Source organism: Bos indicus x Bos taurus, chromosome 1 (assembly GCF_003369695.1).
Source record: "Bos indicus x Bos taurus breed Angus x Brahman F1 hybrid chromosome 1, Bos_hybrid_MaternalHap_v2.0, whole genome shotgun sequence".
NCBI classification, from domain to species: Eukaryota; Metazoa; Chordata; class Mammalia; order Artiodactyla; family Bovidae; genus Bos; species Bos indicus x Bos taurus.
In genome coordinates, this window is record NC_040076.1 from 152520562 (window position 1) to 152662576 (window position 142015).

A 142015-nucleotide genomic window follows, 5' to 3' on the forward strand; every position below is an offset into this window, starting at 1 on the left:
CTCTCCCTTCCTTGGCTGCCATCACTCTGAGGCAGGCTGCCCTCTGACCCCCAGATATCCCCCAAGATGTTATGCCCCAGGTACCCACAGTAGTAGCTGCCCTGATTACATGCCCTTCAAAGCCTGCCCACCTTCCCTCTCTTCCCCTCTCCCCTCCCTGAATAAACCATCTGTTCAGTTTTTTTTTGTGCAGTAAGGAGACCTCATATGAGTGTTGTTCTACCAAGCTGCTGTGAATCCTGGCTTAGAGAATACAGAACCACTCACTGCTCTCTGGCCTTCTGGTCAACCAATAAATACATAACTTTGCCTTAACATACTTATGTTCAAAGACATCTTATTTAATATATATTGTGGATTCATGAACATTAAACCCACTGGAGCTCGCGCGGGAATGAAGCTCACCTGACTCTTGCGTCTCCCCCATAAGGCTCATCGCGGCCTTCTGAGCTTAGGACGCTGGCAGCGCTTCAGGACTAGGCTTGGGGCCATTTTAAACAGCAAAATCACCAACACAAAACACGAAAAGGCGTAAACACAGCACTAAATAGAAAAAGTCAACATTTGCGCCATTCTGTGCGTGTCTGCAAATGATTCTGAGGTTACAGATCAACTGCAGCAAGTAGGCAAAATCACAAAAACAAAATCCATCAGAACACCCCCGCGCCCGCTTCTAGGGGACCCCGAATGAAGACATCTCAGAGGTATTTTCCTCCTCAAGTAGACCAGGGGCAACTAAAAACGCTGGAGGAAACGCAGCACAGTAGTTTCAGGACTTGCCATCAGGGTAACAGGGAGGTGACCCATGAGAGAGGGAAACCAACGAGGTGAGTCCTGGGATTTCCCCAGCGTGTTGCCTGGAGACCGTTTCCAGGCTGCAGCGCAGGAGGGTGGAGCTTCTCCGGGTGGAACTGGGGGGTGATCTGAGGAGGTGGAGCTGGGAGACCCGGAGGCAGGGGTGTTACAGGCCTGGGGGCAGAGCGCTGGGAGCAGAGAGCTGTGAGCAGAGGGCTCTGAGGACCAGCAAGGATCAGAACCTGCCTGTGGCGAAGCTCACCAAGGCCAGGGACCAGGGAAAGGAGCACCTGGAGGAGCCGAGGGCGGAATCCCCAGCGCTCACACAGGGTGGGCAGCAGCCCCGCTCCAAAGAAGAGATCCTAGACATGCACGGGACACCGGGAGGGGGACTCAGGTCTTGTCTCAGCAGTGGAGACGCTGACCCTCACTTAAACACTGCTCCAAGGCCAGACCTTCTGGGGAAAGCTCAACAATATAGAAATACAGAAGTATCTGGTATCCAACAAGATAAAATTCACAGCATCTGGCATCAAATTAAAAATGACAAGGCATGCAAAGAGTCAGTAAAATATGACCCATGAGGAGGAGGAAAATGAACAGAAACAGATCAAGAACAACAGATCAAGAAGCTTCCCCAGAGATATGGAGAAAGCAGGGGCGACAAAGCCACACGTGGGTGGGTCTCCCTGAACAGGGCAACTCTGGGGTCGACACCCAAGTGGAGACATGAGCCCTATGGCTGGACCTCTGCGAAAAGAGCCCTCAAGCAGAACGGAGGGTGAAGGCAAAGGCCCTGCTGTAGGGTGAGGCTGGCCGGCCTGAGGCTGCTGTTACTGGGGCGGGGGTGCATGTTGGGGGGGCGCTCTGCCCGAGGGTGGAGACCCCGCAACCCCACACCCTTAGGTCTCTGAGAGCCCCCGGGAAGGGGAATTTTCTCTCCCATCATCCCCAACTCCCAGAGGTCCCTACATTCTAAACCACATCTCCCAGGGGCTTCCCTGGTTGCCCAGTGGTTACGATTTTGCCTTCCACTCCAGAGGGTATGTAGGGGTTCAGTCCCTGGGCGGAGAGCTCAGATCCCACATGCCTTGGTGCCAAAAAACAGAAAAACAGAAGCACTGCTGTCGCAAGTTCAATAAAGACTTTAAAATGGTCCACATCAAAATAAATAAATAAAACCCACATCTCCCAGAATGCCTGCCTCTTGAACCTGGAAGTCATGCAACTCCCACCCCCAGGACATCCTGGTGTGGGATTTGGAAAATATGGTCCAATCTGTCAATTCCTATGAGCTGCCCACTGGGGGCTGGGCTGTTGAGAACAGTTGTTTAGGACCCACTCGTTCACCTCTGACTCTGAATGGCTTTAGGGAAAACAAATATGAGCACAGACAACACACACACACACACACACCCCACACACACACACACACCCACCCACCCCAGAAGCAGCACCAGAGTCCAAAGGAAAAACATTTTTTCCATGAGATGTTTTATGCTCACAATCTAAGATCAAAATCAAATCAGGAAAAAAAAAATGAGCAATCCATTTCAGGAACCCACCCCACCTTAGTTCCTCCTACAGTTATCAAAAGGGTCACTTCTCATGATGATGGCTACTTACCCTCCATCAATCTGGTCCACCAGATGCCTGAACTCTGAGCTTACCAACTCCCCTGCTGTCTCTTGTCTCCATCAGTTCAGTTGAGTTGTTCGGTCGTGTCTGACTCTTTGCGACCCCATGGACTGCAGCACACCAGGCTTTCCTGTCCATCACCAACTCCCAGAGATTGCTCAGACTCACATCCACCAAGTCGTGGTGCCCTCCACCCACCTCATCCTCTGTTGCCCCTTCTCCTACTGCCTTCAATCTTTCCCAGCATCAGGGTCTTTTTCAGTGAGTCAGTTCTTCACATCAGGCAGCCAAAGTATCAGATTTCCGCTTCAGCATCAGTCCTTCAAATGAATATTCAGGACTGATTTCCTTTAGGATGGACTGGTTGCGTCTCCTTGCAGTCCAAGGGACTCTCAAGAGTCTTCTCCAACACCATAGTTCAAAAGCATCAATTCTTGGGCGCTCAGCTTTCTTTATAGTCCAACTCTCACATCCATACATGACTAGTGGAAAAACCATAGCTTTGACAGACGACCTTTGTTGGAAAAGTAATGTCTGTTTTTTAATATGCTGTCTAGATTGGTCCCTGGGTTGGGAAGATCCCTGGAGAAGGGAAAGGCTACCCACTCCAGTATTCAGGCCTGGAGAATTTCATGGTCTGTAAAATCTATGGGGTCACAAAAAGTTGGACACGACTGAGTGACTTTCACTTTCATCCAAGGAGCAAGCATCTTTTAATTACATGGCTGCAGTCACCTGCAGTGATCTGCAGTGATTTTGGAGCCCAAGAAAATAAAGTCTGTCACTGTTTCCATTGTTTCCCCATCTATGAAGTGATGGGAGTAGATACCATGATCTTAATTTTTCGAGCCTTGTCTAACTCAATGAAACTATGAGCCATGGTGTGTAGGGCCACCCAAGACAGATGGGTCATGGTGGAGAGTTCTGACAAAATGTGGTCCACTGGAGAAGGGAATGGCAAACCACCTCAGTAGTCTCACCTCGAGAACCCCATGAACAGTATGAAAAGGCAAAAAGATAGGATACTGAAAGAGGAACCCCCAGGTCGGTAGATGCCGAATATGCCCAGTTGTGGATGTGACTGGTGATAGAAGCAAAGTCTGATGCTGTAAAGAGCAATATTGTATAGGAACCTGGAAAGTTAGGTCCATGAATCAAGGTAAATGGAAGTGGTAAGAGTGAACGTTGACATTTTAGGAATCAGTGAGCTAAAATGGACTGGAATGGGCAAATTTAACTCAGATGACCATTATATCTACTACTGTGGGCAAGAATCCCTTAGAAGAAATGAAGTAGCCCTCATAGTCAACAAAACAGTCCGAAATGCAGTACTTGGGTACAATCTCAAAAATGACAGAATGATCTCTGTTTGTTTCCAAGGCAAACTATTCCATACCACAGAAATCCAAGTCTATGCCTCAACCAGTAATGTTGAAGAAACTAAAGTTGAAGGGTTCTATGAAGACCTACAAGACATTCTAGAATTAACACCGAAAAAAGATGTCTTTTTCATCACAGAGGACTGGAATGCCAAAGTAGGAAGTCAAGAGCTACCTAGAGTAACAGGCAAGTTTGGCCTTGGAGTACAAAGCGAAGCAGGTCAAAGGCTAACAGAGTTTGCCAAGAGAACGCACTGGTCATAGCAAACACCCTGATCCAGCAACACAAGAGAAGACTCTACACATGGACATCCCCAGGTGGTGAATACCAAACTCAGATTGATTATATTCTTGTCTTCATCACTCCCTCCAAAATCTTCAAAAGCCATATCTGCACTGCTGGCATCTGATTTTACATCTTCAAGCCAGACCTGTCCCCTGACCTCCAGGTGGTGGCTCAGAGGTTAAAGCGTCTGCCTGCAATGCGGGAGACCCTAGTTCAATTCCAAGGTTGGGAACATCCCCTGGAGAAGGAAATGGCAACCCACTCTAGTATTCTTGCCTGGAGAGTCCCATGGACGGAGGAGCCTGGTGGGCTACAGTCCACAGGGTCGCAAAGAGTCGGACATGACTGAGCGATTTCACTTTCACTATCCATACGTCTAGCTGCCCACACCTCCCTTCCCTTTAGCTGTCGAGATGCCATCTTCAAGGATGCATGTCCCCCGCTGAGCCTCTGCTGTTCCTCTGCTCCCAGCCTTCCCATCTCCTTCGAGGGCAACTTGATTCCTCCAACTGCCTGGACCCAAAACTTGTAACCATCCTTGACTCATATGTCTCTCACCCACAAATTCACCGACAAATCTTACGGGCTTTTCCTTAAAATACGTGCCCAAGCTGAGCACTCACCTCTGGCTCCAGGGATGCCCTTGTGTCTCGCTGCAGCAACACCTCAGTCGGTCTTCCTGCTTCTGCCCTGTGCTCCCACTGTCTAACTTCAGCAGCCAGAGCGGCCCAGTTAGCATCCCAGTCCATGGTGCCTGTCTTCTGCTTACAGCCTTCCAAGGGCTCCCATCTTAGAGGAAAAGCCCAAGTGCCCTCAGTGCCCCCCAAGTCCTAAAAGATGCCGCCCTTACCTCTCTCACCCCACCCCCACCCGCCCACTCTGTTCCAGCCTCGCGGGCCCTCTTCGAGTCCTCAAAAGGCCAGGCACGCTCTCACCTTTGCACCTGCTGCTCCTCTCCCTGCACCAAGCTGCCCAGTCCTCCTCCTTCAGCAGAGCTTCTGGGACCCCTTCCTCACTCCGGGTCGATTGCCCACCCCCAGCCCCTGCTCTCCAGCCCCCTGCCTCTGTCTTCTCCTTAGCACTACAGCCATCTCTCCCACTGTAGGTCTTAATCACGCTTGTCTGTCCCACCAGGCTGTAAGTTCCACAAGGCACACATTTTGCTGTTTTATTCGCTGCAATCTCCGCGCCCAGCCCCCGGGATAATTCGGCAGAAGGTGGAGGCTCTTCATTATGTGTGGTTTGAATGAAGGGAGTTGACAACGGAGGGAATGTGCCCCTCCCGTTTCAACATCCCTCTCCGTGTCCCCACCTGTTGGGTAGCTGAGGCCGGGCGGGCATTCAGGGGCTCGGGAGGAGCTTGTTATGGGAGCATCTTCACCAGCTCACCTCCCTTTCAGAAGGAGGAGGAGGAGGGTCCTCAGGAAGGGAGGGAGGGCCCAGCCTGGCTCTCCGGGATCACCTATAGAAGACTGAGGGTGCAAACAGCCCCCCAGCTCCCCGCATTTCCGTCCCTGGAACAGCTTTCTTGAAATCAAGAGGGAATCCTCTTTCCCGCCCCTTTGGGTGGGGAGAGAAGCCTTCCTGGGGTCAGATGCAGATCGGACCTCCCCGGGGTGTTCCGCTGGGATTGGTCCCAGCAGCGTCAGTGTTTGTTTTCCCCGGGTCGTGTTCCCGAGAACAGTGAGGGCTTTAGGACCAGGAGCCGGGCGCCCGCCCGCCCGCCGCCGGGCCCGCAGCGTCCTGGCCGAGCGCTGAGCGCTGTGTGAAAGCAAATTAGCCTGCTCCGGCTTCACATCTGTGGATCCGACCTGACCTGAAGGGTCCAAAGGAGGACGGGGGTCAGCTCCGCCGGACTGAGACCTCCCGGCTTCCCCCACCGCCCACCAGACACCCCACAGCAACCTGACCCTTCATGCAAGCGGCGGGGGGCTGGGAGCGAAACACGTGGGACTCCCTGAGCAGAAAGGAATTATTCTTTCTCCCAAAGAGGAAAAGGGCATCAGGGTTCGATCTGAAGTTCCCCCCTCCCCGGCCCCCCGTGGATGGGCTTTCGGAAGGCAATTAAAGACATCCGCTCAGAGAGGACCTGGGCTGGGACCTGGGTTGGTGGTTTTCTGATTGTCAGTGGCAGCCGGTCTTACACACGCTGCTGGCAAGTGTCAGCTGCGAGGAAAAAAAAGGACCAGGTTAAGTGAGCTGGCAAAAAAGAAAAAAAAAGCTTCCAAGTGGACCCAGGAAGCCAGGTTGCGCTGCCAGCGTGGAGGACCCCGGAGCGGGAGGAGACAGTGAAGTGGAGCATGACCTGTTGCGTTTGGCGGCTCCCCGCAGCATGCTTGTGAGGAAGCGGCGCAGACAAGGGCCCTGCCGGCGCCAGGCGCTGCTCGCCCTCCTGGCGCTGGGGTGCGTGCTGCTGATGCTGGGGGCCCTGCACCCGCCCCCGCACGCCCTGCCCCGGGCGCCCCCAGCCCCGCAGGCGGCCGGGCGCAGCCCCCAGGCCGGCTACCGCCTGGACTTTGGGGACCCCCAGGAGTGGCTGCTGGAGTCCGAGGAGGAGGACCGGGAGTACGGCCGCCTGCCGCCCCTCGTCTCCCTGAGGGAGGACCAGCTCCTGGTGGCCGTGGCCTCGCCCAGGGCCGGAAGGAACCGGAGCCGGGGTGGGCGAGGCGGCGGCTACCGGCTCATCCCGCGGCCGCAAAAGCAGCAGAACCCGGCGGCCCCGGAGAGGGACTGGGCGGCCGAGGAGGAGGATGAGGAGGACGGAGAGGCGTCCGAAGAAGGGGAGCGGACCGCGCTCAGCCGGGAGGAGGCGCCCAGTGCCCGCAGCCCCCCGCACAGCGGGGGCTCGCGGCATCCGCTGTAAGTGAACCCCGGCCGCCCCTTCCCGGTTCCCGGAGGGGCGCAGGCGCTCCGCCCGCCGCCCCCGCTGTGGCAGGCGGCGCTTCTCCAGGTGTGGTTCCCGGACCGGCGGCATCACCTGGGGACTTGTTAGAGCCGCAGAGGCAGAAACCCCGGGTGCGGTCCGGCCGTCTGTCTTTAACCAGCCCTCCAGGGGAGACCCACCGTCCTACAGACGGAGAAGGAGAAACTCTTCCCTGTCCCTTCTCTTCCCCACCGACCCGGGTTCCAGTCCTTCTGTCTCTGGATCTGCCGGTCAGAGGTATCCCTAACCCCGAGGGGCCTGGGAGCCGATGTTCCCCGAGACGCTTCCAGGACTAAGTGATTCCGGCACATTTTGATATTCTGAGTGATGGGCTTGCTTTTCTTTTAGATGAAAGTAACGACTGCAGTTAATATTTATGTGGATCTTGCCATTGCTTGGCTTTAATCAAAGAGCTTTTCACGTATACACTGATAAAGGCCTTACAGCTTAGCGAGAGGGGTGCTAGCTCTGCTACCATGCCTATTTTATAGGTATGAACATGGAGACGGCAATGGCACCCCACTCCAGTACTCTTGCCTGGAAAATCCCATGGACGGAGGAACCTGGTGGGCTACAGTCCATGGGGTCGCCAAGAGTGGGACACGACTGAGCGACTTCACTTTTTCACTTTCATGAGGCACAGAGAGGCCAAGTGACTCGTCCACAGTCACACAGCTGGGAGGCACCGAAGCCGGGATTTGCTCCAACCAGCCCGAGCCCCTCCCTACACTATGCCTTCCCCCTTAGTCCACTAGACGAGGTGGACTGTGCAGGACCCAGGAGTTAGAATACTGCGCTGATGCAGTCTGACCTGGCAGGGTGGCTCCATCACTTCTAGGACCACCCCAGGAGGCAGGCTGGGAGGTGTGATGACCCACAAACTGTGCTCAGGGAGACGGTGGGCTCGTCCTGGACCCCCTGCTCTCCCCACCATCCCCATCATCCAGGGGCAGTGCAGCTGGGTAGCTGGGTGCTTGGATCCCTTCCTTGTAGGCACGGCTCTTCCCGGAGCCCGGAGAGTTTCCCGGGAAGCAAACCCACCCTCCGCGTCTCTGGGTGGGAGGGTCGGAGCGGGGCAGCAGGGGGCGGGGCCACGTAGTCCTCGGAGCCGACGGGCTCCTCGCCCTCAGGGGTGGGCAGATGCGCAGACTCTGGACCTCAGCGCCTCCTTCAGGTCGCAAGCCCCCGCCCTGCTGCTAGTCTCCAGGTCTCAACCGAAACAGCTCCTTTCGGGAAACTCCCAGACCCCGCCAGGCCCGCCCTGTCGCCGTTTTGTGCTGCCGGCCGCTTTAATTCATAGCACTCGCTGCAGCTGAGGCTAAATGGTCCTTGATGTATCGGTTCATTCAGTGCCTGCTTCCCTTGCCATGCGGTGAGCCTGGAGGCCCAGCACACGGTAAAGGAACGACTGAATGAGCCGATATATCGTCTTCTAATTCTTTGATGCATCTTTTCATTGGCCTAGAGCAAGAATGTTTTACCAACCAGACACACGGCCTCAATCAAGAGTCTGTGATTGTGTGTGTGTATGTGTGTGACTGGGTATCTGCCTCGTGCAAGGTGAACGCACTGAGTTGTGTGTTGAATGGATGCTGTGCATGTGTGCTGTGTGCAGTGTTAGTGGTGCCCGTGCTGTGCTGTGCTGTCACGTACGCGTGTGTGTCTTCAGGGTGTCAGGGTTCGTGTGTGTACACGTCATGAGTGCATGACGTGTGCACACATCACACATGTTGTACACGTGACATTGTGTCTCTGTTGTGACGTGATGCTCAGGCTGCATGTTTTTGTGGTACGTACGCATATTGTGCTGTGACTGTGCTGCACACGTATGATCCGTATGATGTGCTGTGTGAGTGGTGTGAAGCGCATGGGTGTGGTACACGCGGATGGCGCATGTGTGCATTATGTGTGCTGTGCGTGGGGCATGGTGTGCACCTGCACTGTGAGGGTGTGCGTGCGTGTGCTGTGATGGACGGCTCGTTTGGCGTGTCTGTGTGGTCTGTGAACATGTGTATTTGTTGTGAGTGTGCTGCTCATGAGTACTGTGTGCGTGTGCTGAGTGTGTATTATAAATGTGTTGTGCAAGTGGTGTGTGTGTACTTTTGCAGGTGTGTTGCTGGTGTGCTTGTGGCCTAAATGCACGGGTGGGTGTTGTGCATGTGCGAGCCCCCCGTGTTATGCATGAGATGTGCATACGTGCATGTGTGCACGGGTGTGTGTGCACCACTCCTGCTCAGAGTGACCAGCTGTCTGAGTTTGCTGGACGGTCCGGTCAGGAAGCCCCTTGGTCCCAGGCTCCGTCTGTCGGGCTGTCTCCCCTCCCCCAGCAGGGCTCTTTCCGGAGGTGTGCGGCGCCCTCTCCCGGCTGCAGTCTGTCCCTGCAGCCGCGAGCCCGGCCCTGGGTCCCCAGCTCCCCCACCCGCCAGGGACAACCGAGGCGCTAGGGCCTCCCCTTCCTGGCGGGGCTCCCGGATGACAACGGCTTGTCTGCAAAGTAAGGCCCCAACCCCACCTCCCTCCAGGGTGACGGGACTTTAAAACCGGCCCCAAATGCAGTCCTTTAAAGAACAGCCATCTCAGAAGCACCTCTCCTGTGTGTCTGAGGACACTATGTTCACAGAGGTTGCACAGAGCGCGCTTTTCAAATCTCAGCGTGTGTGCAGATCCCCTGGGCATCCTGTGGGAGTAGGCAGTATGACATATTTGGCCGGGGGGGTGGGGGCGCCCGAGATGCAACATTTCTATCAGGCTCCCGGCTGGCCCCAGCACTGCTGGCCCACAAACCACACTCTGGAGCAGCGAGGGGCTTTATCACTGGTTCCCAAATGTATGTGCATGTCAGATTCCTGCAGATTGCTTGTTAAAAAAAAAAAGTAGATTTTTCAGATACCGTTACTAAAAACTCTCAGTGGTTCTGAGTTGGAGTCCAGCAACATGAATTTTCACAAGTTGGTACTAGACAGCTGGGGGTGAGCATGAAGCTGAATCTGCCTCTGTGTTCTGACACTGAGCTAAATATTGGAGACAGAATTTGGGGTGAAGTAAACAAGAATAGCTTTATTGCTTTGCCAGGCAAAGGGGACCCCAGCAGGCTAATGCCCTCAAAACTGTGTGTCCCCCAACCTGGAGGGGGCATCGAGAAGGTTTATAGTAGTGGCTCAAAGAGGGCGTGAGCAGCTCATGGACATTCTTCTAATTGGTTGGTAGTTGGGCTTCCCTGGTGGCTCCGCTGGTAAAGAGTCCGCCCGTAATGCGGGAGACCTGGGTTCAATCCCTGGGTTGGGAAGATCCCCTGGAGAAGGGAAAGGCTACCCACTCCAGTACTCTGGCCTGGAGAATTCCATGGACTGTATAGTCCATGGGGTCACAAAGAGTCGGGCACAACTGAGCGACTTTCCCTTTCACTAGGTAAGTAGGAGTCAGCGTCATTAACCCTCTGGTTCCAACTGGTCTGGGGTCTACAAGCTTGTGGGCAGTGTACAGTTAACTTCTCCCAGCTGGAGGGGGGTTCAGTTTCTGCAAAACAGCGCAGAGGTATTGCTGTGTGCATCCCTTGATGGGGACCCAGGACCCTGGCCCAAGGCTCCACTGTTGCTCCTCTTGGCTGTTTCTCCTGCTCTCACGTCCCTCCCATCTCCCCTAATTAACAACTGCTTGAATCCCGTTGGCACTCAGGAGGCACGAGGCTGAATGAAGGCTGCTTCCTGTAATCAGAGGAATGGGGGAGACAGAAAGGCTTCGTGCCCAGGAGGCCCGCAGAGCCCTGCTGTATGTCAAGTGGAGAGGCAGTGGGGTTCTGGATGTTTCCACAGGGGAAGTAGTATTGAGATTGGAAAATAGAGAAGAAAGGCCGAAAGGGATGCAGTCCCTTTCATGGCCCGGGGTTCAGCTGTAGCCAGCTATGCGCCACTTGCTTACGCCAACTTTGTGTTTATGGTTTGGTCTGGGTTTCCTTGGCTGTATACCCACATCGTGACTAAACCATACACCCATGGAACAGTGGCCCCGGGGTTGAATTCTGGACATCACCCCTTACTGTATGACCTTGCGTCATCACTCAACCTCCCTGAGCCTCAGTTTCCCCAACTGTAAAGTGGTGATGACAGTAACGCCCTCGCATAGGGTTGTGATGCAAACGAGATGACCCGTGCGCTGATTCCCCCTAGTGTTCAAGTCCAAATGGAAGACATACTTGGCGTATTCTCAAGGGTAGGTCCGAGGAGTGAGCTGGAAAGAAGCTTGGAGGCGGCACCTGGGGACTGCACACCGTTGTCCTTTCTCTGACCCATGAATTATCTTCAGCCCCCTCGGGCTACCAAATCATCACAAGCTTGGCAGCTCTCGGAATTACCTGGAAACAGATTTTCCAGCAATAGGGCTGAGTGGGCCTGAGACTCTGCATTTCTGATGTTGCAGGTCTGAAGCCCCACACTTTGAGTGGCCCTGGAGTAAATAACACTGGCTTTCACTTGTGGCTCAGCTGGTAAAGAATCCTGCAACGTGGGAGACCTGGGTTCGATCCCTGGGTTGGGAAGATCCCCTGGAGAAGGAAAGGGCAACCCACTCCAGTATTCTTGGGCTTCCCTTGTGGCTCAGCTGGTAAAGAATCCTCCTGCAATGCGGGAGACCTGGGTTTGATCTCTGGTTGGGAAGATCCCCTGGAGAAGGGAAAGGCTACTCACTCCAGTACTCTGGCCTGGAGAATTCCATGAACTGTATAGTCCATGGGGTCACAAAGAGTCGGACACAACTGAGCGACTTTCACTTTCACTAGTAATTAAAAAATATAAGATGCAGGTTGACCACTTCTGATCTAACCCTCGAAGCCCAAGGCAGGACCCCCCCCCCCAACCCTGGGTACTGGGTGTTCCATCTCAGAGGATGGCACTCGGCACAGTCTACACTGCAGCCCCCCTGTGGGGGCTGGATCCAGAGTGGAGATGCAGAGAGGTGCCCTCCCTGGCCATGGCTTTGCTGGACTTGGGGGGCTTGGTGATCACGGGGTACCTTTGTGACCTGACCAGCCAGGCACCACACACACTGGCTTGTTTTCCCTCTCATTACAGGTGGGGAATTAGCTGGGCTCCCGCCCCCCATCTCTGCCCAGTTACTGACTACCCCCCCTCCAGCTCCTACCAAATCAGCAGAGGTCCCCTTACCTGCCCTAGGGCTGGGCCCATCCACTCAGATTTACTGATGCCCTGGCAGCTGCCCTCTTTTGCAGCCCAGGTGGCAGAGCCATCCTGCGATGTCTGGCTTCCTGTCAGGAACTGACCTGACCCTGTGGAGAGCCACACCCCCTCTTCCTTGACAACACGTCACAACTCCAGGGGATGCCCAGGCCTCAGCCCAGACAGACTACTTAAGAATCCCTGCAAGCGGAACCCGGGCAGAGTCTCAGGCCCACTCAGCCCTACTGCTGGAAAATCTGTTTCTAACAAGATTCCCAGGTGATTTATGTTCGTGTCAAAGCTTGAGTAACACTGATGAGGGTTACAGTTCACAGCGCTGCCTGCACGTGAGAATCAACTGGAGGCTTTTATGAATGACCGTGGCCAGGCTCCTCCCCCCAGACTAGCTAAGTGGACACAGCCCACAGGGACTCACTGTCAGAGATTCTCGTGTGCAGCCCTCGTTAGTCCAGGGCCAGGGAATCAGGATCAGAGCAAAGCCAAGGATGCCTGGAGCCCCTCAGAGGAGGCTGGGAGAGTTTGGAGATCCCTCCACAAAGAGAAGAGGGTTGCAGGCACCTTGTGTGACCTGTCTCCTCCGTGGGCAGTGACGGGCTGGCAGCCTCAGCCTCATATGTAGGCTCAAGCCCGTCCACACCTCTCTCTCATCTGTAAGCTCCTTTGTCTGTCCCTCTAAGGCCGGGGTCCTCAACCCCCAGGCCACCAACTGGCACCGACCCGTGCCCTGTTAGAAACCATGCTGCACAGCAGGAGGTGAGTGGTGGGTAGACAAGCAAAGCCTCTTCTGTATTTACAGTGGCTCCCCGCTGTTCTCATCGCCATCTGAGCCTCGCCTCCTGTTGGATCAGTGGTGGAATTAGATTCCCATAAAGTGAAAGTGGTGAAAGTGTTAGCCGCTCAGGCGTGTCCCACTCTGTGCGACCCCATGGCCTGTAGCCCGCCAGGCTCCTCTGTCCATGGGGATTCTCCAGGCAAGAAAACTGGGGTGGGTTTCCATGCCTTTCTCCAGGGGATCTTCCCAACCCGGGGATGGAACTTGAGTCTCCCACATTGCAGGCAGATTCTTTTTTTTTTTTAATTTTCTAACTTTACAATATTGTATTGGTTTTGCCATATATCAACATGAATCCACCACAGGTATACACGTGTTCCCCATCCTGAACCCTCCTCCCTCCTCCCTCCCCGTACCATCCCTCTGGGTCGTCCCAGTGCACCAGCCCCAAGCATCCAGTATCGTGCATCGAACCTGGACTGGTGACTCATTTCATATATGATATTATACATGTTTCAATGCCATTCTCCCAAATCATCCCACCCTCTCCCTCTCCCACAGAGTCCAAAAGACTGTTCTATACATCAGGGTCTCTTTTGCTGTCTCGTATACAGGGTTATTGTTACCATCTTTCTAAATTCCATATATATGAGTTAGTATACCATATTGGTGTTTTTCTTTCTGGCTTACTTTACTCTGTATAATAGGCTCCAGTTTCGTCCACCTCATTAGAACTGATTCAAATGTGTTCTTTTTAATGGCTGAATAATACTCCATTGTGTATATGTACCACAGCTTTCTTATCCATTCATCTGCTGATGCAGGTGGATTCTTTACCATCTGAGCCACCAGGAAAGCCCTAGATTCTCATAAGTGAAAGTCGCTCAGTTGTGTCCAACTCTTTGCGACCCCATGGACTATACAGCCCATGGAATTCTCCAGTTCAGAATACTGGAGTGGGTAGCTTTTCCCTTCTCCAGGGGATCTTCCCAACCCAGAGATCGAACCCAGGTCTCCCTCATTGCAGGCAGATTCTTTACCAGCTGAGCCACCAGGGAAGCCCAAGAATGCTGGAATGGGTAGCCTATCCCTTCTCCAGCTAATCTTCCTGACCCAGGTATCGAACCCGGGTCTCCTACATTGCAGGTGGAGTCTTTACCAACTGAGCCATGAGGGAAGCCCTAGATTCTCATAGGAGCACAATAAATGTAATGTTCTTGAATCATCCCCAAACCATCCCCCTCTCTCGCCCATGGAAAAATTGTCTTCCATGAAATCAGCCCCTCTTGCCAAAAAGGTTGGAGACCACTGCTCTAAAGCATCGTCCCCAGGCTGTATCCCAGCAGCCCTGGCCCCAGGCCTGGCCTGGAAATTGTGGTCTCCATGATGAGCTCCACCAATTAGGGGCACCATGGGCTGAACCTAGGGGTTTTCATAGAATGCAGGGCATTTGTATCATTATCCTGTTCCTATAGACGGCCAGCCTGTACACCTCTTGAGAGCAAGAACAGCATCCACCTTCATTCATTGAATATTTCTTTGTGCCCGCATGCATTCTGAGTCACTTCCGTCATGTCCCGCTCTGAGTGTTTGGTTAGCGACTATTGAAGGTGGGAAGGTGAGCAAGCCCCAGCCCCACCCCTAAGGAGCTTGGAGTACCCCGAGGGCTGCAGACAGGCAACCAGCTGTGACATGCGCGGGGTCAGGGCTGAGACAGGGAAGCCATTTCAGTCGGGGACCGCGACTGATTTGGTAGGAGTTGTGGAGCGACTTAGCACGCACGGGAGCCAGGAACTCCAAACCAGCTTTAGAAAATCCAGCAGAAACCTTTCTACTCCGGCCAGGCAAGGGGAGGGTGGACAAGGGTTTGCATCACAGCCCAGCCATCTGGAGAAGGCTGTGACACCTTCCCTTCAGAATCAGCCTCCAAATGCATGTTCTGAGGTCATGGGGGACCCCAGAGCTGCAGGAAGCTGGAGCGTGCATCTGTGTGTCAACACAGACCCAGGCTCTTCTGATCTCTGAGTGTGAAGTTTGTGTGCACTGAGCAGCTCTCCTGAGCCAGAATGATCCCTTTTAATCCAGGCAGCTGCCCTGGATTAGAGGGGGGTCTCAGCCTCCCCGTGTTGACTAATTAGCGGGTGTAATAGTGGAGCCAAGATTCACAGCCACATTGATTTGGTTCCAAAGCCCTGGGTCCTTCCTTCCTCCCTGCTGCCGCTCAGAAGGTGGACAAGTGAGCGCGGGTGGGCTTTTGGACACTTGTGTGATGTCCACACACTGAGAGCGTAAAACATGCAGCAGGCGATTGGTTGAAGGACAAAGAAAGCGGCGCCATCGCTTAGTAATAAAAGCAAGCGTTTCTTCTGGGAGCGCCTCATCGGACCTGGTCACATCCGAGCATTGCTTCTCGGTGTCCAAGAGCTGTTCCTCTGCCCTGCCTCACCCATCCCCCCGGCAAAGCCGTGGTACAGACAGAGCAGGAAAAACCCCACTTGACAGAAGGAACCCCAGTCACCCCAGGAGGGGAAGGGACTTGCCCAGGCCCCCTGCATGGACCACTCACCTTTGCTCTGTTGTTTGCCTTCCTACCTACTGTATTCCCTTGAGGGACTTGAAGATACATCATGAAATAGAAAATTGCTCCTAACATCCTGTTTAGTCAAGACAAAGGGAAGTGTACTTGAGAAAATCTTCCTTTCCGTTCCTGGTACACGCCAAGCCCCTGCCCACCTCCAGTCCTTAGCAGAGGCTGTGACATCCGCCAGGAACTCTGTTCCCCACCATGAACACCCTTCCCCACCAGGCACCTTCTCTGACTGTGCCCCACCCACCCTCAGGTCCCGGCCTCAGCTGTTGAATACTTCTTTGGTTTTCTGTTTAATGGGATATAAAGTCCACGACATCAGAGGCTCTCTGAGCTGGGGTTCCCCCCGAGGCAGACCCCAAGGCAAGGATTTGTTTTGTCCATGGTGCCAGGGAGCCCTGCTTTGGGGCGGGGACGGTGAGGCGGAGAACAAGGGACAGCTGACGAAAAGCGGGTTTGCAGGCGGCTTCCTCTGTGGGCAGCTGAGGCTCGCCCTGCGGGGGCAGCTGGCGACAGCACCCTGCTGCCCTTCGCCTAGGATCTGGGCTGCTGGATTTTAATGCACCGACTCCTTTCAGGTGCCTCCTGCAGGCAGCTCCCAGGGCTGGAGGAGGTGACTGCAGCTCTTCAGGCCGCTGGTGCTTAAGGGGAACGTCTCTGACCGTCAGAGAAAACCGCCAGATGGTTGAAAGTCAAGCTGTGCTGTACGCTAGGATATCCCCCAGGGGATACGGGCGGGGGCATCACACAACTCTGCTTCAAGGCTTTTATCTACGATGAGTCCCCTACATGTGAACAAGGTTCGTTCCAAGGGCACATTCCCAAGTCCAATTTGTTCGCAAGTCCAACAAAGTTAGCCTAGGTACCCAACGAACACAATGGGCTACATAGAAGTGTTCAGTTCAGTTCAGTTGCTCAGTCGTGTCTGACTCTTTGCGACCCCATGGACTGCAGCATGCCAGGCCTCCCTGACCATCACCAACTCCCGGAGTTCACTCAAACATATGTCCATCGATTTGGTGATGACATCTAATGAGGAGGAAATGGTTGGATGGCATCATCAACTCAATAGTACTGTACTGTAACAGGTTTATAATACTTCTCACACAAATGATACATTAAAAAATCACAAAAAGTAAATAAATCGTTTCTAATCTTACAGTTACCTTGAATGTACAGTAGTCCAGTACCACAGCTGGCACACAGGGGCTGGTGTTGAGTGAATGGGCAAGAAGAGTTGCTGAATGGAGGAGACAGAGAAGGCGGGAGATGGTAGAGCTGAAGGGTCATCAGCCTTGGTAGACGGAGGGGGAACTGCAACGTCGCTCACCCCTGACGCTGATGGCACAGGGTCTGGTTCTTTGTTGGAATCAGATGCACATTCACATCTTTGAAAGTTTGCAACTTGAAGATTCATATGGAGGGGACTTACTGTATTTAACCCACCTTCCAGTAGTAATAAGTTGTCAGTCAATAAATGTTGTATGACTGGATAGAAAATGGAAAGTTGAGACCAAAGAGAAAATCAGAGTGAAAATAGGCAATCAACGACTAGGGAAGTGAAAGTCGCTCAGTCGTGTCCGACTCTTTGCAACCCAAGGGACCGTACAGTCCCATGGAATTCTTCAGGCCAGAATACGGGAGTGGGTAGATGTTCCCTTCTCCAGGGGATCTTCCCAACCCAGGGATTGAATCCAGGTGTCCCGCATTGCAGGCAGATTCTTAACCAGCTGAGTCACCATTTTCTTACTCTGAGCTTCCTGGCGGCCAAAGTGAAAAAGGAAACACCATAAGTATTGAGACCCTTGTTGCTCAGGAGGAGGACACACATCATGTCCTCAAAGGAGGAAAGGATTTTCCCGGCACTTCTATCTTGAGAAAATTTCCTCCAGAGTTGTGTGGAGGGGATAGAAGAAAGTGCTGGAGGAGACAATGCCTCCACAGGTGTTACAGAGACCATAATGCAAAGCAGTTGTCATGAAAAGCTTTCTTTCACTGTTCTCTGAGAAAAGCTGAGAGCATGGTGCCAAGCAAGACACCACAGAAGCAAGTTTCTAAGGCAGCCAAGACAGTGGGATCAAAGGAAGTTGCTTTCTGAGGACTTTACTAAATCAGTGTAGACAGCCCAGAACATTTGATGAAACAAATGGATTATATGTTCTTCAAATAATCCCCTCCCTTCACAGTCACTGGAACACAAGCTTTATGACTGAATCCACAACATTCTGTCAGCACTTCAGTCCAAGATGCCGGTATACATATCCTGGTCAAGAGCACAAGGTGCAGAGTCCCACTGACCGTCAGCTGTTTGCTGTGCATGCAGGCATGCTAGGGCACTTCAGTCGTGCCTGACTCTTTGCAACCCCAGGGACTGTAGCCCACCAGGCTCCTCTGTCCATGGGATTCTCCAGGCAAGAGTACTGGAATGGGTTGCCATGCACTCCTCCGAGGGATCTTCCTGACGCAGGGATCAAACCAGAGTCTCCTGCAGCTCCTACACTGCAGGCAATTTCTATACTGCTGAGCCACCGAGGAAGCCCCGTTTGCTGTGCAACTTTAAGCAGGTCACTTACGCCCTTTGGGTTCTAGTTTTCTCATCTTTAGAATGGACTGCATATGCCTTATCTAGTGCTACATAAATACAACCTTAAAAGATAAGTAAATTGGACTTCATAAAATTTTTAAATGTTCTTCAAGAAAGTGAAAAGACAACCCAGAAATGGTAGAAAGTATTTGCAAATCATGTATCTGATTAGGGACTTGCATCAGAATGCATAAATACCCCTTATAGTAAAAATAAAAAGATATCCTACTTAAAAATAGGCAAAAGATTTGAATAGACATTTCTCCAAATAATACTTAGGAAATTACCAAAAAGCACAGGAGCTGATGCTCAAATCATTAGTCAGTGGAGAAATGCAAATCAGAACCACAGTGAGGCACCATTTCACCCCCACTGAAATGACTAAATTAAAAAAAAAAAAAAGACAATAGCAAGTGCCGACAAGGCTGTGACAAAGTTGCTGGAATACAAAACGGTGCAGCTGCTTTGGAATACGGTCTGGCAGTTCCTCAAAACATCAAACATTCGTTTCCCACATAGCTCAACAATACCAGATCTAGGTATATACCCAGGAGAACTGGAAACACATGTTCACATGCAAACTACACATGAATGTTCATAGCAGCACCACTCATAATAACCAAAAACGGAAATACTCAAATGTCCATCAACTGATGAATGGATAGAGTGAGGTCTGCTTAAACAATGGAACAACATTCGCCAGTAAAGAGCAGTGAAGTACTGATACATACTTCAACACAACGAACCTTGAAAACACTGTGCAACGTGAAGGAAGCCAGACACGAAAGGCTGCAGATCATATGATTCCATTTACATGAGGTTTTTAATCTTCCCGTAGTCCTTAATGGTCACTGTACATCTTATCCTCATTTTACGGATGAAGAAGCTGAGGCAGTCAGGCTCTTGGAAGGCTTGAAGGAAACGATAATGAACAGCCTGTATTGAAAGTTTACTTATGAGTAGGGCACTGGCCTAAGCACTTTATATGAATTCACTCATTTGCTCCTTCCAACAAACCCATTTTGCAGATTGAAACATTGAGAGTAAACTGCATGCTTGAAAAGGACTTGTTGGAATCAAGGAGATTCTGAAAAATAAGCATTGGTTACTGCAGAAGTGACTGGGCGTGTGGATCTGGAAACTGTTGAAAGGAAGGATGGTTATCAGTGAGCTTATGTCTCTCGTCCAAGTCACATGAGGACAGCTCTGGGATTTGAACTCAGTGTCAAAGTCTGATATGCACTCTTCCTAAGCATTACCGACTTGATGGACATGCTTTTGAGTAAGCTCCAGGAGTTGGTGATGGACAGGGAAGCCTGGCATGCTGCAGTCCATGGGGTTGCAAAGACACGACTGAGCGTCTGAACTGAACTGAACTTCCTAAGATTCCCTCAACTGTCAGGGTGTTGGAGCTCTCAGGGAATCCCCTTCCACACCCCTCTGCCCCTGTGCTGCCACATGGACCCGTCTGGCCACCCCCATGAGACGTGGTGCTTCCCAGACGCTGATGAGGCCATCGCTGAAGTGATGACCTTGGACCCCAGCAGCCCAGGCATGTATCTGGAGCCTCTTCCTTCCACGGGGGTCTGCACAGCCTGCCCAACCAATAGACCCCTGTTTTTGCTCACTCCACCCCCAAAAGCAAAAGAATCAATCCTGGCTCCTCTGAAGAGCATCTCGCGGGCCCTGAGACATAGGCCTGACTGAAGCTCTGTCTCTGCTATTTTGTGCTTCTCTCAGAGCCTCGGTGGGAGAGCTGGCCTGCCCCCAGGAGCCCACACCGGTCCTCCTGGGAGCACCACATTGCCACCGTGGTTATTTTCAGCTTGCAGCCCCGGCAGCTCTGTGGTTGCCTGAAGAGGTATTCCAGAGCCGTCTGCTTATGTTCTGAGGATGTGTGAGCCTCTTTCCCTGGAGCACATGAAGGGTCCTCTCTGAGCTGCTGCCAGACACCTGCCTCCACGCCTCAGGGAGCCCCCACCCCCTTAGCCTTGAAGAGTTTTCAAAAGCTCGCTTGCTTTTCAAAGTCCTCGAAGCCGGTTGAGTTCATCCCAGCCACGCACCATCCCTGTCATCTCTTCACCCCTTTCTCTCACCAGGAAGACAGAACACAGTTCTCTCTACTCGTAAAACCTAGAAAACTCTGGAACAGGACGTGGAGGGAGAGGAGGACAGTCCTATGAGACTCTCTTCGAAAACCCCGCTCCCCTGTTTTGTCCTCATCCCTTCCCCCTGTTCTATGCAAAGGGCTCTCCGAAAAGTCAGGAGCACAGAATTTCAAGGCTTGCAAGAGCCTTTGGGACTCATCCTGCAGTAATAATATGTCTTCTGATGAAGGCAGTGAATGCAGAGCGCTCGCTCAGGGCCAGCTCCATTTCTTTCTTTCTTTCTTTTTTTTTTTTTTTATTGGAGTCTAGTTGCTTTATAGTGTTGCGTTGGTTTCTGCTGTACAGCAAAGTAAATCAGCTATGAGTTGAGTAAGTGAGTGAGTGAAAGTCGCTCAGTTGTGTCTGACTCCTTGCGACCCCGTGGACTATACAGTCCATGGAATTCTCCAGGCCAGAATACTGGAGTGGGTAGCCTCTCCCTTCTCCAGGGGATCTTCCCAACCCAGGGATCGAACCCAGGTCTCCTGCATTGAAGGTGGATTCTTTACCAGCTGAGCTACCAGGGAAGCCCAAGAATATTGGAGTGGGTAGCCTGTCCCTTCTCCAGGGGCTCTTCCCAACCTAGGAATCAAACCCAGGTCTCCTGCATTGCAGGCGGATTCTTTACCAACTGAGCTATCAGGGAAGCCCTCTCTCCAGAGGATCTTCCCAGCCCAGGGATCAAACCCAGATCTCTCACATTGCAGGTGGATTCTTTACCAGCTGAACCACAAGGGTACCCCCAAGCTGTGGCTCAGCTGGTAAAGAATCTGCCTGCAATGCGGGAGACCTGGGTTCTACCCCTGGGTTGGGAAGACCCCCTGGAGAAGGGAAAGGCCACCCACTGCAGTGTTCTGGCCTGGAGAATTCCATGGACTGGATAGTGCATGGGGTTGCAAAGAGTCGGACACGACTGAGCATCTTTCACTTGTTGTTCGCTTTCACTACAAGGACACATGTGTGCACACAGGCACGCATACACACACGCATTGTCTCCTGTCCTCATATTCTGTGGATTGGAGATAGAGCAAGGGGTCACTCCCCTGGGAGATGGACGTTAGTCCCTCTGAATCTACACCCGTGGGAACCCCATATGCAGGCCTCTTTGTCCCCGCCTCCTCTCCTATCTGACTCAGAAAACAGCCATCATGCAAGCAACTGCCCAAATAATGTTTTGGGGTTTTTCTGTACCCACTGAGTTCACTGTGGTAAGATTTTTTTCCAGTAGCCATCGGAGACCCCTGTTTCTAGGACCCTTGGGTTTGCCAATCCTGGTATTGTTCCACTTCCAACGTGTTATTTGAATAGCCCTGAAATCAAGCTGCAAAAGTTCCTGTATAGTTCGCTATTTTGTTCATCTTGGGGATGCTTCTAAGAACACTGTCATCTCTTTAAGAGGGCCTTCTTTCTAAAGTCCACAGGAATTTCTGTTTAAAATTCTATTTGTTTGGTTATCGCTGTGCTGGGTCTTCACGGCAGTGCAGGCTTGTCTCTAATTGCCGTGAGCGGGTTTCTCATTGTGATGGCTTCCCTCGTTGCGGTTCCCGGGCTCTAGAGCACAGCTCAACAGTTGTGGCCCTTGGGCTTAGCTGGGCTTCCCTTGTGGCTCAGTTGGTAAAGAATCCACCTGCAGTGCAGGAGACCCCAGTTAGTTGCTCCACAGCATGTGGGATCTTCCTGGATCAGGAATTGAACCTGTGTCTCCTGGACTGAAAGGTGGATTCTTTACCACTGAGCCACCAGAGAAGCCCTAAAGTCCATTGGAATGTCTTTTACAATCAGTGCTATATTTAAAAACAGGTGAAATCTAAATGAGGTCTGTATGTGACTTAATAGTACTGAACCATGTCCAGTTCCTGGTTTTGATAGTTGTGGGTGGTGGTGTACAAGACTCTCCCTGGGTGGAGCTGGGTGAAGATAAAATGAGAATTCTCTGTACTACTTTTGCAACTTCCTGTGAGTCTTAAATGATTTCAAATTAAAACGTTATCAATTGTATTAAAAAAAGTCTACCTGGTATGTAGCTTTTCTGACGGTAACAATTCTATAAATCTCCCGTTTTACTTTGGGTTCCAGGAAGCTTAGAGTCAAATTTTAAATTCTCTCTAGAAATACCAAGGCTCTTTGGACATACACATGTATGTCCTTTTCCAAATGCTGACTTTCCACTTGTCAACTAAAGAAAAAGGCACCACCTAAGAGTTGAGAGTTGTGTTTTATTTGGGAGCCTTACTGAGGACTGTAACCGGGGAGACATCACTCAGACAGCTCTGAGGAACTGCTCCCCAGAAGTAAGAGAGGAGCCAGATATATAGGAGCTTTTGCTGGAAAAAAAGAAAAGCAAATAAACCATGGAGTCAACATTGAATGGAGTCGAACATCAGAAGATTACTGCCAATCACAAAAAACAGACATCTCGGGTTAATGATCTTAGAACGTTGCTCTGTGTGGGAAGATGCGAGAATCTGGGCTCATTGAAATCATGTCTTAAATACTCATCTTCAGTAGCCTGTTTTCCTCTATCCTGAATCCCCGTGGGGTACACGGAGAGGTGGGGGCGGGGAAGGAGCTGTACTGTCTGATGGCTGCAACATTCTTTTTTTACAGGACCAGCAGGCAGCATTCTTTTTAGGATTTTTTTTTTTTAATCATTATTTTGTCGTGCATACTTCCTCGGAGTGACTTTGAATCAGTTTAGTTCAGTTCAGTCACTCAGTCGTGTCCAACTCTTTGCAACCCCCTGGGCTGAACCACGCCAGGCCTCCCTGTCCATCACCAACTCCCGGAGTTTACTCAAACTCAAGTCCATTGAGTCGGTGATACCATCCAACCATCTCATCTTCTGTCGGCCCCTTCTCCTCCCACCTTCAATCTTTCCCAGCATCAGGGTCTTTTCCAATGAGTCAGTTCTTCGCATTAGGTGGCCAAAGTATTGGAGTTTCAGCTTCATCATCAGTCCTTCCAATGAATATTCAGGACTGATTTCCTTTAGAATGGACTGGTTGGATCTCCTTGCATTCCAAGGGACTCTCAAGAGTCTTCTCCAACACCACAGTTCAAAAGCATCAATTCTTCAGTGCTCAGCTTTCTTTATAGTCCAACTCTCACATCCATACATGAACACAGGAAAAACCACAGCCTTGACTATATAGACCTTTGTTGGCAAAGTAATGTCTCTGGTTTTTAATATGCTATTTGGTTGGTCATAATTTTTTTTTCCCAAGGAACAAATGTCTTTTAATTTCATGGCTGCAGTCACTATCTGCAGTGATTTTGGAGCCCCCAAAATAAAGTCTGTCACTGTTTCCATTGTTTCCTCATCTATTTTCCATGAAGTGATGGGACCAGATGCCATGATCTTACTTTTCTGAATGTTGAGTTTTAAACCAACTTTTTCACTCTTCTCTTTCACTTTCATCAAGAGGCTCTTTAGTCCTTCTTCACTTTCTGCCATAAGGGTGGTGTCATCTGCATGTCTGAGGTTATTGATATTTCTCCCGGCAATCTTGCTTCCAGCTTGTGCTTCATCCAGCCCAGCATTTCTCATGATGTACTCTGCATATAAGTTAAATAAGCAGGGTGACAATATACAGCCTTGACGTATTCCTTTCCCAATTTGGAGTGACTTTGAATACTTTATGAAAAGAAATAGTGTATAAATACAGAAACAATATTACAGTTGTCACAGCTAGCTTACGAGACGTTCATGTGCCTTGTTGTTTCATCATCTAAGGTTTCTGTTTTAACTTTATCTGAAAGCACTCACCATGTAGCATTTTTCCCAGATAGTCACAGGCAAGTTTCCATGGCATTGAGAGCTCCAGCTTCAGCTGGGACACATCCAGCAGAGGGGTGTCCAGCTGGTGAGCAGCTAGGGCTGGTGTCCAGCTGGTGAGCAGCTAGAGCTGATCCCCAGGCCAGCACAGACACCTTTAGATGTTAGAAGTTTGAGGTCCTTGAGACAACCCCAGTTCAATTGCAAATGCCTCTCTGAGGACAGACTGGTGGTTTCAGCAGCTACAACCTGGAAAGGCGTGCTCCAGCAGTGAGTTTTAAGAAAGTGCCTTTGTGGACAGGTATGAACTGCATGCTGCTTTAGGGGTCAGGTTGTTATTAGAGTTCATTCCACTGTGAATTCACTCAGAGTCCTCACAGACCCCATGCTTAGCAAACATAAAGCAGAGCATTCTCTTCACCTGGAGAGGAAGGTGGGAACCTGAGAGTCTCCTGGCAGAGATCACACCATCACACACAGACACACACACACACACACACACACCCATTGGTCCCGTCACAAAGCAGCAAAGGGGAAAGGGCATGACTGCTGTGAAGGTATAATATCCAGCTCTGCCAATCACTGATCACATGGCTTTGATGAGCCTTGTTCTCTCTGAGCCTCAGTTTCTTCATCTGTAAAGTGGGATGAGCTGGTCCAACCCACAGACTCACCAGGCAGTGATGTGCGTAAAGGGCTTGACACAGCATCTGGCATGTTGTTACTGCTCCCAAAGGTTCAAACCTTGCCCCTTCTTCAATAATAATTATAATACTAATAAGAATAATAATTAACATGTAGAGAGCTCTAATCAAGATGGCAGAGTAGAAGAATGTAGAACTCACTTCCTTCCAAATACCTCAAAAACACATCTACAAGTGGGGCAGTTCTCACAGAGCACCTCCCAGGCCCTAAGAGAAGACCTCAAACTCCTGAAAGGACAAGAAAGGTTCCCATGCAACTGGGCAGGATGAAAGGGGAAAGGGGGTAAGTGGGACAGGTCCTGGGTCTCTGCGAGGGATCCGGAAAGACGAAACATTCCTGAACCCTGGGAAGTCCCTTCACCAGCGGGGAGCTCAGAAACGGAGCTTCAGAGGCTCAGAGGCAAGCCCAGCCACCAGCCCGCGGCAAACAGAGCAGAGAGGCCTGCACAGACGGTCCAGCCAGCAGGCTGGGCACCCAGCCTGAGACACAGGTCTGCTGCTACGGACGGGGCTGGGTGCTGAGACTCGGAGTTCAGAGTCCTGGCCTGGGGAGGGGACTGGAGTTGGCTGCTGGGAGGGAGCCTGAAAGGCCTGGAGTGTGGCCCAGCTCAACAAGGGGTGTTCTTGGAAGAAGCCCAGCCCTCCACAGTAGCAACGCACCATTGCTAAGTAGCGCGCCAAGGGCAGGGCCACTATAGCAGCTGCTGTCTCCACGCACTGACCCCTACCTCCACGGGCTCCTAGAGAGTGCCCCCAGCCACCACTCAGGGGCTCAGTAGCAGATGCCACAGGCTGCCCATGTGCAGAGGGTGGATGAAACCACAGCTGAGCCCCAGGGGCCACACTACTTGGGAAGCAGGGCAGAATTTTTTCTCCCTGCGGTTGTGCGAACCATGGATTTACACCCCCGCCCCTGGCTTTGTAAAGTGAGCACCTGCGTGTCATCTGAACAGACACAGATCTACACCAAGACAGATGACAATTAAAATGGCAAAAGTTAAAGAGAGGATGAAAGGGAACCCCTATAAGGCCATCAGCCGATTTCTCTACAGAAAAGTTGCAGGTCACAGGGGAGGGGCAAGATATATACAAAGTCCCGAAAGGGAAAAAACTGCAACCTAGGATACTCTACCCAGCAAGATCATCATTGAGAATAGAGGGAGAAGTAAAGAATGTCTCAGACAAGCAAAAACGAAAAGAATAGAGCCATACTAAACCTACCCTAAGGAAATATTGCAAGGTCTTCTCTAAATAGAAAATAAGTAAGAATCTATAGGAAAGAGAAAATTACAATTGGAAGGTAAATCATATAAATAAACCAGTACACAGATTTAAAAAAAAAAAAAAGAAGACTTTTTTCTGTGAAAGTGATGACAACCACAATGGACAACAAAAGGATGAACCTGAAGATGTAAAATCATCAAAATCATAAAATGTGGGGGGTGAGTAAGAAAATACTCATAGTATTTAGGAAAATACGCTAGTTCTTTTTTCTAGAATGTGTTTGAACCTATATGACTACCAGTCTAACACAAGAAGATATAGGGAGGGATTAATGTGCTTGAAAAACAGAGTGACCACAAATCTAAAACATACAATAGATGCACAAAAACCAGAAGCAAAGAACATAAACATAATACGAAAGAGAATCAGCCAACCGCAAAATGGAAAAGGACAAGGAAGAAATATAAAATCAATGGGAAATCAAGGTTTAAAATGACAATAAATACATGTCTATCAATAATTACCTTAAATGCCAGTGGGCTAAATGTGCCACATCTAAAAGATATAGAGTGGCAGAGTCGGTTAAAAAAAACAAAACAAGAACCCACGATAATGCTGCCTGCAAGAGACCCACTTCAGGGCAAAGGCTACACACAGAGTGAAGTAAAAATTAACACGTATGATGTGTCAGACGCTATGCTAGATTGTAGGAATACAAAAGTAAAGAAAACAGCGTCCTTGCTCTTAAACAATTGATCTTTCATGTTGATAGGACACTTACTGTGTATCTTGCCCTGTTAAGGCCTCACACCAGCTCTAAGAGGTGGGTGATCTTGTCATTCATTCCCATTTCACAGATTAGGCCAGTCGTCTGCTGAGAAATGGTGGTAACCTCTCAACTGCTAGGGGAGAGGCGAGGATACACACTGTAAAGCAGTTCTCGGAGTCCGAGGCCTGGGAGACGGTGGACAGCACGTCTGTGAGGGCGTCATGGGTTCTCTTTAGTGGAAATTCTGAGACAACGCAGGGAGAGAGCCCTCGAGTCGGGAGCAGAGCCAGTGGCTAGAGCCTTCCCCTCACGCCCTGCCTCTCCTCTCTGCAGGTGCCTGCAGCAGCCGCCGCCCGCGGACAGCCTGCCCACCGCCAGCGTCGTCCTCTGCTTCCACGACGAGGCCTGGGCCACCCTCCTGAGGACCGTGCACAGCATCCTGGACACGGCGCCCAGGGCCTTCCTGAAGGAGATCGTCCTTGTGGACGACCTCAGCCAGCAAGGTGGCCGCGGGCTTCCTGCAGGCTCTCTTGGGAGGGCCTGGACCCTGAGGGCCTCCGTGCACAGACTGGAGTTTGGAGCCTATGTAGGCGGGAGTCCCCGAAGCGGTCCCGCAGACGGGGATTCGGGTGCAGGAGACTCATCCGGGAAGAGCCCCAGAGGCTCCGCCCCCTGTGACACCCCCAGAGTGTGATGCTGGCTGCAGGCGAGGAACCAGCAGCTGGAGGGTGACTGTGCTGCTCTCTCGTTATTGGCTCTTTTGATCGCAGTGCAGGGCATGTGGGATCTTAGTCCCATGCCCCTGTATTGGAAGTGGAGGGTCCTAACCACTGGACCGCCAGGGAGGTCCCTTGTGCTCACCTTTTTTGTAAGGGACTTGAGCACTGAAGCATCTGCAGATTTTGGTGTCTGCAGTGGGTGGGCGGACTCCTGGAACCAACGCCAGCACCCCGACTCTGAAGGATGACCGTACGTTGGTCTTTCCATCTCTGCTAGTGCTCATCTGGGTGCTCTCACATCTGTCCATTTGCACAGTTTTTCTGATTTTGAATGTGCTGTGCTGTGCTTAGTTGCTCAGTCATGTCCAACTCTTTGCAACCCCATGGACTGTAGCCCACCAGGCTCCTCCATCCATGGGATTCTCCAGGCAAGAATACTAGAGTGGATTGCCATGCCCTCCTCCAGGGGATCTTCCCAACCCAGGGATGGAACCCAAGTCTTCCGCATTGCAGGCGGATTCTTTATCGGCTGAGCCCCCAGGGAAGCCCAAGAATCCTGGAGTGGGTAGCCTTCTCCAGAGGATCCTCCCGACGTAGGAATCAAACCTGATCTTGAAGACAAAGCCTAAAAAGCCTCTCTCAACCTGTATCCGCTGTAGGATTGTCATTCCTGAAAGAATGTGTAGACTTTTGATCTCAATCTCTAGCCTCCCATCTTCTCTTCACTGCTCACTCCCCCACCACTGCAGTAAGACCTCTCTGGCCAGTGCCACCCTCCTGGGGGCCGCCTACAATGGACCCTCTGTCTTTGACTTCCTTGATCCCTGTGTCTTAGTCAGGTACCCTAGAAGCAGAGCCTGAGACGGGGACTCATGTGTATGTTACTGGGGGGCGGGGTGGTGCTCTCAGGGGAACACTAGGGGAGTGGGGAAGCCTGGAGGAGGCAGGAGGAGTTGAGCTAAGACGCGGTGTCGGGTGAAGGTCAGCCACGGCCTGTTCCCAGGTGCACCTCAGCTGTCTTGCCTTGAGGCAAAGAGTGGCCTTGGTATTCAGGCAGCCGTCGGTCATTGCCAACCCACCCACCACTCACCTGGGGCGAGGGGTGGCATTCTGACCAACTCTCTGCTACTTGCAGGAGAGGTGGTTCCGGTCCCCTGGGTTCTGGTCCCCTGGGGCACGTCTCCAGGGTAGGATGGGGACTTCAGTTGGCAGCCAACCCCCAGCAGCTGGGCACCTGCAAACCAAACTAGCAAGAGGGGTCCCAGCAGAGCGGGGCACCAGCAGCATCTGCTTCAGCCTCACTGCTGCCTTTGGAGAATGTGAGCATGTTCTCTTCTCTCCTAGCTTCAGGACGCCATGTCTCCTGGTTTTTACTGGAGGGAACCCTGATCCACCCAAAGGAACTAGGCATCTCTCATCTTAGCGACAACCACCCCATAATGTAGGCGATGCTCACCACTGCTCCCAAGAGCAGCCTGTTGGCAATGATCCTAGTGATGGTCATTGCACTCTTGGGGGCTGTGGCATCCTGTGACCTCACTGACCACCCCCCTATTGATTCCAGGACAACTCAAGATGGCTCTCAGTGAGCACATGGCCCAGTTGGAGGGCGTGAAGTTGCTCAGGAGCAACAGAAGGCTGGGCGCCAGCGGGGCCCGGATGCTGGGGGCTGCCAGGGCCACCGGGGACGTGCTGGTCTTCATGGACGCCCACTGCGAGTGCCAGCCAGGTTGGCTGGAGCCCCTCCTGGCCAGAATAGCTGGTGACAGGTAACTCACCCCCCGGGGGCTGTAGAGCAGGGGGCGGGAAATGGGGAGATGGTCTACGGCCTTAGCCACTCACAGAACACACCCCACCTCCTGGCCACCACTGCCTGAGCTGACTGCAGCTCCAGTGCCCAAGCCAGGGAGGAAGAGTCATGACCAGAGAGAAAGGGAGATTTCAAAGGGCAAAGGGGCAGACCCCCCTCTTAGGGGTGTTCCTGGCTCAGGAGGCTGACCACACTATTTCCCACTAGAAGACTGGTCCAGGCTCCTGCCTTAGGGACACCTGGTTCTTTTTTAAAAATATGTGTGTATCACTTTATAGTTTACAAAGAGCTCCTGGATCACTGGTCAAAGTGCAGGGTCTGGGATGTCTTCATTCTATTTTTTTAAAATAGACTCTATTATTAGAACAATTTTTGGTACACAGCAAAATTGAGAGGCAAGAATGCTGGAGTGGGTTGCCCTTTCCTGCTCCAGTGGATCTTCCCAACCCAGGAATCAAACCTGGGTCTCCTGCACTGCAGGCAGAGTCTTTACCAACTGAGCTATGAGGGAAGCCCCCAGTTGAGAGGAAGTTACAGAGATTTCTCATATATCCTCTCCCTCCACATGTGCACAGCCTTCCCCATTGTCAACATCTTCCACCAGAGTGGTAAAATGGTTAACAATTGATGAACCCACATTAACAAATCAAAAGCATCCAAGAGGGATGCCTAGTTCCCAAGGTCACCTAGTTATCAAGGTCATCTAGTTCCCAAGGTCAAGGTCACCTAGTTCCCAAGGTCAAGGTCACCCAGTTCTCAAGGTCAAGGTCACCTAGTTCTCAAGGTCAAGGCCACCTAGTTCTCAGGGTCGTCTAGTTCCCAAGGTCATCTAGTTCTCCAGGTCACCTAGCTCTCAAGGTCACCTAGTTCTCAAGGTCATCCAGTTCTCAAGGTCGTCTAGTTCCCAAGGTCACCTAGTTCTCAAGGTCACCTAGCTCTCAAGGTCACCTAGTTCTTAGCTGAGGTTGAGGCTGCTCTGTATTTGAGGGCTTAGTGATGGAAGGCAGTCTGAAGAATCCCACATTTGTGTGTGTGTATGTGTGTGCATGTGTGTGTGCGTGTGTTGAGGAGCAGCAGGGGATTTAGATGCCTCCAGCCCTGCAGAGCGAGCCACCTTCCTCTGGTCTGTGGCCTGGGAAAGCTCTCAGCCCCTGTCCTGCTCTGTCCCCCTCAGCAGACAGAGTCCTGGGAGGGCCAGCATCAATCTTGGGGTCGCACCTGAGCAGCAAAACTCTGGGAAGAGAGACTGTAGAGCTTCTTGCTTCTTAGTATAAGACACTTCCCACAAATGCCGAGAATTTGCATGGGCTTCCAGAATGACTTTCTACATCACAGAGCAAGAGGAACGTTCAGGCCCAGGGGAAAAACAAAGAGTGGTGAGATAAACTAGGGTCCTTCCTCCTTGGGGTAAAAGTTTGGTGGATGAGTTTGCAGCTGCAGTTAGCTTTTGGCTCTCTGGACAGTGGTGCCTTGGTTGACCTCACGTATTTCAGTTAGCTGGTGTTTGTTGACGGCTCCATTGAAACCCAAATGCTTGACCACCTAGGACTTAGAAAGGCTTAGGAGAGGATTGACCTCAAGTCTGCCTGTGAGTTAAAACTCAGTTCACAAGTGACAGGATGATGGAGTGAGTCCTTTCCTAGCTCCTTCCAAGTCAGACAGGGAAGCTTTGCTATTTTGCCCTTAGTGAATTCCAAGAACTCTAGATACATCTGTAGGTTCCAAACACAAAGCTAAATATAAGACTTTTTTTTTTTTAATCACTCCTTTTCAAGTCTCTCAACTCCAATTTCTTCCTAATTCAGCCCTGACCAAGCAGCTGCTCTGGCCCATGAGAATAAAAAACAAAACAAGGAAACATCTTTCATTTCATTCATTGACATTTTAATCTTCATCTTTACCCAAAATGTATTCAAAGAGGCTTATGATGAATCACTTATGTAACTGGCTAAAATAGAAGAAGACTTCAGAAAGGAAAAGATGGTGTTGGAAACTGGGGGTAATACAGTTATTAGAAACGAGATTTACATATGACTCTGAGCCTCCAGCAAGACGGAGCAAAAAGAGAAACTTGACGAACTTTAGGGTGATCATTCTCTGATGAAAAGGGATGTACACCTTTTATCAAGAAGGACACAGCTGAAAGCTCTGGGACAAACAGTGTAGCCACTTAACTGCAGTTTCTTTCTTGTCCTGTTACAATTGCCAAGGTGGCACAAACTTGATGGGACTCCTCAGAAGTCAGCCGCACGGCTTCCCTGGCTCTTGATTCTGAAATTCCACAAAATGCTCTGCCAGTTGCCAAATCCATCCGCTCTGCACGGCTCTTTCAACAGTAAGCAGACCTGGGAGCGTGCCCCCTGAAATCCTTGCCTGTACTTCTCAGTTTCTTAGGTCAATACATAGTGCTCCAAAGTGGCGGAGGCCAGGGGTCTCAAGTTACCATTACCTTCCAAGATCCTTGCTGTAAATATAAACCCCATGACCCTTCAAGCCAAGGCCAGTCAGTGGAGGCCACAGATTAAAGCAGATCCTTGAATGCCAGGACCACTCTGGCCCTCTCCATATGGGCTGGGCTCATGCCAGCCCTGGCTGTCTCCAAAGGGGATGGAAATTGATGGGAGTGTAAACAGCATGGCTGGCATCTCTTTCCCAGAAATATTCCTTTTCTTAGACTGGTAGCTGCCAGCCAGTCTAAGACTTCTCTTACCAGTCTAACTGGGTAATCCCTGAGTTCATGCCTAACTCATTCCAAGATACAGCTTTTAGAAGAAACTGTCATGAAAGGCCAGTTTCATGCCTCTCACTGCCATGAATGGCCATGAAAGGAAAAAAAATGTGACTGAAATATGACTAGGTGGAGGGCAGCTGCTGGTACACCTGAGTGATGCGGCTAAAGGCAGGGTTTCCAGCTTGTACCGAAATCTGTACCAATTTCCCACAGCGCCCTCTCTGAGGTCAGGTAGTCCCAAGCCATGCAAAAAATCTGGGATGAAATACAACGCCAACAGCTACAATAAATGAACAAGTAAATCTAGTTGCAGGACTTCGCTGAGAGACACCATGTACTCATAAACACACACGTGCACACGTGCATGCATACACACACACACATGCTTTAACATCAAGGAGACTTCTGGGGCTTGACAATCCTGGTTTCTCAAGACAACCCAGTTTCATGATCCAGGTAGGAACCAGAGCTAGACCCTAGAGCAGGGGCCCGTGAGCCCTCTACAGTTGTACACAATATTTTGTATATGTGCATATGATTATTTTTCAGAGGAGGGATCCATTGTTTTCCCGTGATTCTCAAAGGAATCAAAGACCTCCAAAGAAGTCAAGAGCCATAGGCCTAGAGCATTACAGCTGAGAAAGAAAGGCCTTTCTGGGAAGTAGTTCTGCCTCCCGTTTTACAAATGAGGAAGCTGAGGCCCAGAGAGGCACAACAGCTACCTCAAGATCACACAGCGCATTAGCGGCAGAGCTGAGCCCAGGCCACCACTCCTCTGTCTCTCAGTTTTGTCCAGAGAGGGGGTGTGTGTGTGTGTGTGTGTGTGTTTGTATTTTTTATTGGACAGAGAGATTTTTAAAGAAGGGCGCAGGAATATTCTTTAATGAAATGGGCCCCCAACTCCCTATGGAAAAATGTATTTTCTAGAACAGTTCTGTTCAGTAGAAATAGCATAGGAACCACAGGTATAACTTAAATATTTCTAGTAGTCCACTGCAAAATAAAGAGACACATGATATTAATTTCAACAGAATATTTTAGTAAACCCAATACGTCCAGAATATTATCATTCCCACACGCGATCAATACGATAATTACTGAGATGGGCACACCATTTTTCATACTAAGTCTTCTCAATGCAGTGCATGTTTCACACTTACACCACATCTCGGTTCAGACACCTGATGTTTTTAGGAGCCCAGTAGCTGCGTGACTGGTGGTTGCCGTATTGGGGGCTGGTGTCTAAATGATGTTTCTGCCCCCCAGCAAATGGGGGTGTGTATCCCTTCTCTGACCTCACGGTTCCTTCCAGGAGCAGGGTGGTGTCTCCAGTCCTAGACGTGATTGACTGGAAGACTTTGCAGTATTACCCCTCCGCGGACCAGCAGCGAGGAGTATTGGACTGGAAGCTGGATTTCCACTGGGAGCCTTTGCCGGAGCATGAGAGGAGGGCCCTCGCCTCCCCTGTCAGTCCCATCAGGTGAGGCTCCTTCCCCAGCCGGCTTCACCACTGCCTCCCCCACGCGGGCTCAGCAGCGGGCGGCCTCGGCATAGGGTGGCCTGGGCCAACCCGGGCTCTCCTCCTCTCCTAGCAGGTTCAGTTCAGTTCAGTGGCTCAGTCGTGCCTGACTCTCTGCGACCCCAGGGACTGCAGCACACCAGGCCTCCCTGTCCATCACCAAGTCCCAGAGCTTACTCAGACTCATGTCAATTGAGTTGGTGATGCCATCCAACCATCTCATCCTCTGTCATCCCCTTCTCCTCCTGCCTTCAATCTTTCCCAGCATCAGGGTCTTTTCCAGTGAGTCAGTTCTTTGCATTAGGTGGCCCAGTATTGGAGTGTCAATATTGGAGCTGCCTGCTGCTGCTGCCGCTAAGTCACTTCAGTCGTGTCCGATTCTGTGCGACCCCATAGACGGCAGCCCACTAGGCTCCTCTGTCCCTGGGATTCTCCAGGCAACAACACTGGAGTGGGTTGCCATTTCCTTCTCCAGTGCATGAAAGTGAAAAGTGAAAGTGAAGTCGCTCAGTTGTGTCCGACTCTTAGCGACCCCATGGACTGCAGCCCACCAGGCTCCTCCGTCCATGGGATTCTCCAGGCAAGAGTACTGGAGTGGGGTGCCACTGCCTTCTCTGTTGGAGCTTCCTAGCAAGTTACATAATAAATAAGCGGGGGATCACAATGATACTTACCTTCTGGGGGCTGGGAGGTCTGAATGAGCTAATACATGAGAAGCACACAGAGACTCTCAGGCCCTCAGGGATGAGTATTATTATCCTCACATTGCTTCACGAGTGGAGTCCGGCGAAGTTTCCAGACCCTGAAAGTAGAAAGCAGAAGCATGATATTTGGGGTCTCAATCCAGCTCCATCTCACCAGGAAACTCTGGAGTTTCCCAGGCCTCAGATGCTTTCTTGGTAAAAGGGAAGAATTCAGCTGGGTAATGCTAAGACACCGGAAGCTCTGTGGTTTGCTTCTCCCGTGTTTGACTTTCAGACAAATATCCTATGTTTAACATAGGATACGTTATGTTTAACATCTAGTCGATGTTCTAGAGAGCTTCTGCTGTGTAACAAACCGTCCAGACTTAAGGGTGTGGAAGAGCTTTTATCAGGAGCCTGGACTCTGGGTTGTGAATTCTGAAGGCAGCTCTGGTGTTGGCTGTTTGCTCCGTGGTGTCCGGGGCCTCAGCAGAACCAGACTAGACCGGCTGGAAATGACTCAACAGCTCGGGGCAGGATTCCCCAGGGTCTGATGGTGGCCACCTCTGGGACCCAGTGGGAGCTTCTTCCCTGTTCTCTCCATGAGATCCCTGCAGGCGGGTCCCTGGGGCTTCCTACACCCTGGCCCGGGGTTCAGACAGCAAGGGTCCCAGAAGAGCCAGGCAAAGCAAGCTGTAATCTCCTACCCAATTAAAAAAAATAACGTATTGAGGCGAAATTCATATAATGTAAAATGAACCGTTTCTAAGTGAACATGCAGTATATTCTCAGTGCTGAGCAAACATTGCGTCTTCACAGTTCAAAACACCTCCCTTTACTAAAGGCAAGTCCCTTACTTGCGTCTCCCATTGTCCCCTTTCTTCAGCCACTAGCAATCCCCAATCCACTGTCCATGGATTTACCAATTCTGGATATTTAATACCAAGGGACTCACACGTAGGTGACCTTTTGTGTCTGGCTTCTCCCATTTACCGTGATGTTTCAGAGTATGTACCCCCTTTTATAAGCAAGTCTCAGAGGTCACCCGGGGTCACTTCCTCCACAACCACAGGCCACCTAGGTTCCCAGGAGGGAGATGTGGCCCCAAGTCGCAGTGGGGTCGATGTCACATTGTAGACAGAGCCCAAGGAACAAGGATTCTGGCGCCGCTGACCTGCCCAGCACCAAGCAGTCACCTAAGCTGTTTCCATGTGCCTAGTCTATGGACACAAAGTGAGGTGTTAGTCACAACCAGGGCTTCCTCGCGTCTGCCCGAGAGCGTATGACTCTAAAAGTGAGGTGTTAGTCACAACCAGGGCTTCCCCGTGTCTGCCCGAGAGCGTATGACTCTAACAGCTGACCTCAGCCACCAAGATACATAAGAAATATTTTTTTTATTTTCTACTAACTGAACTTAGGTAATTTTCCTCTTGATCCCTGTTTCCTAATGGCAGAAAACTTTTGGACAAATTAGGTTCAGTGATAGCTTAGTCCTCTCGTCACTGAATCTGTCATCCAGGCGTGTCCACCCTCCCATCCCTCTGGGGTGGATTTTGGGCTCTTGGCTTCCATGGGGGATGTTGGTGGGAAGGAAGGGCTCCACTTCAGGCTCTGGCAGTCCTGTGTCAGATTCACCATACATGTGCGCTTTCACTGGCTGTGGCCACAGAGGGGGGCTGGCACGGGTGTCCCACTGGCCTGCACCCTCCACATGGCTTCTGCCGAAGTCCCACATCTTCTTCCGGCCCACACTGGCATGCTGATGGTCCAGGAGCCTCTAAGGCACTGCATCTACCACCTGCCTCCCTGGGTACCACCTAGACCCTATCTCCTAGGGCCAAGGGCCATCAGGGGGGTCCTGAACTCCCAGCACAGCCAGCTGAGAAGTGGGCTTTGTACCCTCTACTGTCTGATCTCCAAACAACAAGCAAGGGATCCTCCTCCTCCAGGAATTGCCCTGAAGGTGTCACGGTGGATACGAGATCCTTCTCGGGGATCTACCTGAATCTCTGTGTCTCGGTCTCCCCACAGGCTCTATCTTCTCTCCCCGGGCCGGAGGATCTTATCTAGTTTGGGCATAGAAAATCCTGGCTCTGTGAGGATGAGCCCTCACCTTAGGCCTAGACTGCAGGCTTGCTGTTAGACTTGAAAACTCAGAGCCTGCTGTCTTTGTTCTTGGTTTTGGGGCCACGTTGTAGTCAGCTCAGCGGTTATAACAAAAAACCACAGGTTGGGCGGCTTAACCAATATGAGATTTATTTTCTCCTGTTGCTGGACCTCATTTAGCCTTAATTACTTCTTCGGAGGCCCTATCTCCAAATACAATACACTGCGGGTTAGGGCTTTGACAGGTTAATTTGGGAGGGACACAGACATTCAGTCTGGAACCCGCCCATAACAACCTCAGGTCTCGTATCCCAAGTGGGGAAGGGTCATGGTGCTGAGATGCAGGTGTAAGGGATGGGGTGCAGAACCAGCCATATTTTACCTCCTTCCGTCATAGGTGTGCATCCTGAAAGCACAGGGAGCTAACTCTATCTGACTTCATTACTGGCCTGTCAGTGCCTCTAAGCCCCTGTTTCATGCCAGACACTCTCCTGAGGGCTGTGAACCCAAAAAATCGAAAGAGAAGTTTCTGGACCTCTCTGAGTTATGGTGCGGGAGGATGGTAGATCTCAGCATTATGAGGAGTGCTGGATAGGTGGGTCCACAGAAAGTTAAGAGAGGGGCCTGCCTGAGGGAGAAATTTATTCTGCTCCAGCCAAAGCCAAGGGATTCCATTCAAGAGAACAGACTTCTCAGACGACCTTTGCCCAACCTGAGGCAAAGGCTCCTTGACTCCAGGCACCAGTCCTCTCTGGAATCTTCTTTTAGGCCTCAGGGTCTCTCTGATACCCAAGGTCACTGTAGTCACTTTGACCCACCCAGTTTGACCTACCATTGGCCAAAGTCGGCGCCTCTCCTGTTCCAGCCAAGGAGAATCCAGTCACCTTTGCCCAGGGCGGCTGCTCCTTCCCTGAGACCCAGCTGCTACCCGGCCCCTGTGGAGGCCTCAGTCTCCCTGTGCAGGGCCCAGATCGCTTTTCACACACATTAATACATTTTTAACTGTGTCTTCCCCACCCTGGATACTCTGACTTCATGGCTTCTCTCATCAGTCTTGTGAGAGAGCATGAAAGAGGAATTAGGATGATGTTGGGTACTGATTATATACAGATGCCAAGAAAATTCCAGAAAGGATATCATCATCTGTACATTTGCAAATGATAGTATTAAGTGATATTTATTGAACATGTGCTTAGTTAATGCTATAAACATATTATACATATCAGCTGGCTCAGTGGTAAGAACCTGCCTGCCAATGCAGGAGACGCAAGAGACACAGGTTGGATCCCTGGGTCATGAAGATCCCCTGGAGGAGGGCATGGCAACCCACTCATTTTCTTGCCTGGAGAATCCCATGGACAGAGGAGCCTGGTGGGCTTCAGTCCACAGGGTCACGCAGAGTCCGACACGACTGGAGTGACTTAGCACGCACATAATTCTGTGCAGCAGTTACTGTTACTAATCACTATTATTAGTCCCATTTCCCACATGTGAAAATGGAGGTACACAGAGATTAAATTAGACATGAAGCCTCCAGAGGTTGCCCAGTTGCATGAAGTTGTTAAGCGGTAGATCCAAGGTTAAACTTGGAGGCCAGCCTCCTGCCACAGTGCTCTTCGTGGCTCCACTCTGCTGTGTTTTACAGACAAGTTTTAAATACAATCTGTCATTGCCAGGCACATAAAGGCTATACAGATACCCATGTCAGTTCAGGACAGGGCTTGCTGCCAAAGGCATCATGAGGAAGCACTTGAGTTTCAGAGATCTTTGGGTTTTGGCAAGCAAATGTACTTCACGTGACATTTCTTTTAGTCCCCCAAAACTCTTATTATGAAGCACCGTTACTGTCCCCAGTTAGAGGTGATGAAATTGAGCCCAGAGTGGTCATCTATCTCATCGAAGATCTTACAAATTGTAAGTGGTAAAACTGGAAATAACTATACTACTGGTTTTTAGTGTGGTATAACTTCATGTTTTTAATAGCCCAAATGTCAGTAGTTTTGTTCATGTAAAACTATTGTCTTGGTAATTAAAAAAATCTGAACTCTGAGTCATCCACTCCTGAGGCATACCCAGAGTTTGGCCATAGTGAAATGTGTGCTCTTTTGAATGAAGAGATTCTGATTCCGAAGGCTCTGGCTCTGTCCTCCTCAGGTAAGCTCTTCTAAAGGATGTTGCTGTCATCCTAATTCCCTCACTCAGGGATTCCAGCTTTCTGTGTTTTTAAGGCACATGTATTTCCCCCAGAGCGGCTGGGGACCTATCTATTCCAGAGTCCCTGCGGAATTCGTCTTAGGGGGTGCCGTGATCGTGAAGCAGATAAGAGTGTGAGGTCAAGAGTGAGCGCAGGAAGAGGCCCGCTGGCCGCTTTGGTCCAGGCCTGGTGCTGCTGCCCTCAGGGCATCTTATTTTAACCAAGGTCTTCTTCCCAAAGACCTCACCAGAGAGGGGGCCCTCCCTGAAGAAGCAGAGTCCCAGGATGCGGTATAAAAGGTCCAGGCGGCCAGAGCTCTCCTTTCATGAAACCCCGGGACTTGTGACATGCTCACTTGGCTCCAGTCTCGCAACTAAAAGCCTTGAGGTCTGACTGAGCCCCGAGTCCATTCTCTGGGCCCCTGGAGCATCCCCACCTGCTGTCCCCACCCCCAGGCACTCCGGGTTCTGAACTGCTGTCTGTTCCCACCTTCTCTTCCCAGAAGCCCCGTGGTGCCTGGCGGGGTGGTGGCCGTGGACCGACATTACTTCCAAAACACCGGAGCGTACGACCCTCTCCTGTCACTGCAGGGAGGCGGAAACCTCGAGCTGTCTCTTAAGGTACGTCCTGGGCCGCGGGAGGCCCCAGAGGTTCTCTGGAGCCATGGGTAGGGTCACAGCTTGGAGGTCAAGGATGCTGCTTCAGACAAACACAGAGTCATCATGAGGGGGGTGTCCCACCCTGCTTTCTCCCCCTCTGTCCTCTCTCTTGACTTCATCACAGTCTCCCTCCTGAACCCACTTGTTGAGCCCGCTCATAGGAAAAAGCATGTCTTCAGTCATCTCCGCCTGACGCAGAACTTCCTAGACGTCCTCCGAGGCCAGCAGCCTTAGCACCTGGAGAGTTTTCACCATGCCCACTGGCCGAAGCAAATACCACACAGTTCTGTGTGCTTAGTTTGATCCGAACAACGTAATGGGGCTTCCCTTGTAGCTCAGTTGGTAAAGAATCCGCCTACAATGCAGGAGACCCAGGTTTGATTCCTGGGTTTGGAAGATCCCCTGGAGAAGGAAATGGCCACCCACTTCAGAATTCTTGCCTGGAGAATCCCATGGACTACAGCCTGTCAGGCTTCTTTGTCCATGGGGTCGCAAGAGTCAGACACGACTTAGTGACTAAACAACTTAATAAGTTAATAAGTATTTGTCCAAACAGCGTAGCCCCACTGTGCACCACACAATTTCTCAAGCCTTGGATCAGATCAGGACCCTCCACCCTCATTTCCTCATTGATTTTTAGCCTGGTTTTTCACCACAGCAACCCCTGAAAACCCAACCCAGCGAAGACACAGAGCATTGAAAGTACAGCAATCTGAGACTGAAATCAGTTTGCAGAACATCCAACAGGTGTCATTGTGTTTCTCCCGAACGTTGGAAACAGCCCACTCAGCTGTCTGGGTTTGCTCTGGCACCCTGGGGTGCCTTGGCACACAGTTTGGAAAGCCCGTGGTTTGCCTGCTTGGTGCCTTTTGGTTCTGCCTGTCCTAGGGAGGTTTTCGCTTTCCTCTTTATTGCCAAGTAGGGAATAAGAGACTTCCTGTTGGATGAACTCCAGGCACTTGGGAGTAGGAGTGAGTGGAGAGCAGGGAAACTCCCAGAAGTAGGAAAGACTGAGGAAAGCTTGCTTTAATCTCCACAGGAATGGCTTCTGGTAACTTTGCAGCAGGAGACTTCACAAACTTTTAGAGATTCCCTGGCCACTAGGGGTACTCTTTCTCCCCAGGAAGCAGCCTTGGGAGAGTCCAGGTGTTAACAGCATGACGCATCCTCTAAGTGCTGAATCTGGGCATATGTTTCAGGAGCAGGGCAGGGACATTCAGGCAGTTGCAGGGGTTCAGTTCAGTGGCTCAGTCGTGTCTAACTCTATCGACCCCATGGAGTGCAGCATACCAGGCCTCCCTGTCCATCACCAACTCCCAGAGCTTACTCAAACTCATGTCCATTGAGTTGGTGATGCCATCCAACCATCTCATCCTCTGTCATCCCCTTTTCCTCCTGCCTTCAATCTTTCCCAGCATCAGGGTCTTTTCTAATAAGTCAGCTATTTGCATCAGGTGGCCAAAGTATTGGAGTTTCAGCTTCAGCATCAGTCCCTCCAATGAACACTCAGGGTTGATTTCCTTTAGGATGGACTGGTTGGATCTCTTTGCAGTCCAAGGGACTCTGAAGAGTCTTCTCCAACACCACAGTTCAAAAGCATCAATTCTTCGGCGCTCAGCTTTCTTTATGGTCCAACTCTCACATCCATTCATGACCACTGGAAAAACCATAGGCTTGACTAGACAGACTTTGTTGTCAAAGTAATGTCTCTGCTTTTTAATATGCTGTCTAGATTGGTCATAACTTTCCTTCCAAGCAGTAAGCGTCTTATAATTTCATGGCTGCAGTCACCATCTGCAGTGATTTTCAGATCAGATCAGTCGCTCAGTCGTGTCCGACTCTTTGTGACCCCATGAATCGCAGCACGCCAGGCCTCCCTGTCCATCACCAACTCCCAGAGTTCACTCAGACTCACGTCCATCAAGTCAGTGATGCCATCCAGCCATCTCATCCTCTGTCGTCCCCTTCTCCTCCTGCCCCCAATCCCTCCCAGCATTAGAGTCTTTTCCAATGAGTCAACTCATCGCATGAGGTGGCCAAAGTACTGGAGTTTCAGCTTTAGCATCATTCCTTCCAAAGAAATCCCAGGGCTGATCTCCTTCAGAATGGACTAATTGGATCTCCTTGCAGTCCAAGGGACTCTCAACAGTCTTCTCCAACACCACAGTTCAAAAGCATCAATTCTTTAGCGCTCAGCCTTCTTCACAGTCCAACTCTCACATCCATACATGACCACAGGAAAAACCATAGCCTTGACTAGACAGACCTTTGTTGGCAAAGTAATGTCTCTGCTCTTGAATATGCTCTCTAGGTTGGTCATAACTTTCCTTCCAAGGAGTAAGCGTCTTTAATTTCATGGCTGCAGTCACCATATGCAGTGATTTGGGAACCCAGAAAAGTAAAGTCTGACACTGTTTCCACTGTTTCCCCATCTATTTCCCATGAAGTGATGGGACCGGATGCCATGATCTTTGTTTTCTGAACATTGAGCTTTAAGCCAACCTTTTCACTCTCCACTTTCACTTTCATCAAGAGGCTTTTTAGTTCCTCTTCACTTTCTGCCGTAAGGGTAGTGTCATCTGCATATCTGAGGTTATTGATATTTCTCCCAGCAATCTTGATTCCAGCTTGTGCTTCTTCCAGCCCAGAGATTCTCATGATGTACTCTGCATATAAGTTAAATAAACAGGGTGACAATACACAGCCTTGACGTACTCCTTTTCCTATTTGGAACCAGTCTGTTGTTCCATGTCCAGTTCTAACTGTTGCTTCCTGACCTGCATACACATTTCTCAAGAGGCAGATCAGGTGGTCTGGTATTCCCATCTCTTTCAGAATTGTCCACAGTTTATTGTGATGCACACAGTCAAAGGCTTTGGCATAGTCAATAAAGCAGAAATAGATGTTTTTCTGGAACTCTCTTGCTTTTTCCATGATCCAGTGGATGTTGGCAATTTGATCTCTGGTTCCTCTGCCTTTTCTAAAACCAGCTTGAACATCTGGAAATTCACAGTTCACGTACTGTTGAAGCCTGGCTTGGAGAATTTTGAGCATTACTTTACTAGCGTGTGAGATGAGTGCAATTGTGTAGTAGTTTGAGCATTCTTTGGCATTGCCTTTCTTTGGATTGGAATGAAAACTGACCTTTTCCAGTCCTGTGGCCACTGCTGAGTTTTCCAAATTTGCTGGCATATTGAGTGCAGCACTTTCACAGCATCATCGTTTAGGATTTGGAATAGCTCAACTGGAATTCCATCACCTCTACTAGCTTTGTTCGTAGTGATGCTTTCTAAGGCCCACTTGACTTCAGTGATTTTGGAGCCCCCCAAAAATGAAGTCTGCCACTGTTTCCACTGTCTCCCGTTGTTGCCGGGGTGTGACCCCTCAACCCACAGGTCCTGGCCTGGGACCACCGCCCTGGTTCTCCCCACCTGTCCATCCCCCTTGCCCAGAACTCTCAGATCAGGAAACTGTTCCACCCTGAGAAGTAGCGTCACTGTGCACTCGTGATGCCCCAGGCATTTTGCCAGCCCCTCCCAGGGTCCCTCGCGTCCCACTTCCCTGGAGAGGAGCACAGAGATGTGTGTTTTCTCCTTTCCTGGCAGACCTGGCTCTGTGGGGGCTCCGTGGAAATCCTGCCCTGCTCCCGGGTGGGGCACCTCTACCAAAATGAAGATGCCCACTCCCAGCTTGAGCAGGAGGCCGCCCTGCAGAACAAGGTCCGCATCGCTGAGACCTGGCTGGACTCCTTCAAAGAAACCTTCTACAAGCAGAGTCCAGAGGCCTTGTCCCTGAGCAAGGTAAGGGAGGGGGAGCCCAGCAGAGGCTTCTGTGCCCACCCAGGGCCCCCTCCGCAGCTGGAGGCTGGGCCAGAAGCACCTCCCCTCCGCCTTGAAGGGCAAATAGAAGCTTCCAGCTGGTACTTCCACGGGGGCCCTCTCAAGGGGTTCCCTCTCCCGGTGGGGTTGTCCTCTGTCTCTCCCAGCGTCTGGGCGGGGCGGGGGGTGGGGGGAGCAGTGGGAGGGGGAAGTGCTCACAGCTCGAATCCCCGGATGTCTGTGGCCTCGAATCCCCGGATGTCTGTGGGGCGGTGTCTGTCATCATGGGACAGTCTGTCATCACATCTAAGGCTGCGACCGTTCATCCTGGGCCCAGAGGAAAAACCGGGTGGGGCGTAATTGTTGAGATGGCCCCCGAGGGCCCTTTCATCCCAGGGAAAGTGCTCAGGGCTATGCAATTACCCCAAGACGTGAAACAAATAGAAGCCTAAACGTAAAGGACCTCCCCCCAAAGGCCCAGAAAAACAAACCCTTCAAACATTTGATTAAATGTCCACAAACAGGGCATTTTCAACTGGCCCACGACCACTCAGCACAGTTCTGCTGGCAGGACACGTGAACACTGCTTGGCGCGGGACGCGGCCCACGGTCACGCGCGCTGTCCGCCCCCCTCAGCTCCCTCCCAGACCCCGTCCCTCCCCTACGTGAGCTCTGATGTAAAGCCGCTTTCTCCGCGCTGCCGCCTGTGTCTCCCCCCTCCCCAGGCTGAGAAGCCGGACTGCACAGAGCGCCAGCAGCTGCAGAGGAGGTTGGGCTGCCGGACCTTCCACTGGTTTCTGGCCAACGTCTACCCCGAGCTGTACCCACTGGAACGCAGGCCCAGGTTCTCCGGAAAGGCAAGGCATGAGAAAGACAAAGGGCAGAGGAGGAAACGGGCTGAGTGGCTTCCCCATCCAGGGCCTGGCTCTCCCCCAACCCCGGGCGCCCAGGCCCGGCCCAGCGGGGCCTCCCTGAGGGATGGCTGGGCTGTGCTGCAACCCACCACAGGGCCCCTCACCCTGGGGTGCGTCCACGTCCTTCAGGAGGCCCGGCCCTTAGGATCGCTGGCTTGAGCTTGACCTCCCTCGCTTCTGTGGCCCCCACGTGGGCCTTGAGGGTCACTGCGGAGAGGGAAGGAGGGGAACGCTGCTGACAGAGGGCGTCTTGCGCGGAGGGTGGGATTCACCCCCGTGTGTCTGCTTACAGCTCCACAACACTGGACTGGGCTTCTGCGCGGACTGCGCGGGGCAGGAGGCGGCCCCAGGCTGTGCCATGATGCTGGCCCCCTGCAGGGACGGTGAGCCGCAGCAGGTGGGTGGCCAGCGCGCCCAGACCCCCAGGGGGTCTTTGCCGGGGTGCCCCTCTCTTCCTCTGGGGGCCTCTCCTTTCCCGGGTCCCGCGTCCTTCACTATGCCTGGTCCCCCACTTTTGTGACCCGCCCCCCAACCTGTCCCCAGCCCCTAGCCCAGATGTGGAGCCGTCAGAGAAGGCGAGCCTCTGAGCCCAAGGGAAAGGGTCGGGCTGTTTAGCCAGTGCGTTCGGCTGACAGAAAAGGGAACAGAGACTTGGAGGGCGGCTAGCCCAGGGGCGACCAAGGCAGGTGTCTCCAGAATCGCGGTGGGTAAGGGGCGGTGGGCACAGGGAGGTGGGCAGAGGCTGTTCTCACTGAGGAGCGCCTGCCCCTGCCACATGCATGTCTCTTGTCTTGTGTGGAAGTGGATCCAGTATTACGAGATCATCCAAAAACATAAAAGACACTGGAAATCCAGAATTCATGAAAAAGACTCCCATTAAAAAAAAAAAATTGTTTACTTACTGGCCAAGCCTCACAGTGTGCAGGATCCCCAACTAAGGATCAAACCCATGCCCCCTACAGGGGAAGCGTGGAATCCCCACCTCTGCCCTGCTAGGGAATTTCCTTTTTTTCTTTTTATTGGAGTGTGCTGCTGCTACTGCTGCTAAGACGCTTCAGTCGTGTCCGACTCTGTGCGACCCCATAGACAGCAGCCCACCAGGCTCCCCCGTCCCTGGGATTCTCCAGGCAAGAACACTGGAGTGGGTTGCCATTTCCTTCTCCAGTGCATGAAAGTGAGAAGTGAAAGTGAAGTCGCTCAGTCAAGTCCGACTCTTGGCGACCCCATGGACTGCAGCCCACCAGGCGCCTCCGTCCATGGATTTTCCAGGCAAGAGTACTGGAGTGGGGTGCCATTGCCTTCTCCATTATTGGAGTGTAGTTGATCTACAATGTTGTCTTAGCTTCTGGTGTATAGCAAAGTGATTCAGTTCTACATATATACATATTTATATTCTTTTTCGGATTCTTTCCTGTTGTAGCTTATTACAGGATATTGAATATAGATCCCTGTGCTATACAGTAGGGCCTTGCTGTTTATCTATTTTATGTATAGTAGTTCGTGTCTGCTAATCCCAAACTCCTAATTTATCTGTTCCCCCACCTTTTTCCCTTTGGTAAGCATAAGTTTGTCTTCTCTGAATGTGGGTCTGTTCCTGGTTTGTAAACATGCTAACTGAAGTAAGTCAGAGAAAGACAAATATCTTAAGATATCTCTTATGTATGGAATCTAAAAGATGATGCAAATGAACTTATTTACAAAATGGAAAAGTTCATCATTTAAATTAAAAATCTATAATTGGAGATCAAAGAAAACTTATGTGCAGGCAAATTCCCACCAGGGCACCTTTTTGAAACCAGTTCAAGACCAGTTCAAGACCATTAGCCAACTAGAACCAGAGACGGGGACAGCGGGTGACCAAGCAGGGTCTGTGGGCACAGAAGCCCCGAGGGAGCGAGGAGACCCCAGAAAGCGCCCCCCGTTTACAGCGGTGCCTCAGACCTGTGACTGTGACTGTTCCTGAGATTCCGAGCTGCTGGCGCTGAGTCCTGCCCGAGTAGATACGCTGCGTCTTTCAGGCATTTAATACGGACCTCTGGGGGCCAAGACTTCCAGGCCAGAGGGGGCTCTTAGGGCAACACAACAGCCATGTGTGTGTGTGTGTGTGTGTGTGTGTTGGGAGAAAGGGCTGGATTTGGGCAGACAGCCTCGTGGCCTCAGCGCCCCCGCCCCACTTGCCGGACGAGGGGTCACCCAGCTGGCTGCAGGTCTCCGAGGAGCAGCTTCACTCAGCACTCAGCATGTGGTCTGTGAAACTCCTTCCTCAGGGAAAAGGACTTGCACTCCACAGTCAGAAGGGAGGCAGAGGGTGGAAATGCCCCTGGGGAAGGGAGGGGAACAGCTCTCCTGGGGCGGGTGTGCTGGAGACCGTCTGTCCACGGATTCCCGGGGGCTCCCTCCGCAGCGAGGCTGGACCCCGGGGGTAGCCGGAAGGGCTGGCCGCCCCAGGACAACAGAAGCTTATGACCCGCTGCTGCTGCTGCTGTGGCTGCTAAGTCACTTCAGTCGTGTCCGACTCTGTGACCCCGGACAGCAGCCCACCAGACTCCTCTGTCCGTGGGATTCTCTAGGCAAGAATACTGGGGTGGGCTGCCATTTCCTTCTCTAGCTTATGACCTGAGGGGCGGCCAAAGAGGGACGATGAACACGACTCGGGGCAGGCACTCTCCCACAGGGGGAGGGTCTCCTTGACTTGAGGTCCTGCAGGTGGGCGCTCGCAGCTGGCGGGACGGACTAGGAGATCCTCGCCGAGTGAGGGGGAGGTTAGAGGCAGAGGGTGCTTCCAGCATCATGTGGGCTCCTGGCTTATCAGGAAGGGCTTCTGTGGGAGGGCATTTCTTCTCTTCAAATTCCCATCACACAAATACCTGCCCAGGTAATGGGACGCCCCTGTGACTTTGGCCGAGGGTTGGGGGGGGGGGGGTTCACTTCTTTTCACAGCTTGGATGATAACCTAAAAAGTCTAGCCCACCCCCAAGTCTTTCTGCTTTGAGCCTGTGATGGGGCTGTTGCATTAAGCTCTTCTACCCCAAAGGCCTATATTAAAAGCAAACAATAAAGTGTGAGTTCCTGGAGATACTGAGTCAGATAAGCCCCCGAGAGCCTGGGGCCAAAGCAAGAAAATGCTTTCAAGGGTTCAGCCCTGCAGGCAGGATCAGCGAGGCTCTGGGACCCCAGGCGAAGGCCTTGGGCCTGCAGGACTTGTTGGGAAGCAGGCAATCAGGATCCCTTTGTCCTCTTCTGGTTTTACTGTCTACCAGTGTTCTAGAATCACCAATGGGCACTCCTGGCCCAGAGGACAGAGAGAGAGTGGTAGGTGAGGAGGCTTTATGACCGTGGACGCACCTCACCTTCTGGCTGTGTGATGTCAGGCAGGCTTCTTAACCTCTCTGGGTCTTGGTTTCCTCATCTGCAAGTAGGGATAATGGTCTCCCTCATGCAAGAGGAATGTTAGGTTTGGGAGTTAAGATTCTTGGGCTTCCCTTGTAGCTCAGTCGGTAAAGAATCTGCCTGCAGTGCAGGAGTCCTGGGTTCGATTCCTGGGAAGAGTCCCCTGGAGAAGGACATGGCAACCCACTCCAGTATTCTTGCCTGGAGAATCCCATGGACAGAGGATCCTGGTAAGTTCCCAGTCCCCAGGGTCGCAAGAATCAGACCCAACTTAGTGACTAAACCACCATCAAGATTCTTGGTGGGAAGGTGGGGATTAGCAACGGCTTCTGTATCAAGAAAAACTGTGAACTTGCTAAGCTGAAACCACCATATGCTGTATTAAGAATAAGAAGAAACACACTCTTTTATGTATAAGGAACTAAGTTTATAGCAAAGAGAAATCTCCAGGGACCCTCACAAAACACAGGGCATCCTGCATGGCTTCACCTGGAAGTGAAAGGAAAGTGAGGGTCGCTCAGTCCTGCCTGGTTCTTTGCGACCCCGTGGACTATGCAGTCCATGGACTTCTCCAGGCCAGAAGACTGGAGCGGGTAGCCTTTCCCTTCTCCAGGGGATCTCCCCAGCCCAGGCATTGAACCCAGGTCTCCCGCATTGGAGGCGGATTCTTTACCAGCTGAGCCACCAGGGAAGCCCAAGAATACTGGAGTGGGTAGCCTATCCCTTCTCCAGCAGATCTTCCCAACCTGGGAATTGAACTGGGATCTCCTGCATTGCAGGTGGATTCTTTACCAGCTAAGCTATGAGGGAAGCCTGATGGCTTCGCCTATGTTGCGGTAAATAGAATAAGGGAGAAGACTGTCAGAATGTATAAATGTGAGTGTCACGGTAACTGTAGTGAGGTGGTGTCAGAGGTCAGGGCTAGTCCAGCTTGGTATCTGTGAACCTGACTATGAGACAGAGCCTTGTTGACTCCATCGGAATCTGAAGCTTGCCCCCAGACCTCGGCCCTGTTGCGGTGAGCTCTCCTTCCCTTATCCAGCTTTGGACAGGGTCTCCTTCTAGTGGTGCTAACGGCCATTCCCCTGTCCCAGCGCCTGGAGCACACGGGCCGGAGCACCATCCGCTACGGCGGCCCAGGGCACCTGTGCTTTGACGTCAGGCGAGAGCAGGTGATTCTCCAGAACTGCACCGAGGGGGGCCCTGCCATCCACCAGCAGCACTGGGACCACCAGGAGGTGAGTGACCCACCCAGGAGGAGCTCACTGGGCCGCTGGCGGGCACGTGTCTGCCTCTTCCGAGAGGTCAAGTATTACCGCACAAGCCTGTGTCCCTGGGGCTGAACTTAGTGGCTTGGCACTAAGGCCTTGGAGGGCGGTGAAGCCAACCTTGCAGCCGAGTTATCCGCCAGCATCCAGAAGGTGCTAATTTCCCAGGTCTCTGCGTTGCTCAGTCTTCATGCACTGGAAAGTGGAGACCCCCTAGCTTTAAAGTTTATCCGCTTTAGGCCTCGAGTAGGACTGTGGGGCGTGTTACAGACGCTGTCAAACCCCATGGGTGGTGTGCTTTTAGGAGCAGAGGAAAGGCCCACCTCCTGTTCCACAACCAAATAGATGATGGCGTAGATTGTACTTTCTTCCTTTGCTAATTTCGTGCTGAGCGTTTCATCATTTTCGTAAGACTTGAATTCCCATTACCCCAGAGAGAGGCTCTAGCTCCTTTCTAGAGGTCAGCATCCAATAAAGAGGAACTAGGAGGAGTCTAAGTATTTAGGCAGAGTGAGCACTTTAAGGGTTGGAAGGAGACAGTATTAACAACTGTCTACATTGTTTTTCCTTCACCTCAAATCCCTTCTGACGTGAGCTAGGGTGTAAGGACATGAAAAAACAAATTAATACACATGTCTTTTTAAAATGTCTTATCTTCACCTTTTGCTTAGAAATAGTGGAGGTTAAATAACTAATCAGAACTCCATGCATCAGCGCTCTTAAAGCAGGCTGTGAAAGAGGAAAATCATATAGTCTAAGACTTAAGCTGAACTCACAAGAAATGTTGAGAACAAAGCTCTTGGGGCTCTGGCGACAGGTGAGCCCAGGGCTCAGGGGGCCACACGTGCTCAGAGAATTCGTGGAAACCAAGTTAAGGCCCTTATGAATGATCATAAAGGATCATTCTAAGCAAGGCCTCTGGATAAGATAGATTTAGAAACCGCATTTAAGCATAATGTGTAAAAGATTAGTGACTAAGATATACCCAGCATCTTTCAGGCATTAGAAAGTAAGACTTTAAAAAAGTATTCTCATCCAGCCATAAAAAGAAATGAGGTACTGTTCATAGCAACACTGTTCACAATAGTCAAGAGGCGGAAGCAACCCAAGAGTCCAGTGATTGATGAATAAATGAACAAAATACGCTATGTGCATACAATGGAATATTATTCCATCTTAAGGAAGAAGGAAATCCTGTCATTTGCTTCAACATGGGTGAAACTTGAAGACATTATTCTAAGTGAAATAAGCCACTCACAAAAAGGCAAATACTATATGAGTACACTTAATATGAGGTGCATAGAGAAGTCAGATTCGTACAAACGGAAAATAGAACGGTAGTTACCTGGCCCGAGGGGAAGCAGGGAAAGGGAAGTTCTCGTTCAATGGGAATTGAGTTTCCGTTTTGAAAGAAGAAGAAGTTCTGGAGATCTGTCTCATCACAATGTGAACATACTTAACACGAATACATTTTACACTTAAAAATGGTTAAGGTGGGAAGTTTTATCTTACATATTGTTGTCGTTTAGTTGCGAAGTTGTGTCTGACTCTTTTGCAACCCCACGGACCCTAGCTCACCAGGCTCCTCCGTCCGTGGGATTTCCCAGGCAAGGACACAGGAGTGGGTTGCCATGTCCTTCTCCAGGAGATCTTCCTGACCCAGGGATCCAACCTGTGTCTGCTGCTTGGCAGGTGGATTCTTTACCTCTGAGCTACCTGGGAAACTTAGGGCTACATAAATTATATTACATAGTAGCCAAAATACTCCAATTCCCTATCAGGCCAGCGGACAACCCTTTTATCGTTCTCTTAATGACTAGCACAAATTTTAGGCATTTCTTTCTTTGCTGACTGATTGTGAGGGTCTGACTAGTTTTCTTTATATATATATTTTTCCTTTTCTTCTCTCCTTTCAGAATGGAATGATTGTTCACATTCTCTCTGGGAAATGCATGGAAGCTGTGGTGCAGGAAAACAATAAAGATCTGTACTTGCGTGAGTGTGACGGAAAAGCCAGCCAGCTGTGGCGATTTGACAGTGTCAGCACCGTGGATGAACGGTGAAGGCCACCCTCTGAAGGAACACAGAAGTGTGGCCGTCGCAGCCCAGCCCAGGGGAACTGCAGCGGCACGTGCCGTCCATGAAGCGGGCCGTTTACGTGTGTGCGGTGGCGAGAGCAGAAACGCAAGCTCCATGCGTGAATACGGAAAGTCTTTTCTTCCCGCCCCTTATTTCACAGGCCACTGTCTCTTTTAGACAAAAAATATGGACCCACTGTCTCCTTGTCTTCATCACTGGTAGATGATCATGGCATGGTACAGAAGATTCTTGTTTTTTCCCCCCACTGAGCACTGTACAATTCCTTTTATCTCTGACTAAGGAGAGAAGGGGCTTCTCTGGTGGCTCAGTAGTAAAGGATCCACCTGCCAATGCAGAAGAAGTAGGTTCCATCCCTGGGTTGGGAAGATCCCCTGGAGAAGGAAGTAGCAACCCACTCCAGTATTCTTGCCTGGAAAATTCCATGGACAGGGGAGCCTGGCAGGCTGGAGTCCATGAGGTCGTAAAGAGCTGGACACGACTGAGCGACTAAACAGCAGCAACAGAGGACAGAGGCCTGGCAACACCTTCAGGACGCAAGATTCCTACTGATCAGTTTATTCTAAACTGCCTTACCCTAGACTGTCCGTGTTGACAACCATAAAAATTAAAGTGTGAAGAAGGTACAAAGTTCTGACATCCAAAAACTTGAGAATAAGTTTATGAAGACAAATTTCATGTTCATTGGTTGAACCATAGCTCAGATGAAGGAAGCAAGCTACTTAGAGAAAACAGGATTACAGAGACTTTTACCCACTTTTCAGCTCAGCCTAGCAACTGCAGAGAGTCAGTAGACCTGGAGTAAGATGTTTTCATGTTAATGAGAATTTTCTTGGGACTTTCTACCTCCATTCACCTTTGCCCTCACTCTTCTCTAGCTTGATTAACTATAATCAGATTCTCATGCAATATGCTTCTCTATAGTCATTGGTGTTGGGTCAGCTTAGACTGAACACTCCCACTAAAAGGAAGTGTGTACAGTTGAGAAACTCCTGATGTCCTGTTACCAAGTTTGCGTTGACTGGATCAGAACAAGCAACTTTTGCAAAGAGGCAAATCTCCCTGGGAGGGAACTGCCAGCATCTGAGTCAAAATTCCTTTGAGAGGAACTAGAGTGGGGTGTTGATGTCCATGAGGTTGAAAGGGCTGGGTCTGAACCCCCAGGAAATGTCTGGTTACCCGCAAAGAGGCCCACGTCTGAACATTCAGCCATAGGAAGAACACATCTTCCTCAGGGCAGAGTCCATGCTGGTGAAAGCCGGATGTCTCTCTTGCTGTGACTTGGCCCACCTAGATGGGACTTAAGGGTTGTTGAGTGGGGTTGGTTCTGTGATTAAGAGGTGGTGCCCATTTCTCTTCCAGATGGAGTTCCCTCTTCACACGGTCAGCATATGAATCTCCCCTCAAAGATGCTGGTCTCCTCTGGGCTGTCTCGGGATGCAGTGTGTTTCAGATAACAAACACTGAGCAGGAAGTGAAGGCTTCCAAAAAATATCCGTCATACTGCGCATCTCTTCTCCACCTGTTGAGGTTAATGGCACGCTGTATTTTTCCTTCCTCAGAATATACTCTAGACTTGGGCAAAGAGCCACTGGCTACATGTGGCTATCTAAACATAAATTCATTAAAATTAAAGAAAATTTAGGCTCAGTTCCTCAGTAGTACTGGCCACATTTCAAGGACTTAAGAGCCACTGTGTTGGAGAGCACAGATAATAGCTCTCCATCCAATAGCTCTCCATTTCATTCCATCATGAAAACAGGCCTGTGGGATAGCACTGATCTAGACAGATTCATCATCCCATGGAAAGAAGAGATTCAGCCACCATCTTCTTCTTTCAGACTTGTTTATGTTCAACACAAATTCTTCTAATATCCTGAGGCCGAGACAGAGCTAAAAATTCTCACATGACAACCTTGGGAAGGGTGTTAATCATTAAAAAATAAAAGCTAAACTAGACTTCTATTTTAAAAATGAACATTGGTATTGGCATTGTTTGGTATTTAAAGTTGCTGGAATAAATTAATATAATTAAATGAAAGGCTGAATTGAATTGTATAAGTTGTGCTTGACAGTAATTTACAAAAGGACCCAGATGGCTTATTGCTTAATTGGTTGAACAAAGTAAGAATGTGGTGTTTCTTGCTTCCTTAAACATCCCCATGATTTATTACTTTATTACAAAAATGGCTGTCAACTCAGTCCCTGGCTGGTACTTAAAGACCCTTAATTTAAACAAAACAGATGCCTCCACTTAATTCTCAAAGAAATTCAACCTTCTCCTCATCATAGGGTAATAGTATTCAAATCCTCTCCTCTATGGACTCAGTTCTGATTTTATCTACAGCGATCAATTTAAAAGTAGAGAAATCTGGCAGTCAGAAGATTCGATTCCCAAGAGTTTCACTCGTCCATCTGAATTTTGTAAGACTTTATTGTTTGGGTTTTAAGACTGAATTCACCATCATTAGTAAGCAATGATCTAGATAGATTCATCATCCCATGGAAAGAAGAGATTCAACCACCATCTTCTTCTTTCAGACTTGTTTATATTCAACACAACTTCTCCTAATATCCTGAGGCTGTCCCGCTGTGGGGACAGAGAGTTTTCAGCTAACAATGTTAGAATCAAACACTGTGCTATTTCACAATGAAAGAAGATGTCATCCCTAGAGGGGCCCTGATCTATTTCCTCTTTGGTCTCAATGCATTAATCCCACTGGCCAATTTAGAATCGCAACTCCCACGAACATCAGAAAGTCCCCCAGGCCCGAGCTGATGGTGTGTCAGTCACTGTGCCAGAATTTGACATCATTGGAGGTCACGTTATCGTGCCCACCTCAAGGGGAGCCTTCCGCTTTGCACTGAGAGGCCATGAAAAAGCCAGTTGGGCACCAAACGACCTGTGACCAGTCACTAAATCTGGACACTGCCGTGGGCTGCTTGATGGGCACAGCCCTACAGATTGTGGACACTGTTTATGCTTGTTCTGTAAAGGCTCTGTTAGAAATGCCGCTTGTTGGGCCAAAGCCCAAAGCGCCTACAAGTCCTGCCCTGATTCTTCAAACACCTGGATTTGGGTATATTTTCAATAATTATGTTGAGCACAATAACCAAGGAGGTGATATTTCTAGGATTCTAGAACCCTATTTCCAATCTCCAATGTTTCTGCAATCTCCTGGTGGCTCAGATGGTAAAGCATCTGCCTACAACGTGGAAGACCCAGGTTCCATCCCTGGGTCAGGAAGATCCCCTGGAGAAGGAAATGGCAACCCACTCCAATACTCTTGCCTGGAAAATCCTATGGATAGAGGAGCCTGGAGGGCTGCAGTCTGTAGGGTTGCAAAAAGTTGGACACGACTGAGCGACTTCACTTCACTTTATTTCAATGTTTCTGCAGTTTCAACCTCCTCTTCTGTGAAACGTGCTCTTTAAATAGGGAAGTGTGTCCTTAGCATGGCTTTAATATTGTGAGGATCTTTGCTGATGTGGTAGTTCTTTGCACAGGTCTGGGATGTTGATATTTTCTCATCACCAAAGTCTCTACGTTATACCAATATGCTATGCTCTCATGAATCAAAGCAGGTCGCCTGATTCTTTTGGGTTAAGAACAGAGTCGGCGTGGTTCCTTTACTCCCAGTGATAGTTTACAAGCTCAGCCCGAAGAGATCAGCGTCATGTTTGAAAATTGTTGTTGTTCAGTTGCTAAATTGTGTCCAACTCTTTGCAACCTCATGGACTGCAGCACGCCAGGCCCCTCTGTCCTCCACTATCTCCCAGAGCTTGCTCAAACTCATGACCATCAGATCTGTGTGCAATCCAACCATTTCATCCTCTGTCATCCCCTACTCCTCCTGCCCTCAATCTTTCCCAGCATCAGGGTCTTTTCAAATGAGTCAGCTCTTCACATCAGGTGGCCAAAGTATTGGAGTTTCACTTCAGCATCAGTCCTTCCAATGAATACTCAAGACTGATTTCCTTCAGGATGGACTGATTGGATCTCCTTGCAGTCCAAGGGACTCTCAAGAGTCTTCTCCAGCAACACAGTTCAAAAGCATCAATTCTTTGGTGCTCAGCCTTCTTTATGGTCCATCCCTCATATCTGTACATGATTACTAGGAAAACCATAGCTTTGACTATACAGATCTTGTGGGGAAAGTAATGTCTCTGCTTCTTAATACGCTGTCTAGGCTTGTCATAGTTCTTTTTCCAAGGAGCAAGTATCTTTTAATTTCATGGCTGCACTCACCGTTTGCAGTGATTTTGGAGCCAAAAAAATAAAATCTGACACTGGTTCCACCTTTACCCCTTCCATTTGCCGTAAAGTGATGGGACTGGAAGCCACGATCCTAGCTTTTTTTATTGTTGACTTTCAAGCCAGCTTTTTCACTCCCCTCTTTCACCCTCATCAAGAGGCTCTAAAGTTCCTCTTCGTTTTCTGCCCTTCAGTTCAGTTCAGTTCAGTCGCTCAGTCGTGTCGGACTCTTCGCGACCCCATGAATCGCAGCATGCCAGGCCTCCCTGTCCATCACCAACTCCCAGAGTTCACTCAGACTCACGTCCATCAAGTCAGTGATGCCATCCAGCCATCTCATCCTCTGCCGTCCCCTTCTTCTCCTGCCCCCAATCCCTCCCAGCATCAGAGTCTTTTCCAATGAGTCAACTCTTCACATGAGGTGGCCAAAGTACTGGAGTTTCAGCTTCAGCATCATTCCCTCCAAAGAGATCCCAGGGCTGATCTCCTTCAGAATGGACCGGTTGGATGTCCTTGCAGTCCAAGGGACTCTCAAGAGTCTTTTCCAACACCACACTTCAAAGGCATCAATTCTTCGGCGCTCAGCCTTCTTCACAGTCCAACTCTCACATCCATACATGACCACAGGAAAAACCATAGAGGAGTTAAAAATTTCTGAACCATACAGCTAACTCACAGTCAAGTGATATTCCAGAACCCTTGACAAATGCTAAATGAAGATGACAGGGCCAATTCAACTGCAGCTTGGACTTATGAAAGCCTTGTAACTTTACAGTAAAATGTGACCAGCAGGTGGGGCACCTTTACTTCACTGGGCGACCTTCTTGATGGCACTGTTGACCCTTCTCCTTTAGGAACTGGCCAAGGGTGGCAATGCTTAATGCTTCACTTAAGGCCCAGAAGAGCCTGAAAAGCTGTTTTTCAAGCCATGACTAGTACAGATGCACCAGTGACCCTGTTCAGAGGGTGGAGAAGTGTCTGTTAAGGGGGAGGCGGGCAGCTGTTGGATCGCCCACCCGGCACATTCCCCAAGTCTAGCCACACGGCCACACTGGGAGCCACCTGCTGCCTCTACAGGAGTCCACCCCCGATTGGTGGCAGGAGGAGACTTGACCTAATTGGGTCAATAATTGACCTAATTATTCACCAATAATTTTCTACTGAGACTAAGAGATTAGTCTCTCTGGAAGAGACATAAGAGACAAGGTAAGAATCTATGAAAGTGAAAGTGACGTCACTCAGTCCCGTCCGACTCTTTGCAACCCCATGGACTGTAGCCTACCACACTCCTCCGTCCATGGGATTTTCCAGGAAAGAGTACTGGAGTGGGATGCCATTGCCTTCTCCAAAGAATCTATGAGCACTGGACAAACCAGTTTATCGCTCAGCTTTTCAGCAGTTCTCAGCCTCATCTCTCCTGGGAGAGCCGACAGTGTGAAGGTGCAGAAATACCGTTGCCTGTGGACAGAGGACGCCAGGCTGCTAGAGCTGCTGCCGGAGGTGCTGGGGGAGGGCCCTGTCTCAAGGAGGCAGCCGGGGCCCTGGAAGGCAGGCAGCCCACAGAGAGGATCTATGGTGAGCCTGTGTGTGCGTGTGAGCTCAGTCGTGTCCAACTCTGTGCCTCCCTGTGGACCGTAGCCCGCCAGGCTCCTCTGTCCATGGGATCCTCCAGGCAAGAATACTGGAGGGGGTTGCCATGCCCTCTGCCAGGGGATCTTCCCGACCCAGGGGTCGAACTTGTGTCTCCTGCATTGGCAGGTGGATTCTTTACCACTGAGCCATAGGAGTCTTTTGGAGATGATCCGGGACCTGAGGCCTTGGAAAACAGCCGTAACTAACAGCCAACCATGAGATTCTATGATCGGAAAACAAATCCTGAGAAAGCCCCAAATTAGATTCTCTCAATCCTAAGTCCCACAGTAAAGTTAAAACACAGTTAACTAAGAAAGAGATGCCAAACTCACCCTTCCACACCAGCCTGTGATAGTGATAGAGTGCTCTGGCCCCACCCACCTCCCTCGAGCCTTTCAGCCTCAGGGAGTGAGGAGCGGCCTCAGGGGTTTTGCCTGTGAGTGCTCAGTCACTTCAGCCATGTCCAGGTCTTTGCAACCCTATGAACTGTAACCCACCAAGATCCTCTGTTCATGGTATTTTTCCAGCAAGAATACTGCAGTGAGTCGCCATTTCCTCCTCCAGGGGATCTTCCCAACCCAGGGATTGAACCAGCATCTCTTATGTTTCCTGCATTGGCAGGTGGGTTTTTCACCACCAGGGCTTCCCTAGTGGCTCAGAGGTTAAAGCGTCTGCCTGCAATGCGGGAGACCCAGGTTCAATCCCTGGGTCGGGAAGATCCCCTGGAGAAGGAAATGGCAACCCACTCCAGTATTCTTGCCTGGAGAATCCCATGGACGGAGGAGCCTGGTTGGGCTACAGTCCACAGGGTCACAAAGAGTCAGACATGACTGAGCAACTTCACTTTTCTTAACCACTAGCACGGCCTTCTTTGCCTGTGGATTTTCTTCAAAGATAAAAAGGTTGCTTTCTGATGTGGGGAAGGCCAGATGTGCCTAGGAAGTCACCCCCGCCCCCGCCCACCAGGAGCAATCCTCAATCAGTGACTGACAAGAGTTGGAGTATAAATACCTCAGCTGCCCCACCTTTCCAGCAGGACAGCTCTGAGGTGCAGATTCTACACTATTTCCCAGAGTTTACTGTGGGGTGAAGCTCTGAGCACCCAAATGGTAAATGGCTTGATTGGCTGCAATCCTTTCCTCACAGCCCAACAGGTGCTTCCTAAGCTCACCTTCCAGACAAATCGCTTGCCTTCAAATCCTTATCTCCTTGTCTCCTAATAGGGAAATCCACACTAGAATGTATGGCCTGTCCACTAACAGTTTCTGCCTACAAGAGTCAGTTTGCTCATCAAATTCCATTCTTTGCTTATTTATAGTACTCCCACCCCACGCGCCAAATTCTCCTACTCCCTTGGACTGAAATTATCTCACCAAACTGCAAGACCAGCATATGGGCTTCCAGGAAGCTGTGTCCCCAGGGAAAGAGACTGAGGAAGGGGCATGTGGTCAGTCCTTATCCCAAGCTCATCTAAAGTATTAGAGGTCCTTCCTCCTTGAGGACTAATGAGTGAGAAGCAGAGAGAGGCCACTCATGTTCCTCTAATTGATGCCCCTCCTTGTGGAAACCTGAAGACTAGGGAAGCAAAGTTCCTCTGCAACACAGAAAATTTCCCTCTCATATTCCAGTTATTTTTCAGTAACTGGTACATACCAGTTATTAGAAGATATCAGGTATCACCTGTAAGTTAGAAGTAGAGAGCACGATAGCTCTCCAGAAGAAAGTGGAAGAGAAGGGTCAAACAATATCATGAACATCTAAAGAGCAAGATGGTCAAAAACATATTCCTAGTGGGGGCAGGAAGGGTTACCAGAGGGACTTTCAGAATTGTGTCTAGTCCTCAGTCTAAAACTTTATTTCTATCACCCCAAACTTTCAGTCAAGCCTTCCACACTGACCATGTCCTGTGCTGGAGGATGGAAACCACGGAACTGGGCTGAGCCCCTATCTGGGACAGAGCCCAGAAACAGCAGCCTCTGCAGGCCAGACAGATCCAGAAAGGCTGGGCCTTGGGAATCAGGGCGACACTGGTACAGAGAAGAACAGACACCAATTCTAGCCTCACATCACCGCACAGTGCTGATCAGGATAAATGCACTTGGGCCAGATGGCATTTTAAAATTATAACTTAAAGTTTTAAATTATATTTAGTATTTATTCTTTTCCTCCAGAGGGCTAGATAGTATATATTTTTGGCTTTGCAGCCACATGGTCTCTTCCCTGACTCTACAACTCTGCCCTTGTAGCACAAAAGCAGGCAAGGTCAATAATAGACAGATGCGCGTCCCTGTGTTCCAATAAAACTTTATTTACAAAAACAGGTGGTGGGGCCGATGTGGCTCACAGGCCTTGTTTACCTCCTCTTTCCAGCTGCAGAAGGAGACAAGTGATAGATCCTTTAAAAACAGAAAACTGTTCCCAAAGAAACTGTGACTAAAGGTGGAAAGTTTAAAAATAGGGTGTTTTTACATTATAAATAACCCAAAAGAAAAGAAAACACAAGAGGGCAAAAAACAGGATCTAATTGTAAACAGACTCCAATCCTTTTTAGAATGAAATAGAAATAAACAAATGACTCATTTTATTTAAATCAAAATATAAAACATTGACACTGTAGCTGTCAGCTGCCTTTCCTTGGACGCACAGATGCCCCGCGCCTTCCCTGTTGACAGGTCAGGCAGGGTGAGCTTCCTAAATGAGACCACAGGCAGCATCAACAAGGAAGGGAGGGGTGCTAAGGAGCAGAGTACCTCTCAGCATCTCAGCCAAGCCAATGGGATTCAACTGCAGGAACCGATGAAATCCGACGTGTTTCTAGGTTATGGTGGTGAAGACACTCACAAAGGGCAACACACATGATCCCTGCCTCCCCCCAGCATGATTCCCTTGCAACTGGGAAGTGAGGACGATCAGATATGAGCTCCTGCGTGGGGCAAGAACCATGGCCTCTGTGTGTTTACATAAACTCTGATCCTTGGCAGCCCATTCAGCCAGACTTCAGCACACAAGCTGGAGTCAGGCCCTCCCAATAGCAGGGCTCGCGGCCAGGCTGCACGAGGCCAATCAGCCTCCCTCCTTGTGCTCCTGAGCCAACACGGCCCGTGGAGTGTGTTGCAAGGCCAGATCCAGGGGTACCTCTTGCCTGGTGCAATCTGCATGCAAAGCTGCCAGCCTGTCATGCCCTTTGACAGTTGGTGCCCACATGCCCAAGGCTGGCTCCTGATAAACAGCCTGGGGACGCCTCCTCCCCCCACACAGACAGCTCAAAGCGCCCAACCCCATCTCTGCTCTGCAGGTCGCTGACCCGGCCTGTCCAGGGAGCCTTCACCAAGCACAAGGAACAGATGTCCCCATCGCTCCGACCGCCTGGAGAGAGGTGCCGCTGAGCACGCTGACCTGCTGTGGAGAGGTCTTGTTTTGTTCACGCATGCTGGTCAGATGCCTCATGGAATGGGAGGATGAGCAACCACTCTTCCTACTCTTTACTGGGAATGCTCTTTTCTTCTCCAGTCAGCTCTTAAGAGTACCCTTAACCTCTCTCCACAGAGGCCTGTGCCCAGGGCTCTAGGCAGTGGTTGCTTTGCTGGGTGGTGGAGCTGCTACCATCTCCCTGAGGCTCCAGCCCTTGACAGGGACATCTCCGCAAGGACCGTCTGAGCAAAGGCCTCCCAGCTTTTGAGGTCGGGTCTCCAGGCCCCTCCTCAAACCGGTCTGCTACATCCTTGCATTGCCTCCCTACCCAGCTGGCCCGAGACTCACTGGTGGGGCCCGGATGGGAACGTGGTGCCACTGTCTTACGATGGCCCCTGTCCAGCACTGCAGGTCAGTCTGGCTCACAGTGGAAGTCTACCCCAGACTGAGCAGAGCAGCAGGCTTTCTTCAGCAAAGAGCCATGGTCTGCACTTCCTCGTTCTCCCTTAAAAGTAAGTGAAAGCGTTAGTCACTCAGTTGTATCTGACTCTTTGCAACCCCATGGACTGTAGCCATCAGAGACTCCTTTGTCCATGGGATTCTCCAGGCAAGAATCTGGAGTGGGTTGCCACTTCCTTCTCCAGGGGATCTTCCTGACCCAGGTATCGAACAAATTCTCCTGCATTGGCAGGCAGATTCTTTACCATCTGAGCCACCAGGGAAGCCCCTGTTCCCCCTTCAGTTCAGTTCAGTTCAGTCGCTCAGTCATGTCCAACTCTATCCGACCCCATGAACAGCGGCACGCCAGGCCTCCCTGTCCATCACCAACTCCCGGAGTCCACCCAAACCCATGTCCACTGAGTTGGTGATGTCATCCAACCATCTCATCCTCTGTCATCCCCTTCTCCTCCTGTCCTCAATCTTTCCCAGCATCAGGGTCTTTTCTAATGAGTCAGCTCTTTGCATCAAGTGGCCAAAGTATCGGAGTTTCAGCTTCAGCATCAGTCCTTCCTATGAATATTCAGGACTGATCTCCTTTAGGATGGACTGATTGGATCTCCTTGCAGTCCAAGGGACTCTCAAGAGTCTTCTCCAACACCACAGTTCAAAAGCATCAATTCTTCTGTGCTCAGCTTTCTTTATAGCCCAACTCTCACATCCATACATGACCACTGGAAAAACCACAGTCTTGACTAGACGGACCTTTGTTGGCAAAGTAATGCTTCTACTTTTGAATATGCTATCTAGGTTGGTCATAAATTTCCTTCCAAGGAGTAAGCATATTTTAATTTCATGGCTGCAATCACCATCTGCAGTGATTTTGGAGCCCCCCAAAATAAAGTCTGACACTGTTTCCCCATCTATTTCCCATGAAGTGATGGGACCAGATGCCATGATCTTCGTTTTCTGAATGTTGAGCTTTAAGCCAACTTTTTCACTCTCCACTTTCACTTTCATCAAGAGGCTCTTTAGTTCCTCTTCACTTTCTGCCATAAGGGTGGTGTCATCTGCATATCTGAGATTATTGATATTTCTCCTGGCAATCTTGCTTCCAGCTTGTGCTTCCTCCAGCCCAGCGTTTCTCATGATGTTCCCCCTTAGCACTTACCAAAGGGCTGGATGCTCAACTCCATGGATTCTATCACAGAGGGAAAACCAGGAAGTGTAGTACAGATGAACGATGTTTCAAGAGATTGGAGAAAAATCAAGTAGGAAAAACTTTCTACACTAACTAGGCAAGAGACAGTAAGACGTCTGCGACAAACATATGTACCCACCATCAGAAATAATAGCAATAACAGCCACAGGCGATGAAACTGTGCCTAACGCTTAACTCACATTATTTCTTGTTATATTCACAATAGGCCAACAAAGTAGGTACCATTATAATCCTCATTTTATATCATCCCATTCTATAGTTGAAGAAAGAAAGGCTTACGTGGATGAAGCAATCTTCCCAAGGCCACAAACCAAGAAAGGGATGCAGTTAGATCACAAACCCAGGTTTTCACCTGGTTCCAAGGTCTTTATTTTTAACCTCCACATCGTATTGATAGTTTACGGTGAACAGTGTTGGATTCATGATCTCCGAAGAAGAAGATTTAGCTTTGGGACCAGGGACCATGCTTGATCACTCAAGAGCATTTGTGTAACAGAGTCTTATTAAAGTGTAGAAAGGGACAGAGGGAGTTTCTGACAGAGACATCAGAAGAGGGACATCAGGAGAGTGCCCCCCTCACTAGTCTTAACAAGGCCTTATACACTTTTACCAGACCCACTGCACAACATACATCTTAAATTAACAAGGTTAGAACTAACAAGAGAAAGGCCTTACCAGACCCACTCCTGCCGGGAGCCAGTGTGAGGAACTCCGCCCGTGGCAAAGGTCATGAGGAAGGAGGCTCGGCATATGCAAAGGCGGGATGGAGCCTCAGGAGTCCCCCTGGAAATCCTCGAGCATCTACCCCCAAAACCAGAGTCTGCCTACTTTACTGCTTTGTGCTCTCACCTACACCTCTGACTTTACGGGGGGCTGTCCCCCACCACCTCTCTCTGAAAAAGAGTTAACTTAGAGCTCCAGTTAATAATAATTCCTGGGCGTGACAGGAGTGTTTTAACCTACAAACTCCTCTGAAGCTTCTCTAGCCTGCCTGACAGGCTTGTCCGGCCACATGTGATTGCTCACAGCCTCCCAACCGTGAGAGGCACGAGATGCTTTAAACCTTCTAAAAACAGGTTCTTTAGAGAAGTTAGAAAACTATTAGTATAGTATAGTGGGCTGATTAGAAATTGTGTTGGTGAAGGGTTTTTTATTTGTTGAGCCAATGTTTACTGCTAAGTCTCCACATCCCCTGCCCTTATACCCATTAATGAATATATAGAAGAAATAAGTATTAACCTTTGATATTAATCACGTTGGACCTTAGGCTAGCAAATTCTTTCCTTAATTAAAACCCACTACACCCCTCACCATATAGGAATGTAACTTTATCTGGTACCTTCGGAAGGTGGCATCTGTTTTAAGAATAATCACCCCTGGAAAAATAAGTGTTCTGGTTGACTGACTGCTGTCACAAGGAGAGGGTCATAAATTGTTAGCAGGCCCCCTGGCCAAAAGATGATGTAACACCCCTAAGACCTCTGTATACATTTGTATGAAGCACCTGACTTTAATAAAAGTCAGGACTGCTGACCCCGCGTGACTATTGTATAACATCTCAGTGTATAAAAACAGACCCTGGAAAATAAAGAATGGGATCAGTTCCTCGAAAGACTGGTCTCCCCATGTCGTTCTTTCTCTCATCTTCTGGCTGAATCCCCATCTGGAATGTGGAGGCTTGTCAATCCTACTAATTATGCCTGGGCTTCTAAGATCTGACCAGGGAGGCCTTAGTGTCTCCTCTCCTTCGGGAGAAGGGGACGATGCCTGCGGCCTACGTAGGTGATGTAAATTCCTTGCCTTGAAATTTTACTAGCTTTCCACGTAAACCAAGTTATTCAGCCCCTTTTCTCCACTGAATTTTCTCACTGAGCTATCCTTATTCTATTACTCTTTATATCTCTAATTAATATTTAATTAAAGCTATCGTATCCTGATCGCTGAAGCCGTCTCCCCTTCGAATTTCCCTGGATTCACTGGGGCTGGACCCTGGCACACTCCCACAACACATGTCTTAAGATAACAAGTTTAGTCAGAAGGTTCTTGTTAAGAAGAAAAAACATGTCCTCGAGCAACATAAATTGCTGTTATATAATCATTAGTACCGAGGACGTCCACCCAGGGATGCCTTTTGTTCACCTGTTGATTTTGAGGGGAGGCTATGTGGCTCAGCTGAGCCACAAGGGAAGCCAGTGAAGTGAGTGAAAGTTTCTCAGTCATGTCTGACTCTTTGCAACCCCAAGGACTATACAATCCATGGAATTCTCCAGGCCAGAATACTGGAGTGGGTAGCCTTTCCCTTCTCCAGGGGATCTTCCCAACCCAGGAACTGAACCCAGGAATCCCACATTGCAAGCGGATTCTTTACCAGCTGAGCCACAAGGGAAGCATGCTTTCGAACTGTGGTGTTGGAGAAGAATCTTGAGAGTCCCTTGGACTGCAAGGAGATGCAACAAGTCCATCCTAAAGGAGATCAGTCCTGGGTGTTCATTGGAAGGACTGATGCTAAAGCTGAAACTCCAATACTTTGGCCACCTCATGCAAAGATTCGACTCATTGGAAAAGACTCTGATGCTGGGAAAGACTGAGGGCAGGAGGAGAAGGGGACAACAGAGGATGAGATGGCTGGATGGCATCACCGACTCGTTGGACATGGGTTTGGGTGGACTTCGGGAGTTGGTGATGGACAGGGAGGCCTGGCGTGCTGCGGTTCACGGGGTCGCAAAGAGTCAGACACAACTGAGCGACTGAACTGAACTGTGTGGCTCAGACGGTAAAGCGTCTGCCTGCAATGTGGGAGACCCGGGTTCAGTCCTGGGTCGGGAAGATCCCCTGGAGAAGGAAATGGCAACCCACTCCAGTATTCTTGCCTGGAAAATCCCATGGACAGAGGAGCCTGGTGGGCTACAGTCAATGGGGTCACAAAAAGTCAGACACGAATGAGCAACTTAACTTTCACTTTCACAGAGCTTAAGGGAAAGCATGAGTTGTTTTGTTGTGTAATCATTAGCTCTGGGCTTAAAGAAAGTCTTAAAGATTGTTGTCATAACAACTCAGAGTTTAAGAAAAGAACATCTTATGTGACTAAGACAAAGCAATGTATAAAAAAAAGTTTGTCCCTTTCTCCTCCTTGAGAGCCCTGGAGCCCTTCCTCCTTGAGGGTCCTGGACTCCTTATCAACCTACCAAAGGATTATCTCTCTCAGTATTGCCTCCCAGTGTTTGTTACAATGACCTAAACAGGAATGGGTGAAAGTAAGAGTCAAGTTGTTTTCAGTTCAGTTCAGTTGCTCAGTCATGTCCGACTCTTTGCGACCCCATGAATCTCAGCGTGCCAGGCCTCCCTGTCCATCACCAACTCCTGGAGTTCACTCAGACTCACTTCCATTGAGTCAGTGATGCCATCCAGCCATCTCATCCTCTGTCGTCCCCTTCTCCTTCTGCTCCCAATCCCTCCCAGCATCAGAGTCTTTTCCAATGAGTCAACTCTTCACATGAGGTGGCCAAAGTACTGGAGTTTCAGCTTTAGCATCATTCCTTCCAAAGAAATCCCAGGGCTGATCTCCTTCAGAATGGACTGGTTGGATCTCCTTTCAGTCCAAGGGACTCTTAAGAGTCTTCTCCAACGCCACAGTTCGTATTAGGATCTACCAAAATTTAGTCAGTTTAATGAGTTTGGAAGCAAGTAAAGGAATAATCGGCTCCCAGGGGATGATGAAATGGCACTCTTGAGTCATTTCACACGCCCTGTTCAGAGGCAGGCAGTTCCCCACTGGCTGCAGCAGCTCACAGACCTCATTCATCGACAGGCTCTTGCTGCCTTCCGCCTGCCTCCCTGTTGGCTTTGCATTCTGGCATCCATCCCTTCATGGTTACAGGATGTCCATTCCAACACCTACCATGACATCCTTGGCCCAGCATCCCAGGTAGGAAGGAAGAGAGGGGTCAGAAGGAGGCTCTCCTCAACATCTTTGTGTTGAGAGAGATCTTCCCCTGACCTGCCCCCAACTTCCTATCAGTAGACTTCCCTCTGCCTCATTGGCCAGAGCTGGGTCACACGGTCATGGAAAGTCCCTCACAAAGAGGACAGGGCTGGGCACCCTGCTGCTCAGAGCTCACTGGGGCTCTGCCAGCCAGGAAGACGGGAGGTTGACTGGGGCAGGGCCTGTGTTTGCTGCTGAGACAGCGCCTCTCTCAGGCAAGACTGGGTTCTGCTCCTGCTCTTTATCATTATGAAAGGAAAACTGCCTGACCCTGAGTCCAAGACCCACAGCGTGCTGTGCTCACAACTCCTGGGTGTTGTCCAATCAGCTCTGCCCCCACCTCACAGTGTGGGGTGCCTGGCATACAGATCCCGCCCGCCACCCCTGGGGGCTGCTCAGACAAGCTGAGAGGCGAAGGTGTTTGACCTCTTTTCTCACACACCTTCTGGAAAACACTGTGGCCCTGAGCACCAGCCTGTAAAACTCTTTCCCTTTACTCCCATCCAGAGAAGGCAATGGCACCCCACTCCAGTACTCTTGCCTGGAAAATCCCATGGACGGAGGAGCCTGGTAGGCTGCAGTCCATGGGGTCGCTAAGAGTCGGACACGACTGAGCGACTTCACTTTCACTTTTCACTTTCATGCATTGGAGAAGGAAATGGCAACCCACTCCAGTGTTCTTGCCTGGAGAATCCCAGGGACAGGGGAGCCTGGTAGGCTGCTGTCTATGGGGTCATACAGATTCGGACACGACTGAAGTGACTTAGCATAGCATAGCATTACTCCCGTCTCTGAGAGGCAGGTTTCCATTGCTTTCTAAACGAAACATAAACAGCAAGTAAGTACAGCTTCTGAACGTGAGGAGGGAATGTCCCTTGGGATTTATAATGACTTTCCTCCTGTTTTGTGTGAGATATAGGAATTTGTTTGGGGGAGTTCATTTAAAACAACAGTTTCAGCCTCCTAACTCATCTGCTCCTCATGAGTGGCAGAACTCATTACATGGCAGTTGTCAAGGGGCCTCTGGATTTCCTCAAGGCTTTCTCATAAGGCAAGTGCTTAAGACAAAATCCTCTAGCCCTTTGGTCCTAATCCTCGTCTTCTTTGCCCAGTGATTAACCAGAAGGTGCGGCATCTGCTGACACCCACGAGGACTGAGTTGGCAAAGTGAAAACCTTTCTGTGCTCTGATGAGTTTCAACAGCTGGGCTTTAGGAGGCCTGCAGAGCTCAAAGTTAAGCTTCTGAATGATAAGTTTGCTGTTCGCGTCCCAGATTACGTTGCTCTTTCCAGAGTGAATTCTAGACACTTCTGGTCACTTTCCAAATTAAAAAGAACCAAGTATTTCTTGAATCTCTGTCATGTATCAAAGACACAGCTAGGTCCTCATCCCATGTGTTTTGGGGAAGCTAAGCTTGGACGACCTTGATGAGCCATCCATGAATCAGAAAATTGCAAAACATCATCTTCACTGCCTATTATGTCAGCGCAGACTCAGACGGAGTTGGATATGTACTCTCTGGTTTCTGGGAAGGCAGAGCTATTTCAAAAACAATTCCAGGAAAGTAAACGAACAGGCTTCTTAAGTACACTTGCCAAGTGGGACACAAAATAGACTTACATTTGTAAATAATTATTTTTTTCCAAAATTGCCACAGCAACAGGCCCAGCATCCAGTGACCCTTCAAATACCTATGTGTGATGTAATAATTCACCTATATTCAAATAATTCCCAGGTGTTTCTCCAGCCTCAACTTCTCCCTTGAACCTCAGATTCATTCATTCAAGCATCTTCAATCTTTCCTACAGTTCAAGTGATCTCGCTAAAATGCTTCCCTTGATGGAATCCCCTCTATGGCTCCCCCATTATTTTCAGAGTAATACCACGGACCCCCAGCATAGTGTGCCTACAACCTCCTTGCTAGCCTGGCCTTTAGCCTCTGGACTCACCAGCTGCCACTCATCCCACTGTCTCCAACACGTGGTCCCTAATACAACGCTCTTCCTTTTGTACCTGCTTTTGATATGCTGTTCTCTTTACCAAGAATGCCCTTTTCTAGGGAACCCTCCTACACTGTCAGCAGGAATGTAGGTTGGTGCAGCCCCTTCCTCAAAAATCTAAAAACTATAGGACGCTGATGAAAGAAATTGAAGAGGACACAAACAGATGGAAAGATACACTGTGTTTTGGATTGGAAGAATGAATGTTGTCAAAAATACCCAAAGCAATCTACAGATTCAATGCAATCAAATTACCAACAGCATTTTTCACAGAACCAGAACAAAAATGTCTTAAAATTTGTATGAAGACACAAAAGATCCCAAAAACAGAGAAAGCAATTTTGAGAAAGAAAAATGGAGCTGGAAGAATAAGATTCCCTGACTGCAAACTATCCTACATAGCTACAGTCATCACAAGAGTGTGGCACAGAAACAGACATATAGATCAATGGAATAGGACAGAAAGCCCAGAAATAAACACACACGTCCATGGCGAGTTAATTTACAACAAAGGAGATAAGACTCTACAATGGAGGAAAGACAGTCTCTTCAATAGATGGTGCTGGGAAAACTGGACAGCCACATGTGAAAAAAGGAAATTAGAACACTCTTCAACACCATACACAGAAATGAACTCAAAATGGATTAGAGCCCCAAATGTAAGACTGGACACTAAAACTATCAGAGGAAACCAGAGGCAGAACACCCTGACATAAATTGCAGCCGTATCTTCATTCCACCTCACAGAGTAATGGAAATAAAAACAAAAATAAACAAATGAGACCCAATTAAACTCAAAAGTTCTTACACAGCAAAGGAAACTATAAACAAAACCGAAAAACAGCCCACAGATTGGGAGAATATGTTTGCAAATGATGTGACCAACAAGGGATGTTTCCAAAATTTACAAACAGCTCGTGTGCTGTAATATAAAAATAAACAACCCACTCAAAAAATAGGCAGAGGACCTAAATAGACATTTCTCCAAATAAGACATACAGATGGCTAATAGGCATATGAAAAGATGTTCAACATCATTAATTATAGAAAGTAAAGAAAGCAAAGTCACTCAGTCGTGTCCAACTCTTTGCAACCCCATGGACTGTAGCCTACCAGGATCCTCCATCCATGGGGTTTTCCAGGCAAGAGTACTGGAGTGGGTTGCCATTTCCTTCTCCAGGAGATCTTCCCGACCCAGGGATTGAACCCAGGTCTCCCGCATTGTAAGCAGACACTTTATTGTCTGAGCCACCAGGGAAGTTCATTAATTACAAGAGAAATGCAAATCAAAACTACAGTAGGATATCACCTCACACCAGTCGGAATGGTCATCATCAAAAAATTTATAAACAATAAATGCTGGAGAGGGTGTAGAGAGAAGGAAACCCTCCCACACTGTTGGTGGGAATACAAATTGGTGTGGCCACTGTGGAGAACAGTATGGAAGTTCCTTAAAAAACTAAAAATAGAGCTGCCATCTGATACTGCATCCTGCTCCTGGGTGTACACCCAGAGAAAAACATGATCTGAAAGGAGACATGCACCCCAGTGTTCACTGCAGCACCGTGAACAATGGCCAAGACATGGGAGCAACCTACCTGTCCATCAACAGATGAGTGCACAGAGAAGATTCGCGCGTGCAGACCACGATGGGATATTACTCAGACACAAGAGAGAATGAATAAAATATGAGCTCTTTGCAGCAACATGGGTGTACCCAGATATTGTCCTACTGAGTGAAGTAAGCCAGAGAAAGACAAATGTCACATGGATACTGCTTACATGCTGAATCTAAAAAATAATGATACAAATGAACTTATTTACAAAATAGAAATAGACTTACAGTCTCAGAGAACAAACGTACTGTTTGTTCCCTACTGGGGGAAGGGGAGGGGGAGGAGAATTAGGGAATTTGGGATTAGCAGAGGTAAAGTAGTATATACAGAATGAATAACACCAAGGCCCTGCTGTAGAGCACAGGGAACTATGTTCAATATCCTGTGATAAACCATGATGGAAAAGAACGTATACATATGTATAACTGAATCACTTTGCTGTACGATAGAAATTACAACACTGTAAATCAACTATACTTCAATAAAATAATTTTTAAGAAAGAGTCCCCTTTTCTCCTCCTTTCAGCTTGTTCTTATCACGCCTGACAGTTCATGTAGCATCTCCCCAGAGTCCTCCCCCAGCCCCAGGGCTGGGCTAAGCACCCCTCTTCTGGGAGCTGGGTATGTGGCTCTGCCTGAACATGGACCACTCTGTACTGAAAGGATCAAACACCTGTCTCCTCCACTAGTCTAGAGTTTTGCCCATATTTTTACCTAGCATCCCTAGCTCAGTATCTGACTCTTGTTAGACACGTAACACACGCTTGTGAATTTTAAGGGAAGTGATAACAACGTGTTTGCGTGTGTACCTTGAGTCAAGTAGAGTGAGTGCAAAAAAAAAAAGTTACAGAACTTCAATTTAAGAGCTCTTATTTGAGGTCAAATTTAAGACTTTAGGAACTTCCCTGGTGGGCCCATGGTTAAGACTCCACACTTTGACTGCAGGGGGCATAGGTTCAACCCCTGATCTGAGAAATCCCACATGCTGTGCGGTGTGGCCAAAAATATATGTATATATTAAGAAGATGTTGTCCTGATTACTTTTTAGTCTTCCAGACTCTAGATTAGGAGGCAAAAATTCTAAATAAGCTAAAACAATTTTTTTTTTAAAGAATTCACAAGTCTAGTTCTTTGGAATCAAACTTCGCCAAAGGAGTATCATCTTTGAAAAATAAAAAATGCATAAAGGCACACGAATCAGGCAAGTCAGTGTGCTGACTATAGAAGCAGACTGTGTGCAATTCATTCCTTTAAATAAGGACATTAAGGAGAAACACTTCAAAGCCTGGAAATGATGAGCCAGAAGATAACAGTGCAAAGGACGAGAAGTAAGCTCTCCAACCTCATATGGAAGACCTGGCCTTCTACCCCAAGTCTGTGGGATCCCAGAGCAAACCAGGGAGATGAAGATACACTGAGGACTCTGGTTAAACACGGAGCAGTGGATTCCCCGTGGAGGGAGGGTTCTTAAACAGTAGCAGAATAAGCACAGCGGCCATGCATACAGTTCCCAAACTCAAACGCCTCCGTCAGGGATAAGAGAGTGTAGGGGGCCTAATCCCATGAGTGCAGCGTGCCTCCCCTGGGCGGAGTCTGAGTTTGCAAGGCTGGCACAGCGTAGAGGCGTCAGAGGCCAAGTGGGCATCTACTTTTTGGTCTACACAAGTGACTTCTGAATCTTCTTCATTAACACGGGGAAGGTCTCTCTGAGCCTGGACTTCTGAACTCAGGATCTGGAAATAGTGCTTCTCCCTGAGCCTCTCTGGGAACACAGAAGATTTGATGGGAGGATCCATTATTACCTCCGGGATATTCCCAGGGGCAGGAAATACTTCCTCCCGCCCCACGCTGCCCCACGCTGGATGTTTGGGACATCCTCTGCCCTCACTCACCCCACAGCCACTGGGCTTCTGTGCTAAGTTGATCCTGGGGACACGCTACGGGTTCGTCATCCTCTCGGGTCCTTCTGGGAAGCCACAGATTCACTCCGCCCTCGACAGGCCCCTCACCCCTACCTGGGCTGGCCCAGCACTCTTTTGCTTTACCCCAGCTCCGTCCCACCTCAAGCTGGGCATGGCCAACCTCTGAGACAGTGGGGAGGGGCATGCTGGAAGTTTCCCTCTGGCTCCTCAAGGAAAGCTTCAGAATCTCTGCATCTGCCCCCAAGTCCCCTCAGAACCTAGATTTTCACTTGAATTTTTATTTTTATCCCCCAAGGTCAGTGCTACTGACTAGATGGGCCTAGGCATCTGTATTTTTAAAAGATCTCTCAGTGTTTCTGACAGGTAGCCAGAATCAGGATTCTCATGCCCTTGAGACATAGCCTTATCAAGTAACTGCCCTTCAACCATTGCCGACGCCAGAACAAAACTAAACTTTATATTCTTCATAGCTTAAAAAAAACTGGGTGCTGGATTACTTGGGATTCTTTGGTTTATAAGCAGAAGAAAACCTAACCCTAATTGGCAAAAGAGGAAAATAGTAGACTCGTGTAACTGGCAAATCTGGGACAGCTTCAGGTCAAGCTTGATCCAGGATTCAAAAAGATCACCAGATCCATTACCTGGTCTGATTTCCTGGTTCAGCTCTATTACCTGGTCCCTGGGATGGCTACGTGCTGGCTTTAGACACCCCCACTTGTGGCCGCAACAACTCTTGCTGCATAATAAATTATCCCTAAATTGATGGACTAAAACAGTTACTTTGTTATAATTTGCAGTTTCATGGATTATGAGTTTGGGCATAGCTCAACTAGGCAAGTCCTCTGCTTCATGTGGCAACAGCTGGTGCTGCTGGGAGGTATTCAGATAGTGGCTGGTCTAGTCTGGAGGGTCCAAAAGATACCCAGCCCCTTGGCCAGGGTGTCCGGCAGGCTGCTCAGCTGGGCCCTGCCCTCTCCTGAGAGAGGTCCCTTTAGCGGGGCAGTCTGGTTTCTTACCCTGTGGCTCAGTAAACCAACACAGAAGCTGCTGGTCCTCTTAAAAGCCTGACCTGGAACTCCTACACACCCCTTCCACCATTCTCCTTGCTCAGAGCAATCACAGATCAACCCACATAGAAGAGGAGGGCAAACAGACCCCACCCTTCAAAGGGAGGAGTGAAAAGAAAACCTGCGCTCATCAGTGAAGCACCGTCCCAAGTAAAGCACCAAGTAAAGCACCGTCCCAACAAGCCCAGGGGCTGAGCCAGAGTTTGCGTCCCAGATCCGCAGCGAGAGCTCTGAGGGTCACTCTGGTTAAACTGGCCAGGGGATGCACCTGCCCCTGGCCCACCCTCTGTGACCAGAAGCTTGGGGATTGTGATTGGAGCTGGGAGTGGAGACACCCCCAGGCCACACTGCGGCTCGGAAACTCTGCAGGCAGGAGCTAGCATTGGGCAGGTCCTGGGGAGGCAGGCTAGCTTGGGGCAACCTAACAGCAGATGGGAATGAGGCTGTGGATGTGGGAGCCTTCTTTAAAGGGGAACACATGTACACCCATGGTGGATTCAAGTCAATGTATGGCAAAACCAATACAATATTGTAAAGTAAAATAAATAAACAGAAAAAAAAAAAAAAACAAGAAGTGACCCGAGGAAACAGGAGTCAGCGAGTCAGGAGACTGGGGCAGAGAGGGAGGAAAAGCCAGTGGAAGGGTGTTGTGAACAAAGGGCTTGGTTCTTCCTCCTCTGAGATGCCCACAGGAAGTGGGCGTTCCAGAAGCATCTACAGCAGGCTGGAGGCTGGGATCTTTTTCCACGAGAGCTCCTCTCTTCCCGGTTAACGTGGCTCCTGGGGGTGTCAGCTCTTTTCGGGCACGTTATAGGCTGTGAGGGCAGAGAGCTTCCCAGCTTCAGAGGAGGCCTCCGGGCAGGAAAGCAGAGAGGACTGGGCTCAACCATCACGCAGTGCAAGATGAGTCTGAGCCTGCGTGGCAAGGTGCCCTAGGGCTGAAACCCGGGCACGGCCGGGGATGCCACACTGGGCACCAAAATGTCTGCAGCAGGAGCCAATCCAATCCCCCTTTGTCTGCCCTGGGGAGGGGGTGCACAGTGCCAAGGTCTGGCCCAGGGGCTCCTGGGAGCATCCTGCAGCTGATGAAGATCACCAGGAGCTCCCACAGGGAAGCAGGTCAGAACTGGCCTCTCCCCAGCCGGACACCACAACCAGGCCGTTGTGCAAGTGGGGCTTACTGCAACCAGGGGGATCGCACCCCAGAGGCACCATGGGGGTCCCAGCAGGAGGGCACAGAGGGCCTTGGGAAGCCAGAGCTGGGGCGAGGGGCCTTGGAAAAGGGTACCGGGGACCCGATCTTGCTCTGGGCTGGAGGCGGTCAGGAAACGGAGCCATGTTATGCCTGGGAATCTCGTGTTTTTATACAAGGTGAGGGGGTCACTAAGCAGGGCTAAAGCCATCGCGGGTGGAGGGACCACTGTTCGCCAGGAAAGGGGCTCTCTGCTCATTCTGAGGTCCTCCCAGAGTTCTCGCTTTGTCCGAGCACACGCGGATGACGGCATGACCTTGCTTCCGTCCTGCTCCGTCACAGGCCCAGAGCGGCCCTGTCTGATGTTGGTGTCCGGGAAACTGTGTGCTGAGAAGGGAGGGGGGCTCTGCAAACTGGTGGTGATTCCAGGCCCCGTGGGTTTCTTTTCTCAGGTCTCATGTGACACAGGCTCTGTGACCCCCTAGGAGTGGCCGGTGCCCCCCCATTAGCCCAGCTGTGTGACTCCAGATGGCAATCAGCTCATGGAGAAGAGCAGAGGACAGGCACAGATGAAGAGCCTCTTCTGTCTTGCGAAGAGCTCTTTCTGAGCGTGGCCGCAGACATCTGAGCGGATTCTCTCCGTGTCCTCAGTGACTCGCGGCCCGGGTGCTCATGGTTGAACCCAGCAACGATGCCAACAGCGAGAGAACCAACAGAGCTCACCCACCTGCCTCCCGCCCCCCATCTCAGGGTGACAGAGCATGATGGTGACCACTCAGACGACAGCCTGGGCCCCCAAGTCTGCAAGCCTAATGGGGCCAGGCCGTCAGGAAGGAGAGTGACAGGCACTCCGCATGCTGTGGCCTCAGCCAGCTGCAACTGGCCACAGGAGAGCTTAAAACGGGGTTCAGAGCCCGCAGACCAGTTTGGGAAGCAGAGCTCGTGCACAGGCTCTGTGTTGACCAGGGTCAGTAGTGGCCCAGGCTGGAGGACCGCCAGGGGTCTTAATGCCGTCGGGCAAATCAAAGGTTGGAGGTGGTCGGCAGTCAGGGTCCACCGGGCGGAACTCGGCATGTGTCAGAGCAGGTGCAAATTCGTGGTCCCCAAATCAGCCTCACTGCTGACGCTCAAACCATGCAGATTCAAAGAAAGACCTCCTCAGAGGTTCTGAAAGCTCAACTGTTTCTTGCCAGGCCTGTGCTTAAATCACAGTCACGCACAGAGGCTGTGTCCTGGAGAGAAGCCAGAGACGACCCCATCTGGCCTGGGGTTAGGGAACTCACAAGACGCTGCAACGTTCAGCAAGGCTCTGATGGAGACACGTCCTCCGGCTACCCCTGCGTCAGCCCCGGTCAATGGACAGCGCCGCCTGGCTCTGTTTCCCTCGGCCTCGTGCCGAGGCTCTTCTCTGCCCCAGGGTCTTCTCTGAAGGCAGAGCGGTCCACAGAGCCAGGGAGCAAGCTCCCCTAAGAGTGAGCGCTCCAGGGCAAGCTCTCATCACTGAGGCGAGGACCCAGTGGAGGGGCCCCCGCTTCCATCTCTCAGGGAGGAGATTCTGAACTGAGGCATCTTGTACTCTTCTCAGAAGGGCCGGCGGAACCAAGCAGAAGCTGGCAAGGTGCCCTTGTACTCGCCTCTCCTTCCCCATCCTCACTTCCTCACTCACACTCCCCTGCTTCTGGGGTTCACCTCCCACGTCAACACCTGCACCTAATCCTTGCCTCAGGCTCCACTCTCGGGGGACGCTGAGCCAAACCACAAGGAGCAAGCCTCGCTTTACGTGGAAGGACTGGCCCAGGCTGCCACAAGCGATGCCAAGTAGGCCTTCAAGCTAATCCCGCCCCCAGGGCTGGCCCCGCACCCTAACACAAGCCAGGAGTTCTTATCCGTTTCCTTCACGGGCTCCGCCTTTCTGGCAGAACCTTTAGGTGACAGGTGACAGAAATGCAAATGACACAACCTTAGTCCTTCAGAGGCCGGGGAGATTCATGGGAAAATGGCAAGGCATCCTGTGTAACTGAAGCAAGGATTGCTCAACCAGCTTTTCGGAACGGCAGCGGTGTGCCTGGACCTCAGAGAACAAGCCACGACGCTGGCCTTTTCACACGGGGGGGCAGAGGGCCCAGTCGCTCAGTCGTGTCCGACTCTTTGCGACCCCACGCACTGTAGACCTCCAGGCTCCTCTGTCCACGACGGGATTTTCCAGGCACGAATACTGGAGTGGGTTGCCATTTCCTTCTCCAAGGGATCCTCCCAACACAGGGATCCAACCCGGGTCTCCTGCATTGCAGGCAGACTTGTTACTGTCTGAGCCACCAGGGAAGTCCCAACAGCTCAGGTGGCCCAAAAGAAGACAAGCGCGTATAAAAAATATTGGAACGTGAATGAGTGTCTGTACGTTCCAGAAAGAATCTTTGTCATTGTTGCTCACTGATTGACTCAGGGCCTAAAACGTATTTGAATTGGTGTACGGTTGAAAAATGCAAGTGAACATCGCTCAGTCGTGTCCGACTCTTTGCGACCCCATGACTATACAGTCCATGGAATTCTCCAGGCCAGAACACTGGAGTGGGTAGCCTTTCCCTTCTCCAGGGGATCTTCCCAACCCAGGGATCGAACCCAGGTCTCCCGTATTGAGGGCAGATTCTTTACCAGCTGAGCCACCAGGGAAGCCTAAGAATTTGTACATAATTATTGAATGAATGAATGAAGATAATTATTGAACGAATGAATGAGTGAAGCATTAAATAGCAGGAGGAGAGGACGGGAAAGAGAGAAGGTGGCATAAAGGAGGAAGGTTCGGGTGGGGTTAAGGAGCGACTTACCTAGCCCCCAGCCTTGGACAGCTGCTGCTCCCTCCAGGGTGTGGGGCCGGGAATGCTGACCTGTCGTTCCTCAGTCCAGAAGGGGGCTGTGTCTCTCCTCCACCCAGTCCGGCTCCATCCACCTCTCCTTACAGCCCTATAACCCTGCACTTAGGGCTCACTGGCCCGCGAGCCCGAGGCTGTCCTGAGGGAGATGTCGGGGGCCAGCATCACTGCCCCTCCTCTGGGGGAAACCTCACACCTGTTTCGAGAAGGATTTGAAGTTAGTTTTATGGAGCAACATTTTATCTTGCCTGTATAATCCTCTATAGTGGAGCCCAGCGGGGAATAGCAGGTTCTGAACACATAATTAACACTCTTCTACAGTTGCTACACCTTTTACCATTATTTTTAGCTCTTCAGAATGTGGCTCATCATACTGAAATGCATCTGAACAAGAGGAAATTTTGGGTGATTTAGGAACTGGACGAGGTTGGGGGAGAGGGAGGCCATGTCTTTTATTCCAGTAATATACAGGGGTGTGTGTGTGTGTGTGTGTGTGTGTGTGTAGGTAACAGTGTAAGACACTCTGCTGCATTGCAGGGGCCTTGGGGACAAAGTCTGTATGACCCACAGCACAGAAGCAGGGGCTGATAAGCGTGAATAGGAGTAGAAAGAGGAAAAGAGAAAGGCAGGGATGAAACAGCGTCCACTGCGCGCTTGACCCGTGCAAGGCACTTAGCGTATGTCATCTTGTTTAACCTCACGGCCGCCCTGCGAGGTGATTTTCACCGTTCCGGGTTTGCAGGAGGCGAAACCGGCTCTCCCAAGGTCACCGTACAACAAAGGACGGTGTGGCTCAAGGTAGGAGCGGCCCTCTCGCCGCTGCGCTGAGAGGGGAACCTGCGCCACCTGGTGGCCAGAATGGAACAGGTGGACGCCCAGGAAACGGGAACACAGAGACAAGGACGGATGCTGAAGCTGAGACCCCAACACTGTGGCACCTGATGTAGAGAAGTGACTCACTGGGAAAGACCCTGATGCTGGGAAAGACTGAGGGCAGGAGGAGAAGGGGACGACAGAGGATGAGATGGTTGGATGGCATCACCGACTCAATGGACATGGGTTTGAGTAAACTCCGGGAGTTGATGATGGACAGGGAGGCCTGGCGTGCTGCAGTCCATGGGGTCGCAAAGAGCTGGATACGACTGGGCTGGACTGAACTGAACTGGTGAGAATTTGTACAGTGCACGGGGCTCATCAATTATCCCATCTGATTTTCTCAGCCCAGGGAGGTGGTTAATTATCCTTTTTATTGACACAGAAACAGACTATGTTGATAACTCTCATAAACCTGATGTGAGGAAGCTGAGGCTTGAACCTAGGTCTTTAATATCACATGTCTCATCTTTTCACCCTGTAAGAATGTATAGCTAAGATATTCTAAGGGAAGCAAAAAGAGAAAGGTCATAGAAGAAGAAGAGGAAGTTGGGAGAGGTGTTTCATGTTTCTTTAGTATACATTCTGGCAAATTCTGGAACAAAGGCTCCCCATAGACCTTCCTGTGATGATGAAAATGCCCTTTTCTTGGACTGCCCAATATGCCACAAGCCACAGAAGCATGTGCACATGAGGACTTGAAATATGGTAGTATGGCTGAGGAACTGACCTCTTACTTTTATCTCATCTCAGCTTCAGTGTAGATTTGAAAAGCCTCACGTGGCTAGTTCCTGCCGCGTTGGACAGGGCGGGTCTGGAGTGCAAAGGCTGTGCTAAGCATGTCCTGAGATGCTAAGGCCAGTAACTCAGCTCAGTTCAGTCGCTCAGTCCTGTCCGACTCTTTACGACCCCGTGAACCGCTGCGTGCCAGGCCTCCCTGTCCATCACCAACTCCCAGAGTTTGCTCAAACTCATGTCCATTGCGTCGGTGATGCCATCCAACCATCTCATCCTCTGCCGTCCCCTTCTCCTCCCGCTTCAATCTTTCCAGGAATCAGGGTCTTTTCCAATGAGTCGGTTCCTTGCATCAGGTGGCCAGGACCTAGTGGGCCTCATTTGCCGCAGACCTGGGCTGAAGGGCCCGCAGGTGGCATTCACATGTGGTAGCCTGCTCATCTGGAGAGAGGACACGGGCCAGGGAGGTTTTGGTGCGCCTAAGGCAATGGCAGCCCACTCCAGTGCTCTCGCCTGGAAAATCCCAGGGACGGAGGAGCCTGGTGGGCTGCAGTCCATGGGGTCACGAAGAGTCAGACACGACGGAGCGACTTCACTTTCACTTCTCACTTTCATGCACTGGAGAAGGAAATGACAACCCACTCCAGTGTTCTTGCCTGGAGAATCCCAGGGACGGGGGAGCCTGGTGGGCTGCTGTCTACGGGGTCGCACAGAGTCGGACATGACTGGGGCAACTTAGCAGCAGCAGCAGCAGCAGTCCTTCACCAGCGGGTGGGGCCTGGGTTGCCCACACCCGTATCCTATGGGGCTTTGGCTTCTCCCACAGGCCCTGATGACTGTCACTCAGGGTCACTCTTGACAGGCTGTCCCCTCCCCTGCTCTCTGTGTGCCCCCTCCCAGCCCAGGGCACGGTAGTCACCTCCAGGTGGCCCGTTCAGGTTGCCAGGACAACTTCATCGGAGTCTGAAAATAGTCACCTCATCAAAGTCACAGCAGAACAGAGCTGACGGATCTCTGAAATCCTTCAACCCCCCTCCAGCGTTACAGCAGAGAGACTGAGGCCAGGACAGGTGACCAACACCGTCCTTAGACACTTTGCCCAGGGCCCTGTCCCCGGGAGCCCACAGACGGGAAAGAACACGTGTGCGAGCTGGAAGAACAGAAGCCATCTGGCTGAGATCAGGGCCCTTCTGCCTCGTTATGTCCATACGGTGCTTAATTCCTCAACATTTCTGAGGAGGAAGGGGTGTGTTCAGCAAAGACAACAAAGCTTCCAATCATTTATAGTAACTGCCAACACGCATTTGTCACATTGGTGAAAAGCATTTCCATTCTGTTCTTAAACTTTCTCTGTAATATAATTATTTTTTTTAAATCCCCCCTTGGCACAAAGATTTGGCCCAACTCATAAACAAAAGTGCTTACAGCATCTTTATTGATTGAGTGACATTGCTTATCCAATTTGGTGGCTGAGTAACTACTAATAACCTTAACATTTTACAAGCAGAGAGTCCTTTTTCATGTCTAACTTCACAGATTTTTTTCTCTAGATCTCAGCATGGTATGATGAGTGCTTTGCCAAGCCAGATGGACAAGTCATAAGAAGGATGTATTTTGCCAGGAATATATAAACAATATCTGGCAGGTTCTGTTCAAGGTCCAAGTTCAAGGTTTCAGACCATATCAGACTTGACATGTGAGCTTCTCACCCGATTTTAAACAGCCTGGATAAGAAACTGTTGGGTGCCTCTGAAATGTATCAGGGAATCCATTGCAATAAAAACACTCAAAATGGGTCATCCCAAATTCCAGCAACCGGGAAACAACACATCAGTAAAATTCCCAGGGGCATTACATTTCACTTTTAATGACATTGTGTGACCACATATCCCATTTCTCTCTATAATTAGGGCTCATGGATACCTACCTTCATGTGACTATATAGAGCAGACTTTGAAAATATTAACTTAGATTGATGCTTTTGAACTGTGGTGCTGGAGAAAACTCTTGAGAGTCCCTTGGACAGCAAGGAGATCCAACCAGTCCATCCTAAAGGAAATCAGTCCTGAACATTCATTGGAAGGACTGATGCTAAAGCTGAAACTCCAATACTTTGGCCACCTGACTCGAAGAGCTGACTCATTTGAAAAGACCCTGATGCTGGGAAAGATTGAAGGCAGGAGGAGAAGGGGATTACAGAGGATGAGATGGTTGGATGGCATCACTGACTCAATGGACATGGGTTTGAGTAAACTCCGGGAGTTGGTGATGGATAGGGAGGCCTGGCGTGCTACAGTCCATGGGTCGCAAAGAGTCAGACACAACTGAGTGACTGAACTGATTATTTAATACTAGGGTGAAGTTGATTTAAATTTGAATACAGAAATCACAGCCAAAGCCTTGCTCATCTCACAACACAAGTGTAGCAAAAATTAATCCTGTGGGACTGTTGTCTGATGTCTGGCCAGCAAAAGAGGCTGACACCTAGTCTTTCAGTTAATACGGGGATGATGAAATCAACATCACAGTGTAATCTAAATGACATCATGCTAGGATCAGTTTACCTGTTTAACAACAAAACAAGTGTCCCACCCCTGCCTTGGCTTCCCCAACCTTGAGTATGGTGACTGACCTGGGACTCTGGGACTACATTTCCCAGAACTCCCTTCTCTGTACGGTCCTGGGTGAACATTGACCTCCTGGCAGTCCAGTGGTTAGGACTGACCTCTCTTATGGCTGGGACCTGGGTTCAATCCCTGGCTGGGGAACTAAGTTTCCACCAGTCGCATGGCCAAGAAAAGGTAGCAAGAAGGAAAACGGCAGACGTGTTTTTATGCTCGGAAGGTTGGAGCAGGGCCCCTGCAACAGTGAGTGCCCACACACACTGTCGCCCATCTACCAGCTTGCCTTGTTCTGGGCTAACTACTTACACAGCTCCCTGGGGAATGGCGCCTGTCTCCCTCGAAAATCACCCACGGTGTCCAGGTTGGCGGTGGGGAGACAGTTACACCTCCGGTTTGTATTTTCTCTCCTTCACACCAAGCTTTTTTCTCCTCACCCACGTGTTGGGCTGACCTGTAGGTGGCTCTCGTCTCAACACCAGGCGCAAGATGACAGGCTTGATGCCTCCTTCTCACTCCTGCAGTCACGTGAAGCCTGCCTGATCCTCTAACAAACCCCTCATTCTCTACCACTCATGGCTCTCCCGCTTCTCCGGATGGAACCCTGACATGTCATGGCTGGGTTCCTTGTGGTCTTAACCTTGGAATTCAGGCAAGTTTCTCAAACCGTAGTCCTGGGTCATTTCCGATGCAGCAAGAAATACGTACAATTAAACTACTGTTTCCTGAGCCCTTACTATGCGCGAACACTGCGCTCCCTGCTTCATGTGTATCAGCTCACTTAATCTCATTACACGGTTCAGAGCCCCCTTCCACGCTGGTTGACTTTCATCATCACCGTTTGGTGGTTCAGAGTCCTGCTGCGTCCAGTGATAGCCCAGGCTTTGGCATTTGGGACTGCAGACCGGGACCCACTGCTCTCTGGGGTGACCCTGGGTGCCCTGTCCCACTTTCACGGACACAGCCTGGGACACAGGAGGTGCCTATTAAGAGTGTGTTTCCCCTCTTCCACACCCTCAGTCTTGGCATTAATCACTGCCCAAACGGACAAACTTCAGCCCTATCCAAGAACAAAGAATGAAGTCTGGCCTCAAATCTCTGCCTGGGGACTGGGTCCTGCTTGCCTGTTGCAGTCCCAAGTGTTGACCCCCGAAGCGGTGTCTGGGCTCAGGGCTGCTTACTAGGATACCCCACCCCTTACTAGACATTCACTCCATTTGGGAGTCGCTTTGTCTGGAACCCCTTCCCCATCAAATACCCTTCATTTGCCAGACCGAGGTGGCTGCCTTCCTTGGATGTATCCCTCCTGCATTTTAAGCATGTTGTGAGCTAGGGGACAGTATTTTTAACTGTGATTTCTTTTTCATGTGTCCTTTGTTTTATACCCTTAAAGAGGAATAATTTGAAAAACTGTTTCCCAATCAAATATATAATCATGAACAATTTGCTCTGTAGGAAGAAGGGAATGGCAGGCACCCTCAGATGGATTAAAGGACTCCTAATTACTTACACCTGCAGAAGCTGTCACTTCTGTAGGGTGTGCAATCAGCTGCCCAAGTGTGTGCTGGGAAAACGTGATTGTTTAAGCCTGGGGCACAGCTCAGAGCCCGCCCAGACTGAGGCTCTCCTACCGGGGTCATTAGCCCAGCGTGGGCTCTGCAGGCATTTGTTAAGGTGTATTGCATGCCTGGACATAAAAGCAGGTGGCCGAGTGAGCCTACACGCCTGTTCCACATGCAAACAAGTTGTGACCATTGAAAAAAACAGAATCCTTCTTACTTTATGATTGTGAATTCTCTTTTCCAGCTGAGTCTGGTGGTTCACAATGTGGCTGGCACGTTAGAATCACCAGGGAGACTCTACAAACCCTGATAATTGTACCTAGACCAAGTAAATCAGCCTCTTTTGAGCCGCAGTTTTATCTTCTTTTTTAATTGGAGGAAAATTGCTTTATAATGTTGTGTTGGTTTCTGCTGTACACCAAAGAGAATCAGTCATAATTATATATATTCATATCCCCTCTCCACATCCCACCCCTCTGGGTCATCACATGCTGGGCTCCCTGTGTTATATACCAACTTTCAACAACTACTGTGAAATGGAATATTTCCTGCCGAATCAGTAAACAAGGATGTCACATCATTGTGATTTCAGGCCTCCAAACATAAATTTCTGAGTCCAAGGGGCACCCAAAAGGGAGAACAATGCCTGAGATCCAGCAGCTGTCGGCTGCCGCCACTCCCTGCAGTAAGTGAGGACCTAGGATGGGAAAAATAAAAAAGCAGGATGCTGGCCCTAGACAGCTGAGACGCGTATGAAAGGAGTGACGTCAGTGAGATCACTGAATCACTGAGATCACTGCTTGCATCTTCCCATACCTAGACGAGTGCTAAATTCCTTAGTTTCAGGGATCTGGTTTTCCTTAATTAACAATAATCTCTAATGTCCAGAATACCTGCCCCCTTTGCTGGCAAACCTAGATATAAACTGCCTCCTCCGCCTGCCTCCTCAGTTCTCTCAGTGTAACTTGTGATGCTGTCTCCCAGGCTTGAAGTCCTAAGAATGACCACCAAATAAAACGTAACTCTCAACTTCCGGATTGTAACTCCTTTTTAAGTCAACACCATCTATTTTACACACGATGGTGGATATACGTCAACACTGCTTTCTCAGTTCATCCTACCCTCTCCTCCCCGCCCCAACTTGTCCACAGCAGGGCCGAGTAATACTTCTTTGCAAATATGTACTACATCTTCTTTATCCATCCATCTGCTGATGGACATCTAGTTGCTTCCATGTCCTGGCTATTGTAAATAGTGTTGCAATGAACACTGGGGTGAATGTGTCTTTTAGAATTGTGGTTTTCTCCAGGTATATGCCTAGTAGTGGGATTGTGGGGTCATGTGGTATATTTATTCCTAGTTTTTAAAGGAATCTGCACACTGCTCTCCATAATGGCTCCATCAGTTTACATTCCTACCAACAAAGCAAGAGGGTTCACTTTTCCCCACATCCTCTCCAGCATTTATTGTTTATAGATTTTTTTGATGATGGCCATTCTAAATGGTGTGAAGAGAGGCCTTATTGTAGTTCTGATTTGCATTTCTCTAATAATGAGAGTCCCTTGGACTGCAAGGAGATCCAACCAGTCCATTCTAAAGGAGATCAGTCCTGGGTGTTCATTGGAAGGACTGATGTCAAAGCTGAAACTCCAATACTTTGGCCACCTCATGCAAAGAGTTGACTCATTGGAAAAGACTCTGATGCTGGGAGGCATTGGGGGCAGGAGGAGAAGGGGACGATAGAGGATGAGATGGCTGGATGGCATCACCGACTCGATGGACGTGAGTCTGAGTGAACTCCGGGAGTTGGTGATGGACAGGGAGGCCTGGCGTGCTGTGATTCATGGGGTCGCAAAGAGTCGGACACGACTGAGCGACTGAACTGAGCTGAATAATTAGAGATGTTGAGCATCGTTTCGTGTGTTTATTAGCCATCTGTATGTCTTCTTTGGAGAAATGTCTGTTTAGGTCTTCTGCCCATTTTTTGATTGGGTTGTTTTTCTGATATTGAGCTGTATGAGCTGCTTATATATTTTGAAGATTAACCTCTTGTCAGTTGTTTCATTTAAGTCTTTTCATCTTGTTTATAGTTTTCTGTGCAAAAGTGTTTTATTAGGTCTCATTTATTGTTTTTATTCCCATTAATCTAGGAGGTGGGTCAGAATCTTGCTGTGATTTATATCAGAGTATACTGCCTATGTTTTTCTCTAAGAACTTTATAGTTTCTGGCCTTAAATTTAAGCCTTTAATCCACTTTGAATTTACTTCTATGTATGGTGTTAGGACGGAGAAGGCAATGGCACCCCACTCCAGTACTCTTGCCTGGAAAATCCCATGGACAGAGGAGCCTGGTAGGCTGCAGTCCATGGGTCGCTAAGAGTCAGACACAACTGAGTGACTTTGCTTTGACTTTTCACTTTCATGCATTGGAGAAGGAAATGGCAACCCACTCCAGTGTTCTTGCCTGGAGAATCCCAGGGACGGGGGAGCCTGGTGGGCTGCCGTCTCTGGGGTCGAACAGAGTCAGACACGACTGAAGTGACTTAGCATAGCATATGGTGTTAGGAAGTGTTCTAATTTCATTCTTTGACACATAGCTGTCCAGTCTTCCCAGCACCACTTATTGAAGAGGCTGTCTTCAAAGACTCAAATTGTCTAAATGACTATACTACCCAAAGCAATCTACAGATTCAAAGCAATTCCTATCAAATTACCAATGGCATTTTTCACAGAACTAAAACAAAAAAAATTCACAAAATATATGGAAACAGTTCAGTTCAGTTGCTCTGTCATCTCCAATTCTTTGCCACCCCATGGACTGCAGCACGCCAGGCTTCTCTGTCCATCACCAACTTCTGGAGCTTGCTCAAACTCATGCCCATTGAGTTGGTGATGCCACCCAACCATCTCATCCTCTGCCGTCTCCTTCTCCTCCTGCCTTCAATCTTTCCCAGCATCAGGGTCTTTTCCAATGAGTCAGTTCTTCACATCAGGTGGCCAAAGTATTGGAGCTTCAGCTTCAGCATCAGTCCTTCCAATGAATGCTCAAGGTTGATTTCCTTTAGGATTGACTGGATGGATCTCCTTGCAGTCCAAGGGACTCTCAAGTCTTCTCCAACACCATAATTCAAAAGCATCATTCTTTGGTGCTCAGCCTTCAGCTCTCACATCCATACATGACTACTGGAAAAACCATAGCCTTGACTAGATGCACCTTTGTCGGTAAAGTAATGTCTCTGCTTTTTAATATGCTGTCTAGGTTTGTCATAGTTTTTCTTCCAAGGAGCAAGTGTCTTGTAATTTCATGGCTGCAGTCACCATCTGCAGTGATTTTGGAGCCCCCCCAAAATAAAATCTGTCACTGTTTCCATTGTTTCCCCATCTATTTGCTGTGAAGTGATGGGACTGGATGCTATGATCTTAAGTTTTTTGAATGTTGAGTTTTAAGCCAACTTTTTCACTCTCCTCTTATTTTCATCAAGAGCCTCTTTAGGTCCTCTTTGCTTTCTGCCATAAGGGTGGTGTTACCTGCATATCTGAGGTTATTGATATTTCTCCTGGCAATCTTGATTTCAGCTTGTGCTTCTTCCAGCCCAGCATTTCACATGATATACTCTGCATATAAGTTAAATAAGTAGGGTGACAATATACTTGAGGTACTCCTTTCCCAATTTAGAACCAGTCTGTTGTTCTATGTCCAGTTCTGTTGCTTCTTGACCTGCATACAGATTTCTCAGGGAGACACTAAAGACCCCGAATAGCCAGAGCAATCTTGAGAAAGAAGAATGGAGCTGGAAGAATCAACCTCCCTGACTTCAGACTATACCACAAAGCGACAGTCACCAAAACAGTGTGGTACTGGTGCAGCAACAGAAGCGTAGGCCAATGGGCAGCAGTTTCAGAAGCTCCTCGGGCGATTCCAGTGAGCTGCTGGGTTTGAACACCAGTGCTCAACCAATGGTTCTCAAGCTTCAGCTGCATTAGAACCACAGTGAGGGCTTGTCAAAACCCACTCCAGAGATCAGTAAATGCGGAGGGTGTTCAATATTTTGCATGTTTCATATAATGTTGTCAGTGCTTAAAACAATGAATTCCTTTTATATCAGAATAGGTAACCTTTTTGTTTTTGCATATACAACAGGCAGTATTGAATGTTGTCATCATTAGCTAATGTAGTCATTTTTACGAGACTTTCATTCTCATCCTTCAGGTCTCAGAAAAGGTACCAGACTGAGATGCCTTCAGTCTGCCCTTGAGAAAGGCAGTTGTATCCCATCACCTGGGCCCTAAACACAGCCTGTTCTCTTAATTCCTCTTGTTGCAGGTAAGCTCCATGATGACAGAAACCTACCTGCCTTCTTCATAGTGGCAAGCATTCCAGACCCCTGCTGAATGTGGATCTGTTGCCCCCACAGAGCAACCCTGGGAAAAAGGCACCATTATGGCCCGTATTTCACAGACCAGGGCATAGAGATACACAAAGACTAAGAAACCTGTCCAAGATTACAGTGGAGAAACTGAGATTCAACCCGTGTCCTGACCAGAGCTGGGCTCTTAAACCACTATAAGAATTACCATGTCTTAAGCAGCAACCTTCCTTCCCAGCAAGAAACTGAATCACTCACCTAAGAATGTCAACTGTATCTGCCTTACTGCCACTTAATCCAAAGCTTATTTTTTCCCAAATAACTATTAAAAATCCAGAACCAATACCCATGTGGCCAACCTGGGTAGTAATAGTGGCAACCTATTTAAAAACTGTATTGTCCACAACAGAAACCTACCTCCAAAGTCCCAAAGCAGGTTAAAGATTTTCCATCTCATATATAATCACATTACAATATTTAAGTACATAATGCTGGTATTTAGGGGAGGAAAAATCACATGAAAACAAATGGATGTGAATAATCTGACTTTATTCAGCATGCTAATAGTTTAAACTGGTAATAAATTAGTATATACAGTTATCAAAAATGTTGGGGGCTTTCCAAGAAAAGGGTTTCTGAATGTGTACACTGAATTATCTGCAGAATCCTCTGATGTGGAGTTACTGAAGAATAAAGTGTCTTTCTCTGTAAGTCATCTTAGTGTTTAGATTAGAAAGGTTTCGATTACCATTCCAGCTCCTGCACACTACGAAGCCTGAAATTACAGTACTGAATTTAGAAATCCCCGGATTCAGTCTCCCGATTTTAACAGACGAGGAACCCACTGGTCTTGCCAAAGATTACAAAGCTAGCAGGTCACAGAGCTGGATTACAAATCAGGCCTCAGAGGGGCTCTGAAATGTCTGTGAAGCTAAGCAAGGGACCCCACAGAACCCTAGTCATATCTGCAAGACCCTGGTTTTACCTTCTGCTTAACATAGGATTAAATCCTGATGTGTTCTTTGTGGTTAACCGATGTAGTGACTCAGTTGCTTTCGGGAATGAAATCATGCCTGTGATCACATTCCTGAATATCACTCATCACCAGTGCCACTGGCTTGTCTCCTGGGACATTTGGACTTGGGCACCTTTTCTTCCTGCTCTTACGCTCACAGCAGAGGTGACATTAAAGATGTCTGTTCTTATTTGAAATTCATCATTGGTTATCGGTATCTACCAAACCATCAGATCTGAGTGTGGGACAGTCTTTTTCTCTTTGAAATTCATCCCCACCAGTTATCACACACCTTGCTCTGTTCACTTGAGCCACCACTGGTTTCAAAGCAACTGTGGATGACTTCTGGGGTGTCGGTGTCCCTGACAGTGATTTCTCAACACATCAAGAACACACCGTACACTTCATATAATGCACCAAGCAGTTTTGCATACAAGTTTTGGTGATTTACTTCTCAGTCTAATGGCTTCATATAGCTATGCCATTGGCAGGAGAAAAAAGGCCACTGGCCTGTTTTAATTTAAACCCCCAATGAGTGTACAAAACATTTATCAGTTAGTAATAAAAAGCTCACATTCTGGCAAGCTATTTTTCTCGTTAATTGCAGGAGCCAATTCCACAACAACCCACCAGACATCAGTTAATTTTATGTACACACAACAAAGGTGTGTACCTAAAGGGAAATTTGGAATTTCCATGCAAGTGATTCTATTTCTTGCTACTCTCATGGCTGTGGCAAAGTTAGACCAATGGCCTATCTTTGTATTTTTCTTTTTCTCCAGGGTAACAATTCTCTGCAAGAGTGAATGTATGTGTGGCTACAGCTTATAAAGGCTTACTATATATGCCCTTGGGCTTTCCTGGTGGCTCAGTCAGTAAAGAATCTGCCTGAAATACGGGAGACCTGGGTTCGATCCCTAGGTGGGGAAGATCCCCTGGAGAAGGGAATGGTAACCCACTCCAGTATTCTTGCCTGGAGAATCCCATGGACAGAGGAGTCTGGCGGGCTGCAGTCCATGGGGTCAGAAAGAGCCAGACACGACTGAGCGACTAAGCGCAGCACATATCTGCCCTCAGGGCATATTTAATTAGAACAGGCATCTCATTTTCAAGTTCATCCTTAGTAAATACAAGGGCTGTTATCAAAGCTTTACCTTTTAGGACTAGTGACTGATTTGGTAGTAGTGCTGAAAGCACAGCCACCAGCCACGAAGACTTGACGTTAACCCGTCTAGAGTAAAATCTCATTAGCCTTATCGAAAAACAAATACACACACAAGAGGCCAGATACAGAAATATTAGTTGCACTGATCTTGAAAAAGCACTCAAGCATTTAATTAAATAACTAAGTAGGCATAGTTTTCTCTTCTCGTTCTGTTACCAGTTTCACTTCCTTTGGCTGTTTTTTATCTTGTCCTGATTTTCAAGGAAAACGCAGAATATTGATAAGGGAAGTCCATATCCTTTGACTGTTTTGTTTTTTGACTTTTCTTCTTAACTCACTAACTTTGTGAGCTCAGTATATTTTTTCTTTGCACCACCACCAGGACCCAGTATATGAAGCATAATGAAGTGGCACGTTTAACAGAACACAGATCCCTGACGAAGGTCAGCACGGTGAGGGAGTAGAAGGCGAAGTCCCAACAGACTAGAGGCAACTGACTTCCTTCAGTTTACAACAGCAAAGAGCTGACGTCAAATTGCATAGAAAGGGCTGATTTAAAAAATCTTCGTAAGTGATTAAAATAAAAATCTTTTTAAGTTAAAGAAACCTAATGCTTTGAGGTAGATGATGCTGTTGTCAGATAATGAAGTAATAGTGTAAAGATATAAAAATAAAACTCAGGGAAAAAAGCACTGATTTGAAATTATCTTCTTTTATGTTTGGATGGAAACACTTCCAATTCAAGGTTTTGAGCACAAAATCCAGGCATGTCATGTGGTGGACTTGCTTCTTCAATTGGAGATGAACTTGGCACCCGATGGAAAGAATCCAGACTCTCATGAACAGCAAACCACAAAAGGACTGTCCCCGTAAAGAAGCCAGTGACTCCGCATTAGACTTTTCCAGCTTGCCTCATTCCCCAAGTTCAGGTTTTAGAACCTAAAAATCTTCTTCAGCATTTAACTAGTTCTTTGTTGGTGGAAGGGGCTGGGACTGTCTCTCCACACGTGAACTGATCCTAAGACAGAACAAGAAATTACATTACTCACTGAGTGTCTGTGTCACAGATGCATCAATAGTAAGATTTCATTTTGTTACACAGTCAATCTTGCTCTGTTAAGTTTTTCCTTTGCTCTATGACTTCATCCTTGGTCAAAGTCAGCACCAGAAATATAATCTTGAATAATCTTGCCCAGTTTTTAGACCCAAATTCATATTTAATGCACCATATTATTATCTTAGGTGGCTCTAGTAGTAAAGAACCCACCTGCCAATGCAGGAGAGGTAAGAGACGTGGATTTGATCCCTGGGTCTGGAAGACCCTCTGGAGGAGGGCATGGCAATTCACTCCAGTATTCTTGCCTGGAGAATCCCACGGACAGAGGAGACTGGCAGGCTACAGTCCATACGATCACATAGGAAGACACGACTGAAGTGACTTAGCACGCACGCACCTTACCTTATAAACAAACATGTCCATCTTCACTACAGAGTTCCCACTTCTTGGAAATCACATTTACAAAACACATGTTTTAAGGTTCTGTATTAATCACTACTTGCACTACTACTTCTCCAATATTTGGTCACTCAAATTACTTGTTCCAACTAAAGTGGGTAGCTCTTTATGTTTCCCAACACAGATAATCTGTAAACTAGCTACTTTGTAAATGAAGTTCAACCTCTGATGATTTCTCCTGGCTTATGCCAGCCACCCCCAGAAACCTCTGCCTCCCAGGTTACCCCTCAACTCCTGTAGTCTGACCCCTGTTAAGGACCAGCCTTATTCTGTCCCTGGCAATCTCTGACTCCTGCCCAGCACCTGGAACCCTCCCACCACGCTCTTTGGAACTTACGGTCCACCATCAACATGAGGCTCCATGTTCTCAACCTCTGAAAACAGCCTTCTTGCTCTAACACAGGGGTCTCAATGGGTGGTGGGAAGGAGGTGTTACTTGTATCTTTGGGGACATCTGGCAATGTGTAGAGACGTTTTGGGTTGACATACTGAGGGCTGCCACTGGCACCGAGTGGGGAGAGGCCAGGGATGCCACTCAGCAGCCTCAGCGCACGATCACCCGCCTTAAGGCCGCAGTCTCTCCTCACAGCAGCACTCGTGCTCACCCTTGTCTGGTTCTGTTTCTTCAGAACACATTTAAATCAAGAATAAACCAGTCAACGGCTAAAGTACAGTCTAAGTTACAGCCTGTTTCTGTCAGGAGTCTGTCTTGTTCCCACCTTGCCTATAAGCACTTTAGAATTTATCCTTAAGAATGTTAAGCACTGTTATGGGACAACTATATCTCAACAACAACAACAAACACAACAAACTCAGAAAATAGAATGTTAAGTCTCTTAAGACTCCATTCAAAGTACTGACCAAAAGCTGGGGGTGAGGGGGCAGTCACAACATTTGTTTTCTATTGTCAACATCTTTGGATGAAAACAACAGGACGTTAAAGACTAAAATGAAAATTGTAAAATTCCAACTATGGCACAGCTCAAACAAGATAATACAGAGTTCTGTATATAAGTCAGGTAAGAGATACTATAAAACTGTTCCTTTCAAAATAAGTCTAGGAACTCTGAACGATTCTAATTACTTATTAAATAATGGAGGAATAAAGACTTTCAATTAATCTTTATGATCATTTTCCTGTTAAATAAGTAATCCCAGTAAGATTCATTAGATAAAGAACAGTTTATTGCCTTCTCCAAAAAAAGTTAATAAATTGAGCTTTTAAAATTTTCAGTAACAATATAATACAAAATTTTAATTTGCAATTGCTTATGAATGGCTCTCGGAGAAGGCAATGGCAACCCAGTCCAGTACTCTTGCCTGGAAAATCCCATGGGCAGAGGAGCCTGGTAGGCTACAGTCCATGGGATCCTGAAGAGTCGGACACGACTGAGCAACTTCACTTTCACTTTTCACTTTCATGCACTGGAGAAGGAAATGGCAACCCACCCGAGTGTTCTTGCCTGGAGAATCCCAGGGACGGGGGAGCCTGGTGGGCTGCCGTCTATGGGGTCGCACAGAGTTGCACACGACTGAAGCGACTTAGCAGCAGCAGCAGGAGCATGAATGGCTCTTTAAAATTCATTTAAAAATATAGCATTTTCCTAACACACCATTAGAAAACAATCTCCTGCACTTACATATCACAGGCAGACTGCTCAAGGTTCTTGCAACCCTCTCCCCCCTCCCCCTGTTTTAAAACCTGACTCCTTACCTTGTCATAAATCACTTTTATAATGAGAGAGCAGCTAGGGCAGGTTGCCACATCTTCCCCATTCTCCAAATCTTCCTATAAATAAAATTAAACACCGTATGGGTCAGCGCAGCCTTCCCTTGGTGATCTCCTCCTCCCCAACCCTCTCACTTCTGTGGGCAAGCTCCTTGGAGGCTGGCCTCCCCACAAGGCAGTTCAGTTCAGTCGTGTCTGACTCTCTGCGACCACATGGATCGCAGCATACCAGGCCTCCCTGTCCATCACCAACTCCCGGAGTTTACTCAAACTCATGTCCATCGAGTCGGTGATGCCATCCAACCATCTCATCCTCTGTTGTCCCCTTCTCCTCCCGCCTTCAATCTTTCCCAGCATCAGAGTCTTTTCCAAGAAGTCAGTTCTTCACATCAGGTGGCCTAGGTATTGGAGTTTCATTGGAGTCCAAGGTATTGGACTATTCATAGTCCTTCCAATGAATATTCAGGACTGATCTCCTTTAGGATGGACTGGTTGGATCTCCTTGCAGTCCAAGGGACTCTCAAGAGTCTTCTCCAATACCTCAGTTCAAAAGCATCAATTCTTCGGCGCGCAGCTTTCTTTACAGTCCAACTCTCACATCCACTGGACAAACCCACAAGGCACGTGAGGACCAAAAGCACCTCCCGAGAGAAACGCCTGCCCCATTCTTCCCTGGAAGCGTCACTTAGGGAAAAAACACTCAGGAAGGTGAGTCATGGTTCAGTCGTCTAAAAACCCACCCCCACCTCGGAAGACAAAAACACACTCCTTCCTCCAAAACGCATCCTAGGGAGGGGAAGCTTGAGCGGCGGGGGTTGGCGAGAAGACTGGTACTCGCTGCCATCCACCCCCTCCCCGCTCTCCTCAGGCCTGACAGAAGACCAGAACCACAGACGGCGCAAAGTACCGACTCTGGTAGAATTCAGAAAGGGATGATAAAAGGAAGCGGATAACTCTGAGCCGCGCGGCTCCGCGGCAGGAACTCGGCAGAGCTAACACGCGCCTGCTCCGAGGAGCCTCCCGTTACCTTGGTGATGCAGAAGTTATCCCCACACGGGCAGGGGTAGAAGTAGGTCTCCGAGTCTTCGTCGTATTGGAAGTCCTCGATCTCCACCTCATCGTGAAATACCGCCATCGTCACTGGAACCGGCACAGGTCTCTCAGCTTCGCCGTCCGACCCAGGCCGGGGCCCCGGGCCAACTTGGCTGGCGCCCGCCCACACGGGAGTCTTCACAGAGCACCCGCGCGCGGAACCCCGCTTCCGGCCCACGGAGGCCCGCTTCCGGCGCAGAGACAATGACGCAACTCCGGGAGTCAGGCCAAAGGGGTGACCGGGCAGCGGTCACCATGGAGATGGCGGCTCTAGGGGGCGGAGACACGGGCGAATAGGGCTCGCGGCTCGGGGTCGATCGAGCGTCGCTCCGCCTATCGGGCGACAGCAACCAATGGCATGTGGGTTTCTCTCACGGGCCTGTGCGTCACTTCGAGGACGCCGGAAGCTCTCCAGAGCCGGGGCGGGGCTTGGCGCTGCGCGAGCGGCTGGGTCGGCGCGGGGGTGGTGGCGGTGTGGAGACTCCCGATTGAGGCGTAGTGTCTCGTGTCTCACGTCCGTGGGCCTCAGGCCTTAAGCAGACTCCGTAGGAGGCCCCGGTCGGCCTAAGTAGCGTCAGCCCGGCCCTTGGCGCCGCTGGCGGAAAGCGCTTTGCGGGGTGAGAGGCGGCGGCGGGAACTTCTCAGCCCCCTGGACCTCCCCGGTGAGGGACGGAAAGCTGAGGTCTTGATTCACCGAGTGACTTTGAGCTCCGAGCGGCGCGTGGCTTGTGATCGGGCCGCGCTCGGCTGTCCAGGTACAGCCCGGCCTCTCCCTCAGCCCAGCTTCTCTTCAGAGGCCCGTGAGGTGTGTGGTCGAAAGGACCAAGCGAGGTCTGTTACGCGGGGTTGACGCTCAGTGTCATTCTTCCACCAGTGCTGGGAATCTAGGCGTCATTCATTCCGTGTTAGTAGTCTTTAAACGGAGATACAGAGAGTCAGATGTCTTGACCGAAATCGCACATCTGGAAAATGAAGAGCCTGGCTGTCCCCAAAGCCTAGGAACGAATGACTTAACTGGTGTTGAACCACAGGTCCGGGAATTGGTGATGGACAGGGAGGCCTAGCGTGCGTGGGGTCGCAAAGAGTCGGACACGACTGAGCGACTGAACTGAGCCGAACCACAGTTTCTTCTTTGAAAGAGAAATGGAATCAGCACGCAGAGTTATTATAATACCATGAGGCCTTAATATACGTTAAAGTGAAATGAAGATAAAAGGTGATACGTCTTGTGTTGGCAAAGTGGGGTTTCATGGGAGTTTTGCTCTATCACTAAGTATTTATTCAAATCTTGGTAGAGTAGGAAGGCAGTGGGGAAAAGCCCTATTGAAAAGCAGATCTGGGCTCAGAAGATGACTGTTTGGATCTGGGAGCTGGATATTTATGTTCTTTGGCTTTATTTCCTCTTCTGACTGAAGAAGAGTTGGATTAGAGATGATTTACAAGACTCCTTTCAGGTCTAACACTTTACTTTTGCGTGGAAATTGCGAGTTTTACGTGGTTCAGCAATCACATGTACCATATTTAATTTATGTTAGCATAATACATATGTACACTTCCCTATGCTTATTTATGCATACACAAATGTTTGCATGAATTAATTTTGTGTGTGCTGAAGTTCCAGCTGGTTTAGCTCCTTTAAAGCTTGAAAACCTAATGGTAAAGGAGTCTTTGGGAGATAATTTGGAAGTTACATTAAAAGGGTTTATAGAATATGGCAGAGGCCTCACAAACATTGTGTTTTCCTTAATTGGAGATCTAACCAGCAGTTGGAAAGTGTTTGTTAAACGTTTGTTAAACTCATTGCGGGTTAACTGGACTGATTTCTGCTTTGAGCAAAGGAGCAGCAAAGCCCTTTTGGTAAAGCCTATGTAGTTCAGAGGCTGCTCGCTGTGTCTTTGTGAGTGAAGTGAAAGTCGCTGAGTCGTGTCCGACTCTTTGTGACCCCATGGACTATTCTCCAGGCCAGAATACTGGAGTGGGTAGCCTTTCCCTTCTCCAGGGGATCGTCCCAACCCAGGGATCGAACCCAGGTCTCCTGCATTGCGGGCAGATTCTTTATCATCTGAGCCACAGGGGAAGCCTTTGTAGACAAGGATTTTCCCAGGGAGCCTCTTGGAGAGAGGAGGACAGAAGAGAGTTGATAGTGTCAGAATTGTAGTCCCAGTGATCATTTTGAGGTCGGGAATCTTTTTGTTCTTTAGTACTTCTGAGCATAAGTACCTCCAGAATAAAGGTGAGTTGTTTTTGAAGGTCCGGAAATGGGTGCATATTTGGTTCATGGAAGTATACATTGGTAGACCTTTTAGGAAGTAGTTTGGGTCTGTCAAAAACAATTTGCTGAGGAATTTTGAAATCTGAAGTTAGTAATCCTAAAAGTTACAGGAGTTGTTGGGTGATTTTTCTTTATAATTTCTTTGTAATTTTCCAACTTTTCTTTGAGTATGTATTACCTCAAGTAGAAAAAGGCAGGTGAACGAGCCACTTTACTAGTAGTAGTTGACGCTGTGTGCCAGACCCTGTAGCAAGTGGTGTTTAGATGCATCCTGTTATTAAAACAACGAGGCATAGGTATCACTCCCATTTTCAACACTGGGAAACCTGAGGGTTTAGAGGCTTAGGTTTAGACACTTGCCTAAAAGGGCCAAGCTAGTGAATGGCAGGAAGCTACGGTGAGAACTCGGGCCTGGCTGAGCCCAGAACTGGGTCTTCATGACCTTCAGTACCATCTGTGATCTGATGGTGCTTGAAGCGGAGCTGGGTTAAACAGACAGCTCTGGCAGTCTAAGAGGGCTCAGATTTTCCTCTAGAGTGGGGCCGGTTCCCTTGAGACATGACTTGGGGGTCCCCTTGGCCTTGCGTGCTGCTTTCCTCCTGCCATCTGTTGCCGCATCCCTTGTTGGGCCAGAGCTGGGTCCCCTTATGGATCTGTCAGTTGGAGTGCATACTGTGCTGAAGAAAGTAAAACTGTAGCAAAACCCGGGATGCGTTATTTTACGCCACCCAGCGTTTGTGAATAAAACGTAACAGTGACTGCTGAACTACATTTATTCCTAGAAAAGAGTGGACACGTTTCATAATGAGATATCTTTGGACTCAGAGTATGACAAAAGCAAGTTTAATAGTAGCTATACGGTCATTTGTGATCACAGATTTATGGTTTAAAAATAAATGTTTAAAAATCGTACTGCTGCTGATTTGGAAAACAACAGTGACCAAAATTCTTAGCATGAGATTGAATTTAGAACTAGGTCACACTGAGGTCACGGCAGCTGTGTTTTATGAGTGTTGTTGTAGGTCGGGCTGGGCAGTTGTGTTTTTGGCACATAACCCGCTGCCTCTCTAGATTGGGTTGTTTTAGTGATCCTCCTGCGTGCCAGGTGTTTCCCCAGACATGTACCCGTTTCAGCAACCCAGTGAGGTAGTCTTGGAATTTCCATTTAAAAAGTGGAAGAGGTGACTGGCCCAAGGTTGAAAGCCAGAAAGGAGTCAGATCTGAGCCTGGTTCTGCTGGTTCTGACTCCAACACTCTGCAGTAACTTGTATTTCACTCGGGTCCCCTTTCTGAATGCCAAGAACCCCTGTGCCTCCTCACCGGCACCTGGGATTCTAAATCGGCAAGTGCCGTGCAAGCTCTGAGTTTATTTCTGTGTGTCCCTGCTCTTTGAGGCATTCTTGGTTATTTTTTCTTTCTCTCACTGCCTGCTCACACGTCATCCTGTCTCAGCAAGTGATAGGGCTCTAGCTTCAAAATCTAGTCCCTGTTCATCTGTTTCTGTCTTAGTTTTAATTCTGTCTGAGCTTAGCAGGGCACCTTCTGACTGAACTTCCTGCTTCAACTCTTGGTCTGTTCTTTTCAAGGCAACTGGAGTGACCCTTTAGTGTGAGTGAGATCACGCCCCTCCCCTGATTTGTTCAAGCCCTGCAGTCGCCTCCCTTCGCCTTTAGAAGGAGGCCTGCCCCCAGCCATGGCCTGCCGTGGCCTGGCACTGTCCGTGCTGTGGCTCATCTGTCCCGGGCCCCGGCTCTCTGCCCTGCAGACACGCTGGTTGTGCTCCGTCTCTCACACCAGCCTCGTTTCTGTGCTGGGGCCTCTGCTCCTTTGCTCTGCACTTGTCCTCATCGTCAGGTCCCAGCTCAGACTCCTCTTGAGAGAGACCTTTCCTGATATTCCCCAACCTCCATCACTCTTATTTCCCTTGCACACTTACCGTAATCTGTGTCTTTTAGTTATCTGTTTGTTAGCTGCTGTAGACATTGTGATAAAAGCTTCGTGTAACGGCAGAGGCCTTGTGTCTGGCTCTTTGTTGTGTCTCTGCAACCTAAAATAGTGCTGGATGCCCCAGTAATTGTTAAATAATTTGAATGTACTTGTTGAACAGAAACTAGTATAGTTCATTTTAAATCTTGAATTTAGTCTGTTGCTTGTAGGACTGCTTAAATGGCTATATGTTTCATTTAGTATTTATGATACTTTTCTCTGTTTCAGAAATAAAATAACTTTTTGGTGAGGTAAGGCCCAAATGAAGATACAAACGTTGATGGAATGTTCTTTTTTGTATAGTTTTGAAAATTACTTAATATATATTAATTTTGTATAGTTAATTAATGTTTACATTGAATGAATAAAACCATTGGACACATTTCAAGATACGGATAGGTGTTTTCCTTTTTGTTTTGTATTGTTTACTTTATTTTTTGAATGTGGCATTGTTTTAATTGAAGTATGAGCGCATGCATGCTCGGTTGTGTCCTGCTCTTTGCAGCCTCCTGGATTGTAGCCTGCCAGGCTCCTCTGTCCATGGAATTCTCCAGGTAATAATACTGGAGTGGGTTGCCATTTCCCACTCCAGGGGATCGAACCTGCATCTCTTGTGTCTTCTGCATTGGCAGCCACCTGGGAAGCCCTTGTTGAAGTCTAGTTGATTTACAGTGTCCCTTAGTTTCAGGTGAACACCACAGGGATTCAGTTATATTATACATACACGTATATGTATCAGATTCTCTTCCCTTATAGGTTTGTACCTAATACTGAGTGTAGTTCCCTGTGTTATATGGTAGGTCCTCACTGGTTACCTGTTTTATATATAGTAGTGTGTATACGTTAAGCCCAGGCTCCTAACATATACCCCCTCTTCTTTGGTAACCATAAGTTTGTTTTCTGTGTCTGTGGGTCTGTTTCTGTTTTGTGGGTCTGTTTCTGTTTTGTCGATAAGTTCGTCTGTATCATTTTAGATCCGTGTGTAGGTGATACCATATGCCTGTCTTTCTCTGACTTCACCTAGTTGTTAATCTCTAGGTCCATCCGTGTTGCTGCAGACAGCATTATTTCATGCTTTTTTATGGCTGAGTAATATTCCATTGTGTATTTTATGCACATTTTTATCCATTTCTTCTGTCAGTGGACACTTAGGTCGCTCCCATGTCTTGGCTGTTGTAAACAGTGCTGCAGTGAGCACTGGAGTGTGTGTATGTTTTCACCTGTGATTTTCTCCAGGTACATGTCCAGGAGTGGGATTGAAGGATCATATGGTAGCTCTACTTTTAGTTTTTTAAGGAGCCTCCATACTCTTCTCCATAAAGGCTGTACCAATTTGCATTCCCACAGACAGTGTAGAATGGTTCCTTTTTCTGCACATGCTCTTTAGCATTTAGTATTTGTAGACTTTTTGTTGATGGCCATTCTGAGTGGGGTGAGGTTATACCTCATTGTAGTTTTGATTTGCATTTCTCTAATAATTAGTGATGTTGAGCATCTTTTCATGTACCTTTTCTGCTGTCTGTGTGTCTTTGGGGAAATGTCTGTTTAATCTTATGCCCATTTTTTGATTGGGTTATTTTTTTTATGTAGAGCTGTTTGTGTATTTTGGAGATTAAGCCCTTGTGGGTCAGCCACATGGTTTGCAAATATTTTCTCCCATTCTGTAGATTCTTTTTATTTGGTTTATGGTTTCTTTTGCTTTGCAAAAGCTTTTAAGTTTAATTAGGTCCCATTTGTTTATTTTTGTTTTTATTTTTATTACTCTAGGAGACAGATTTTAAAAAATCTTTCTGCTATTTCTGTCAAAGAGAGTGCTGTCTATGTTTTCCTCTAGGATTTTAATAATATCCAGTCTCACATTTAGGTCTCTAATTCATTTTGAGTTTATTTTTGTGTGGTGTGAGGAAGTGTTCTAATTTCATGCTTTTACATGTAGCTGTCCAGTTTTCCCAGCACCACTTACTGAAGAGACTGTCTTTTCTCCATTGTTTGTTCTTGCCTCTGTCATAGATTAATTGACCACAGGTGCCTGGGTTTGTTTCTGGGCTTTATCCTGTCCCATTGATCTATATGTCTTTTTTTAACGCCAGTACCCTACTCTTTTGATGACTGTAGCGTTGTAATATAGTCCAAAGCCATGGAGTCGATTCCTTCAGCTCTGCATGTCTTTCTCAAGATTGTTTTGGCTTTTCAGGGTTTTTTGTGTTTCCATACAAATTAAAACATTTTTTTTGGTTCTAGTTCTGTGAAAAATTCCATTGGTAATTTGATAGAGATTGCATTGAATCTGTAGATTGCCTTGGGTAATATAGTCATTTTGACAGTATTGATCCTTCTAACCCAAGAACATGGTCTATCTTTCCGTTTGTGTCATCTTTGATTTCTTTGATCAGCTTCCTATAGTTTTCAGAGTATAGGTCTTTATCTCCTAAGGTAGGTTTAATTCCTGAGTATTTTATTCTTTTTCATGTATGGTGATTGCAGTTCTTTTCTTACTTTCTCTTTCTGATCTTTCATTGTTAGTGTATCAGAATGCAACAGATTTCTGTGTATTAGTTTTGCATCTTGGGACTTTACCAAATTCATTGATGAGCTCTAGTAGTAAATTATTTAGTATATGTTAATTTTCTATAGTTAGCTAATACTTTCATTGAGTATATAAAGTCACTGGATGTGTTTCAAAATATGGATAGGTTTTTTTCTTTAAATACCTCATTGCTTTAGAAGGCACTTTGAACACAGTTTGATAAAATACCCCTTATTTACCAGTAGGTGGCACTCTTGGTCATGGTTACTATTGTTAAAAAACAAGATTGTAGAATTTTAAAGAAAACAGCTTTTAAAAATTAAGTTTTCTTTGTTTTCTAGTTCAAGTTGAGCAGTAGATCAAACAGGATAATCACTAAAAGATGTGTCTTAGATGAGGCAGCTTATTGTAGCAACAGATGTCCAAGACACTTAGCAGAACAGTGTGTCCATATTTGCCTGCACGTCAGTTAAATTTTGTCAGGGAGGTTGGGCCCAAATGACATGTACCTGTTAGCAGCCCAGCCACTGGTCTGGTTGTTCATGGGGTGGAGACCCTAAGCAGCAGGAGATACAGATGGTTCAAGAAAGATGAGGGTGCGTCGCTGGTGGCTCAGCGGTAAAGAATCCACCTGCAATGCAAGAGACCCGGGTTTGATCCCTGGGTCGGGAAGATGCCCTGGAGGAGGGCATGGCAACCCACTCTAGTATTCTTGCCTGGGAAATCCCATGGACAGAGGAGCCTGGCAGGTTGTAGGACATGGGGTCGCAACAGAGTCGGACTTGACTCAGCAGTGAAACAACAAGAAAGATGAAAGAAGCAGCAAGAGAAACAGACGAGAAAAGTGGGAACATGAGGAGGAGTGGATGGAAGGGGGGCGCCATTGAGAGTAGCTTGGCTGTGAGGTGATGCTTGCCTGTTACAATGAGCCTTGGCTTTTACTGCTAAGAAACAGGAGTGGTTTCCTTTTTTTTTTTTTTTTAAATAAGTTCATTTATTTATTTTTGGCTGTGCAGGGTCTTGGTTGTGGCTCAGGGGCTTTCTCTGGTTGTGGTTAGCGGGGGTTGTGAACATGCTTCTCGTTGCGTCGGCTCTAGGAGCACAGGCTTCAGTAGTCATGGCCCACAGGCTTAGTTGCTCCTAAGCACGTGGAATCTTCCTGGACCCAGGATTGAACCCACGCCCCTGCATTGGCCGGTGGACTCCCATCCGCTGTGCCACCAGGGAAGTCCCGAGATGGTAGTGCTTTTGAACAGCTTCCCAAACATTGTTCTTACATGTTGTCTCTGCTGTTGAAGGACCTCGATGAGAGTTTCAGTGGATGGTGCTGTTTCTGCTCCAGCCCGTGTGTGTGCCAAAGGTCTCGGTGTGATTCCAGGACCAGAATATTGCATGTAGCCAGCCAGCTGTACATTAACGGCTCCTAAACTCTCATGGACCTCTGAAGTAAGTTTTGCCTCTTTCTTTCAGTGACTAATATACCATTTTGGGTTTAGCACATTCAGAGGAGAGAAGCTACGTTTTATGTGAGGTGGAAAGAGGCCTTTCACTTCTTTCATTTTACTAGAGAGAAAAATGGCAAGTAGCGTGTTTATCCACAGTGGCAAGAAATAGATCTTTTATCCGAAGACCAGTTAGAAAGCAGTGGCTTTTTTAATATGATTCGGTTGTAACTCAACGAATTACATATAATTGTCACCTCTCAATTTATTTACTTTTATTTCCTGTCTGGATCTTCTAAAATATCTTCAGGCTCCCCAAGGTCTTTGTCTTGTTCTTGTGGCCCCAGGGCCTGCCACATGATGGACTCTTACTAAATATTTGTCAAATGAAGGGCTAAAATAGTGAGTGTGGTGTAGAAATGTGGCACACTTCCCTTGGAGTAGGAATGTAGACTTCACTTGAATATTTTCTAACATTGTATTTGTTACAATTCATTTATATAGTACCTTCCAAAGAGCTCCGGAAATAGTGTTCACATACATTTTCATTTATTCTGAAGTCAACTAAGATAGGAAAGGACAGATATATATGGCAATATAACTTGTTAAAAGTGGCCATCCTAAGCAGTGTGCTATCGTGCTAAGTCACTTCAGTCATGTCCGACTCTTTGTGATCCCATGGACTGTAGGATTAGACACCTTTGTCCTTGGGATTCTCTAGGCAAGAGGGGAGAAGGCAATGGCAACCCACTCCAGTGTTCTTGCCTGGAGAATCCCAGGGACAGGGGAGCCTGGTGGGCTGCCGTCCATGGGGTTGCACAGAGTCGGACACCCTGAAGCGACCTAGCAGCAGCAGCAGCAGCAGGCAAGAGTACTGGAGTGGGTTGTCATGCCCTTCCCCAGGGGATCTTCCCAGCCCATGTCTTTTATGTCTCCTGCATTGGCAAGCGGGTTCTTTACCACTAGCACCACCTGGGAAGCCCATGTAAGCAAAGAAGGATTTAAGAATTAGCAGAGAAAAAACAGAGTGACAGGAAGCAAAAAAATGTCATCTGACTCCCGATCAGTGGTTTTCCTGATAGGCAGTGGTTTTTTTTTTTCTTTAAACTTGTTATTGAAATTTGACATGTAAATGGAAGTACATAAATCCTAAGAAGACTGCTTGGTTGAATTTTTAAGACAAAATTTTGGGGGAGCAGTTTTAGGTTCACAGCAAGATTGAGGGCGAGTGCAGAGTTTCCCTTCCACTCCCTGCCCCCACACATGCACCGCCTCCCCACCATCCACAGCCCCCACCAGAGTGGGGCCTTAATCTCCGACCTGTAATTGGTGAACCGGCACTGACTCGGAGAGTCCTCCCACGTCTCACAGCACGGCCCGCTCTTGGTGATGTATGTTCTGTGGGTGTGGACAAGCGTATGATGACGTGGATCCATCATTACGGTGCCATTTGGAGTATTACTGCTCTGAAACTCCTCTTGTGTTTGAGGAATTTTCTTCAAAATGAAAATACCCATATAATCAACATTCAGATTAAGAAACAACTTTGTCACGGTCACCTCGCCATGGGTGACTGCTAATTTGATTTCCAACTCACAGATTCATTTTTTCCTGCTTTTGTACTTTGTATGACTGGACTTGTAGACTAGGTGCTTTGTGTAGGTGCTTTTTTGAGTCTTTTCTGTCATTCTTTTCATTTACTGAGGTATTTGTGTTACTCATTTATGTTACTGCCTGTGGTTGGAGTCTGTTTATTCTCATTGCTGTGAAACTTTGAAAATTTGTCTGCCCTTTTCTCTTTATCTTATAAGAAATATTGCAGGCTTACGTGGTGCTCTGGGCAGAATGTAGTTACTAGGCAGTTACAGAATCTGCTGTCCTCTTCTGTGATAGCATAAGGTCAGTGACATGAGCTCGGTCAGAGATTTTGGAAACCGATAGAGCACAGGAATATTTGCCAGCACCGGTAATCACTGATGCACATGCATGGTGGGGTCAGTAGGCTCAGCTCTAAATAGCAGCAGCGGTTTTGTCAGGGTGGAGCTAGGTCTTTAATCATTTTGCTGTTAGATCAGCTTGTAGCATCAGCAACAAAAATCCAAACTCTTCTTCACTGGCCCTAAGACAGTCTGATGTTTCCCTCCTTTTTCTTGGAATGTTGTGACTTTGAGTTTGCTGTCTCCCAGGAAGCACCATGGTGGTCGTGATCCCCAGGCTGCTTCGAGGCTCTCTGGGCGCCATCTGCACTCAGGCGGCTCCGCTGAGATCAACACCCAGCGCGTTGCGCTACCTCACTCGGAGCAGGTGAGTGGTCACCTTCAGTGTCGTTTGCATCGGGTGTTCAAAGAGCCCCGACCTGCTGAAGACGGTGGGAGGCAAGTCATAGCATCTTCCTTGACTGTGCCTGCTGTCAGTGGGTCGCACACTTTAGTTAGTGTATAGACTCCGGGGCTGTTCTCCAGGGTCCATAGTGCTCCATTGTACCTGGGACAGCCAGTCACATTGTGTGCTGGGCGGCGTTCCTCTCTAGTCACAGGTGCTGGATAGTCACAGTAATTAATACTGCAATTAATTTTTAGGAGGATAATACTTAATAACCTAATTTTACTTTTTATTAAAGTGTAATGAAATCCAAAAGGAGACCTGATCACTTGGAGAGAACTGCAGATGTCGTTCGCCAGGAGGTTTGTATCTCGGGCCAGGGCAGGTTCTCCTAGCTTGCAGTCTGCACACGGTTAGGCCCGGCTTACCACAAGGGCTTTAGATGAGCTTGAATCCCTTTGAGGGACAGTCCGGGCAGGTTTGTTATATTTCTGTCCAGAACTTCTCCAAATGTGACTTGGGACAACTGATTTGAAAAGATGATAGCCAAATACTCCAGTCATTCCCTTTAAAGTCAGAATGGATGGATTTGTTTCTGATGAAGGGAGTGTTGTAGCAAAGGAGGGAACTGGCCTCACAGGCATAAGGTTTAGGGTGCTATTTTAGGAAGAGATCTTCCTTTAGAGCCTAAATTTTATGAGTAGCTTGCCTTTTCTTTCTCTTTTGGCACCATGTCTCAAAGTCCTTGTTCCTCTCCCTACTTTAGAACAACTTATTTCATCAAAAGGGAGAAAGCACTGACATCTGAGAAAGGAGGGTGAATGAGCTCTCTTACCTTCCCATGTGCAGATTTTCCTCCATATTCAGACCACGGAAGGGCTAATCCACCAACCCGAAGGGGTTCACGGGCTGGGGAATAAAGGATCCTCACCCGTTACCTCCGTGAGTAACCCCGTTTTCTTTTAAAAACATAAATTAGATATTTGATTTTTCTTTTGAATGATTCTTCAAATACTTGGATTGTGTTTAGCTTAGTTTTATAGGTATTTTTAAACTAATGGTTAAAAAACTATGTATTTTATATACAGAAGGATTATCTACTTCTATAAACATGGTCAGAAATTGTATTGTTGCTATCATTTAATTTTTAGTGGTAATAATAGAATTTAATATAGGAGAGCATTATTTGGGCTCCACTTTTCAAGCTTATTCTGCTTTCAGAAAACTGCTTTGGGACCAAGAGTGGTGCATTTGTGGGTTCAGCTTTAAGCGCGTGTGTTTTGAGGAGTCTGTGCAAAAGTAGTTCAGCACAATAGATTCGTGGATGTGTAGGAAAATGTGCTTTTCCCACTGATGGTAAATCTGAAAATACTTTTTCTGGTTTGTTGAACACACAAAAGTGCTGATTCTGTAAATGTGATATTTGTTAGTGCCGGGGTCCAGCCCTGGCTGATCCAGGGTATTCGAAGCGGGGACGGCGTCGGCGAGGGTCAGGATACAATAGCTTCAATTAGATATTAATTAAAGATATAAAGAGTAATAGAATAAGGATAGCTCAGTAGGAAAATTCAGTGGAGAAAAGAGGCTGAGTAGCTTGGTTTATGCGGGAGACCAATAAAACTTCAAGACAAGAAGTTTGCACCACTTATGTAGGCCGCAGGCGTCCTTCCATTCTCCCGAAGGAGAGGAGACACTGAGGCCTCCCCGGTTGGATCTTAGAAGCCCAGGCATAATTAGTAAGCATGGCGGGTTCCGCGCTCCAGATGGAGACTCAGCCAGAGTGAGAGAGAAAGAGACATGGGGAGACCAGTATTTCGAGAAACTGATCCCCTTTCTTTATTTTCCATGGTCTACTTTTATACACTGAGATGTTATGCAAAAGTCACGCGGGGTCAGCAGTCCTGACTTTTATCAAAGTCAGGTGCTTCATACAAATGTATACAGAGGTCTTAGGGGTGTTACATCATCTTCTGGCCAGGGGGGCCTGCTGACAATTTATGACCCTCTCCTTGTGACAGTGGTCAGAACACTTTTTTCTCCAATGGTGATTATTCTTAAAATAGACGCCACCCAAATAAAGTTACATTCCTATAGGGTGAGGGTGTAGTGGGTTTTAGTTAAGGAAAGAATTTACTTAGCCTAAGGTCTAACGCGATTAATATCAAAGGTTAATAGTTATTTCTTCTATATATTCATTAATGTGTGTAAGGGCAGGGGCTATGGAGACTTAGCAACAAACATTGGCTCAACAAATGAAAAACCCTTCACCAATACAATTTCTGATCAGCCCATTATACTTATACTAATAGTTTTCTAACTTTTCTAAGGAACCTGTTTTTAGAAGGTTTAAAGCATCTCGTGCCTCTCATGGTTGGGAGGCTATGAGCAATCACATGTGGCCGGACAAGCCTGTCAGGCAGGCTAGAGAACCTTCAGAGGAGTTTGTAGGTTAAAACACTCTTATCACGCCCAGGAATTATTATTAACTGGAGCTCTAAGTTAACTCCTTTTCCGAAGGAGGTGGTGGGGGACAGCCCCCTGTAAAGTCAGAGGTGTAGGTGAGAGCACAAAGTAGTAAAGCAGGCAGGCTCTGGTTAATGGGGGTAGATGCTCGAGGATTTCCAGGGGGACTCCTGAGGCTCAATCCCGCCTTTGCGTATGTCGAGCCTCCTTCCTCATGACCTTTGTCACGGGCGGAGTACCTCACTCTGGCCCCCAACATGTTAGAATTCCTTTTTGAAAAGTAAAGCCTTGCCAGTTTTGAAGAAAAAGCCAGTTTATGTAGCAGGCTTGGACTGTACTTTTTTCTGTTGTATTTTGAGGCAGGTGGAATCAGAGTTGAGTTTGGCAGCCTTTCCTTAAAGAGCCAGAGAGTGAGTGTTCAGGCTCCCAGGGCCGAGCTGTCTTAGTTACAGCTGCAGAACTCTGCCTTTGTCATGAGGATGGCCCTAGGCAGCATGTGCACACATCGGTGGGGCTGCTTTCCAGTGAGACGGTATTTACCAGGACACCCGGATTTGGCCCGTATTTTGAATGTAGTTTGCCAATCCCTCAATTAGAGTAGCATTTCAGAATTTTCCAGGACAAAACTGCTGAGACTTGTGAGAGGTTATTTTGAGCCAAGTTGAAGAAAACTTGACAGAAAGTCAGTGTAAGCTCCGTTGGTGTGATTGAACAGCTGAGAGTTTCAATGCCCGGAAGTCAGAGATTTGTGGGGCAATTCCAGTTGTGGCATCGCTTTCGGGGAGATGGGGCAGATTTTTTCCAGCGGCAGCTCCTCTCCTCTCCACTCCTCTGCACAGAAGGAGAGCAGAAGCTGGGGGCTGAGGGCTGGGTAAAGCCTGGGGGTGTTGGGAGCCGTGACCTCCATGGTGTGAGGTGACCAGGGCCTCGCCCACACCCCCAGAGGGCAGCCCCCTGCCGTAGAGCAGGCCCTCAACTCGGATGTGTGGGCACCACTGCCTCCTCAGGCCTGGCCGGATTGCGTCCTCCTTACCTCATCTGCTGGCCCTGCCGTTTGGCGAGAGCACTTCACAGAACTCCCCACGTGTCATTTCCCGTCAGCTCCAGCTGGGGAGGCAGCCTAAGGGTAGCGTGGCCCCTGCCTCTTCAGCACAGGGGGCAGAGCCTGGGGCCAGAGGGAAGCCCCACATCTGATTCCTGGTCCCTGGGACCCTGCGTCCAGAACAGGGCCCTCACCCCACCAGGAGCATCCTTTCTGTACTCACGGGGTTCCCTCGGCAGGAGTCCCTGAATGGCTATCCCGTGACCGTAATACCTCTTACCTGGGGCCTAGAGAGTCCTGCTGATGCAGGGAGCTGAGCTCTGAACTCAGGTTCACGTTTTCTCCTCTTAAGGATCCAGTGTAAGCAGTCTGGGTAACCTTAGAGATGTCAAGGAGATAAGAGTAGAGATACTGCAGTGCAGTAAGGATTATTCACGCAAGGCTAAGCTTTCACCCCAGAAGTCACTCCCTGCTTGGCCTCTATAGAGGGCTGGCCCTCTGATTCTGGTAATGAAAGAATTTTAAACTTACTAATTCTTATGTTTTCTTTAAGAAATATACGAGACGCTAGGCTAGGTCCTGGGGCTGCAGTGTTGAAAACTATAGATAAGGTTCCTCATCTCAGATACTCAGTAGTTAGAAGAAACTGATTCTGTGCAGCTGATTAATTCTAATGCACTAATCCTTTTTCTCCCTCCCTCCCTTTCGTTTTTTAAAAATTAAGTTTATTTTTATCAAAGTATAATTGATTGACAGTATTATGTTAGTTTAAGACGTACAGCACAGTGATTCAGTTATATACATACACACTTATATATGTGTGTGTCTTTTCAGATTCATCACTCATAAGTTATTACAAAATATTGAGTATAGTTCCCTGTGCTATATGGTAGGTCCTTGTTGATTATCTATTTTATATATAGTAGTATGTATATCGGAGAAGGCAATGGCACCCCACTCCAGCACACTTGCCTGGAAAATCCCATGGACGGAGGAGCCTGGTAGGCTGCAGTCCATGGGGTCACTAAGAGTCGGACACGACTGAGTGACTTCACTTTCTCTTTTCACTTTCATGCATTGGAGAAGGAAATGGCAACCCACTCCAGTGTTCTTGCCTGGAGAATCCCAGGGACTGGGGAGCCTGGTGGGCTGCAGTCTATGGGGTCACACAGAGTCGGACACGACTGAAGTGACTTAGCATAGCATAGTATGTATATCTTAATCCCTAATTCCTAACTTATTCCTGCCCCTCTCCCTTTGGTAACCATGAGTATTTTCTATTTCTGTGAGTCTCTTTCTGTTTTGTAAATAAGTTCATTTGTATCATTTTTTTTAGATTCCACATATAACTGATACCGTATGATATTTGTATTTTTCTCTCTCTGGCTTCAGTTCATATGATAATCTCTAGGTCTATCCATGTTGCTCTAAATGGCATTTTTCATTCTTTTTTATGGCTGAGTAATATTCCATTAGATACACACACACACACACACACACACATATGTATTATATATATATGTACCAAATCTTTGTCCATTCACCCGTCGATGGACATTTAGGTTGCTGCCGTGTCTTGACTGCTGTAAATATTGGGTTGCATGGCCAGGGATGAAACCTGTGTCCCTTGCATTGAAAGGCAGATTACCACTGGAACCACCAGAGAAGTCCCTCGTAGTTTTGATTTGCGTTTTTCTAGTAATGAGCATCGCTGAGCATCTTTTCACGTGTTTGTTAGCCATCTGTATATCTTCTCTGGAGCAGTGTCTGTTTATATCTCCTGCCTGGTTTTTGATTGGGCTGTTTGATTTTTGATTTGAGCTGTGTAGTCTGTTTGTATATTTTGGGGATTAATCCTTTGTTGGTTGCATTGTTTACAAATTTTTTCTCCCATTCTGTAGGTTGTCTTTACATTTTGTTTATGGTTTCCTTTGCTTTGCAAAAGCTTTTAAGTTTAATTAGGCCACATTTGTTCATTTTTGTTTTTATTTCTATTACTCTAGGAGATGGATCCAATAAGATACTGCTATAATTTATGTCTAAGAGTGTCCTGCATATATTTTCCTCTAGGAGTTATAGTGTCCAGTCTTACTTTTAAGTCTCTGATTCATTTTGAGTTTATTTTTGTGTGTGGTCTTAGGGAACATTTTAATTTAATTTTTTTACCTGTAGCTGTCCAGTTTTTCAAGCACCACTTATTGAAGAGACCATCTTTTCTCCATTGTGTATTTTTGCCTCCATTGTAGATTAATTGATTATAGGTCCATGGGGTTATTTTGGGGCTTTCAATCCTGTCCTGTTGATTTATGTGTTTGTTTTTATGCCAGTACCCTACTCTTGATGACTGTAACTTTGTAGTATAGTCTGAAATCGTGAGTCTGATTTCTCCAGCTATACTTTACTTCCTGAAGATTGTTTTGGCTCTTCAGGGTCTTTTGTGTTTCCATACAAATTAAAACATTGTTTTGTTCTGGTTCTGTGAAAAATGCCTTTGATAATTTGATAGGGATTGCACTGAATCTGTAGGTTGCATTGGTTAGTACAGTCATTTTGACAATACTGATTTTTCCAACCCAAGAACATGGTATATTTTTATCTTTGATTTCTTTCATCAGCGTCTCATAGTTTTCTGAGTACAAGTCTTCTGTCTCCTCAGGTAGGTTTCAGTCAGTTCAGTCGCTCAGTCGTGTACAACTCTTTGCGACCCATGAATCGCAGCACGCCAGGCCTCCCTGTCCATCACCGACTCCCAGAGTTCACTCAGACTCACGTCCATCGAGTCGGTGACGCCATCCAGCCATCTCATCCTCTGTCGTCCCCTGTAGGTTTATTCCTCGGTATTTTATTCTTTTTGATGTGATCGTGACTGTGGCTGTTCCCTTTCTCTCTGACATTTGATGGTTAGTGTATAGGGACGAAGCAGACTTCTTGTACTGATTTTGTATCTACTACCTGACTTAACTCACTGATGAACTCTGGAAGTTCTCTGGTGGCATCTTTAGGGTTTTCTATGAGAAGGCGATGGCACCCACTCCAGAACTCCTGCCTGGGAAATCCCAGGGACGGAGGAGCCTGGTGGGCTGCAGTCCATGGGGTCGCGAAGAGTCGGACACGACTGAGCGACTTCCCTTTCCCTTTTCACTTTCATGCACTGGAGAAGGAAATGGCAACCCACTCCAGTGTTGTTGCCTGGAGAATCCCAGGGACGGCGGAGCCTGGTGGGCTGCCGTCTATGGGGTCGCACGGAGTCAGACACGACTGAGGCGACTGAGCAGCAGCAGCAGCAGCATGTATAGTGTAATGTCATCTGCAAACATCGACAGTCTTACTTCTTTTCCAATACGGACCAGCCCCGCCCCTCCCTTTCCCCCTCTGACTGCAGTGACTGGGCCTTCCAGAAGTGTGTTGGATAAAAGTGGCAAGAGTTGACCTCTTAGTATTGTTACCAGTTTTAGAGGAAATGCTTTCATTTCACTGTTGAGTATGATGTTTGTTGTGGGTTTGTCGTATGTGACCTTTATTATGTTGAGGTGGGTTCCCTGTAAGCCCACTTTCTGGAGACTTTTTATCATAAATGGATGTTTAATTTTACCAAAAGCTTTTTCTGCATTTATTGAAATAGTCCTATGGTTTTTATTCTCCAGTTTGTTCATGTGGTGTGTCACACTGATTGATTAATGGATATTAAAACATTGATCAGGGGGTTTTTGCAGAAATTGATGCTTGTAGCCAGTGATTTGTTATGTAAGTGAATATTGAAACACGGTGGTCAATAACATTTGGGTAACAGAAGACGTATTACTACGCCTCTTGTCAATGATGTGTTAAAAAATTCTTGCATCCTTGGGATAAATCCCACTTGGTCGTGGTGTGTGATTCTTTTAATGTATTGTTGGATTCAGTTTGCTAGTATTTTGTTGAGAATTTTTGCATCTATTTTCATCAGGGATGCTGGCCTGTAATTTTCTTCTTTTTGTGGTATTTGTGTCTAGTTTTGAAATCAGGGTGATGGTGGCCTTATAGAATGGGTTTGGAAGTATTCCTTCCTTTGCAATTATTTTGGAATAGTTTCAGAAGGATTGGTGTTAACTCTTCTCTAAGTATTTGATAGAATTCGCCTGTGAAGCCATCTGGTCCTGGAGTTTTATTTGTTGGGACTTTTTAAATCACAGTTTCAATTTCAGTACTTGTAATTGATTTGTTCATATTTTCTCTCTCTTCCTGGTTCACTTTTGGGGAATTATATCTTTCTAAGAATTTTTCCATTTCTTCCAGGTTGTCCATTTTATTGGCATATAGTTTTTTGTAGTAGTCTCTTATGGTCCTTTGTCTTTTCTGTGATGTCAGTAGTAACTTATTTTACATTTCTAATTTTATTGATTTAGGTCCTCTCCCTTTTTTTCTTGATGAGTCTTGCTAAAGGTTTATCAATTTTGTTTATCTTTTCAGGAAATCAGCTTTTAGTTTTATTGATTGTTGTATTTTCTTTGTCTCTATTTCATTTCTGCACCAATCTTCATGACTTCTTTCTTTCTACTAACTTTGGGTTTTGTTTGACTTCTTTCTCTAGTTGCTGTAGATGTAAGGTTAGATTATTTGTGAGTTTTCTGATTCCTCGGGTAAGCTTGTATTGCTATAAACTTATCTCTTAGAACTGCTTTCTCTGCATCCCATAGGTTTTGGATGGCTGTGTTTTCATTTGCATTTGTTCTTAGGTATTTTTTAATCTCCTCTTTGACATCTTCAGTGACTCATTGGTTGTTTAGTAGCTTATTGTTTAGTCTCCACGTGTTTATGTTTTTTGCAGTTTTTTTGCTTGTAATTGATTTCTAATCTCATAATGTTGTGGTTGGAAAAATTACTTGATATGGTTTCAGTTCTCTTACATTTACTGAGGCTTGCTCTGTGGCCTCGCATGTGAGCTGTCCCAGAGAGTGTTCCATGTACATTGGAATCTTGCTACTTTCAGATGGAATGCTCTATAAATACCACTTACGTCCATCTGATCTAATGTGGCATTTAAGGGCTGTGTTCTTTTATTCTGTCTGGATGATCTGTTCATTGATGTAACTATTATGGCGTTACTGTCAATTCTCACTTTTTGTTAACATTTGCCTTATATATGGAGGTGCTTCCTGTGCTGGGCACACATGTTTACAATTGTTACATCTTCTTCTTGGATTGATTCTTTGATCATTTTGTCCTTCAAAGTGGACACGCTTTGATCAAAGATCAGAGTGTCCTTCTTTATCTCTTCTAACAGTCTTTATTTTAAAGTCCATTTTGTCTGATACGAGTATTGCTACTCCAGCTTTCTTTTGATTTCCATTTGCACAGAATCTCTCATTCCATCCCCTCACTTTCAGTCTGTGTGTGTCACTAGATCTGAATCAGGTCTCTTGTAGACAGCATATATATGGGTCTTGTTTTTGTATCCATTCAGCCAGTCTGTGTCTTTTGGTTGAAGCATTTAATTCATTTACATATAAGAGGATTATCGTTTATATATGTTCTTACAGTCAGTCTTCTGCATGTGAATGAGTTGCATTCTGGGAGTGCGTTCATAAGTCCAATTTGTAAGTCCAACAGAGTTACCCTAGGCATCCAGCTTTTATAGATAACTTTTACAGAGATGTGAACTCACGTGATTGGACATGTGAATGCGTGTTGCATGTTTGAAAGTTAACAACTTGAAGGTTCGTATGTGGGGGACTTACTTTATTGCCATTTTGTTCATTGTTTTTGATCTGTTTTTGTAGATATTTTTTTCTTCCTTTGCTGCTCTTTTGTTCTTCTGTGATACGATGACTATCTTTAATGTTGTGTTTGGATTCCTTTTTCTTATAGATTTTTCAGTTGCAGTTGTCGGGGTTTGATATAGCAGTCTGTATGTGTATGTATATGATGGTTTTAAGTTGCTGGTCTCTTATTACAAATGCATTTCAAATGCCATGTACGTGTACTCGCCTCTCCTCGTGATGACTGGTTTTGAGGCCCTGTTCGTGTGTGGGCTTTCCCTCCCTTTACTGTACGTTTGTCTTTACCAGTGAGCCTTCCCGTTCCTTCACTTTCTTGTTTTCAGTTGTGGCCTTTGCTTTTCCGCTTAGAGAAGTTCCTTTAGTCTTTGTTGTAAAGCCAGTCTGGTGGTGCTGAATTCTTTTAGCTTTTGCTTATCTGTAGAGCTTTTGATTTCTCTGTCAGATCTAAAGGAGAGCCTTGCTGGGTGTTCACGGTCATAGGTTTTCCCTGTCGTCACTTTAAATGTTGTGTATCATGCCACGCTCTTCTGGCCTGCAGAGGCTTTGTTTTGCTTTTGTTGTGCTTTGACACCAAGTTGGAGGCTACCGGGGGGCTTCCTTGATGGCTCAGATGGTAAAGAATCTGCCTGCAATGCAGGAGACCTAGGTTCAATCCCTGGGTCTGGAACGTCTCCTGGAGAAGGAAATGGCAACCCCCTCCAGTATTCTTGCTTGGGAATTCCATGAACAGAGGAACCTGACCAGCTGCAGTCCATGGGGTCCCAGAGTCAGACACGACTTAGTCGTGGAAGAGATGATGGTGGCTTAGAGCAGGGTGGTGGGGAGTGGGGTGGGGTTGATGGGATTCACAGGTGGGTGGGGGTGTACACAGAGAAGAGGGCAGGAGAGCCAGAGACTTCTAGCTTTGGGGTTTGGATAATCGGGGAAGATGATGAAGGTAGCTGCCGGGGACCAGCCCCGGCTGATCCAGGGTATTCGAAGCAGAGACGGCATAGGCGAGGATCAGGATACAATAGCTTCAATTAGATATTAATTAAAGATATAAAGAGTAATAGAATAAGGATAGCTCAGTAGGAAAATTCAGTGGAGAAAAGAGGCTGAGTAGCTTGGTTTACGCGGGAGACCAATAAAACTTCAAGACAAGAAGTTTGCACCACTTACGTAGGCCGCAGGCGTCCTTCCGTTCTCCTGAAGGAGAGGAGACACTGAGACCTCCCCGGTCGGATCTTAGAAGCCCAGGCATAATTAGTAAGCATGGCGGGTTCCGCGCTCCAGATGGAGACTCAACCAGAGTGAGAGAGAGAGCGACATGGGGAGACCAGTATTTCGAGAAATTGATCCCAATTCTTTATTTTCCATGGTCTACTTTTATACACTGAGATGTTATGCAAAAGTCACGCGGGGTCAGCAGTCCTGACTTTTATCAAAGTCAGGTGCTTCATACAAATGTATACAGAGGTCTTAGGGGTGTTACATCATCTTCTGGCCAGGGGGGCCTGCTGACAATTTACGACCCTCTCCTTGTGACAGCGGTCAGTCAATCAGGACACTTATTTCTCCAGGGCTGATTATTCTTAAAACAGACGCCACCCAAATAAAGTTACATTCCTACAGGGTGAGGGTGTAGTGGGTTTTAGTTAAGGAAAGAATTTACTTAGCCCAAGGTCTAACGTGATTAATATCAAAGGTTAATACTTATTCCTTCTATATATTCATTAATGTGTGTAAGGGCAGGGGATATGGAGACTTAGCAACAAACATTGGCTCAATAAATGAAAAACCCTTCACCAACACAATTTCTAATTAGCCCGCTATACTTATAGTTTTCTAACTTCTCTAAAGAACCTGTTTTTAGAGGGTTTAAAGCATCTTGTGCCTCTCACGGTTGGGAGGCTGTGAGCAATCACATGTGGCCGGACAAGCCTGTCAGGCAGGCTAGAGAACCTTCAGAGGAGTTTGTAGGTTAAAACACTCTTATCACACCCAGGAATTATTATTAACTGGAGCTCTAGGTTAACTCCTTCTCCGAAAGAGGTGGTGGGGGACAGCCCCCTGTAAAGTCAGAGGTGTAGGTAAGAGCACAAAGTAGTAAAGTAGGCAGGCTCTGGTTATGGGGGTAGACGCTCGGGGATTTCCAGGGGGACTCCTGAGGCTCGATCCCGCCTTTGCGTATGTCGAGCCTCCTTCCTCATGACCTTTGTCACGGGCGGAGTACCTCACTCTGGCCCCCAACAGGTAGCACATACTTGTTAAAACAGAAGAACAAGTTTGGAGGAAGGAATAAAGGGCTCTGTTTGAGGATAACCTGGGGTGGGAGGTGGAAGGTGGATGGAGTTACAGGTGAGATGAGATCAGCCATGAGCTTTGTCAGCTCACGTCATCCGTTGAATCCACATGGAGATTATGCTGTTTTTACTGGTTTTGTATGTGCTTGAAGTTTTCCATAGTGAAAAAGAGAGAAACGTTGAGAGATAAAAGCATTCTGTGTCGGATTATGTTGTTTGAAATGGAAACTGAAGTCTGCAGTTGAATGTGTGAGATTGGAGTTTGCGGCTGGAGATGAACAGTGTAAGCCTCGTGGAGAGGTGGGGGGCGGGCTTGCGGGACTCCGCCTGGGATGCGCCCACATCCAGCGGTCAAGCGGAAGAGGACGGGCCAGTGGAGGAAATGGGGCGGGAGGGTGATGAGCAGGTGTGGGTGAAGCCGGCGAGAAGAGCGCTTCCTGGAGGGCGCGGCAGCCACGTGGATTCTGAGTGGCCAGCGCTGGGCGTCCTGCGGTGGTGGTGGGCGGCCGGAGTGGCCACCTTCCATGCATTGCCGAGTGTGAATGCCTGCCAGGCTGTGGAGGGGAGTCGAGTGGGAAATAAGAAAGTGGAGCCAGGACCATAGACCACGCTTCAGTTTTTTATGTGGATGGGAGCAGGGACATGGGTAACAGCTCGATGAAGGGAGAAGCTTGTTTTGTGTGTTGTATTTTGAAAAGCAGCAGAGCACAGTAGTCACGTGCCTGGATTCAGATCTCAGCTTTGCCGCTCAGCGGCTCTAGGACCTCAGTCTTCTCACGTGCAAAGTGGGGATGTCAGTGATACTCGCTCCTTAGGGCTGTTGTGACTGTCGAGTCAGTTACTGTGCACGCAGTGCCTGGTAAGCTCTGTGTGTGGGCGCTGGCGGTCTCCTCCTGTGCGCATGTGTTGTCATGGAGACGAGGGAGGAGAGGGTGCTGCCTGAGAGAGGGGAGGCTTGAGGGGCAGAGAGCAGACTGGGTCGGTGGGCGGCCGAGTCTTCAGGAGGAGCAGGCGAGTGCGCACTCACACCAGGCCGAGTGCCGCGGTGCTGGCGGCTCTGCCACTGCGGAGCTTGTGCAGGTGGCAGCGCATGCGCTCTTTGCGCGCCAGTGATTGACTTCTGCAAAACCCGCCTCTTGTCATCAGATTCCTGCTCATCAGGTCGCTCCGGCCTCAGCTGAAATCATGTCTCTGGGCCTTGGTGTCCTTGTGTGTAAGCACCATCCTTGACAGCGACTAAGTGTTCCTTCAGCCCTGAAGTGCTCTGTGCCCCGGCTGTGTTTTTGTTTCAGGTTGTCTCCAGTCCTAGCTTGGTCTCAGTTTTTAAGCCAGCAAAAGAATGGATGGGCGTGGACGGGGGAAGGCAGCCGGGCTTCCCAGAGAAAGGCCCGTTTCCTGCAGAGACTTCTGTAGCAGCAGGAACCTCCAAACACCATCCACAGAACCTTTCAGTCAGTAGGATGGCATTTCCTTGTAGGTGCTGACTCCGTCAAAGCATGAAAAGCGTGTGCTACTGGGAGCGGGCAGATGTATTGTGATTTTGTTGAACAGCAGAAGGGCTGTTTTATGGGAACTTCATTTCCTGCCATGTGTTTTAACTTAGGACATGACTGGTTGAGGTTTCAGTTGCAGAATCTTCTGATTCATTGAGTATAAGAACAAGTACACATGTTAAAACATACAGTTCCTCCATCATGTTTTCCCTTTTCACTAAAAGTAGAGAAAGAGTAGCATATAACCAGAGCCATGACTACAGATCTTAATATCATGAAATCGTTTTCAGAATAAAAATGATGTGGCCTTCAAGAAGATTTTGCTAGTGTTTTTCACTCTACCTCGCCAGGAATCTGTATATAGTGAACAGTATTTGTATTAAGAAAATAAAACGTTAAGAGGGAGACATGTCTTTAAAAATTGGGGATTGTGCAAGGCAGTTTGCATTTTTGCCCAGATTATTTAGACTAATCGCCACAGGAATGTTGCCTTCTTTGGTAATATAAGTAGGCAAAAAGCATCTGGGAACGTTTTCGTGAAGGCTATCCAAATGAAAAGTGGACCTTTCCAATAGGAGGTGTAACTTCTTTCCCTTCTTCACTGAATTCTTTATTTGGACTTTGGCAGACGGTTGCTGATGGTATTTTACATGGTCTAGCGTCTGCTGACGGAGCAAGCTTGTGTTTCAGCTCAGGTTCTCTGCGCCTCACCCCCCCGGCCCCATGACTGTGAATGTCACTTCCCTGCCCCCAGGTGACTCTTTGGGCTGTGTTTAAAGCTTGCACTTACCTAGATTTTAATGAATCCAGAAGCCCACTGTTACAGGTGAAATAATCGAGCTCTTGCTGTGTTTTCACGAATTGTTATACTGAAAGAAAATAATGAAAACAAATGTTTCTTTTTAGTAAACCTAAAAAAAATATCGAGAGTAGTAATGTAATGGAGAGTCCTCTGATGATCGTTGCTATTTGTCTTTGTAATAAGATGTTTAGAGCGTGTGGCAAACGAAGAGTCCTATCCCACTGAAAAAATCCCCGTCTTCCCTGCCCTCTTCTGTGTTTTGAATATGAACTAGGCCAGGCTTTCTTTAATGGTCTCCCACCTCCTTTTTTCCTTTCTGTTTTGACCATAAAAAGCTCCTGAATTTCTACTAACCTTTGTTTTAGAAACCAGTTTTAGGTCACTTTGAGTTAGAGTTTTGATCCATTCTGCAGATATTTACTGACTGTTAACTATGCATTTAGCTCTGTGCTTAAGGTGGGGAGTTGATCTAGATGTCGGTTCTGTCTCCTACCTGCAGGAGGCTTTTGGTTTGTGTGTGGAAAAGATATGTTCATGAATATTTCTATTTACATAAAATGTGCTAAGTAGGATAGACAGGCGGAAACAACAGAAATTCAAGCGAGAAGAGTGGGATTCCTGGCTCAGGGTGATGGTGGGTGAGCCAGGGGAGGAGGCGTGAGGGGAGCGCACGGAGCTGGCTCCGGCATGAGGGACGAGCCAGGCTGTGTGTGCCTGTGCCCAGTGTGGGTTTGACATGCTAAGTCCTGGGTGGGCCCAGAACGGAAGCCCCAGCGGCAGGACGTGGCTGCTTTGGCAGGGCCCCTGAGTGAGGCACAGCCTTCTCCACCTCGGCCCCGGGCTCCAGAAGGGTTGTGGAAGGAAGGAGCGTGGTGGGTTCAGTCGTGCGTGTCAGTGCCTTTGCCTTCGGGACAGAGCTCTCAGGAGGTCAAGGGCCAGGCAGACCTGGGTGTGACTCTGGGCTCACCCATGCCCGAGTGATCGTGAGCACATCACCCAACCTTCCTGTTTGCTCTTCTGCAGAATGGAGGGTAATAGTCCTGTCTCTTGGGGGGAATATGGTTAGCTGTATTAGCTGCATGAATTAATGTACATTAAACATCTACCTCAGAACCTGGAGTGCACCTGAGCTAAATGCCCCTCAGATGTTGGCTGTCGTCACAGAGAGTGTAGCTGTGAGCTGGCAGTTGGCAGAAAAGGAATGCCGCTTTGGGGTGAAGGGACAGTAGCTTTGGGAGTGCTTGAGGGCCTTGACCCCGAGGTGGAGAGCGAGCAGGGGTGAGGCTCCTGGTGAGGAGTGGGGGGAGGAGCAGAGAAGGGGCAGGGGGGCCAGGTCAGGGAGGCAGGGGGGACGGGGGAGTTCCGTGTCCCATGTCCCAGGCAAGGGGGAGGCCTCGGGATGTGCAGAGGAAGTCGGAAGTGTCCGATTCAGAGAGATCAGGGAGGCTGAGAACTGAGGCGGGGCGTTGAGTTTGGTTGTCGGAGAAGATGCCCCCTAGCCCTGGGGGAAGTCACAGGAGGCAGCAGCCCGGTGACCATGGGCACCGAGAACGTCACGGGGGCAGGGAAGGTTTTGTTGGATAGAAGATTATCAGTAGATTCTGGGGTTAAAGGCTGGATTTCCAAAATAAAGACAGTATGGCTTTTAAGTTGGTTCTAGCAAAATAACGTGGAGACTGTGGTTCCAAGGCCACCGTGCTTGCTGCCCATGAGAACCGCCCCCTGGGGTTGGGTGCTCAGTCTTCGAGGCCCTGTGTGGTGGCAGTGATGATGTGACCTGTGCAGTGGTGCATGGATCGAGTGTAAGATTGCGTTGTAATAGCAGATACGTACTGGTAGACTCGTCACCATTAGTGTAGTAAGCTGCAGTAAATGCTTACTGAGCAGTTACTCGGGGCAGCAGTGTTACTCACACAGGCTTTGCATGAACGCTGTTCCTGTCACCGAGCTGAGAGGCTGGGCTCACACACGCGCCCGGGCTCACACGGCTGGCCCGTGGTGGAGCCAGGCTACGGCAGCTGCACTGTGGCTGTGGGACCCTGGCTGCAAACAGCCATCCTCTGCTGCTTCCTCTTGTTGGCTGAGCTGCTGAGGACGGGCTGCTAGCATCGGGCATCATGTCTGATGAGTTGGGGGGTCTGGGGGGCAGGCTGGATGTGGGGGAAGGCTGGTGGGAGCTGAGTGAGGCAGCCTTTCAGCAGGGTGGGTGGGGCCGGGGTCACAGGCGCAGGCAGAGGCTCCGCAGGGCAGAGCCGACCCGACGTGCTCTCAGGGACAGGAGAGAGGGCTGGTGAGAACGCCAAGAAAGGTCCTCAGTGGCGGGGCTTTACGGGAGCACGAGAGAGCCAGCACGTTTTCAGAGGTGCTTTGCGGTCAGGGAGACCACCAGCATCTGGAGCTTTCCTGTGGAATTTTAGGAGTTGTCTCCCACTGCTCATTTGACTAGACTTGGTCCTACTGGAGAAAAGGGGCTGGATGAGCTCACATTCGTTGGAAGGACTGATGTTGAAGCTGAAACTCCAATACTTTGGCCACCTGATGTGAAGAACCGACTCATTGGAAAAGACCCTGATGCTGGGAAAGGTTGAAGACGGGAGAAGGGGATGACAGGATGAGATGGTTGGATGGCGCCACTGACTCGATGGACATGAGTTTGGGTGAACTCCAGGAGTTGGTGATGGACAGGGAGGCCTGGTGTGCTGCGGTACATGAGGTCGCAAAGAGTCGGACACGACAGAGCGACTGAACTGAAACTCTCATTAGGAGGGGAGGCCCCTGACCTTGACCAAGCCCCGGGGCGCCCCCTGGTGGAGTGGAACAGGTAACACAGGCAGAAAGTCTGTATTTGGACGCCGGCTACTGGTGGGATTTGCTGCCAGAAGTGGAGCCCAAAGCAGTAGGAGGCGGGGAGCCTTACTGTCTTCTCTCTCCTGTTGTGAAGAAGTCCCAGCTCTGGGAGGAGGAGAGACCCAAAGGCGGAAGAAACAGGTGTTGGAAGTAGAACCATGTGGAGCTTGAGGAATGTGGGGCATGGATAACACTGGACTGAAGAGGGCCTGACTCAGGCCTTTTTAGAGTTTTCTGAAGATCAGACACGTCATTTAAAACAGTGCTTCTCCAGCGACCTGTAGCAAAAGGCTGTTTTCATTGCTGTTTGAAGGTTGTGAACCGTTTATATCTTGTAAAATACAATAAAAATGAACTGGAAAAGATAAATGCAGAAAACAAAGACACAGGGAGTGCACGTCCAATTCGTTGTCTGTTGTTAGAGTCAACAGAGACACAGTCTCCTCTTCGGAATTGCTCAACACAAAGTCTCTAAGTGTTTGCTTTTCATTTCTGAAGTCAGCGTGACTTGGACTTAGGCAGGCTCAGGACAAACACAGGCTTGCGGCTGACCGTGGCGCTCGGTAGCGTGCTTGCTCCGGAGCAGTCAGGCTGCAGGCAGGGCCTCACGGGGCTGGCGGGGGGACCGCTCTTTTCCCAGCCCCCAGCCTGGTGCTGGTGCACGCTGCACACTTGGCAAACACGCACTTGTTAAACAGTCCCCGTAAGAGACAGTTTTTATACGCAGAATAAAATTCAGTGAGTATGATAGCAAGTCTCCCAAAATAATTGAAAGTTGTTCATCTGGTGGTAGGCAGAATTCTGAAGCAAAATATGCTTTACCTTGTTTTGCAGTTTTTGAAAACCACATCATCTTTGTAGAGTAAAAAAAAAAAAACTGCAGTTACTAGAAAGTGAGTTTGTTTCTGAGTTGAGTGCCCCTAACCTCAGCCAGCATCATCTTTTGGTTCCAGGTCGTTTCGGCAGCCAAGGTGTGTGGAGTGGCTAGCGAGTCCCCATCGGTGAAGAGGCTCCGCCTGCTCGTCGCCGATAAAGACTTTTCTTTTAAGGCCGGCCAGTGGTAAGTGGCTCTTCTGTTTCCTCAGCATGTGTGGTCCAGGTGATGTCAGACACCAGAGCTGCTTTTTCCTTCTTGGAAGGACTTCTGTGACTGCTATTTCTCCCCGGGAAGAGGGATTCTAGGGTGTCTCCCGTCAGCCTGAGCCTCTTCTGGCATGGAGAACCTGATTCCTTTCCTAGCCTCAGGGCCCACCTTGGTTCTGAGCCCGGGAGCCTCTCAGCCGAAGATGAACGTTGCTGCCTTGAGTTTTCAGAGGGAGACAGAGCGGCTAGTCGTGGTCCGGACCCGACAGCTGACAGTTGATTCTGCTCTGCAGGCCTGGCTGCCGATGGAATGCACTGCAGTCGTCCCCTTTGCTTCACTTATGTGTTGCTGGGGGTGGATACACTTCTAAAAAATCAGCCTTTATGTCAAATGCTAGTAAACGCAGAAGTCTGAAACTGGTTATGGCAACCAGTCTTGTCACCGAGGTGCCCACCCTCTCGCCTGAATTCTGCAACCTTCACGCCTTGTCTGGGTTGAGTTGAAATAGCTTTTGCTGAATTTGTTAGCAGGACGCTCCCCCCCGATCGGACCCAGCCCGCATCACGCTCATGGCCGAGGGCTGGTCAGTATGCTGACACGGGAGCAGCCCAGCTGTCCCAGTGTTCCCGCGAAGGGCCTCACTGAGCAGCTGTGGAAGTTGGATAGTAAAGACCACAACCCGTATTTCCTTAGGAAAGGTGTGTTTGGGTGTCTGTTTCCTTTATTTAAATCCAGCTTTCATTTCTAAATGAGTTTCTGGCATGTCAATCTTGGTCGTCTTTCTTAGGAGCCACTTGACTAATTTTGGCAGTCCATCTGGAAATGTGGTTTTGTTAGGAGGAGGATGTGTGATAATAGCAAGAGTTAGCAGGCTTGTGTTAATAGTTTGCTTTGAATTTAGAACCAGAAAACAAGATGCTGATTGCAATAATTTGCGCTTGTGAAGCAATTTACTGCAATCTTTGCACATGTTCAGTGATACATATTAAGTGCATTTGGGCTGTTTCGAGGGGGGGTTGGCAACGTTTTTACCCTTCAAAACTGGTTTAGCGGTTATTGCGTTGAACAGTGCGGACTTCGAGTATAAGGATCTGTCTTTGCACGTTTCCCTTCTGGGGAGGCGTTTGTGCCCTGTGCACGCCGTTATCTGTGTGCCTTCCGCTTGGAATGGTGCCAACTCTGACCCCGGTGTCCCGATGACAGAGCCTGTGCCTTGGTTATCCTGCTGCGCCCGCGGTGTGCGTACGAGCATGGTAGGAAAACGTCATCATTTCCTAGCGATATGCACAGAAACAGGGTCTCCCCGTGAGCCTCAGTGGAAGACTCCTCAGCATGGTGCCGCGTATGCCGTGTCACTGAATGGCTCTGGTAGCCCCGTCCAGGCGGGCGCTGATTCAGTGCATGGCGGACAGAGGGCGGTGTGGGGCGGGGGTCAGCTCCAGCTGGTCCGTGTTTCCCTGCCAAGCGAGTCAGTCCCTCGTCCCTGGCATCTGGCCCGTCTCCTTGAGAAGGCTGCTGCCTTAACACCGCCTCTCCGCATGGCTCTGGACACTGTGAGCCCTTTGGCCGTGTGACTTGGTGGTTACCAAGGTGGTGGGCACTGCCCCGTCGGCACTGTCGCTGGGGTGGCTTGCTCGCAGGCTCTCTTAAATGGTTGGCTCACCCGTCACCCCACGTGGCACTTGAGGGGAGAGAGGAGGGGGCTGCCGTGTGCTCACGGGGTTGGAGTGGTCGGAGGGAGAGCTGCTGGAGCCAGGGGGAGGGCGCCCGCTGGGCCGTGAGCCCTCGTCCCTGGACTCTGGACTGGTGGCCCCCGCCAATGCCTGCCACGCTCCAAGAGGAGGCGCAGAGCCGCCTCTGAGTGTGCAAGTGCACGCTCTGCGGCCTTGGGCCCTGACCCTCGGGTGGACACTCCCAGCCTAGACCAGGCATGGTCCTCCGGGGCTGTTGGCTGCTGGGGTTCCTGTACTGGGAGACAGCTCTCAGATCTCACACCATCCCATCCAGAGAGAAAGGGAGAACTCCTTCAGACCCATTTCCCGCACGAGCAGGACTGAACCTTCTGGGTTTCTCCCACCAGGAGCTCACAGCTTAGCACGAAGCTCCCTGGGGAGTCCTGCTCTGGACCTTGCTTGGAGCTCCCCCGACTGAGGCGGGAAGGATGGAGCTGGACGTGGCCCCAACAGTCTCCCCCTGCCCATGAGTGCCCGGGGCTGCCAGGTTCAGTGTACCCGGGGTGTCGGTGCTGTGGGCGGGTCCATCCCAGGGGCTGGTCTCGCTCCCAGTCTGCCGCTCTGCCTTCCCACCTGCTGGCTCTGCAAGGTGGGCGGCTTCCTTTTTGCTCTGGGCTTCGGTTTCCATGTCCTTGAAGAGGAAAGAGTAACACTTCGGTGTTGTAGGATATGTCAGGCATTTGGCACGGTGCCTGATGTTTACTTTATGCGTTTGTTTTGGGTGTCTGTTGTAGCCAGTGCTTTGCTCAGGCCGTCAGAGAGCATCTGTGCTGGTGAGGTCCTCTGTGAGGAGTGTCTTTGAGGTCCCGGGGACAGTCTGAGCTCCTCGCCAGCCTCCCGTGCACCGAGGCTGCTGTGGGAAAAGCAGCCGGCCTGCTAGGAGTGGGCAGGCACACGCCTCTGGTGCCCGCTGCACGCCCGGGCTGTGTGCAGAACACACCAGGGAGCAGGCGACGCGTTTCTGAGTGGGGCAGGCTGTGTCTCTGACTTCATACGTGATAACAGGATTTCATGCTTGAAAGTGCTCGGGGTAATGAGGTGAGAGGAGCCAGGTTAGAGAGCTAGGACTCTCCCCCGCCTGCAGTGGGGCAGCTGCACTGCAGACGTAAGCACGGCAGCGCCGCAGCCCCGACTCAGGCCCACGTGGAGGCGGTGCCGCATTCCTGGGAGTCTCCCTGCAGATGGTGTCCTCCTCCACGGCCTGTCTGATGAGCGCTGTCTTTCAGGACTCCTCTGTGAAGTCCTTCCTGATTCTTCCATCCCTGGTGGAATTAACTTCTTTTTCCTCCCCTCCCCTCCCCTCTGCATGTCCCATCCACCCCCAAGCAGATTTTTTTTAAAAATAAAATGCGGTAGCTGTCTTAGTATTTCCCTGATAAAATCAGGATCACATGTTGGAGCTATGCAGGAGTCTGCGCTAAGCATGAGAGCTTCCAGATGCATCTCAAGTGACGCCGCCTTCTCTCTCCCAAGTGGATTCTTTCACGCTAATGCTCAGTCACGTCTGACTCTCTGTGACCCTCTGAACTGTGGCATACCAGGCTCCCCTGTCCATGGCATTCTCCGGGCAAGGATACTGGAGTGGGTTGCCGTTTCCTCCTCTAGGGGATCTCCCTGACCCAGGGATTGGGTCAGACCCAAGGGGTCTTCTGTGTCCCCTTTATTTCAGGCAGATTCTTTACCTGCTGAGCCATCAGGTTAATCTTCTTCCCATTAGGGAGGTTTGTGAGGGTGGGAGCCAAGACAGACTTTCATTTTTACTGCCAGCACCAGCCTCTGTGCCTGTGCATGGTCGGCAGACAGAGGCTGTCTGTCGTGTTTGCTGAGTCGGGCAGCTTAGAGTGGGGATCTCGGGGAAGCGCGTTTGCTCGGCTGTGGCCCATGTGCCTGCTGTGTGCTGGGCCCTGTGGCGGGACAGGGCTGCCGGTGTCACCCTAGATGTGGACATGCGTGCTTCGCTGCAGAACCAGGCCCTTTCTCTCTGCTCTTCATGTACTCGCTGCAAAAGACGGCATTTTTAACAGGGGTGTGTGCGTGAGTGTGTGTGTGTGTCTAAAACTTACTCTTTCTTGGAAAGATATTTTACTAACTATGTATTGTGCATATTTTCTTAGGCCTATTCAGATGAGGTTCTTCTGTAGCATTTCATGAAGGAGTCCTTTTTCCTAAAGGTGGAGGGTTTTCAGAGTTACTAGAGAAGAGGGATTCCCCTTCAGTTACTGGAGAAAAAGGTCTCTATCAACGTCAAGCAGCAGAGGGTGCTATCGTTCAGGAAATAAAGCAGCAAAAATAGCTCAGAGATTAATTTTTTTTTTAAACACAGACGCTATGGAAATGCCATTCACCTCTTCTCTGAAAGCATATAGCAACGGTATTAGTAAGTGTTAACTATAGTCTTTTAAAATTTGTATCTTGTCTGAAATGGAAGGGAAATCATTCATGGGAAAGAAGGAAGTAAATACGGGCAGAAATAACCTGGGGACCTTTTCTGGAGCCCTTCCTGCCCAGAACTTGTTTTCTAAGACTGAAAAATGACCAGGGACCTAAGGCCAGAGTTGAGAAGAGAACAGCCTCTAAGGCCATACATCAGATCAGGGGAGGACACTGGGGATGACTGTCGCCTTTTTAAATTATACTGTCTGTCCTTCTTCGATGGCTGAGGAACAGCTCTATGGATAGATGAGTCTCCTGGACATGGGGATGGGAATTTTCTGTGGTCTCGGTTTGTAGTAAATTTCTCTTGCCTTGGTATGTGACTAGATTTATTGCATTTTCTAGAACTCTCACCCAAAAAAAGTTTGTGGCGTGCAGTTATTGATGGCTTGAAACTCACAAGAGTTCTCCACTCTAGGAGCGTGCTTAGGAGCGAAGAAGGCGACATGAGACTGTCAGGATTTAGGAGGCTGCGTCAGCCTATTCAGTGTAGGTGGTCAAATGCCAGCAAGAGAGTTTTTGTTGATTTCTTTTTCACATTCAGGAAACTCTTTTTATCAAGATAAACGTATCATAAAATTCACCCATTCAAAGGGTACAGTTCAGTGATTTCTAGTATATTCACAGAATTGAATTCACAGTATATTCTAGAATTGTACAGTGGTCAGCCAGTCAACTTTCAGAATATTCTCATCATCCCAGAAAGAAACTCTGCCCTGAATATGATTCACTTCCCATCCTCACCCTTAGGCACCCACTGTTCTAGTTCCTGTCTTTTATGGATTTTCCTATTCTGGACATTTTGTGTCAATGGAATTATGTAGTATGTGGTCTTTTTTTGTGACTAGTTTCCTTCACTTCTTTCAGTTCTTTGACTTCCCTGGTGGCCTAGACGGTAAAGCCTCTGTCTACAATGCGGGAGACCCGGATTCAGTTCGTGGGTCAGGAAGATCTCCTGGAGAAGGAAATGGCAACCCACTCCAGTACTCTTGCCTGGAAAATGCCATGGACAGAGGAGCCTGGCAGGCTACAGTCCATGGGGTACAAAGAGTCGGACACGACTGAGCAACGTCACTTCTTTCACTTAACACAGTTCCACTGCTCATCTGAGTGTGGCATGTTTCAGTACTTCATTCCATCCTGTGAATGTACCGCCTTTGTTTACGTATTCATCAATTGGTGAACATTTAGCTTGTTTTGGAACTTTCAGGCTGTTATCAGTAATGCTGCTATGAACATTCGTGTGCATGTTTTTAAGTGGATATATATTTTCTTTTTTCTTTAGTATATACCTCAGAGTAGAATTGCTGGTCACATCTTAACATTTTCAGGCACTGCCAAATTGTTCTTTAAAGTAGCAAGGCCCTGTTCCATTCCCATCAGCAATGTACAAAGGTTCCAGTTTCTCCAGGTCCTGACACTTGCCATTGTCTTTGTGATCAGCCATCTGTCCAGGTGAGTGTGACATTCATTAATGGCTCACTGTGATTTTGATTTGCATTTCCCTAATGACATATGACTAGACGGACCTTTGTTGGCAAAGTGATGTCTCTGCTTTTCAATATGCTATCTAGGTTGATCATAACTTTCCTTCCAAGGAGTAAGCGTCTTTTAATTTCATGGCTGCAGTCACCATCTGCAGTGATTTTGGAGCCCCAAAAAATAAAGTCTGACACTGTTTCCAGTGGTCATGTATGGATGTGAGAGTTGGACTGTGAAGAAGGCTGAGCGCGAAGGATTGATGCTTTTGAACTGTGGTGTTGGAGAAGACTCTTGAGAATCTCTTGGACTGCAAGGAGATCCAACCAGTCCATTCTGAAGGAGATCAGCCCTGAGATTTCTTTGGAAGGAATGATGCTGAAGCTGAAGCTCCAGTACTTTGGCCACCTCATGGGAAGAGTTGACTCATTGGAAAAGACTCTGATGCTGGGAGGGATTCTGGGCAGGAGGAGAAGGGGACGACAGAGGATGAGATGGCTGGATGGCATCACTGACTCGATGGACGTGAGTCTGGGTGAACTCCGGGAGTTGGTGATAGACAGGGAGGCCTGGCGTGCTGCAATTCATGGAGTCGCAAAGAGTTGGACACAATTGAGCGACTGAACTGAACTGAACTGAATGACAAATGAGGTTGAGCATTTTTTCGTGTACTTATTATCCATTTATGTATCATCTTTGGAGAAATGTTTGTACGAATCCTTTGCCCACTTGTGAAATGTGATTTTACTTATTTCTTCATTTGTCTGTGCTGGGTCTTTGTTGCTGTGTGGACTTCTCTCTAGTTTTGGGGAGCAGGAGCTCCCAGGTGTGGTGCGTGCGTTTCTCATTGCTGGGGCTTCTCTTGCTGTGGAGCGCAGGCTCCAGGGTGTGTGGGCTCAGGAGCTGTGGCTCCCAGGCCCTAGAGCACAGGCCCAGAGTTGTGACACACAGGCTTAGTTGCTCCTTGGCCTGTGGGGTCTTCCCAGACCAGGTCCTTTTCCACGGAGCCACCAGGGAAGCCCCCTTTACCCATGTTTTGAATTTTCTTTTTATTACTATATTCTGTGTACAAATTACTCGTTAGATACATGATTCAAAAATATTTTCTCCCATTCCAAGGGTCATCTTTTAACTGTCTGGATGGTGTGTACGACACATAAGTGTGTGGCACAAAATTTTTCATCTTACGCAGTCTAGTTTCTCCAGTTTTTCTGTGACCTTTGTGTTTTAGTGTCATTTCTAAGTAGCTGGGCCATGAAGACTTACTCCTGTGTAAGTCTGAGTTTATAATTTTAATGTTTACATTTAGGTCTGTGATCTAACCAGAGTTAATGTTTGTATATGGTACGAGGTCGGGGTCCACCCTTATTCTTTTCCAGTTACTATTCACTTGTCCTAGCACTTTTTTCTTTAATTGAAGTATAGTTGATTTGCAGTGTTGTATTAGTTTCTGGTGTACAGCAAAGTGATTCAGTCATATGCGTGTGTGTGCTTATTCTTTTTCAGAGTCTGTTTCCTTTATAGATCATTCTAAAACCATCACCACTTACTGAAAAGACTCTTCTTTTGCGTTAAATTGTGCTGGTAGTCTTGTTGAAAATCAGTTGACCGTAAAACGAAGTTTATGTTTTGATTCTCAGCCTTTTGCCATTGACACCTGCCTGTCCCAACACCAGTACCACAGTGTCATCATTACTGTGATTTAAAGCAATTTTGAAATCAGAAGGTGTGAATCCTCCAAATTTATTCTTCTTTTTAAAGATTATTCTGATGATTCCAGGCTCCTTGAATTTCATATCAGTTTTATGATCAACTTATCAAAGAGACCAGCTAGGGTTTGATAAGTATTGTAGTAAATCTGTAGATCAATTTGGGAACTATTGCCATCTTAATATTAAGTCTTCCAGTCCATGAATATAAGAAGCCTTTCTGTTTATTTAGATCTTCTTTCTGTTTATTTAGATCTCTTTGATTTTTTTTCAGTAATGTAGTTTTTAGTGTATAAGTCTTAAACTTCTTTTGTGAAGTTTATTCCCAATTATTTTATTACTTTATTATAAATAGGACTTTTTCTTAATTTCACATTTAGATTGTTCATTGCTAGTGGGTAGAAATACAGTTGGTTTTTATTATTAATTTTATATTCTGCAACTTTATTTGAAGTTGTTTATTAGTTCTCCTGTATTTATAGTAAATTCATTAGGATTTTCTATATATAATGTTATGTCATCTGCAACTTCTTTCTCTTCAATCTGGATGCCTCTTATTTCATTTTCTTGCTTAATTGCCTTGGCTAGAATGTCTGGTACAGAGTTGAGTAGAATTGGTCAGAGCAGACATCTTTGCCTTGTTTCTCTTCTCAGGTGGGGAATTTTCAGCCTTTCAGGGAAGAAATGGAGTGGCCATCATGGTCAACAAAAGAGTACAACAAAATGCAGTACTTGGATGCAATCTCAAAAACGACAGAATGATCTCTGTTCGTTTCCAAGGCAAACCTTTCAATATCACAGTAACCCAAGTCTATGCTCCAACCAGTAACGCTGAAGAAGCTGAAGTTGAATGGTTCTATGAAGACCTGCAAGACCTTTTAGAACTAACACCCAAAAAAAGATGTCCTTTTCATTATAGGGGACTGGAATGCAAAAGTAGGAAGTCAAGAAACACCTGGAGTAACAGGTAAATTTGGCTTTGGAATACAGAATGAAGCAGGGCAAAGACTGATAGAGTTTAGCGAAGAAAATGCACTGGTCATAACAAACACCCTCTTCCAACAACACAAGAGAAGACTCTGTACATGGACATCACCAGATGGTCAACACCAAAATCAGATTGATTATATTCTTTGCAGCCAAAGATGGAGAAGCTCTATACAGTCAGCAAAAACAAGACCAGGAGCTGACTGTGGCTCAGACCATGAACTCCTTATTGCCAAATTCAGACTGAAATTGAAGAAAGTAGGGAAAACCACTAGACCATTCAGGTATGACCTAAATCAAATCCCTTATGATTATACAGTGGAAGTGAGAAATAGATTTAAGGGCCTAGATCTGATAGATAGAGTGCCTGATGAACTATGGAAGGAGGTTCGTGACATTGTACAGGAGACAGGGATCAAGACCATTCCTATGGAAAAGAAATGCAAAAAAGCAAAATGGCTGTCTGGGGAGGCCTTACAAATAGCTGTGAAAAGAAGAGAAGCAAAAAGCAAAGGAGAAAAGGAAAGATATAAATATCTGAATGCAGAGTTCCAAAGAATAGCAAGAAGAGATAAGAAAGCCTTCCTCAGCGATCAATGCAAAGAAATAGAGGAAAACAACAGAATGGGAAAGACTAGGGATCTCTTCAAGAAAATCAGAGATACCAAAGGAACATTTCATGCAAAGATGGGCTCTTTAAAGGACAGAAATGGTATGGACCTAACAGAAGCAGAAGATATTAAGAAGAGGTGGCAGGAATACACAGAAGAACTGTGCAAAAAAGATCTTCATGACCCAGATAATCACGATAGTGTGATCACTGACCTAGAGCCAGACATCCTGGAATGTGAAGTCAAGTGGGCCTTAGAAAGCATCACTACGAACAAAGCTAGTGGAGGTGATGGAATTCCAGTTGAGCTATTCCAAATCCTGAAAGATGATGCTGTGAAAGTGCTACACTCAATATGCCAGCAAATTTGGAAAACTCAGCATTGGCCACAGGACTGGAAAAGGTCAGTTTTCATTCCAATCCCAAAGAAAGGCAATGCCAAAGAATGCTCAAACTACCGCACAATTGCACTCATCTCACACGCTAGTAACGTAATGCTCAAAATTCTCCAAGCCATTCAGCAATATGTGAACTGTGAACTTCCTGATGTTCAAGCTGATTTTAGAAAAGGCAAAGGAGCCAGAGATCAAATTGCCAACATCCGCTGGATCATCGAAAAAGCAAGAGAGTTCCAGAAAAACATCTATTTCTGCTTTATTGACTATGCCAAAGCCTTTGACTGTGTGGATCACAATAAACGGTGGAAAATTCTGAAAGAGATGGGAATACCAGAACACCTGATCTGCCTCTTGAGAAATTTGTATGCAGGCCAGGAAGCAACAGTTAGAACTGGACATGGAACAACAGACTGGTTCCAAATAGGAAAAGGAGTTCGTCAAGGCTGTATATTGTCACCCTGTTTATTTAACTTATATGCCGTCTATGGGGTCACATAGAGTCAGACACAACTTAAGTGACTTAGCGGCTTAGCAGCAGCAGAGTACATCATGAGAAATGCTGGACTGGAAGAAACACAAGCTGGAATCAAGATTGCCGGGAGAAATATCAATAACCTCAGATATGCAGGTGACACCACCCTTATGGCAGAAAGTGAAGAGGAACTAAAAAGCCTCTTGATGAAAGTAGAGAGTGAAAGAGTTGGCTTAAAGCTCTACATTCAGAAAACGAAGATCATGGCATCCGGTCCCACCACTTCATGGGGAATGGATAGGGAAACAGTGGAAACAGTGTCAGATTTTGTTTTTTCTGGGCTCCAAAATCACTGCAGATGGTGACTGCAGCTGTGAAATTAAAAGACGCTTACTCCTTGGAAGGCAAGTTATGATCAACCTAGACAGCATATTCAAAAGCAGAGACATTACTTTGCCAACAAAGGTTCGTCTAGTCAAGGCTATGGTTTTTCCTGTGGTCATGTATGGATGTGAGAGTTGGACTGTGAAGAAGGCTGAGCGCTGAAGAATTGATGCTTTTGAACTGTGGTGTTGGAGAAGACTCTTGAGAGTCCCTTGGACTGCAAGGAGATCCAACCAGTCCATTCTGAAGGACATCAGCCCTGGAATTTCTTTGGAAGGAATGATGTTAAAGCTGAAACTCCAGTACTTTGGCCATCTCATGTGAAGAGTTGACTCATTGGAAAAGACTCTGATGCTGGGAGGGATTGGGGGCAGGAGGAGAAGGGGATGACAGAGGATGAGATGGCTGGATGGCATCACTGACTCGATGGACGTGAGTCTCAGTGACCTCCTGGAGGTGGTGATGGACAGGGAGGCCTGGCGTGCTGTGGTTCATGGGGTCGCAAGGAGTCGGACACGACTGAGCGACTGATCTGATCTGATCTGATGATTAGATATTTTGTAGTTGTCTTTATCATGCTGAGGAAATTACCATTTATTCCTGGTTTGTTGAGTATATTTATTATGTAAGGGTGTTGGATTTTGTCAGATGCCATTTTTGCATCTGTTGAGATGATCACATGGATTTTGTCCTTTATTGTGTTAAGTGGTTTAATTCATTGATGATTTTCATATGTTGAATCAATATTCCTGAGAATTTTGCATCTGTATTCATAAGGGATGTTGATCTGTAGTTTAGTGGTATCTTTGTCTGGCTTTAGTATTAGAATAATACTGACATGGTAGAGTGAAGTGGAAAGTGTTTTTTTCTGTTTTGGGGGGAAGTATGTGTGAAAGATAAGCATTAATTCTTCTTCAGATGTTTCTTCAGCTTCTTCAGAGTTAACCTCTGCTGCCGTCTGGACTTACCCTTGTGGGAAATTTTTAAATTATACTAATTCAGTCCATTTATTATGGATCTGTTCAGATTTTCTGATTCTTCTAGAGTCCAGTTTGGTAGTTCGTGTTTTTCTAGGAATGCATCCATTTCATCTGAGTTAGCCAGTTTTGTGTCTTACAGTTATTCATAGAATTCCCTTATAATTTAAAAAAAATTTTTTTTGGTGAAGTTGGTGATAATGTCCCATCTTTCATTCTTGATTTTAGTAATTATATTTTTTCTCCTTTTTTCTTAGTCATTCTAGCCAAAAGTTTGTATTTACCTTGCACTTTAAAAATTGCATTAACAGTAGTCAATTTATTTGCCTTTCCTTTTAGGGTTGACTTTTTTATCCCAGGAGTCTCTGTGGTTGGTGGGTTCTCAATATGCTCCAGCCCTAGGCTGCTGGAACAGGAGAGAATGATAGAACTGGCAGTGAAACATGCAAACCACCCTCCTGCTCTCTGGATCCACAATCAGGTGAGCAAACCTCTGTTTAAACTTGGAGACCTGGGCTCTCTGTCTCTCACAAAATTCAGCTCACTTAATCCACGTAAGGAACCTAGGCTTGGGTGCACAGGGCACACGCCCACAGAGAGCTGCCTTCCGTCCAGAATTCAGATCCCAGAAGGGGTATAGGAGCAGCATGTTTGTTTATTTTTTACTTTTTGGCTGTGCCACGTGGCTTGTGGGGTCCTAGCTCCCCAACCAGGGACAGAACCTGCACCGCACGCAGTGGAAGGTGGGGTCTTAAACCGGGGCCACCAAGGAGGTCCCCAGGAAGCAGAATCATTCTGACGCACTAAGGGTGATGCAAGGGTGCCCTGGGGCCGGGAGATCCCTTCTGGGTCAGCAGACAGTACTCAGGTGAATCCTACTACAGAATTAAGGCATTTTACTTTATACGTGAGTTTTTGAAAATTGGCTCTCTGGGTGTCTTGTCAGTGGTAATTCTATTAATCAGATTATTTCATCCTCACTATCCTAAATGAAGGGAACTAAGCTACTGTTCTCTCATTATGTGGGGGGGAAACAGTCTCTGATCACATACTTTTCCTGCCCAGACCTGAGCACTGCTAAACCCGTGGGGCGGTTGCCTCTGTATTTCAGTCTCTGGAAAGCTCTTCACTCTTGAGTCTGAGACGGAGTCCACATTTGCCGCTAATGACTCATGGTTCACTGTGGGACTCAGCACAGCCCTATGCTGCTCCTCACTACCTACTAGAATTCTGATAACAAAGAGTGAGCTCAGAAAAGATTTGTCTTCTTGATTTCTGATCCTTGTCTTTTTCTTTTTTTTACTGCCATCCCCTTCATTACTAGACTGTGCCTTCTTTACTTACCAACAATCTCCATCCCATCCCAGGCACTTTCTTCTCCTCTTTACCAGAAAGGAGAATGGGTGCGTGCCTGCTTAGTCCTTAAATCTTGTCTGACTCTGTGCGACTCTATGGACTGTAGCCCACCCACCAGGCTCCCCTGTCCATGGGATTTTCTAGGCAAGAGTACTGGAGTAGTTTGCCATTTCCACCTCCAGGGGATGTTCCTGACCCAGGGACTGAACCTGGATATCCTGCATTAGCAGGAGGATTCTTTACCATGGGCCACCTGGGATCACAAAACAGAGTGTGCTGATTGCAAATATTGTAGATAAGACAAACTGATTTTGAAATGTATATGGATGAGAAACTAAGATGGCAAAAGCAGTTTTGAAAAAGAAGCCTAAAGTGTGAGGAATCATATTGCTCAAATTCAAGATTAAAATAAGGCTACAATAATCAATACAGTGTAGTATTGGTGAAGGAGTAGGCATACAGATCAAAGGGACAAATTAAAGCGTTCAGAAATAGACTGACACATACAACCTTTTGAACTTTGACAAAGGTGCTAAAGAAAGTCAACGGAGAAGCAGTGACGTTTTCAGCAAACAGTGCTGAGTAGTTGTCTGTCCATATGCAAAAATAAAACAGAACCCTGACCTAGATCTCACACTTTATATTCAAAATTAAAATATGTTGTAGGTATAATGTCTAAAATGTAAAACTATAAGGTTTTAGAAGACATAGGAAATATTCTGAACAGCAGGGCAGGCAGATAGTTTTTAGACATGACACAGAAAGCAAGATCCATAAAAGGAAAGATTTATATATTGAATTTAATCAAAACTAAACCTTTTTTTTCTGCAAAATACACTATTAACAGAAGTTAAAAAAACAAGCCACAGCCTAGGAGAAAGCGCTTGCAAATTAGATATCCAACAAAGGACTTGTATCCAGAATGTATAAAGAACTCAAAAGGCAGCAAAAAGAAAACAAACCTAATTTTTAAATGGACAAAGGATTGAACACTTGCCTAAAAAGGATATTAGAATGACAAGTAAGCAGTGAAATGACAGTCCACATCATTCATCATTAGGGAAATGCAGGTTAAAACCATACCTAGTGGGCTACGTCTGCAGACCTGTTAGAATGTCTGAGATTTAAAGTGTCGACCATGGCAAGTGATGCCAGTGACGTAGAGCAACTGGAACTCTCATGTTGCTTGTAGTGTCAGTGGGAGTGCAAGGGCTACAGCTGTCCTGGAAAACACTTCTGCAGTTTCATGTGAAACCAACACACACTTGACGGAATACCTAGCGGTGTGATTCCTGGGTATTCATTCTAGAGAAACAAAAGAATTGTTCATACAGAAATCTGAACGTGAATCTTCATAGGGGTTCTATTCATAGTCCTCAAAGCCTGGAAACAATGCAAACGTCCCTCAGCAGGCGAATGGGTGAAGGAGCTGCGATGCATTCAGACAGCACCCAGGCAGACCTTGCTGTGCTGTGTTCCACTTTACTACACTTTATGGGCAATTGTGTTCTTGGGGACGCCAGAGGATGAGGCGGCTGGATGGCATCACTGACTCAATGGACATGAGTTTGGATGGACTCCGGGAGTTGGCGATGGGCAGGGAGGCCTGGCGTGCTGCGGTTCATGGGGTTGCAGAGAGTCAGACACAACTGAGCGACTGAACTGAACTGATAATTGAATTTGTGGCAACCCTGCGCTGTTAGATGTTTGTTGGCATTTTTTTTTAAGCAATAAAGGTTTTCTATGAAGCAATTTTTTTATTAGTGTAATTTACAACATTGTATTAGTTTCAGATGCACAGCAGTGACTCAGCTGTTCACAAGTGCATGTGCGTTCTTTCTCAGACCCCTTTCTCTTCTAGGCGCTTACAGGCACTGAATGCAGTTCTCTGCTGTGCAGTGGGTCCCTGTTGTTTACTGTCTTAATTGTAGTAGCGCATGGATGTAATCCCACACTCTGCATTTCTCTCTCCCCTGCTTTCCCCTTTGGTAACCATAAGTTTGTTTTGTATGTCTGTGAGTCTGTTTCTCACAGAAATGTTTTGTAAATACATTTTTTGTATCATCTTTTAGACTTCATATGTGATATATGATATTTGTGTTTCTCTCTCTGACTTACTTCGCTTAATATGACGATCTCCAGGTCCATCCATGTAGCTTCACGTGGCATTATTTCATTCTTTTTTGTGGCTGAGGAGAAAAGGAAAGATATAAGCATCTGAATGCAGAGTTCCAAAGAATAGCAAGAAGAGATAAGAAAGCCTTCCTCAGCGATCAATGCAAAGAAATAGAGGAAAACAACAGAATGGGAAAGACTAGAGATCTCTTCAAGAAAATTAGAGATACCAACGGAACATTTCATGCAAAGATGGGCTCGATAAAGGACAGAAATGGTATGGACCTAACAGAAGCAGAAGATATTAAGAAGAGGTGGCAGGAATACACAGAAGAACTGTACAAAAAAGATCTTCACGACCCAGATAATTACGATGATGTGATTGATCACTGACCTAGAGCCAGACATCCTGGAATGTGAAGTCAAGTGGGCCTTAGAAAGCATCGCTACAAACAAAGCTAGTAGAGGTGATGGAATTCCAGTTGAGCTATTCCAAATCCTGAAAGATGATGCTGTGAAAGTGCTACACTCAATATGCCAGCAAATTTGGAAAACTGAGCAGTGGCCACAGGACTGGAAAAGGTCAGTTTTCATTCCAATCCCAAAGAAAGGCAATGCCAAAGAATGCTCAAACTACCGCACAATTGCAGTCATCTCACACGCTAGTAACGTAATGCTCAAAATTCTCCAAGCCAGGCTTTAGCAATACGTGAACCATGAACTTCCTGATGTTCAAGCTGATTTTAGAAAAGGCAAAGGAGCCAGAGATCAAATTGCCAACATCCGCTGGATCATCGAAAAAGCAAGAGAGTTCCAGAAAAACATCTATTTCTGCTTTATTGACTATGCCAAAGCCTTTGACTGTGTGGATCACAATAAACTGTGGAAAATTTTGAAAGAGATGGGCATACCAGACCACCTGACCTGCCTCTTGAGAAATCTGTATCCAGGTCAGGAAGCAACAGTTAGAACTGGACATGGAACAGACTGGTTCCAAATAGGAAAAGGAGTACGTCAAGGCTGTATATTGTCACCCTGCTTATTTAACTTCTATGCAGAGTACATCATGAGAAATGCTGGGCTGGAAGAAGCACAAGCTGGAATCAAGATTGCCGGGAGAAATATCAATAACCTCGGATATGCAGGTGATACCACCCTTATGGCAGAAAGTGAAGAGGAACTAAAAAGCCTCTTGATGAAAGTGAAAGAGGAGAGTGAAAAAGTTGGCTTAAAGCTCAACATTCAGAAAACGAAGATCGTGGCATCTGGTCCCATCACTTCATTGGAAATAGATGGGGAAACAGTGGAAACAGTGTCAGACTTTATGTTTTGGGCTCCAGAATCACTGCAGAGGGTGACTGCAGCCATGAAATTAAAAGACGCTTACTCCTTGGAAGGGAAGTTATGACCAACCTAGATAGCATATTGAAAAGCAAAGACATTACTTTGCCAACAAAGGTTTGTCTAGTCAAGGCTATGGTTTTTCCTGTGGTCATGTATGGATGTGAGAGTTGGACTGTGAAGAAGGCTGAGTGCTGAAGAATTGATGCTTTTGAACTGTGGTGTTGGAGAAGACTCTTGAGAGTCCCTTGGACTGCAAGGAGATCCAACCAGTCCATTCTGAAGATCAGCCCTGGGATTTCTTTGGAGGGAATGATGCTAAAGCTGAAACTCCAGTACTTTGGCCACCTCATGCGAAGTGTTGACTCATTGGAAAAGACTCTGATGCTGGGAGGGATTGGGGGCAGGAGGAGAAGGGGATGACAGAGGATGAGATGGCTGGATGGCATCACTGACTCGATGGACGTGAGTCTGAGTGAACTCCAGGAGTTGGTGATGGACAGGGAGGCCTGGCGTGCTGTGGTTCATGGGGTCACAAAGAGTCGGACACGACTGAGCAAGTGCACTACTACTACTACTAGCCCGTTGCATTTGTGTGGTGGCTTTTCTTTATCCATTCATCTGTTGATGGACAGCTAGGTTGTTCCCGTGTCTTGGCGACTGAATACTGCTGCTGTGAACATAGTGGTGCCTGTATCTTTCCAAATTAGTTTTCTCTAGATATGCCCAGGACTGGGATTGCAGGGTCAAATGGGAGCTCTAGTCTTAGTTTTTAAGGACCTTCCATACTGTTCTCCATAGTGGCTGTATCAGTTTATATTCCTACCAACACCCTCTTAGTATTTCTTATTTGTAGACTTTGTGATGATGGTCATTCTGACGGGAATGAGGTGCGGTGGTTCCTCATTGTAGTTTTTTGATTTGCATTTCTCCAGTAATTAGTGATATGGAGCATCTTTTCATGTGCCTGTTGGCCATTTGTGTGTCTTCTTTGGAGAAATGTCTGTTTAGGTCTTCTGCCCATGTTTTAATTTTTTTTTCCTTTTTATATTAAGCTGTATGAGCTGTTTGTGTATTTTGGAAATTAACCCTGTTGGTAGCAGCATTTGCAGATATTTTCCTGCAGTCTTTTTGTTTATGTTTTCCTTTGCTATGCAAAGGAAAGCGTTTAATTAGGTCCCATTCTTTTATTTTTGTTTTTTTGTTTCCATTACTCTAGGAGATAGATCCAAGAAAATATTGCTCTGATTTCTGTCGGAGAGTAGCCTATATTTTCCTCTAGTTTTATAGTATCTGGTCTTAACATTTAGGTATTTAATCCATTTTGAGGTTTTATTTTTCTGGACGGTGTTAGAGAACATTCTTACTTCATTATTTTACATATAGCTGTCCAGTTTTGCCAGCACCACTTTAGTCAAGAGACTGTCCTTTCTCCACTGTGTATTTTTGCCTCCTCTGTCATCGATTAATTGGCTATAAGTGTGGATTTATTTCGGGGCTTACTGACCTTTTCCTTTGATCTGTCTGTCTATGCCAGTACAAAACTGTTTTGATTGCTGTAGCTTAGTGTTAATAGTATAAAGTATTTTTCAATTAAGGTATGTGCATTTTTTTAAGACATGATGCTATTGCACACTTAAAAGACTGAAGTATAGTGTCAGCATAACTTATACTCACTGGGAAAGCGAGCAGTAGCTGTGCTCCAGCACGTGGCCCAGTGATACAGAACCTGCTGCCAGTGCAGGGGAAGCAGCTTTGATCCCTGAGTCAGGAAGATCCCGTGGAGACGGGAATGGTAACCCACTCCAGTATTCTCACTGGGAAAATTCCATGGACAGGGGAGCCTGGCGGGCTACAGTGCATGGGGTCGCAAGGAGTGCGACATGACTGAACGTGCACAGGCAGGCACTCTTGATTTCGGTGCTTCATGGCAGTGGTCTGGAGCCGGATCTACAGTGTTTCCCAGGTCTGCCTGTATTTGTTATTCAGCAGTAAAAACAGATCGGCTGCTGACGCACAATCCAACGTAGGTGACTCTCAGGGGTGCTGTGTTGCGTGAAAGAAGCCAGTCTCATTTGTGCTACAGTCTGGAAGACAGAAACACAGCAATAAAAACAGACCAGTGCTTGATGGGGTAGAGCGGGGAAGGGTGGGAGCAGAAAGGGATAGATGGCAAAGTGGAGTTTGGGGGTGCTAGCGGGACTGTTCAGTATCTTGGTTTTGGTGGTAGTTGCACTTCTCTATGTTTGTGTTAAAATTCATCAAACTGTAACAAAAAGAAAAACAAAACTGTTACTGGAAGATAATTTTAAAAACTAAAAGATCTCTAAACCTACAGCAGCATAAAAACATACTCTTAGGCTCACACGCACACTGTGTCAGTTTAGGCACGTCTCCAGCTGCTTGCCTCAGCGTTTCCATAGGAAGTGCCTCTTGTCACATGTGTTCCCTGCGACCTTCTGTGTCCTTCATTTGGTGTGGTCTCGGCTGCCTCGTTCCTTTTTAGATTCTCTGTGGATTTTCCCCTACTTCTATCTCCAGAATGTATCCTGAACTGATAACACACGCCCTGGGGGCGGGAGTGGCAGGGGCGCCCTGTGCCCCGAGCTCTGATAAAAGGAGCTCAGCCACCCCGGCCCGCAGTGCCACGCACTGCCTCCGGCCGTCGGCCACCCACGTGACCTGGACCTGGTCCTGGTCCATAGCTCCCTGTTTGGTTTCATGGCTCATTGATGTTTCAATGAAGGAATTTATTCTAAGAGGCTGTAGAAAATCTCCGAGTGGCGTTGCTTGAATGCACATCCTAATCGTGGTGCCTGCTCCACTCTGCCCAGTGGGAGTTGCAGGCAGCCTTTATGAAGTCAGGTTTTTCTTGGAACTGTTCTCACGTGGCTGTTTTCCTCCTGAGGATTTGTCTTTATTAAGCTATCAGAGTGGACAATAGTGGCACGTGAGTGTCTGGGTGGCAGCAGGCTGCTCTGCTGGGACGTGGAATAAAGTGCCATAAACGTCTTCCTTTATTGTATCTACTTTGGCTCAAGCTCCTGGCAGGGTAAAGGGTTCTAGACAGCTATTGTGTGCTGGGCTCCAGTTGCTGTGAAAAAGTTGTTTATTTCACAAGTAGAAAATCTATACCCAAATTAGATACATTGCCGTGTAATTGGAGGTAATGTCCCTTTACGTGCTTGTGTTTTATACTCGACAGTACTTTTAAGCCTCGTGTTCCTGCTACCCTGGCGGTTTTTATTGATCAACAAAAGACAAAGATGGCTTTTGATTCTTTGCAGATGCTAGCAAATTAGGAGATAGATCTCCTGAAGATCATCTTGTCACTAAAGAGACAACAGGCTTCTTGAGTATTATCTTTCCCTGGGGCCCATTTTCTTGCCAACTTTAGAGTTGAAAATACTCTGGTTTCTAAAAACAATAACCTAAAGGCTTTGCTTGTTGTCATCACTAAACACGCTGAAGGTGACCATTGGATAAAATGTCTTCTCTCCCATTTCTTAGCCTCTTTTACTCTTCGATTTTTACCGATAAAGAGAGAAATATATAGGCAAGCAAGAAGGGGAGGGGGTTAGACAGGGATGAACTCCACTGTTGTCATTAGGTCAAGCCTCTGCAGATTTCTGTTTTCGAGACTTGTAGGGAAGGAGCATTTTAAAAGCACCTCGTAGCCAGTGTTGCAGTTCCTGGGTTTTAGTTATTCCTAATGGAATGTGCCCTTGCTGCTAATTTCTTATGTCAAAAATGAAAACTCATATACCATCCTTCATGTAAAAATCTCCTATATATTTAAAATAGTTCAGTTCAGTTCAGTCGCTCAATTGTGTCCGACTTTGCGACCCCATGAATTGCAGCACGCCAGGCCTCCCTGTCCATCACCAACTCCCAGAGTTCACCCAAACTCATGTCCATCGAGTCGGTGATGCCATCCGGCCATCTCATCCTCTGTTGTCCCCTTCTCCTCCTGCCCCCAATCCCTCCCGGCATCAGGGTCTTTTCCAATGAGTCAACTCTTCGCATGAGGTGGCCAAAGTATTGGGGTTTGAGCTTCAGCATCAGTCCTTCCAATGAACACTCAGGACTGATCTCCTTTAGGATGGACTGGTTGGATCTCCTTGCAGTCCAAAGGACTCTCAAGAGTCTCCTCCAACACCACAGTTCAAAAGTATCAATTCTTCGGCACTCAGCTTTCTTCACAGTCCAACTCTCACATCCATACATGACCACTGGAAAAACCATAGCCTTGACTAGACGGACCTTTGTTGGCAAAGTAATATCTCTGCTTTTTAATATGCTATCTAGGTTTAATAGTTAAGAATAGTTAAGTTCAGTTACCACCCCCACCCCCCACCCCCCACTCAGAGAGAGGATTTCCATTCATTTAGCAGCTCTTGACCAAATTATTTGTGAATTCAAAGAATTTTCATTTTTTCTTAGATTTCTAAATTTTAACTCTTTGAGTGATAGAGCCCCAAATTAAATTCATATCAAAAAGTACTTACTGCATACTTGTCAAGCAGGGTGCTGGGTGAGTGCTCAGCGTTGGCCTTCAGAATCCTTAGGAGGGAGTCCACTCAGTTGATTTGATCAGGAATGCCCCTGATATAAGATTCTTGATTCCTTTGGTGACAGGAAAGGAGGAGGCAGGCGCCTCTGCGTCTTTTCTTCTGTTATAGCCACATGACCAGAACACCCTCCATGTGGCACTTGCTGCCAGGGGCCTCCC

At 48.0% G+C, this 142015-nt stretch overlaps 3 protein-coding genes across 11 annotated transcripts in view; 2 read left to right on the top strand and 1 right to left on the bottom strand.

Annotated features, from left to right (window-relative positions):
- Positions 1–5830: 5830 nt before the first annotated feature.
- GALNT15 (polypeptide N-acetylgalactosaminyltransferase 15) lies at positions 5831–52736 on the top strand. Its single transcript, XM_027549418.1, has 10 exons — positions 5831–6957; positions 27109–27278; positions 29059–29263; positions 33348–33515; positions 39040–39157; positions 42802–42996; positions 43740–43871; positions 44221–44325; positions 48413–48556; positions 50503–52736. Exons 1-10 carry the CDS (start codon positions 6431–6433, stop codon positions 50647–50649), a joined length of 1911 nt encoding a protein of 636 aa, XP_027405219.1. The 5' UTR covers positions 5831–6430; the 3' UTR covers positions 50650–52736.
- Positions 52737–86976: 34240 nt separating this feature from the next.
- On the bottom strand, positions 86977–93276 carry DPH3 (diphthamide biosynthesis 3). 3 transcript variants are annotated; one of them, XM_027549509.1, is made up of 3 exons: positions 92901–93174; positions 91859–91933; positions 86977–89646 (listed from the first exon to the last, which is right to left on the bottom strand). In XM_027549509.1, exons 1-3 carry the CDS (start codon positions 93006–93008, stop codon positions 89581–89583), a joined length of 249 nt encoding a protein of 82 aa, XP_027405310.1. In that variant the 5' UTR covers positions 93009–93174; the 3' UTR covers positions 86977–89580. The 3 variants fall into 3 exon arrangements, with proteins under 3 accessions (XP_027405310.1, XP_027405319.1, XP_027405299.1); XM_027549498.1 differs by lacking the exon at positions 86977–89646 and adding an exon at positions 89653–90767 and having other exon boundaries at positions 92901–93276; XM_027549518.1 differs by lacking the exon at positions 91859–91933 and having other exon boundaries at positions 92901–93167.
- Positions 93277–93389: 113 nt separating this feature from the next.
- Positions 93390–142015, top strand: part of OXNAD1 (oxidoreductase NAD binding domain containing 1) — a 53119-nt gene continuing 4493 nt past the window's right edge. Inside the window, exons 1-7 of one of the 7 annotated variants that reach the window (XM_027549437.1) lie at positions 93416–93720; positions 101049–101196; positions 103379–103496; positions 103813–103876; positions 104364–104456; positions 121159–121265; positions 132811–132952. In XM_027549437.1, coding sequence (XP_027405238.1) covers positions 103387–103496; positions 103813–103876; positions 104364–104456; positions 121159–121265; positions 132811–132952 — 516 coding nt within the window. In that variant the 5' untranslated portion in view covers positions 93416–93720; positions 101049–101196; positions 103379–103386. Of the gene's footprint in view, positions 93797–93820; positions 94182–101048; positions 101197–103378; positions 103497–103812; positions 103877–104363; positions 104457–121158; positions 121266–132810; positions 132953–142015 lie in introns of those variants that run through there. The other 6 variants (XM_027549469.1, XM_027549444.1, XM_027549429.1 and 3 more) reach the window with 6 other exon arrangements.

Excerpts from the sequence above, each read along its gene's own strand:
- GALNT15 (XM_027549418.1), top strand. The coding sequence starts at position 6,431 with ATGCTTGTGAGGAAGCGGCGCAGACAAGGGCCCTGCCGGCGCCAGGCG. Across the intron at positions 6,958-27,108 it reads GGGGGCTCGCGGCATCCGCT|GTGCCTGCAGCAGCCGCCGC; the intron begins GTAAGTGAACCC and ends TCCTCTCTGCAG. Across the intron at positions 27,279-29,058 it reads GGACGACCTCAGCCAGCAAG|GACAACTCAAGATGGCTCTC; the intron begins GTGGCCGCGGGC and ends TATTGATTCCAG.
- DPH3 (XM_027549498.1), bottom strand. The coding sequence starts at position 93,008 with ATGGCGGTATTTCACGATGAGGTGGAGATCGAGGACTTCCAATACGAC. Across the intron at positions 91,934-92,900 it reads ATAACTTCTGCATCACCAAG|GAAGATTTGGAGAATGGGGA; the intron begins GTAACGGGAGGC and ends TTTTATTTATAG. Across the intron at positions 90,768-91,858 it reads TAAAAGTGATTTATGACAAG|AAACAGAACCAGACAAGGGT; the intron begins GTAAGGAGTCAG and ends TGTGTTCTGAAG.